The sequence below is a fragment of the Pseudonaja textilis genome, chromosome 2 (genome assembly GCF_049901715.1).
Source record: "Pseudonaja textilis isolate UNSWEBS1 chromosome 2, rPseTex1.2, whole genome shotgun sequence".
Lineage (NCBI taxonomy): Eukaryota > Metazoa > Chordata > Lepidosauria > Squamata > Elapidae > Pseudonaja > Pseudonaja textilis.
In genome coordinates, this window is record NC_141991.1 from 36589841 (window position 1) to 36734019 (window position 144179).

General features: G+C 37.7%; 1 pseudogene; it reads right to left on the bottom strand.

The window, feature by feature from the left end:
- Positions 1-35673: 35673 nt before the first annotated feature.
- Positions 35674-108652, bottom strand: LOC148126825 (uncharacterized; annotated as a pseudogene).
- Between the last annotated feature and the right edge of the window lie 35527 nt (positions 108653-144179).

Here is a 144179-nt window from a genome sequence, read left to right on the forward strand (position 1 = left end):
TGGTTGGAGAGTGTCTCCAATAGTTCGGCCCATGGACATTCTTTATCTCTCGTAGCGCGAACAACGCTGTGGCGGTATCGAAAACTGCTGCCCCACAGTAACTTAGAAAGTATGACTTCTTTCTGTGCTCCGCAGCATTGGCCAGACCGATGGCGTCAATGTAGTAACTGAAGCGGTTTCTGTAAGAGTCCCACTTCTCTTCATCTGGCTTAAATGGCGGGAACGCCGGATTTGAATTCATTTTGGCTTACAGTCTGTTTGGTAGACTGATCAATCTCTCTGGGTATACGAGGCCCTAATGATCAAGGCGGCTGTGGCTGCAGCGCCCTACCTTGCTCAGTGATTACAGCTCTGAGAGGTTCTCTGTGCAACACGCTCCCTGTGAGCGCTTGGCGGCTATGGCTATAGCGCCGTTACTGACAACAATTTGAATTTCACGCTCACGCAGCGCGTTGGCGGCTAATGGCTGTAGCGCCGTAACTGGCAGTTATTCAAATTGCGCGCTCTCTGGAGAGCTTGGGCGACTGTGGATACAGTGCCGACTTTGCTTATCGGTAGAATTCAAACAGCAGCGGTTTGAATTCTGTGCTCTTTTACGAGCTGAGCGGCTGAGGCTCTCAGCGCTCGACTTTCACTATTGTAGCTTTCTAACCGAGCGGCTACAAACGCTCTACTTTCACTTCAGCAATCAGCGACTGACCGAGCTCTCAAAACGGCGCGGCTCCGGCTCAGCGCTTGGTGTGTCTTCAGCTCTGTTTGGATAGTTGCTTCTGGTTAGCCACATCCCATCCTCGTCGCCAATGTTGTAGCTCGAAATAAGGGAGGCTAGACCAGAGCAATAACTAGAACAAGCTTTATTCATCAGAATAAAGGGCTGTCGCATCTGCATACTAACAAGCAGACATGCCCAGCGAACAGCGGCTGGCTCGATCTAGCAGCCGGCTTTTATAGCTGGCTGTCGAAGGGAGCCAACCAATGGGAGCTGCAAACGCCCCCGCAGTATGGTCGGACCTGGTTGGGGACTTTGGTCAGTCCCAAGGACATAACAGTGATGCCCTTTTCATGAAGGCCTATTCCTTAGGCATCTGGTTATTCTTCCTAGCCTGAGCAAATAAACAAGAGTACTCAAAATATTTGCAGTTACAAGCATATATATAGAAGACCTGAATTTAAGCAATTACCTTTTTGGGTAGAATGATCCAATTTAGTGGGATGGAATCCTGGATTTACAAAGTGAAAATAGATTTCTCCAGCATCATGTACACCATGTACAGAAGGAGAAAGTGGGGAGGAGGAGAAAGAAATAACAGGCCTTTTAAAATTATAAATCTCAAAGAAAAGGGAGAAGAATTTTGCCAGTTATACCCAATACAGTCCATCAATCCCACCTGTCCTACTTGAAATTTTTATTTGCAACAAAGGTGGGTCTCTGTCCACTCTCTTATAGCATTCTATGGTAGACAGCTATTTGTGCTTCATTAATCTGAAAGGAAATCCAAATATAAGTGGGTATTTTTGACTACCAAAGATTTTAAAAAGCTTTGCTTTTCTGCTTAGAAATTTATAGCATGTCCACGATGTAGGAGAAGAACAGGCAGAGCTGGGGGGCAAAATAAAATGTGTCATTAGCTTAGAGTCCTTATGTTGCTACAAATGTTCCAAGTCCAACCCCTCTTTAATTCTTAACCCTTATCTGCTGCCAATTTAGTAGTGAACTTTAATTGACTAGATTCTTGCTATAGGCTTGAATAATTCTGTGCTGCAACTTAATGTATGGTCCTGAATCTCTATGCCTGACAAAAATGAACCAAATAATGAGGTGAGAAAGAGTTAAGGGTTTTGTCAATAGCACTAAATCTCCTCTCCCCACTACCAACAATAATCTTATGCAGTTATTACAGCCCTATGTAATAGTCAGAAAAAAGGACTACCATATTTAGTAAAAAAAAGTTCCAACATACTATATATAACTTTAATTCTTTACGGTGGGGGACTTCCCAAATGGTCCTAAATTTTTTTCATTTCCAGTTTTATGGGATGTAAATAAAAAAAATAAACAAACAAATATTTTCCACCAAACAAAATCCATCATTACACAGACAGGTATATAATTCATGGAGTTCACCCAACATATTTTCTAGAAATATTCCTCAAATCAAAACAACAAAAAACCCTACATTTTTGGAGAAATTATTTGGGAAGAAAAAGGTCTTTTAAAAAAATATTTAAAAATATTTTATGTATCTAAAGATTCCAATCCTCCTGCTTAAAAAAAAACTCTCCAAAATTAGTCTAAGAAAAATGATAAAACACAGCTTAAATTTTACATTGTCTAGAAAGAGAGAGTCTTACTAAAAAGATATAGAAGCATAGCCAGCCAGACAAATAGGATGAAAAATAGCTTTTATCCATGGGCCATCAGACTACTAAACGTAATATAGCACCACAATTTGCTTAATGTGATAAACTTCTTTCTTTGCTGAGATTTATTGAGATATATTCCATGTTCCAGAAATACCAGGCCTTTTAAAATTATAAATCTCAAAAAAAAGGGAGAAGAATTTTGCCAGTTATATCCAATTGAGTCCCCTCAATCCCACCTGTCCTACTTGAAAATTTTATTTGCAACAAAGGAAAATCTTGGCCTGTCGACACAACACATAGTGAAGAGGATACAAACTACAGGTATGGCCACAGAAAGTGGCCTTATTCTGTTCAAGAATAAGAACAATGTATTAAAATAAACAGATTTTAAAATAGACTAGCTTCGAAAGACCTGGTATATTTCTCTGAGAAACAGGCATTATCATTCCAGAAAGACCTGTTTTACATGTAGCTTTCATTTTATTCTCTTAAAAAATATAGCCATTTTTGGACTTCCTGTGAGGCATCTGGGAAAAGGAAGGCATGCAGTGGTGGTATTCATTTTTTTTTACTACTGATTCTGTAGGCGTGGCTTGGTGGGCATGGTGTGGCTTAGTGGGCTTTGCAGGGGAAGAATACTGTAAAATCCCCATTCCCTCCCCACCCCACTAATCTGCTTTCCAGCTCTGTTCTTCTGTGCAGGGCAACAAAAGTAGACCCAGCGAATCATCTGGGACTCGGGAGGCAGAAAATAGATGGGGGCATGGCCAACCAGAGGTAGTATTTACCAGTTCTGTGAACTACTCAAAATTTCTGCTACTAGTTTTCCAGAACCTGTCAAAATTGGCTGAATACCACCTCTGGAGGCACGCATTTTGCATCAGTTTCATGTAGTCATTAGACGTTGGCAACAAAATTGATTTTGATCATCAAAATCAAGTTCAAAATTGAATCAGTGAGCTCCTGATTCTGTTTAAATCAGGGGCATCAAATTCACATCGTCACGGCGGCATCATGTGACATAATAGGACTTTTTCCCCCTTTGCTAAACCAGCATGGACATGGCCAGCACATGATGCATCCAGCCCACAAGCTGGGAGTTTGACAGTCCTGGTGTAAATCAACCATTCATTGAATTTAATTGTCTACTATTATCTTAATAGTTATACCACTCTTTGAATAATGGAATATTATTTTTAGAATTCTGTGTCATAATTCTTAGAATTCTGTGTCATAAACCAAAGTTGTTTCTGTTGCCTACATTTACAGTGTAGTTTTGATGATTATCAAAGAAAGAGCCATCAGAAATAAAAAGTATCATCATCATCCACAATCTTACAATAATGTCAATCAACAGATCAATTGGACTGATACCTATTCATGGCAGGCTATTTGGATAAATCTTAATAAGACTCTGATATTTTTAGCTGCCCTTTTGAATTTAATTGAAGCCATTGGGTCGCAGTCCATTTCATTGGTAGCTATCAATAAGCTGCTTTATAAGTTCATGTTTCAGATCTTTCTTCTATTGAAACTAAAACATTTGCAATACTCTTCCCCATTATCTAATTTTCTTATCATCTATTTTCCACAGCATGACTGAATGTGTCATCAAAATATATTGAGTAGACCAAATTAAAGTGTTTATTCATTACATTTACTCCTGTCCTTCAACAAAATTCTTCAATATGTTATAACATTACACTCACTGCTGTGTATTGCATCTAATGGCATGGTCAACATTTCAAAATTTGAACAAAGTACTGCATTCATTGTGAAGAATGGCAGCAAATTAAATATATGCATTCTTCTTGTTGAACAAAAATGAAAGAATAATTGAGAATTAATATGTCTATTTATTAAGGATTGCTTTTCTTCAAAGACATGGAAATGTTGTTTTCACTTCTAATGTAAAACAGAATTCCTTATAAATAATCATTTTAATCCATATCTACTAAAATATAATTATTTAGTATTAAGCAATATGGGCTACACAGTCAAAATCTTTACAATTTAGCAGTCTTATCTATGCAATATCAATATAATAGTGATCATACAAAGGCACTTCATTTCGTTAAGAATTCTAGGAAGGATTCTGACTGTATTTTCTCCCAAAGAAAGTATTATTTTTTTACCAAGGCTGAACATTATCTGGTAGAGATTAAAATTATAATGAAACTCTTCTACAAAGTTCTAGAAAGAAAGCAAATATACTCCTAATATTTACTTCTATCTTCTGAACAATCCTGAGGAGTGCTCAGTAGGATATATTAAAAAGTGAGGACATTATTATTATTATTTTGCTTAAGAATAAGTTCTGCCTTATAAGAGTTCCTAGCTAGTTCCATGATTTTTACATATTTTCCTTTGCCAAAATACAGGTGGCCCTTGATTTACAACCATTCATTTAGTGACCACTTGAAGTCACAACAGCACTGAAAAGAGTGACATAACTCACACTTGTGTCTATTGCAGCATTCCCATAGCCATGTGGTAAAATTCAGACAATTGACAACTGGCATGCATTTATGACGATTGCAGTGTCCTGGAGTCATATGAACAATTTTTCAACCTTCTGACAAGCAAAGTCAATGGGGAAGCCAGATTCAGTTAACAAATGTGTTACTGACTGCAATGATTCACTTAAACAACTATAGCAAGAGTGGTTGTAAAATGGAATAAACTCACTTAACAATTGTCTTGCTTAGAAACAGATTTTGGGGGGGCTCAATTGTGACCATAAGTCAAGAATACCTGTAATGGATGCATTATCACCCTGCTATATTTGGAATTTACATTTGGTCTTTAGTATGCTATATGTAGCACCATCAGGGAAACTGGGAAAATAAGACTCCAGTTTCATTTCATTTTTTTTTTTGATGGAAGCTATGATAGGAAATACCAATTCTAATTTATATTTATGATTTTAGTCTATTTCAGCTATTTAGCTGAAAAAAAAAACTCCAGATATTAAGACCCATGTGGTTACTCAGTGGTTAAGACTGGGCTTGCCAGCTGGAGAACTGACACAGCCTGGTTTGAGACCTGAGTACCACATGCTAGGATGAGCTCCTGCCCTCACTCCAGCTCCTGCCAAACCTAGCAGTTTGAAAGCATGTAAATCTGAGTAGACATATAAATACCATTTCTTTTGGGAAGGTAATAGCACTCTGTGATGTCATATTGGCACATGACCACAGAAATGTCTTTGGGCAGTGCTGACTCAACGGCCTTGACATAGAGATGAGCACTGCCCACTAAAGTTGGCAATGAGTAATATCTGTGGGACTCCTACCTTGTTAATATAGTGGTGTAGATACTACAGATCATACAGTCTCAAATTGGGTTAAATTGGGAGAAAGTTAAAAAAAACAGAATTGAGAAAAGTATATTGATGTATAAAAAAAGGAAAAAGGAAAACTGCACTAGCTTAAATAAGAACTTCTTAGTAAGCACTGCATGTCAAATTCCTTCCTTTCAGCCATGATACAAAAACAATAAAGATCCTTTTAATAGTTTTACCTCAGAGGGAGTGAAGAAATAATTCCCTTGAGAAAAATAAGATTCAATGCAATTTCATAATATAAAAATAATAGCAATATGGATTCCCCATCCCCATTGTTCTATTTACATAAGAAGCAGACAGATCAACACAGTACAACCTTATTTACAGGTAAATAGACTCTATTTCTGATGCCACCTGCAATGAAGCTCTACTTAGCTGATGTATTAATATCCTAACCTTCTTAGCTTTTATCCACTGTATTCTTTATTTTGTTTTATTTGCGACTCACTGCCATCAAGCAAATGATTCATGAAGCTCAGTTGTTTATAATCTCCATGCTAATGCAGAAAATTCATTTCTGGTGTATGAGCTTCTTAAGAAAACAATAATCTTGAAAATATTCAACTCAATTTAATAGTAAGCTCCGGTCTAATTGTAATGTTAATTGTTGACAATATTGTTCAATACTTACTGTCAGAATTCCAGCACTTAACCTCATTTAAAACATGAGTCTCAAGCCAAATTTCCAAAACTTCAAAAGGATTTATTGGGAGTTAGAAAGTACGGCATTGACTGGGTGTAGCCGACTCTGAGACACATCATTCATTGTCACCCTTGACCCTGGTTTTCTTCCACCCCCTGGGTATATCATAATTCATATTCTCCAATGGGACACATCCATAGCCAAGAGTCATCAATCATGCCATCCGTGATTGGTTTGGTTGCAAGTTGTCATACTGCTCCTCCGTCCCTTTCTGTTGGCAACTCTAAAACACCATAGAAGCATTTTATGAGTTGATACTTACAATATAATGTTCCATTGTGTCAGCCTTCAAGATCTTTTCTACTGCTTTGCATCTTTTGGCTGCCATAAGTAATGGGGGGAGGGGATATGTCTGGGAGGAGAGCTGGAGGTGTTACATTCTTGTGTTGTATGAATGAGGAGTGGGGAGGGGAGTATAAATTCCTGCTCTTAAGTTTCTATTCCTTGCTTAGCCTTCTTTTCTCTGCGCAACTGCAAATCTTTATCAAAATATGTCAAGGTCAACGGACAGAGGCCTCATCACCTCCTGAAGATGCCCACATGACCATATCCAGAACTTTTAACTGGAAGAATCTTTTGAACTTTGGGGGGTGGGAACAATTCCATCCCTTTGTATATATGATCTGCGCGCCTAATTTCTGAGATTCAGAATTTTACCTGAAGCTACCACTTCAATTTTCAGTAAAAGATTTCCTTCCTCTAATCTATGGAGTCTAAGTATTTCTTTCTTGGATTTTGAACGGAGCATAGGCTGACACATTGTCTTTTAAATCTACCTTTCTTCCAAGGATTTCTTCACATAATCCTCTACCCATAACTTTCCAAATTCTTTCACTTTGTAGAAAGTCGGCACCTACCCCTCCTAGAAGAATAAAATATTTTGGGAAATATTTAAAAAAGCAGAATATTACATTTCCCCAAAGGGAGAGATGGAAAAAACATGTTGTTTTACATGCAGAAAGGAGCCCCCACTTTCTTTAATAGCCCGTGGCAGATGTTAGCACTTAAGAGATAAAGACCTTATTGAAAGAGGAAGACAAGTATCTAGATAGCTCTATTCATAGGCAAAGCAAATACTGCAGGTAGAAATCCATTCAAGACAAGATATTTTGAAACTGTCTGCAGCAAAGTCTGAACAAAGGCAGAATAGTAAGGTTAGAAGAAGCCCCTTGCTCAAGATCCAAAACAAGATAAAAGCCATTAAACCACAATAGGAATTGCCTAACACCCTTTCAGAACACAAACCTCCTCATTGTACCATCCCAGAACAGTCCAAACTTCACCTGGGAGTTCAGATAAACAATAAACCAGAGGTTGACCAAATTAGCTCAGATTTGCATTTCCTTTTTTGCCTATAGAGCCAGTTATGACCCCTATATAACTACTTCATGACCCCATAAAAATTTGACAACAGCCAATAGAATATTAAAGGATATGTTCTTGCACAGGAACAGGAAGCTCAAATACAAAGCCCAGACAAGGTATAAAAACCACCCCTCTCAATTCCATTTTGGTCAGCTGCCCAGAACCACTAACCCTGGTGGTTCTACTTCATCAATAAATGGACCCTCTTTTCAATCAGCTTCTGGCCTCCATTTTATTTCCAGTGCCTTCCTCCCAGATTAGAAATGAATCAGATGGATATTTCATCCAACAACTTCTTCCCATTCTATCATATATCAGGCTCTACTGGCAGGTAACAATGAGAACCCTATTTATTTGTTTCTATTTTAATATGAGCCATATTTATTAGCATTTCCTTGATGCATACCTGAACAAGAAGGCAATCAATCTCTAGTTTCATTCCATTCCAAATTATTGATGCAGTTTATATGCAATGCATATGAAAAGATGTATATTGGGGAAAAGACACATAAAATGAGTACTTTATATGAAATTTATCTTTTTATTTTTTTATACTAATGGAATCATCCTTCTTATGTATTTATTAAATTTATATGCCACCTATTTCACTTTGAAAAGCAACTCTAGGCAGCCTACAATTAAAATCATAAGTACTTTAAATAGAAAAGAAAGAAGCAAAAGAAGGCAAGATCAGTATGAGGACAGCCTCTTCTCAGTGAATCCACTATCTACCTCCAACTGAGTGGTCCCATCAAAGGCCCCAGGCTACCTGGTAAAGCCAAAAAGGTGGCCCCAGGCTACCTGGAAGGCCAAAAGGGTGGGAGCAGACCTCATATCAGGTAGGAAGATATTCTAAAGAGGAGAAAACATAACAGAAAAGGCTCTTCTTCTATACCCCACCAACTGAAATTCTTTAACCAATGGGGACTGCAGCATGCCTCTTCTGCTAGACTGAGTTGGATGGGCTGATACCATTGGGATAAGACAGTTCCTCAGGTAATCCCATCCCATGCAATGAAGGGCTTTGAAGGTGATGACCAACATCTTGAAATGAACCCAAAAGTAAAATAATAGTCAATACAGTCCAACAGAGGGATTATATGTGTAACTCTAGGAAATGTTGCCTCAGAGAGGCACATTATTTTAAAAGTTTTTGGAATGGTGTCTGGGGAGTGTATTTGTGTGGTCTTTCCTTTATTTCCTCCATAATTTCATAACGGACTACAACAAATAGTGCTCCCTTCAGAGAAGTTGAGTCTTCCTTTCCCTAGGAATCTTTTCCCCCCATTTTCCTCAACAATTTATCTCTTCTTTCTTGACTTGCATGGTTCCCCCCAGTTTATTTAACTTGATTAGAATTCTGGATATTGAAAAAAAAAAGCTATTATAGACAGAGATCTCTATCCTACTTGCAATGAGGAAGAGAAGGAAGGAAGGAAGGAGGAGAGGAAGGAAGGAAGGAAAGAAGGAAGGAAATTCATTCATTTTCTCACACTGGATCCCAATGAATGCTAAGTATTATGTAAGATACAAATACATTTTAGAGATATAGCATTGACACAGAAATGTCATTATTTGGTTTGTCAATTGTTTACAAGATAATAGGTATAAGTAAAAACATAGTTATGAATACATGGATACATATAAGAAAAATAAAAGAAACAATAGGACAGGGACGGTAGGCATGTTGGTGTGCTTATGTATGCCCCCTATAGACCTCTTAGGAAATGGGTAAGGTCAATAGTAAAAAGTCTAAGGTTAAAGTTTTTGGAGCAGATTGCAGCATAGTTTTTTTCTGAAACCAAATTGTTTATTAGAGAGTAGGTTGTTTGTCTCTAAGTGGAGGATAATGGATTGGTTAATAATTGATTCCATGACTTTACAGGTGATGCAGCATAAAGAGATTGGTCTGTAATTTGCAACTAGGCTGGGCTCTCCCTTTTTGAAGATGGGGATGACTGTGGCCTGTGACTATAGGGGAGAGAGAGAGAGAGAGGAGAAAACACTTTTGGCTTCATGCAAGGAAAACAGTATAAGTCTTTCTTTCTTTCCCCCAAACTCTGCCAGAAATGAGTCTTTGGGACCCTGCAAGGCATCCTGCTCCAAGAGGCTGTGCCGACAAAGATTCATTTCTGGCAGAGTTTGGGGGAAAGAGAGAGACTTATACTGCTTTCCTTGCATGAAGCCAAAAGTGTTTTTTCCTCTCTCTCTCTCTCTCTCTCTCTCTCTCTCTCTCTCTCCCCTGAGAATGGAGCTGGAAATGATGTCCTACAATCCCAGATAAAGAATGATTGATCAGTAGGAAAATGGGGTGGGGGATTTTCCTGCAGACTTTTTGGGGATTTTTCTGAGATTTTCTGTCTGCAGAGGCCCTGAGAAAATCCCAAACAATGACTGCAGGAAAATCCCCCACCACATTTTTGTACTGATCAATTGTTCTTTATTTGGGATCACAGGATACCATCTCTCTCTCTCTCTCTCCCCCCCCCCCCTGAAAACAGAGCTCAAAAGCAAATTAAGAATGTGGCTGCCTTGGAGGGGGTGGGGGGGTGAGGGACATGTGTGTGTATGTGTGTGTGAGAGAGTGGGGGGGAAGAGAATATCACCGCCAGCCCTCCGAGGTTAGATCAGATATCTCTCTCTCTCTTTCTCTCTCCCACCAACATCTGCAATCCATCAAAATTCATATTAATGGACTACGGGATTTAAAATTGTGTGTTTGATGGCCCCCGAGGTCCAAAAGGTTGGCAACACCTGCTATAAAGAATTAACCATTAACACATAATATACAGATTTATAGAAGGCTAGGTATACTTAGTTTTAACAGAAATACTTTTATAGAGTACAAAACATCACCTGCAAAGTAATTACTTTGGAAATAAATATATAAGATTTTGTTTCAATTTAATGAGATCTTTTTAGCAATCAAAATTGGTGAACTCAAATTTATGAGATGTTAAATAATATTAACGATGACATCATCCTTTCAAAAGCATATTATAAATATGGTCTGATCTGGAGATGAGGGAACAATCATCTGGAATCTCATAAATCAGTTTAATTGTCAATTAGAGTGTTTATATGGAGGTGCTAAGAAAAAGCTTGGAGTTATGAAAGTCCTTAATAACTCTCAGTTTACAACTCAGTTCTCTGCTCTGTAGAATGCTCTGTCCCACGAGATTCAGCAGGCCTCCACCCTTTTAGCCTTAAGACTTAGAAGAACTTACTTTTTCCCCAAATGCTGGGAGATGATTGGATAATATTGCTTTAGATATTTGGTTTTGTAGCAAGTTTTTGTTGTTTTTAAGTTTGATTGGTTTTAGTTTTATAGTTTTAATATTATTTTCTGTCTTTTAATTTTGATTGGAAACTACCCAGAATTGTTGAAAAATGGGTGGATAGGTAGGTAGGTAGGTAGGTAGGTAGGCAGGCAGGCAGGCAAGCAAACAGGCAGGCAGACAAATAAATACTGTTTCAAGTTGAAATGTCCTGATTATTCTGGGCATATCTGTACTGCAGTTTTTAAGATTCTCTTATTCTGTGCAGTTTAACCCTTGACCTGTTTGGGCTGAATCGATTTGGAAACATTTCTAAAAGGATTCAGACCAGACTACAGGCTAGCATGTTTTCTCCCTGGAAAGGTTTGTGCCTTCACTGCTGTCTAATCCAGGAAAACAGTGGCTAATTACTTTTCTTCCTGTGGGCAAGTTTTAAATACATCAGTATGTACACACATGCATACAGACTGCATGTGCATACATATATACATGCCCATTACACAAATATACCCATTAAAAGTTCAAACATGTAGGTACAATCAGCAGCTCTAAAGTAAAAAAAAAAAATCCTTGCATTTTCAAGGTCTTTATTGACTGATCCAATGTGATTTCAGTGGCATAGAAATTAAAACACTTGCTTCGTATGTAAAATGCCCCTAGTTTGAAATATTTTTTTCATCACTATTTTTCTTTTTCTGGTTACCTTCCTTTCTCTGTTTTTCTTTTTTTTTTGAACAGATAAAACCAAAAGTATAGGGAGTCCTCGACTTATGACCACAATTGATCCCAAAATGTTTGTTGCTGAGACATTAAGAGAATTTTGCCCCATTTTGCGATCTTTCTTACTACAGTTGCCAAGTGAATCACTGCAGTCATTAAATTAGTAATACAGTTGTTCAATGAATCCAGCTTTCCCATTGACTGCTTATCAGAAGGTCACAAAAGGGGATCTCGTATCCAGTGATGGGATTCAAAAATTTTTACCATCAGTTCTGTGGGTGTGGCTTGGTGGGTGTGACAGGGGAAGGATACTGTAAAATCTCCGGTTAGAGGTGGCATTTGCTGGTTCTTTGAACTACTCAAAATTTCCTCTACCGGTTCTCTAGAACTGGTCAGAACCTGCTGAATACCACCTCTGCTCATAACCCTGAGATACTGCAACAGTCCTAAATGTGTATCAGTTGACAAGCATCTGAATTTTGAATCTGTGACCATGGTGCAATTGCTGTAAGTGTGAAAAACTGTCCCAGGTCACATTTTTTTCAGTGCTGTCATAACTTTGAACAGTCACTAAATAAACTACTGCAAGTCCAGGACGATCTTTACTCTACTTCATTGCTTTTCTAAACACTTGAGTCTTCAGTCATTTGAGGTAAGAAGGAAACACTTTTTTCTTTATTTACTTGTAAATATAGAAACTGCAGAAATAATGAAATAATGTACCTCTCAGCTAATTAAAATAAACAAAAGCCCAGGGGAGGGGAAAAGATGTCAAGGAAAGCAAAATGGTAATTAAAGAAGCAAGCAAGCATGCAAACAAACAAAAGCCAAATCGTTTGAACTGGGGGACAAACTGCATCAGAAACAAGTGTTTTTTTAAAAAAAATGTTGGGCCTCAAGATAACATTGTAACATTAACACAATTGAGTGGGTTCAGAGGTATTTCTCAAGAAAAGTACTCCACTCCTCCACTCACAATAGAATTCCCTATGCCTCCAGGCTTGAAATTTTGGCCCTGAACAATCTGGAACTGTGCCAACTGCAATCTGATCTAAGCATATTTCACAAAATTGTCTGCTACAATATCTTGCCTGTCAACAACTTCCTCAGCTTCAACCACAATAATTTATGGGCAAACAATCGATACAAACTCTAGATTAACCACTTCAAACTCAATTGCAGTAAATACAACTTCAGCAACAGAGTGGTCAATTCCTGGAATGTCCTACTGACTTTGTTGTTACAGCCTCAAACCCTCACAGTTTCAACCTCAAACTGTCTACCATGGACCTCATCCCATTCCTAATGGGTCCATAAAGGGGGCGTGCATAAGCGCACCAGTGTATAGACTTTTGTTCTTGATGTCATCATGGTTGCCAATCCATGTTCTTTAGGATTCCAGTTGCCTGAAACCTGGGATCAGAAGCTTCCCCTCCCACAAATTATCCATGATTCAGAGTGCCCCAATGTCCTGGGGTTTTACTATTTTGTTGTGATGTTTCAGTTAAGATGTATCTTTTGAAAGTCTTGTTGAGATTTTACTGTAAGTTCTTTTTAATTCCAGGCAGTCTCCTCCCTTCCAGATCCTGCACTTTTATTCTTTTTCTCTCCTTTCCTGTTTTCAAAAGCTTTTAATTATCCAGAAGTCTATCCAGAATAGACTGAAAAATAAGTATAAAATCAGAAAGCAACAGAAGAGGGAAATGCAGAAGAGAGAATTAAAAGTAGAGAGAGAAGGGGGTAAAAGGGTGAGGGAGAAGAAGAGAAGGAAGAAAGAAAGGAAAAGAAGTTATAAAGGACAGAAACAAAATATAGAGAAACAGGGCCTATTTAGAGATAATGGGTGAAAATCTAATTGAAAAAGGGATTCTGCAAAACATAAGACAGTATTGCTACATTAGAAATAGAAATAATTTCAGAAAATATGAAACAATGTATGATTAAAATGTTTGATAAAATAGTTATTGTAACTTAGTGGAATGCTTGTCAATAAATTAATGCAACAGAATGAATATAAAACATATGTGAAGAGAACTAAGGGAAAAATTAAGTATGGAGATTATATGTGTCTTTAAGGAAGTATGATATTTAATTGGAAAAAAATGTTAAAAATGTTAAGACTTTAATGAATATTAATGACAGAGCTGAATTGGAATGGAATGAGGGTTTTAATTACATATATTTACAATCTTTTTTTAAAGAATATAGTGTGTATTATAACAAAGTACCAAGCAGAATTTGATTGGAAGTTATGTATTATGTATTATATTGAATGTCATAACCTTAAGGTATATATCGAAGTTTAAATAAGAGTTGAATGGATAAAATTAAAAGATATAAAGGTGTCATACTCCAAGTAGTAACTACAGGAGAAAATTTGTTTAATGAGAAAGGATAATATGAAATTGAAACAGAACAGACAAAAATATAAATATAATGATTTGAATTGAGATGAGATAATCAAAATAAAATTGAGGAAATTAAAAGAGGGGAAAAACTATATAGAAAATGCAGAATAGTAATAAGATATGGAATAGAACACAAAAATGAGCATGAAATTGAGTTTGTGTCTGTATAAAGAAGTGTAACCCGGGACCATGCTATTTTCAAAAAAGATGTTTTACTTGTATTTTGTGTGTGTGAAAACCCAAATAAAACTTTATTTAAAAAAATATCATTTTTTTTCCTGAGGCCTTCAATGGAATGTGAATAATTTAACCAAAATATCAAAGTGCTAAAACTGGCAAATGAATTATGATATTTCTGTCAACTGTGATTTTCTACTGTTTCTTTAATTTAGGAGTGCAAGATGGCCCTTTGATTTTATTTTAATTAGCAGGTATCTTTGTCTTCATAAACACCCAGTAGGATTTTTTAAAACTCCTTCCTATCCCCATTTCTCAGGCACTTGTAGTGGTGACTGTTACTCTCACAAACTTTATCATTGTCATTGCATGTTCAGTAAGGTCTGGAACAGACAAGAGATGGTAGTTAATTTATCATTGCTTTTTAAAAGCACACTTCTGAAAAAGTAATACAAGAAAGAGTCTTGTAGCACTGTAGGGACTAACACATTTATTATGCCATAAACTTTCATTGACTAGAATCCACTTCACTAATGTAATAAAGGGCTCTGTAAACATTTATCACTTCTCTACTGTATACTTTATTGGACATTCTTTAACCATAACATGTATGCTATATAGTCTAGGGAAATTAGTGTAGGGTTAATTTTTTTCTCGCTACTTTCTTTCCTACTGGAATGTATCTACATATTTCTTCAATGTACATGAACTGCATACAGATAATTAATGCTTTGTTGGAATTCATAACAAGATGTGGTACGTACCAATTAAATTAGTTTGTTTTGAAGCACTGTGGTGATGGTAAAATATTCTCTAATTTTAACCATAAAATGAAATATCAACACTAAAATTAGAAACTAGGTACATTGGCTTTTGAAAAGTATATGGAAGTTTTGGATAGTTGCCTCCAGAGATTCAGGTTCTAAAAATTGCATATCCCCCAACATTTTTATGTTGCATCTACTTTTTTAAATGAATTGTATTTTGCTAAATTTAGAGAAGAAGATAAGTAGATGTTAATCTTGCTCTATTTGAGCCAGCCAACTGAGTCATGAATGATATGTTCCTGTTGCCATGTAATAGAAGAATAAGAATTATAGGCTGAAATTATTTTGATATATCAATATCAGTAATTCTTTCCATGCTGTGAGAAAGACAATGTTTTCTTTTTCTTTACACAGGAAAGGAAATGTGCTGTAGGACAGCGTAGATTCTTGTGTTTTGCACTTGTGTAATAAAGCTAAATAAGATGGGTTTCACAGTTAACAGGTGGATGGATCAGAGGCCACCATATTATTAATAGTACACTACCAATTGCTTGGCTAAATGAGGTTATTGCAAGTAATGAGCCTGACTGCAAAGCAAGGGGGATATTTGCAAATGCAGTGAAAATGTGCTTCCCAAATTAAGATGTTAGTAAGCAGTGAAAGAACTCATCTGCATCTAATTAAAAGTGCATGCTGAGTTAGAGAGAGAGAATACAAGAATAAAAACATGGCAGGGAACCCAATTTGGAGATGGATGGATTTGGTAGTAACAGCAGCACATCTAACACACATTTATTTCATCACAATTATGACAAATCATGGCTTGAACTATCTTGCTTTGCATGTAATGAGTCTATCTCATATATTAGTTTCACCTTTTAAGTTGCATTACTGAAGTAAATGAATGTTTGCACGATATTCTAACTTTTTGAGTTTCACCTGTATAGTTAAGTGCAACTAACATGCATACAGTTAAGGAGAAAGAATGCTTCCAACTTTTGTGATTGTGCTAAGATATACTCATTTCTCTACAACAAATATATTTATGTGTGAGGAAACAGAATATTATAGTTTGCAAATTGACCATGTTACTTTAATAGAATTTCATGGTTTGCTCTCCTGGACTTTGATAACTGAACTAATGTAACTAAAAAGAAAATAAATGTAATATTCTGTGTCATCCAAATGTAAACTATCACAATATAATAATTATGCATTAAATTAGGACGAGGAGAAATCCTGCTTTGTTTTGCAAGTTACCTTACACCAGCATAATAGTAAAGCCTGGCACAAGATTGGTGCTAAGAAAAATAAAAACATAACACAAAATATAGAAACAATTTTTCAAGCAGTAATGAGAAACAGTATATGCCTTGCTTCTGAACTTTGAAGAATATCTGATTAGCTAGATCAGAGTCACCTCATAAAATGGGTGGTCATATACTATACATTGAATAAAATAGAATACATAATAAAAATGTCATAAATTGGACTTTTACAAGACGCCCGGTCATCCACACTGTTGGAAATAGAAAGCAGTAACGTCAGGTTGGTTTTAGGATGAAAGGAGAAAAGGCACTAACCAAAACAGATGTCCCAAGAAAGAGAGAACGATAGATGTAAAAAGGATGACGTATACTTTAATTGTGCCAATTAATTCAAGGAAAACTTAAAAGTACTGTAAAATAGAATACTGTACAGTTTGCTCCCTGAATACTGATGTGAAAATTTATTCATTTATTGATATTCCAGCTATGGACCATTTAAGGCAGATATACTGTACTTTTAAAAAGAAATAAAGTGTCTTGAAAAACCAGAGATTAAAACCATCATTCACATATATGAAGCTGTGCATGCCCACCTGCCCTCACATCCTCTCCCCCCCTTCCCACTGCATTGGGCTGCCAACTTGGAAATGCTGAATCAGAGGACAGATATAAGAATACCATTTCCCATTCATTTCTAAATCTAACTTGGCATTCCCCACATCCTCCCTAGCCATCCACCCCAAAATAGCTGGAAAGTATAGAGCAGGGGTGTCAACCTCACATCATCATGTCATCGTCATGTGATGTATCAGGACTTTTTTCCCCATTTGCTAAATCAAGCGTGGGCATGGCCAGTGCATGATGCATCTGGTCCGCATGCTGAAAATTTGACAGCCCTGGTATAGAACACACTGTTGTATTATGAGAGAGAGAGAGGGAGGGAGGGAGAGGGACGGGGGGAGAGGGAGAGAGAGAGGGAGGGGGAGAGGGAGAGAGAGAGGGAGAGGGAGATTCTTTCAATAGTAATAGCATTTAGACGTATATACTGCTTCACAGTGCTTTACAGCCTTGTCTAAGTGGTTTGCAGAGACCCCCAATATTGTCCTATTTTACTGACCTTGGAAGGATGGAAGATTGAGTGAACATTGAGCTGGTGAGATTCAAACTGCCAAACTGCTGGCAGTCAGCAGTGAACAGATTTAGCCTGCAATACTGTATTCTAACCACAGCAGCACCACGGCTCATGCATTGCTGCAGCTACTGAATATTTTATACACCTAAGGTTTCCTTTTTTTTTTTTTACTTCAAGGTGGTGGGATCTGTCTGGGAAAATCAATCTCCATCTTTGGTTAACAGGATGTCGCAAGGAAGAGAGAAGGAGCTTACTGACTGGAATAGCTATCAGGGGATGCATTTGTGAAAATAAAGGTAGATCCTGACTTCCTGTCCTTCCTCTAGCTTGCATGATATTAGTCTTGCCTAACACACTCTGACCATTCCAAGTGATATCATTTGAGACCTATAAAGGAATATGTTGCTCAAATGACTCAGCACTTTATTTGCTAATATGGAGACTCCAGCTTTTCTACCATCTGGATCCAAGGCTCTATAATATTACTTTGTAACTCAATAGTGAAGAATTCCTGAAAAATAACCAAGTACCATTTTCAATAATCCTCTTAAGAAAATATAGCTTCACATCTCAAAGCATTATGCCAACACAAACCCATTTTCTGCAATGGATATTATAGCTGTAAATGCACAGAACTCCAGCTGTCCTCTTCACAGTTTGCTGAACAGGGAACTGCTTAGTGTGGCTAACTTCTTATGCTGCTGAAATGATCACCGTTTATCATAGATGACAAGCAATATGGATACTGTATACGTTACCTATCTTTATATGGGCAAATTCAATCACATGACCCACCCTGCTTAATTTGCAGTTAGTTCGATGGGGAAAGTATGTTGTAATTCAGTTATCTATATCAATTCAATCATGGTTTGAAAGTTTGGAAATAGCCATACATGAGGACAAGCTAAAGGCAGTTTGTTTGTGTAGAAAGTAACAATTCCTAAATGTGATATATAAAATAAATAAACAAGTAAATAAATAAAAAATACAATTCAACCACCTTAATCTAAGAACCATACTTTCCAGGAACACTGAGCAATATTGAAATATTATCAATTTTAATTAATATTACACAGAATAGTTTCCAGTGGTTTCCAGATTATTGCTAAATAACAGGGATTGACTAAATTTTATCGAATGAAATTTGGTCCCCAATTTTTTACTGTTACTTTCAAAAATTCTGAAATCCTAAACTTATTGGGGGATCCAGGTTCACTTCTCCCCTCATAAAAAATTATTAGGTTCCACATTGAAAAATAAATCCAAAGCTTCTGTCCCCTGGAACAATAATATGTGACATATCTTAGTCCAGATTTGCTTGCTGCTAATTAGCAAAGTAAATGATCTGTTAGTTAGAAGATTGGCAGATAATCTTAATGTGATAACAACCAACATGCTGTAAAATCATTCAGTCCACCTTGTTTTATTTAGCTCTTCCTGATTAATTTTGCAAGCCTTAGTGATTGTAGATGAGACTGGAATTTCTTGATGTGATAGACGAAAAGGTTTATTAAAGAATGAAGTCTTCCTCTATTGGAAAGATGATAAAACTATCACTCAAGCTGAAGTAATTTGGGGGAAATTAACAAATTATATTATGTTAGTGGAACTAATCTTTGAGCTACACATAAAGATAATTTGGGAGTACATCAGAATCATATTGCATGTTTTATAAATAATGAGCACAATTTAAATATCATATTCGAAAGGCAAAAAGATACAAAAGCATGCAACAGGTTATATTCTGGGAATTACTGTCCCTGAATAAATCTTGTCCTAGCTTCAAGGATAATTTGCCTTTCTGACTTAAAGCCCTCAAAATCATTGGCATTATATCTAACTCTTGCAACACACTCGTGTTGGAGGCATCAAGGCAATTCCAGGTTGAAAGGATTAGCCAATGACATCAATGACAACGATTGGGGGGGGGGGGCTTTTCATGTCTCCAGCAGGAGCTGGAGCAAAGGATAGGAGCTCACCTTGGCCCATGGCAAACTGGGGTCCCAAACTTGGGATTACTGCTTATCAAATCAGCTTCCCAACTGTGCAAGCCAGCATGCTCCTTGATATCTCATCTAACCTGATGTTTTGTACAACAAAAGACTTTTCTTCATGAGATTCCCTTAAAATTAGAGGGTATATATAGAATTGGTACAATGCTAAAAAACAAATCAGCTCCCCACCATTTCATTTCTATTTCTTCCTCTCTCCCTCTCCCTCTCTCCATCTGTTCCCACCTCAAGTTTAATGCAAAGCCAAGTAAACAAAATGATCAATCCAATACAAGACTTCCCAGCAGAGAAAATATACAGTTGGAATCTCTGGGTGGAAATTCTAAACTAATCAACAAAAAGAGACTTATGCTTATTCCCCATTGTAGCTGTTGGATATATGTCTCTTTGCATAGGCTTAGTCCAATCAAAAAATGAGAAACATTATGAGAACAGCTCAGGTAGCTATACTTTTTACAGTTTTAGTAGATAATTCCCTCAGCTGACTGTCAGTCTCATACTACATGATTTGAAGGTACCAAAGGAGTATTTTATTTTCTTGATTTCCAACTTGTGGGCTTAGAATAGCCACAGGGCTTGACCTGCAAACTAATCCTCATTTACTAGACAACATTGGTTTTCTAAAGCAAGTAGTCCATTTTCAACACCCACTTGATGTTGAAGTCTACTTCAGCCATTTTAGCTGCCAACTATCATCTCCATCACTATCTTTCTCCATGCAAGCTTCTCTTCTTTCTGATTGGTTCAGAACTCCTTTACTCCTAACACAAGTGGCATATAATCTCTTAAAGCAATGCCTCCTGTAATGCCTTTCCTATAATGATCTAAACCAGGGGTGTCTAAACCGCATTGTCACTGTGGCATCACATGATGTATTGGGACTTTTTTCCTCTTTGCTAAACTGGCATGGTTTACTGATGCATCCAATCCATGGGACAGGAGTTTGACTGCCCTGATATAAACTAATTCCTGATATTAACTCCTTATGTGCAAAGCTTTGTGTGGCTAAATGCATGGATGCTGGATGTGCCACACACCAACGGAATGCTATAGCAGAGAGCAAGTTCATCATATTATGCATGTTGTTGCTGCATTTTATTTTGTGTTGTATGTGTGTGTTATTTGTGTTAAATGTCGTTATTTGATTCCTCAGCACAGAGTAGCTTATTGCTTCACAACACAGTAGCTGCAAACCCCCTTAGTGCAACACTATTAAGAATTGTAAAGACATCTAAACATTCTTCCATTCACCAAAGTGTTGTATCAGCAAGTCCTTCAAATCTAGAGCTTAGTACTTAATAGGATGGTGGCAAAAGAGAATCTTTTTATATCATTGTCAGCAAATGCCCTAGGAAGCCTGTAAAACCTTTTCTTTCATGCCACAGGCTGCACTGGCTGAATTAAACTCAATGGAATAGGATGGAGTTAGAATTTCTTTCAAAAATGACTTGGTGAGAACAAACATGTATTACAGTAGTATATGAACCATTTGTCCAAGTAGTGTACACTGGTTGACATTCTGAAGTCTGAGATAATAGAATCAGTCCAGATCAGAGATGTCAAACTAATATTGTCACAGCAGCATCACGTGACATATCAGGACTTTTCCCTCCTTCAATAAACTGGGTGTGGGCATGGCTAGTGCATGATGCATCCAGCCCATGGGCTGGGAGTTTGACAGCCATCGTCCAGATATACTAAAATGGAGTATTTGGAATACAAGTAGTACTTGATTTATGACTACAATTGAGCCCAAAATTTCTGTTGCTAGGTCAGAAATTAGTTAAGTGAATGTTGCCCCATTTTACAACCTTTCTTGCCACAGTTGCTAAGTGAATCACTGCAGTTGTTATATTACTGACATGGTTGTTAAGGGAATCTGGCTTTCCATTAACTTTGCTTGTCAGAAGGTCACAAAAGGTGATTGATCACATGACTCCAGGATGCTGCAATGGTCGGAAGTGTGAAAAATGGTCACAACAGTCACTTTTTTCAACGCCATTGTACCTTTGAACAGTCCTAAGTGAACTATGTTCATAGGACTTGTGAATTAGTCCCAATCCAATTTGATTTTTTTATTCATTGGGACCCATTAAGTCAATCTGAATCATTGATTCAGTTTATAAAATCCATTTGATTTATAATGTGATAATCTAGTGTATAATGTGATAATCTACTGTATAATCTAAATCTATAATCTAATCTATAATCTAATATAAACTGAATCGTAGATTGTTTTCAAGGTTAATTTGATTCAAAGATTTGATCATCTCACTTTTATCGAAAGATGAGATCTCTAAAGCTTTATGCATCCATATTATTCAAAAAGGAGAGCATGCAGTGGTGGGATTCAATATTTTTTTACTACCGGTTCTGTGGGCATGGCTTGGTGGGCGTGGCAGGAGAAGAATACTGTAAAATATCCAGTCAGAGGTGGTATTTTCTGGTTCTCCGAACTACTCAAAATTTCCTCTACCGGTTCTCCAGAACTGGTCAGAACCTACTGAATACCACCTCTGAGAGCATGAGATCAGTATTTAAAACTCTCAGTGGATGGGTTTTCAGGGGAGACATGTTGAATTGGAAATGGTTGTGCAACAGCGAAGCTGTTTGTGTGACCAAGGAGCTAGTGAATAAACTGAATCTTTGGAACTTCTGTAGGCAAGGAGAGCATGGGAGATCACCCACATGCGCTCTTGACAGCTGCTTCTTGTAAGGAGAACATAGGACAATGGTTTTCTGATGGTTTGAGTACTGGGAGATGAAGAGATTAGTCATTGTGCTTGCAACTGTGGTGAACTCTTTTAAAAGACAATGTTTGCAAATCTCACTTTCTAATCCCTTTTGGAAATTTCATATTAAACATCCTAAAACTACATTTAAAAGAGACTTTCAAAATGACAAGTTTGAAAAGTTGCCTGGTAGATTTAGCTTCCATTCTGAACCAAAGAAAATATAATTACAACCTTAACAGTTTAAAGAATTTGAAAAAAAAATGCTAAATAAGGCTTTGATCTAAGAAACTTATAAATGGAATAAAGGACAGTTAAATTTAGACTACTGATTTTTACTATAAGATTTTGGAATTAATTATAAAATAAATAGCTTCTCATGGAAACCAGAATTATTTTGGCTATCTTAAATTCATAAACATGGATAAGCAACTTTATAATTTTAGAAACTGGACACTAAAGGGGACTAAAAATTTTAAGTAGAAGGAAAAAGAATACAAGCCTCTACAAAGTGACACAAAACATCATAAGGCTGGAAATATTACAGTTTTTTGAAGAATGGAATCTGAAATCAGTAGCTACAATACCAATAGTGTCAGTAAATGATTAGACAATGTACAAAATGTATTAATGAGGGAATGACAGCAGTGGAACTAATTTTATTGGGTGAGACACACAAAATACCAAAAGTGGAACTACAAGTGACAGGCTAAGAAACTGATTTGGATACATATATTTTGCTGGTCGTACAAAGGAAAATGGCTGAGGTTTTAAACATTTAAGGGGAAATACAAATGAGAAACCAAGACAACCTGGAAAATGTTTCCAATAAAGAGCTTTATTAAGCCCTTCAAGAAGTCTGTGAATGGGATAAGGAATAATTGAAGAGAAATCAAATTATATAACAATACTTCAGTAGTTACTCTTAGTCCAGCTCATAGGGTTGCTATGGATAAAATAGGAAGAGGAAGGCGTGTACTGATATGTTCACTGCCATAAATGACAGGAAAGAATATACAGTTAGCTTATCTGATCAAGGTTAAAAATAAGAAATTTCCTTTCTATTATTCTGGCAACCCTTTATAGATTTATTATTATTATTATTTTTTGCTGACAACAGGATTGAAAAGTTGATGTTTTATGGATTTGCTCATATCATGGGATATAGAATTAAATTATATGTGATGGCAAACTTAGAGAATTAGGGTCAGGGCTAGCTTTAAGGTTTCTAAATGGTTGAGTTATTAAATTTATATTTGCAATGAAGATTGGAAGTCATTTCTTTATATATTTATTTTCTTTATTGTATTTTTTATTTTCCTTCTTTCTTTTTTCTTACACTTTCTGTTCTTTCTATTCTTTTTCTTTCTTTAGTTTGTATTTGTTTTTACTATTGTAATAAAAATCTTTAATAAGACTATATTTTAATAACTCTCAGTTGGTCAGGTTCTACTACAATGCATATATTTTATTATACCTATTGTTTTTATTCAATGTAATAGTATTGATATTATGAAATCATTGTAAAGTAATTAGCATGTAGCTCAATGTTTATTACTGAAAATGTATGCACAGAAGAAAGTAAGACAATTTTACCCCAGTTCTGCATAACTATTAAATACAGGCTCTAATTCCACATTGTAGCTTTAATATACCTTTATCTATGATATTTAGATTCATTAACTACAACTAAACCTGAATAACTGAAACTGCATTTAACTAGCAAATTTTCACAAGTATTTTACATTAGCTGCAATAAATATAATAAAATGTTTAATCACACAGTCCAAAGCATTCCAAACTAGCAATTTAATTATATTTAAAATTATATAACATGAAATAACTTGGGACTCTGACATTGTTCCTAGTATGATAATATATAATATATATGATAAAATCAAGAAAAGGAATGCAGATGGTAAATGATATATTACTTGCTTTCAAATTCAGACAAACTGCCTCTTTACCTTTCTATACCCAGCATTAGCACATATTTAGAAATGAAAATGAAATGAAGTACATGAGTCAGTGGCATGATCAAAGTCAATGAAACTTTGTTCAAATTACCCCATCAAAGTTGACTGCCAATTCAAAATGATGACCATTTTGATCCAGGGCTTCAAATTCTTTTGTCCATGTGTATAAAAGCAGAAGATCTTTTGGTTTGATGACAAATTGAGTTGTTTTCTCTGCTCACTGCCTCAAATTGGATTGCTTCATCAATCAAGGAGTTGAACCAATGTTTAGAAGATATTCTAGTATTTCTTCAAGGATTCTTTGAGAATTCCGGTACAAGAATTCTGTTTATTCTCATTTTCCATTAATGCAGACCTCAAGATGTAACATGCAAGCTCAGGCCAATTCCACTGGGAGTATTCAACAACATTTGAAGACCACAGTTTCTCGAACTTGATGTAGATTAATGCCAGTTTGCCGTGTTTAATTTAATTTAAAGATTGGCATAAGTGAAAAATCTTGATAACTAAAAATGATTATCTCCAGTACATTGGACCTCCTAAAATGATTCACCTTTGGCTTTTACACTTGAACAGATTCTGGGTGATTTATTTGTTCAGGGATTAAACAGTCAGTTAATAATTCACAACAATAAATTTATGAAAATTTAAACTAATCATCCGTTTTCTGATTTTCTTTGTACTCTGGGAAGATGGTTGCCAATACAGATCCCACAAAGGAGTCTAAACAAAATAAAATATTAAACTAAAAAAAAAATACTTGGGAGCATTTGTCTTATGTAAACATAATCTCCTTTTTATTTTATTTTATTTTTAAATTTCTTACAATAATTTTGTAAGGAAATGTCTTTGAAACAATGACCCAATGACCCATGGGTTGTCTATTACACTACATATTTTGAAGATTGAATGTTAAGAGACTTGAAATGGTATTCCAAAAATAACTGTGGGTTCTTTCATTTGCAGTTTACTTTGCAGCCAGCACATTCCTAGTCAAGCTCTATAGGTAGATGAAAACAAGCTCATAGGCTACTCAGTTTAGTTAGCAAAAAGATATCAGTTTGATATTTACTTATAAAACAGTAGCTAACATCAAAAACATTTAACTGTCATAAAGCTAGGCAGATGGTAGACAAGAACACACATGCAAACAATATGCAAGAATTTACATTATCTGTATAGAATTTTGCTATTTTTTTAAAGGGCTTAGAACTTTCTAGAGCCACTTTGCTATTTCAGAGTTCACCCTTTTACCTACATAAGAGTTGCCAAATAGAAATGGAAAGTAATACACCAGGTGATCCTCATTTATTCTGCACCATGAAGTGAACAAATTGGTAGATGAGGGTGGTTTAGTCAACATTTCCCTCTTCATCCTTTCTTTGTGCACTGTAATTATTTGTATCACTGTGTGTTATGCATGCATCAGGTCTCAATGCTTTTCTCAGCCTGAGGAAACAGTCTCTGAGCTCTGGTTTAGTAGGTGCCACCATATCATCAAGTGAATAGTACATCTTTTACTTGTCCTCTTTCTTGCATATTCTTCACATTACACATACAGTTCAGCTTGTAATATTTCTTATTGTGCCAGGACTGCTTTCTACTGCAGTTCTTCAGCACACAACATTGATCTCATATGTCATGACTAGGATTGGGTCTCTTATTTTGAAGTCTGATAGCAGTTTATCAGGCAAAGTTCCCTATGCACTTGTTCTACAGCACAGTTTTCAGTATGCAGGGGATGGGCACACTGCATAAAATAATATCTATCCTATGAACAATTTTCTTTATTTTCAGTCCAATCCAAATCTGTATATCTAATAAAGTTTGAATGATTAGTTGTGGGCAGTGTTAAATTAAAATCTGTAATTATTCACTTTATGACTTTTACAACCATTATGTCATTAAGTGAATCAAATTGGAATCCTTCTTATCCCATGGGCGTTTTTTGATGGATTTTTGCTAGAAAACAGCAAAAATAATATTGGAAATCTGCAAATAATTACCTGGTTCTCAACAATGACCTGGTTCTCAAGTGCCCAAAATGTAATCATATAACTTGTGTGTGTGTGTGCGTGCGTGGATGTGTGTGTGTTGGTGGTGGTGGGATTATGCAACAATCATAACTTCAGGGATTGCTTGTAAATAACTTCTTTTCCATCATAACTTTGACAGTCATTAAACAATTAATCCTAAATCAAGAACTACCTTTGGTGTGTAAATACTGCAACTCATCTGGTGTTATCCTTTCTTCGTTAAAATGAGTAGCAGTACGTGCATTTATTTTTCCACTGCTTAAATTCTGCATCCTTTTGTTTACATCTGACAGCCCAGTATTATTTCTAATTAGGTTCTGCAATGTAATTTATTCCTTCTTTATTTAGGGATGTATACATAAGCTTTGCATACAAATATCTTTATGTGTGACAGATTAAGTTTGCTCCCATCCTAAAACAAGAGTAAACAGTTGGCAGATGAATAGTTGTATTCAATTTCCTCTCCCTAAATCACCTAGTCATCCTAACTCACCCAGAAAATCCCTTACCATACTTAGCAGGCCATGTTTCTCTGCTTCTGTGACTCCATTTTACTCTGGGCTATAACTTAATCCTCCCCAACCCCCATGTTTTATGCTTGATTAGCTGTCTGTCAGTTTGTCAACTTTCATCCGCTCACCCTTCCAAAATTCTGGTTGCAATATTCTACCCTGTTATCCAATATAACTCCCCCTTTACTTTTTATTTTATTTATTTAATTTTATGTTTGTTGTTGCTGTTGTTGAACTTGTTTTCTCCATAAGAGATGTTATCCAGCAGGTTCTGACCAGTTCTGAAAAATCAGTAGCGGAAATTTTGAGTAGTTCAGAGAACTGGCAAATGCCACCTCTGACTGGCCCAGCCCCCATCTATTCTCTGCCTCCTGAGTCCCAGCTGATTAGCTGGGTCTTCTTTTGTTGCCCTGCACAGAAGAATGGATCTGGAAAGCAGGTTAGTGGGATGGGGGAGGGAATGGGATTTTGCAGTATCCTTTCCCTGCCATGCCCACCAAGACACACCCACAGAACCAGTAGTAAAAAAAATTGAATCCCACCACTGCATAAGCACATTACAGTTTGGATTTCTCACATTCTTACTGGTTAAGAAACAAGTCCAACCATTCCGAGTTACAGTCTCTGAATGTTTTGAAGTCCTGTTTCTATCTTTCATTTTGATTGACATGAAACTAGAACATTTGAGAAATAAGTTCCACACCTGAATGGCCCGGGGAAAAAATCCTTCTTTATTCCTTTTGCTTTTAAGCAACAAATACATATTGATTTCTTTTGCCGGCAACAACAAATATTTATTCCAATTATGTGAAAACCCAGCTTCCTGGGAAAGGCTTTAATGTTGGGAAAGATGGAGGAAAAGAGGAGGATGCCAGCAGCAAGATGGATGGCCTCAGATACACTGATGAGGGATGTAGGGTTGAAAGACATTGAATGGCCAGGATGCAGACACTTTATTCTGAAGAAGTTCTACATGTATAGGTGCTAAAAGTCAACACCCCCAACTATATGGTACATAATCAATCATTTTTTATTTTCTTGATAACAAAGAGATAGGTCAACTCTATTATCAAATCTTCTTTACCATCTTGCAGGATTATTATTCATGTGTCCTGTTGCTATGTTTGCAGCGGGTTATGAAAATTCTGATGTAATCATGTAACTATATCTCTAATTTGGCAATTATTTCCTCAAAGGAAATTTTATCATGATATTTGATTAATCCTACTACATATTAAAAGTTTTCTGGTAATGACCTTAATCAGTTTTTTGATGAAATCATCCACAAGGTTCACATTATTTTCTTCTGAAGAGATACTCTGACCTACATTCCATTACGTGTCTATTCCCTTATGAGTTTTCTGAACATTAAAATATGATTACTCATTCTTCAGCATACATTTATATTATTTTGATTTATTTTTATTTTATTTGTTTGTCAAACATGTACAAGATAACAAGTATAGATATGAACATAAACATGAACAAAGGAAGTAAGTACAGATAAAGGGAGACAGTAAGACAGGTATGGTAGGCATGCTGGTGCGCTTATGCACCTTAAAGGGGGCCCTTTAAGGACTTAAGAATGAGGTGAGGTCCATGGTAGACATATGTAGATCTTAATTTAGTTCAGATCTCCTGGAATCACAGTGTTGAATCAATTTAAAACTTATTGATCATAACTTCAGAATTATCAGAACTTTCATTCAAATTCTCTTGGCTTCATCTTGTTTTGGACATGGCATCTCCTGGACTTTGAGAGGAACTAGGTTTTTTTAAACAACAACAACAACAACAACAACAACAACAACAACACCAGATGATGTATTCTTTCCCACACTGAAGCATGGTCTCTAAGGAAATAGCATTTTCTGTTTATAAACACAGAGGAATAGCAATGGAAAGCAGAACACCAGGTGATCCTTCATTTATTATGCACCATAAAGAGAATAATTGAGGAAAGCATCTTGGATCCTATGGATACTACTTCCCATCCCCCCCAAAAAAACTCTATCAAGAACTCCTAATCTGTATTCACATTTTGACCTGAAAATTAAATTTATTTTTCAAATGTTTGAACTGCCCATCTCCCTCAGAAACAATAGCCCTCTAACTCTTGGAAAATGTTGATGTCCTTGTGCAAACTGAATTAATTTGTACTCGCCTACCACTTTGACTTAGGATATTGCTACACTTCAAAATCAGCCCACTTCTAGATTTTCTGATGCAATTCTCAGTTGAAAACTTCATACAATATAATACATATTAAGAAAAGTTGCATTTTCCTAAACTTGCTTTGTGCAAAATTACAATTTGTGTAATATAGCTGGATTGGCACTTTTTTAATTGCAGCTTTGAAGGTTTAGGCATGAGGAAAAATAATCATTAATTTGGTATTTAAATGTGAATTGCTAACTCATATTTTTGAAATAAATGTGAAACTGATATTGGTTAAATATTTATATATACCACAAAGAAGTCCCATTTTGTATCCAATGACATCTGGATAGCTTTTCAGTGCCAATTGCACTAATTTCATCCATAGACCTCTCATTCCCAGTTAGTAGGATATCAGTGTATGAAATGAACTGAGACCTATGTTTTTAATTGAATTTTGGCTCTTGTAGCATTCTAAGAAAGAAGGAAGAAAGGAAGTAAAATATTTTGAACCATTATCTTTCCAACTGAAAATATCATCAAACTTTTGCAAGCAATAAAATATTCCATTTTAAAGTTAAAGAGTTATTTTTCCAGTCACGACTACTATCAAGATCAATTCTTTATACAATGAAAACAATAGATAATTATAAATCTTCTTCAAAAAAAATCAATACTCTCTCTGCAAAGATCTATGCTAATCATATTTTCAAATTCTTTTATTAATGGTGTTTTTGTATTTTTTAAAGTACATTGAAACATTTCTGTATATGGATTTTTTTATTGTGAAAAACACTATATTCTCTTCGATTTTCAACCAGAAAATGACAGATCATGCTAATAGAAGAAAGGGCAGAGTGTGCCCTAATACTTCAAATAATCCAGAAAAGAAATAATGCAGCCAGAGGAAACATTCGTGTGGAGTGGATTTTATTAGTAGAAAACTCAAGCATATACTGTGTACCCTGAAAGGTGGTATCCAGACTGCCCATTAATGTCTCATAACATTAAGTTTCTTCTAAACGATGAGTCAAATGCTAGGTTTTCCAGAATAGCTCCCCCCTTATATATCTCTTAGTTATCTTTGACATCTTATTTTGGATTTTCCTGTTTAGTCGAGGAAAACAGGTGGACCATCCAAGTTGTAAGTTTCTATAAAAGCCCTTCTCAGCAAGGCGAGCCTGACTCTTCCAGTGCCAACCAAAAGTATTTCTCTTCTCCTACCCTTTTTCTATGCTAAAAGCCTGTTTTGCCCTGGGATTTTGTGTGTTGTGTGCGCGCACACATCCTTAAGTCAGTCTTCACTTCTGGCAACTGCAGTTTCCTTAAGTCCCTGCAGTTTCCTTAGCAAGAATTCAGAAATAAATTACCTTGACCCACACAGAGGCACTAAGCTGAAGTGGTGGTGAGCCTTGGATGGTCCAGGGAGGATGAGAACTATGCCAGAAGTTCAACCATACTCGAAAGATCTCATAAGACGAGTCAGCTAAGAGTACCTCTCCATAAACAATAATTTACAGAAAACCATACTGGATTGGCAGTATCCATGATATCCTTAATTTATGCAGTGATGTTGACAAACTTTATTTACCATGGAAAACAGTTGGGTGTTTAATATTGCAAGTAAACCAGGCAGTTGAAGAAGAAAAAAATACATTGGATGAATAGAGGACAGAGAAAAAGTTGCACTCATGATAGTATACTATGAAGGTTTATTGAAGACTGGAGAGACCAAACTCGCCTAGAAGAAAGACAAAAATGAAGAATAGATAATGCTTCTATTTTTGTGTAAGCAAAACACACACACACACACACACACAGAGAGAGAGAGAGAGAGAGAGCAGGCCAAGCAGATAACAGCAAGGCTTGGCAATGGCTAAGAGCAGGAAAGTTGAAAAAAAGTTGAGATGGAGGCACTAATTCATCATCATCATATCATTTCAATCTTATTAAGGAAGTTCCATTGGAATGATATAATCTGAATGTGTTCCAATGAGTGAACAAACAACTCAACAAATTTTGTATGTTCATACTTGCCAATTTCAAAAGCCGATACAAAAATTTATGCCACCAGATAAAGACTGAATGCACCAATTATCACATTAAACAGGAGGAAAACCTTCTATGCACCAATTCCACCTGCACTTTTTACAATTTTCTAAACAACAAACTAAAAGACTCAAGGTCCATCCCACCCCTGATGGTAAAGACTGCAATGATGACACCATTAAAGCAAACATCTTTAACACATTCTTCGGCTCAGTATTTGTAAATAGCAATGGATCATACCCAGTATTTCCTAGTCAAACCACAGATAATTACAATTATCTAATACATATCGATTTTACAGAAGACAATGTTGAAAAAGCAATCTAAAACCATCTCTATCTATTGGACTGGATGGAATATGTGCCTACTTCTTTAAAAAGCTATCCACTGCCATAGCCAAACCTCTAAGCATAATTTTTTGAAAAATCTTTCAGGACCAGCTCCTTGCCTAACCTATGGTCACAGGCCACAGTCATCCCCATCTTCAAAAAGGAGACCCTAGCCTAGTTGAAAATTACAGACCAATCTCCTTATGCTGCGTCACCTGTAAAGTCATGGAATCAATTATTAACCAATCCATCATCCTCCACTTAGAGACAAACAACCTACTCTCTAATAAACAATTTGGTTTCAGGAAAAAACTATCCTGTAATCTGCAACTCTTACACTGCAAAAACATATGGACAACACAACTCGATCAGGGCAAAGCAATAGACGCAATCTACATAGACTTCTGTAAAGCCTTTGATTCAGTGGTACACAACAAACTACTCCTAAAAATAAAATCCTATGGTATCTCTGGACAACTGCATAACTGGATAGAAGCATTCCTGTCAAACAGACAACAAATGGTCAAAATTGGGAGTGTCCTATCAAATTCTGTACCTGTCAATAGTGGTGTCCCCCAAGGCAGTGTTCTAGGACCAACTCTCTTCATACTCTACATAAATGACCTCTGTGATCATATTAAGAGCAACTGCATTCTTTTCGCTGATCATGTAAAGCTGTTCAATACCACAGACAATACTGCTATCCTTCAAAAAGATCTTGACTATGTATCAGAATGGTCAAACAAATGGCAACTTCAAATCTCAACAAATAAATGCTCTGTCTTACATATTGGTAAAAAAAACAACCATAAAATAAAATACAAGCAGAATAGTCAAGATCTTGTTGATGATCCAAGCTCTGTAAAGGATCTTGGAATACTCATCTCAAATGACCTAAGTGCTAGAGTCCACTGTAACTACATAGCCAAAAAGGCGTTAAGAGTTGTTAACCTAATCTTATGTAGCTTTTTCTCTGGTAATATTACACTAATAACTAGAGCATACAAAACATTTGCTAGACCAATACTCGAATACAGCTCATCAGACTGGAACCCACATTACGTATCTGATATTAGCACAGTTGAGAAAGTCCAGAAATATTTCACAAGAAGAGTTCTCCACTCATCTACTCATTGCAGAATACCTTATGCCACCAGACTTGAAATTCTAGAACTAGAAAACCTTGAATTACGCCATCTTCGGTCTGATCTAAGTATGGTATATAAAATCATACATTGCAATGTCCTACCTGTCAATGAATACTTCAGCTTCAACCCTAACAACACAAGAGCACACAATAGATACAAACTCAAGGTTAACTGCACCAAACTTGATTGCAGGAAATACAACTTCAGCAACAGAGTGGTCAATGTCTGGAATACTCTACCCGACTGTAGTTTCTTCCCCAACCCCCAAAAACTAACCTTAGACTATCTACTATTGACCTCACCCCTTTCCTAAGAGGTCTGTAGGGGGTGTGCATAAGCGCACCAATGTGCCTACCGTCCCTGTCCTATTGTTTGTTTTATTTTTCTTATATATACCCATTTCATGTATTCATAACTATGTATATACTTATACTTATTATCTTGTAAACAATTGACAAATCAAATAAAAACATAAAAAAAATATTCTGCATAGACCAGAATTCAGAATGTTTCATGTGTTTTGCCACAGGGGAGCCTGGAGATATGCTCCCTGTTTTTATAAATTAACCCACTAAAGTAGGTTACATGGTACATCTACTGGTAGATTGTTTACTAACTATTGCTCATTACTCATCTTCCAGTGATATTGGTCAAATGAGATAGATAGATTTCCAGGCTGCAGACTCAGGCTGCAGTTCTGACAAAGAACAATACCCAACACAATTCACTTCAACCTAGCCCATATAGAACAGCATTAAAAATCTAGACTTCTCTGACTAGTTACTTGAAACATCTTCTTTCTTTGAAATGCACAATTATAGCACATATAGTATATCTGCACTTGACAACCTGACAGCATTGCTCAGCAACTAAAAATAGCCTTTGTGTTCCCCAGTTTGAAACTACAAACCTCAGATTAGGGAAACTGGTAAAACCCACACTGAGCCCAATGCTCACCTTTGTAAAATGCACACTGAGCACAGTGCTCATTTCCCCATTTGCCTAATGGCTGCCCATAGAAAGGGCAAGACAGAATACATGATGCACAAGACACAGTCTGATTCCACCACAATAAGCTTCTCTTTTTTAGGGGAGGGGAGAAATTATATCAGAGCTGTAGCCAATGTGGGGTGGGGAATGCAGTTCTTATATTGCCTTTTAATTCTTAACACAGATAGTAACAAAGGTGCTTTTTTAGGAGGCATCTGGCGTTTCCTTGTTTTTTCTTTTGAAAACATTCCACTTCTCATCCAAGAATCTTCTTCAGTTCTGACTGGATGGTGGGTAATGGAAAGATTAATATTCTTTCTATTCCCCATCATAGTAGGAATAGTAGGCTGAAAAAATAAGACCTTGTGGCAATAAAGCCTACATGGGCTTTTTCTATTGCAGGATAGGCTTTCACATTTGGGGTAATGCAACATGTTGCCTCATCTGCAGTCTTTCATTTGCTATGTTCTTATGATTTCGTATATGTTACTAATTTTTAATTAGATGAGAAATATTCCTCTATTAATGGAAGTAGGCAATAATATAAAAGTATGAAAAAGCCAAGACTACTTCTCTCTTCATTTTTGGTTGCTGGACTTCTTCTATGCCATTGGAGGACCATTTCCTCATAAAATTTGGTTTCTGCAACTTTCCTTTTCCTTTTTCCTCCAATTCATAACAAAAGCAGGCCTTTGTCAGAAGAAATGGTTCTTGCATTTTGCTGCTCTTTCAAATCTTAGTACATTAGAGGGTATTGTACTAACAGGTGAATTTTAGTGCATTTTACCCTTTATAAATTACATGCTTGGGTAGCCTGGCTGATTAATAAAAGTAAGATGGAAACTCTATCTCTTGTAAGCTGATGACTTTTGAAACCAAACCCCTGACATTTACAAATCAGTAAGCTCTTTTCATTTAAAATTCTAGTGGGATTTCCTGTTTTTGTTTTGTTTTGTTTTTTTTCCTAATCCTTGTGGCTTTGCTGTTTGCTGTGCCTTTTTCTGCAACTTCTATTTTAACCTTCTCTTCCTTTTCATTGCTTTTCAAGAATGAATCCCCTTAGGAAGAGATGCCACTCAGGTGAAGTTCAAAAGCATTGCAACCAGCTTGTCTTGCTCAAAGCCAGCCTTTTATAATGATTGAATGTAACTAGCTGGGGTTGGGGGAAGGTAGAGAAAATATTCAAAAGTAAAGTAAATAGAACAAAAATATATTGTGGTTATTTCTTCATATGATACTAGAACTAATATGTCATTCAACATCTCCTCAACGCTACTCTTTGATATGTACCTTTAATAGTTAATAGTAGTGCTGCATTTACTACTATGTTTCAGGAAAAAGGTAGCTCTAAATCTTTTAAATATACAAGTGAGCAGTTAGGATATCTAAAGCTACAGACCAAATAAAATGAATAAAGACACTAGCATAAAAGTTAGTGGGTCAGGAGGTAGCATCATAATAACAGAATAACAGAGCTGGAGGGGACCTTGTAGGTCATCTAGTCCAACTCCCCTGCCAAGCAAGAGACCCTACACCTTTTGACAGATGGCAGTCCAGTCTCTTCTTGAAAGCTTCTGGTGACGAAAATCCCATAACTTCTGAAAGCAAATTGTTCCATTGGTTGATTGTTCTCACTGTCAGAAAATGTCTTCTTATTTATAGGTTGAATCTCTCCTTAATCAGTTTCTATCCAGTATTCTTTGTCCAGCCTTCAGGTGCTTTGGAAAATAGCTTGTCCCCTCCTCTCTGTGACAACCCCTCAAATATTGGAACATTGCTATCATGTCTGTTAGATCATGGGTGGAATGAAGAAGCAGGATGCCTGGATCAGAAACACTGTTTATTTGCTTCCATACAGGACTGAAAACTAGCTGCAGCAGTCCCTTTTAAAGGGAGCTGTCCGCGGCTTCAGCCATTGACAGATGTTTGCTTTTCCTGCTTCTGTGGTTCAGCCAATCACAGGTTAGTATGCAAATATCTAACAATATCTACCCTGGTCCTTCTCTTCACTAGACTAGCTATGCCCAGTTCCTGTAACCATTCTTCATATGTTTAGCTTCCAATCCCCTAATCTTTGTTGTTCTTCTCTGCATTCTTTCTAGAGTCTGAACATCCTTTTTTATAGTGTGGTGACCAAAACTGGTGACCAAAAGTCATTTAACTGATCTTTGCTGTTCTCAGAAGCTAAATGCAATTAGCCTTAGTTACCACTTGCCTGGCCTAGGGGAAAAAGGAGTAATATCTAAGAGGCAATTATAAATCTTTTCTCTATTGTTCCAAGAAAAGTGCCCAGATGCAGACATCAGGTGTATAAAAACATAGTTTAGCTTTCATCCATTTTTGGTAATTAACCATAACCATAATATTATCATAAGCATCCACCTGAACTTTGCAAGATTCTATTAATATTCAACAAAAAAGTAACTACATCAGTCGTAACAGAATGCTATTTATGATTTGAAGCCATTTGAACTTTTAGCCCAAAAAATAACTATGCCAAGAAAAAATAGGGCTAGAAAAAAAAACTTCATCTAGCTTCTGATATTGTGAAATTATCTTTTTCAGATTGGATCCTCAAATTGTGTCCCTTCAAACTGATGTGAAGTTTTAACAGACTTTGGGTCATGCACTCAAACAGTTCTCATCAAAATCAATATCTAGTTTAGAGAGATTATCTGCAATTATGAGACAATTATATACTTTAACATATGACATAATCGCCTAACCTACTGAAGTCAGAGCCAATTGTTTGTATTGAACTCCAATGCAAATATATTTATGTATTTATTTATTTGATTCATATTGCCACCTATTCACCCATGGTGACTCTAGGCGGCTTACAATGTAAAATCATATTTAAAACAAAAAAATAAAAATAAAAACTGAGAAAAAGAATCAAATAAATTAGTAAAGTACAATAGAACAAAATTTGGGAAATCAAAACAAAACAAAAACAAAAAAACAAAAACCAACTTTCACCCCCCACCCCAATGACAGTGGATCACACTAGCCATTTGATGGGTTCCATCCCTCTCTGGGTTCCCCAGGCCTGTTGGCAAAACCAGGTCTTCAGTGCCCTTTGGAATAGTATTAATGAAGGGGCCATTCTAATCTCCGGGAAAATGATGTACCAGAGAGACGGAGCCACCACAAAGAAGGCCCTTCTTCTAGGTCCACCAGGTGTATCTCCCTCAGGGACCCGCAACATTCCCTGCCTCCTCGCTGTAATGGGTCAGATAGATGTCACTGGCAAGAGATGTTTCTTCAGATAACCTGGACCCAAGCCATGAAGGGCTTTAAAGGTGACAAGCAGCACCTTGAATTGCACCTGGAAGCAAATTGGCAACCAATGCAGCTCCTGCAGGAGAAGTGACATATGTGCACACCAAAGTCTGCATAAAACCGTGTGGACTGCTGCATTTTGCACCAACTGGAGCTTCCGGATGTTCTTCAAGGGCAGTCCCATGTGGAGCGCATTGGAATAATCAAGAAGGGAAGTGACCGGGGCATGTGTGACTGTGAGTGGGGACCATTGATCCAGGAAAGGGCATAACTAGTACACAATCCTCAGTTGAGCAAAAGCCCTCCTGGCCATGACTGCCACCTGCTCTTTGAACAGGAGTCATGACTCCAGGAAAACCCCTATATTATGCACAGGGTCTATTTGGGATAGTGCCACCCCATCCAAGACTAAATGTGGTAATTCTCCCTGAACCAACAAATCCCAAACCCAGAGCCACTCAGTCTTGCAAGGGTTTAGTTTCAACCCGTTGCTCCCCATCCAGCCCCTAACAGCCTCCAGGCACTGTGAGAGGGAGGACACAGCAACACTTAACTCATCAGGGGCCGAGACATACAGCTGAGTATCATCAGCATCTTGGTGATACCTCAGTCCATGGTGATGGAGGATCTCACCCAGCGGTTTCATATAAATGTTGAACAGGAGCGGAGAGAGTATCAAGCCCTGTGGAATCCTGTAAAGCAATGGGCGAGGGTTGGATCTCTCCCCTCCTATCAACACTGACTGAGAGCAGCTGCAGAGGAAGGAAGTGAACCAAGACAGCACAAGGCCTCCTGCTCCCATCCCCCGAAGCTGTCCCAGGAGAATCCCATAATATATTGGTGATAAAACTAAAACAATATATTAATTTCAATAATTAAAAATATAAATGAATTATACATTTATTGTACAACTCATGCAGTGTCTATAGTGATCCTGTCTCCTATTTTCCACACAACAAATGAGTTGGGTTGTGAGAGAAGGGCTGGCTCATAGCTGATCTATATGTTTACATTTTAAATGACTGCCTATGATTAAATTTAGAGATTGGTGGCAATTTCATTTGATCTTCTGGCTAAGAGCCAGGGTCAAAGAGCAATTGTGTTCCAATATTGGAAAGCCAAATCCAATACCTGGTAAACCAAACATTGGATGTAACTGTGGGAATTAATGGGCTAATCTTCTGCAGCTGCTTTTCCTCCATCTCCCTCCCTCCCTCTCATCTCTTGAATTGAGTCTTCAGATTAAATGGATGACTGAAAATCCATTCATCTTGATGCTGGAAGTAACCCATTTTCAGTGATTTGACCCATCTGATAATTAGTTAAATCAATGAGTAACTTATTGAAGAACTACCAATACAGATCTGGGTCACATGAGTTTTCCATCTAGCCTCCTGGCCTTATTTTACGATCCAGTTGCCCCCAAATATTTGGGTGTCAAATTGGACATCCAATTTACTTGTTCTTTTCTTATTCTGTTCCCCTGAGTTTTGTTGTAAAAACGCCCATTCATTTTATGATACTATAATTCATTTCTAAATATCCCTAGGCTGTCAAAACTCAGAAGTCTCTTCGCTCCTCTGTTCGCTCTAGTCTGCTGGCTGTTAGTTCAGTAGGTCATGAAGATGCCTCAGGGAGCTCACTAGGATACCTTCAGCTTTCTGCTTCTACTTTACCTGCCAATAAAAGGAACATAACGGCTTAAGAAGAAGGGGGAGAAAAACTTTGCCTTTTGAGGGTCACCAAAGTTTGTATGTGAGCACTTTTAGTAAGATGCAAATGTTTTTGTTTGAACAGATTTTGTAACTCAGAGTAATAAATAAATAATAAATAAATAAATATTTTTTTAAAAAAAATCCAGGCAGGTTAATATAGAGTTTTATTTGCATTAATGGATTTTTATGTTTTAATTGTTTAAATTTAATTTTGAAGCTTGTTACAAGTTCCATCCGTCATCAAGCAACCCAGTCAAGATTCAAAAGTGAAGATGCCGACCCATTATTTTCTACTTTTATTTTATGAATTATAACAATTGTAACAATAATAAACAGAATAATTCTGGATTTTGTTGTCTCAACTCCTCTGCAAGAAGTTAGGCAAAGGAATTGCTGCCCTCAGATACATCTGTGAGGATTACGGGGCAAAATTTGCAAGATGGCATATACAGTGTTGCAAACAAAGCACTGAAATTACATCCATGGCTTTCCCATTCTTAAACCCTAACTTAGTTTTTCTTGAATATATTTGCTTGTAAAAACATTTTTCTATTCAAGAAGTTGAATTCTAAGAGTTTGGAATGCAGATGAATTATAAGATTTTTGATGCAGTCTAAAAGAATAATTGCAATAAACAATCAATTCCCCTTTCCTTTCATTCTTTTTCATATGGTTGGAGCTGAATTATACTTTTAATGTTTCAAAGACAACACTTCATCAGAGGTTTCCCAGGTTGCAAGACTAGCCGGGAAACTGTCACAGAATGTTGAAAATGAAGATCACATGACCACAGCAGCAGCATAGCAGCATAGCAACAGCCAGTAGTACTTTCTCAAATTTAATTCCCTCAGAGTAAAGGATCCCAGATTTTGGATGCATTCTGTAAGTTAGCCCACTTGAGGTAACTTAGTTCAAAAATTATTGCGCTATAATGCACCATTTTGGCCAGGAATGATAATGAGAGTTTTAATAATATATAGATGCAGCAAGGTTTTTTTTTTTCCTATGCAGCTTAGAATCATAGAGGGGAAAGAGGATATGTAGGATCTTGAATCTAATGCCCTTTCTCGGTGCAGGAATCTCAATCAAAAACCTCCCAACAGACAGCTACATGAACCAAAGTACTGCATTGCTTGAACTACTTGGGTTGTCCTTGAACACTGTCCAATGAAGAGGACTGATATCTGCAGCTAGCCACAATGCCACCAGAATGATAAAATCTATACTACAACATCAGAAGTAATGCTATTTAATATTTGTGTTCCAATGATGCACACAAGAACATTAAAGATTAAGTTTGCATTATGACATATAGTTCCTCACTTGCCCCCCCAGACATCTGTGAATTAAAGGGGAGCCTACTATACCTCCGGGTCATCAGTCACACTGCCAAACCTACAGAAGGGAGGAAAGAAAAGAATTAATGGTCTGTTCTGCCATACTGTTGAGAACATAGTCTTTATAAAAGAGATGGATAATGCAATATTAATTCAAATATATCTCCCTTGCAACAGCATAATTTTAGATAATGCTGTCAGTTGATAATCCAGAATTATTCTTTATCCAGTCAACATGCTGTGCCACTGATACCCTATACTATAAAAATATGTTTGTCTTCCTCCATGTAGTTTCCGTACTTTATCTAGTACTAATATTTATTTGACTGTTTTGATGTTTTCATGGATGTTGATTATTATAATCTATCCTATGAATGTAGACACCTCCTGAAGAGCAATATAGTGAATCTCCTAAATAAATAATGACAGCAAAGTGTCTTACCATTCGTTTTAGGGTAGAATTAAGTTGCTGCTCTTATTATTATTCAGAAAAGTTCATGTATACCATTTCAGAGAGAAAGAACATTTTTCAAGAAACAGAGCTAGAGATATGGGCCCAACATTAAGTCATATACTTTTTATATTTTTCTGATGTGGTGGAATATACATTTAAACATAAATTATTCTTAGCACAGACCATTAAAGTAAATAGGACATAAGCCAATTAGGTTTTGTTAAAATCAGTGAGATTTAAATAGGACTAAATTTAACCCAAAATAGAGACTAATCAAAATTTATTGTCTCTAACTATAAGTGTTCCAGCTTTATTTTTATTTTTAGAAATGTTGCTATTTAAACTTGAAATTGAAGGCAGAATTTTAAAGTGAGAAAGAGTAACAGATAAAAAGTGTGTTTTACTACTTGGATAAAAACTTATGTTCAAATAGAGAATGCCATAAGAGGGATTTTGAATGCTGCAAAGGTTTTCTATTTCAACCGCTGTGAGAAAGGTGTGCATCAATATTTTCAAAGCATCAGAGGAATTTATTTAGCAAGGATTTGTTTAAAAGCTGTAATTAAGCAGGATATAGATTGTCATTAAACTCCATTCAGTGCACAACAATACAGTATATCCTCCTTTTTAAAAGAGGATTTTTTAAAACCTCAATTTCAGATTTTCCTCTGCAGATTGGACATTATGTATTCCTTCCTTTTCAAAGAGGAGACATTTTGCCAATAATTCAGCCTTTCCACCATTTTATGTTTTAAAAATAAAACCACAGGCACTTGTACAATTTAGATTTACCACCTGATCATGTTCATACTGCAGATTCCTACGTTAGCTTAGTATGGGTCAGAGGGGAACATAGTAAATTTCATGCTGGATTTTGACAGAAGAGAATTAAAAAACAACCCTAGGGCTATTTTATCTGTGCTTAATGTACACAATTTGGGGACTTGGATCATAAATAAATAAAATATGCAGAGTCCATTCATTCATTGCTGGGAAACATAAATCTGCCTTAATATGCAGAATGTAAAAGTTCAGGTTTGATGCATAACAGGCTAGTCAGCCTTGACCCCCGTTTCAGAAGATTGAAAGCTGAGCTAAACGTCCAGTTGTGTCAAAAAAAGAAAAGAAAAAGAGATGTTGGCTTTAGATCAATTAAAATGAGGGAACAAAATTAAGCCTTATCATTGGCTCCATTAAAGAAGTTGAGAGCTGAGAAGCAGATGGGGTGCAAAGCATTATTAACCTTACCCCATTTGAGAAGAGTTGCTACAGGCACAGAGCTTAATGAGGTGATAAAACCCATTGCCTGTCTAATGTCAATGTCAGAGAGCTCACCATAACACTCAATCATCCCCTCATTTTTCATATATGTAAGTGAAGATGCAACATTGTACATCAGTCTGTAACCATCCCAGAAGCAATGAAAAAGCCATCAGAATTGGAAGTTCATCCACTTGATTCAATTCACTACCTCAAGTGGTTTTTCCACTTTGATTTATGAATCTGGGTCCCTGGCATAACTTTATCACAGTTTTGGTGAACCAAAGCTTCACCCTTCAAAGTTTCATACAGCCTAAGAGTATATGGTAAGCTATGCCATTCACTACTGTAAAAGTTGTGATGGCCACCAATTTAAATGGCTTTAAAAGGAATTAGAAAAGTAATTAGATTAGTAACTTTATTTCTGACATTGGAGGGAATATATTATCAATGAGGCTTACTAAAAAAAAATATTAACACAAGGTTACTCATTGTAGAACAATCCAAAGCATCACTTTGAAATAGTCATAGAAGCCATTCACTTCAGGACAATAGTAATTGGAATAATATGGACATCTAATAAAAAAAATAACCAAATAAATACATACATGGGAAGAAAAAATATTAAACTATCTAGGCCAGCTACTTCAACTCTGCTTTACTTCCATATATACTGGGGAAAGCATTTTCCGTATGTACATATATCTATGTACCAGATGAATCTGAGCTAAGTCAATCCCCCAATAGATACTGGACATCACTTCACTCTTTGGAAGCTGAAAGAAATACTTTTTATCAAGGGTTTCAAAACAAATACAGTTGCCCTTGATTTATTTGCAGAATTTATATGCAATTTTATTGGCTGTTTTTGAGCAGATATGATCTAACAAGGTTCTTTTTATGTTCATAAATATTCAGATGTGGGCCCAATTTCAATCATTAAAAAAATTACATATGATAAAATCTGTTTGCATTCATTCTAGAATCAGTTTCATTAGGAAGATACATATATAAGAAACAAAATATGGCAATAGAACGTTAAAGGAAGTTAAACTGGGAAGGCCATTGGAATGCAAAAGTCTGAATCATAAATGGGAGTAGAGTTTTTATAAGAGATTATTGGATTAAATTAATTGAATTAGGAGGAAGATAAAAGTGTTCATAGTCAATTCCAAGATTGTTCTCTAAAGTCATGGAATATCTAACACAGGTCCTATTTCTTCATCTATGTTATCTGAGGACAGGTACCTATGATAACACCTAAGTTAAATAGTCCTTATACAAGACAACTTTGTATGCTGAAATGTAGAATCATATGGCCATGACTGTAGATCAGTGGTGGGATTCAAATATTTTTGCCACTGGTTCACTAGGCATGGCTTGGTGGGCGCACTTTGTGCACATGCACACACTTTGCGTGCATGCATGCACCAAACACGCACTTTGGACAGCTGCAGAGACATTTGCGCAGACGCAGAAGCATTCTAACTTGCCTCCTGTAAGCCTGCACAATCCCGGTTGCTTCAGCAGCTGCCACGCAGCACTCTTCTGTGCCGTGCAAAGCAGCTGCACTTCAAATTCAGAGGATAAAGGTGAGTATGAGAACCCGGACGGGCGGGTGGGCCCAACAGCAGAGTGGTGGAGAGAACCAGTTCTGTTTATTGCTGCTACTGGCTTGCCAGAACCAAGCCGAACTGTAGAATACCACCACTGCTGTAGAATACCACCACTGCTGTAGATGCTGTACAATAATCCATATTACTATCTCTGCTATATTTCTGAAATCATGTGTGGTGTGTGTGTGTGTGTGTGTTTGTGTGTGTGTGTGCTATATTGTTGCAATAGATACATCAGTGTTCAACTAGGGGGATACATGGATTTTTGTCTTTTTCTTTTATTTTTTTAATTCATATTTTTAATGTGTCTGTCTATTTTGTTTTTTGTTTGTTTAATTTTTACTTTTGGATTTGAATAAAATAAAAATGATTCTTAAAAAGTGGAAGCTTCATTGATAGAAGCTTCTCATCCATTGAAGTGCATGCAAGTGTGCATATATGTGGACATTTGTATGTGTTATACATTCCTTTTGTTATTTTATATAAATTTATAAAGCCACCCAACTCCCAATAACTGGGTAGGAATGATAACTATAGAAGAAATGTCCCTTTTTTCAACCATGTGTCTCAGAATCATGTCTTTCAGGAAAAGACAAAGAATATTGCTTTGAGATTGTGTATTTCTCATTATTAAGAAATTATTCTTATTTATACAATCTTTTCTTAATTTGATATGGTTTGTCAATAGTAAATATTGGAAGAATAACAATTTGCTTCTTTACCATGGGCTCAGTAAATGGATACATTTATTAAGTTTCATCTTTCCTGTTTAGTATGGCGTTGGCTTCTTTACTTAAGAAACCAGAACTCTGCTTTGATGTGAGCACTTTTAAAATAACTTAATTGCAAGGCAGATGGTGAGAAGCTGAAAATCTGTGCGAAGGTGAAAAATTGCTAAAGGAATGTTTCTGCTACATGGGGAGAATTCCTTCTATTTGTAGGTGGCAGCTGCAGTTTTCATATCTGCGATTAGTCCTTAATATAGAAGGGGTAACATGGTGGAGCTGACAAAAACATGTCATCACAGCATGAGGAACAGAACAAAGTGCCAGCATTTCCATCAAATCAATTCCTTTTCTTCAAAAATGCTCAGTAATAACCACTAGCAAATAACTTCAATCAGCAAACTACATGCATGAGATATTCATATTGTAGAAGTTTTTTGGGGAAAATATGTTTGTTGAAGAAAACATATTATAGATACTTCTTAAATTGGAACTTGATTTTAAAACATTTAATTCAGATGGAATATTTTCCTGAGGTTGACTGTTTGCTTTGGAAAAGCATTCTGTTATTTAAAGCTGCATTCTGTTTAGATCCTACTTCCTGGCAGAGCAATATTTAATTCAATAGCCTATGTATCACCCACAGTGACTCCTCCCTGAATCACTGGACAATTGTTTAACAACTACAATAGTTGGTTTAACAACTACAATACATGACTCTATTGGATTCTATTTCAAAAGATCAATATTCAATTCTAATCAATTTTCAAGATCATATCTGTATTCCTGTTAAGTTGTGGGAAAAACGACTCAAGACCAGTTAATCTTTAGTTGCTTTTAATTTTCTCTCTGGAACTGAACAACAACGGAGCCACGGCAGCCTCTTTTATAGCAGCTGATTGTGGCTCTCGACCAATGATGGCTATTCAAGTTTCCCGCCGTCCGGCCGGACCAATCAGAATGGAACATTCAAATATTCAAATATACAACACCCCTCCCTATGTGGTCCAGTCCAACCAATCAGGCCATCCCTATGTTTCATAGTCACGTAAATAGGTGGGGCTCTTATGGTTTCTACTGGACCTGCACAATTCAGTCGTGATGTTGTCTTCGGACTGTTCAGACGGGTTCGCTGTTCCTCCCGTCCTCTTCCGTGTAACCTCCTGGAAGGTGGAGTCAGCTCCTGCCTGGCCCTTCCAGGCTGGTTGAGTCAGCTCAGCTGCTCCTGCCAGGAGTGGCTTCATGATGGTTTTCTGACGCCTGCTCCAGTCTTCGGAAGTTTTCTTCTTCTCCAGGTATGTGATTTCGATTTCTGCTCGGGGCTAATGGTGGTATTGGTTGTTGTGTTGTTGTTAGGGTTTTTTTTGTTATTTCTCATGCTTGTGGAGGGTCTCACCCTCCCCTCTCATTTGTGTTGGAGGGGTCTCCCCCCTCTCTGGTTTGGTTATTATTTTGGTTTAATGTTTGACTTGGTTCCTGTGTTTGTGTGGGCTCTTCTCCTTCTTCCCTTTGACTGTTAGTGTTTCTCAATAGGACGCTTGATCTGAGTTGGACTATATGTCTCCTCCAGCTCTTTCTATCCTCTGTCTCTACCCTTTATGACCGGGGTCCTGTTACTTGGATTATTTTAGCTGGTATCCATAATGGCTCCCCCGTTAGGTTTTTTGCATAGACCAGGTCCCCTGTTTTAAATGTACGGCACTTACTGGAGGAGTCTGTTGGCTTTTCTGTGCTATATGTGGGGTGTAGTCTATCTAGACTAGATCTTAGTTTTCTTCCCATTAATAGTTCTGCTGGGCTTTTATTAGTTGTGGTGTTTGGTGTAATGTGCTGTATCGTTAGTAATTTATATATTTTTTCCTGGATATCTCCAGTTTCTAGCTTGTGTAGTGTTTTCTTAGTATAATGGACCATGCGTTCTGCCCGTCTGTTTGTAACCGGCTGACCCGGTGCTGTTAAAGCGTGCCTTATGCCTTGTTCGGCCAGGAACCTCTCAAATGTTAGTGCAGTGAATTGCGGTCTGTTGTCAGATACAACTAAATCCGGCAATCCATGTGTTGCAAAAAGCTTTCTTAGTTGTCTGATAACAGCTTCTGTTGTGGTTGAGTGCATAATGCTTACCTCTAGCAATTTGAGTAAGCATCTACCACTATTAAGAATGTGTGTCCTTTAGTTAGTCCAGCAAAATCAATGTATATTCTAGACAAATGGCTGTCCAATATCTTCTTAAAAACTTCCAGTGATGGAGCATCCATAAGCTGCGGAGGCAATCCAGTCCAACGTAGGGCAAATTACAAAAAACGCTTATAATATCAGGCTCAATAACTTGCTTAGCAACAAAAAAATCTGGTCCCAATTGTGGTCATAAATCAAGGACCACCTGTGTATAACAAGAGAAGAGGAGATGAAAATCTAACAACTACTGCAGTTCTCTTCAGTTTTTACTGAAGAGGAAGACTTATGAACTTCATTGAAAGTTCATTTGAGTAGACATGCTTGGAAGCTTAGCAAAAGAATATGAGACAGGGACAGCAATATTAAGAATGGAAATTTGTAATAAAATAATTGAACTGAGAATAATCTTACGTATCCCTGTGTGCAAGTGACAACATGGAAAACCCTTTTCTGACTGTCATTTTTTTTTCTCAACAACAACAATAAGCATTTTGATCTATGCATACATTATTTAACATTATGGAAAAGGAAGGATGTCAAGCTTCTACAGAAACATGATTGCATCTTAAGAACTCCTCCATAATTATAGGAATGTATTTGCTTGTAATCATTCATAGGTTTGGCTCCACATTTAATTAAATATTCATCAGATATTTAAATTGATCATATCTTATTGTAGGACAAAGTAATAATAATCTACAGTGGCCGTATCAGTGATCCACCATTATGACTATCTTTTTTTCAAACAACTAAAGAGAGGGAAGTTAAGTGAAGATTAGTGCCTTGGTGTCACTACTGATCATAATGTTTCCCCAAATAATCATTTTGAGGCTGTGCTCTAGCTAGTACTCCCTTGATATTTCTCATAAGGCACCTAGACTAAGAGTCACAATTATTGCCATTCTGTGCAGAAGAATAACTATGAGTTATGTAGTATCATGATTTATCCTGTGGCAAGGATAAATGGGCAATTCTAATGGAGGGACTACTTAAAGATTTCCATGTGAAGAATCTGTGACCTACAGATATCACTGGATTATAAATTCTATCATGTTGGTAGCATGGGCAAGGATTGTGGGAGTTGTGATTTTGCACCAAGTTATTAGAATAGGTACCCTATTTCTGTATACTTGAGATTAGCCCTGTGTATCTAAGCACAGAGTGGATTCTCATAGAATTAAGAATACACATGGATGGATGTGCATATGTGTGTATGGTTTGTGAATCTACATTTATTCATATTTTTAAATTTTCACAAATTAGGATATAATGCATATGTGCTTTAAAATATGAAAATGTTATAACAAGTGAAAAAGTCAGGCTTATATGCATTTAAAGTTTAGTGCAATCATATGTAAAATATGCAATCTTTTTACTACAACCAACTTTCAGGAATGGAATTCTTGGAATGGCAGTAGCAACCCCAACATAGTCAGATAGCATAAGATTTACTACATTTATATTCAGTCTTTTCTATAGGATTAGGATGTATAATAGGATTCCTTTTTCCACGTTTACTCCCATAGCAACTTATCAAGATAAGTCATACGCTGAGATAGAGATTCATCCAAAATCATCAATGAACATCTACAGTTAAGTGTAGACTTGAACCCAACATATAACTGACCTGACTACTATATTATACTGTAGTTCAGGAAAAGCCTGTGAATAAAAGGACAATACTCACTGTGGATCCCTATAGCTTTTAAATTGTACGTTGCATATGGATAATAAAAAGAATCCTATTTAATTAATCGTTGTTTCGCAATGTTTGATTTTCTTTCAGGTTATGCAATTCACCTTTGACATAAACTTAGAATAACATAGATCCATTATTACAGACTGCTGCAGGAAAAACAACTGCCCCGCGTACATGGGATAGAGTTAGGCATTTTTTCAATACTCTGACCTTGAAAACCTCTTAACTCAAAAAGCATGTCAGGAGCATAAATGAGGTCAAGTCTTGAGTATCAGACAATTTTTGATAATCCTTTTTCTTAGTGTGCTCGAAGAAAGGGTGTCAAACTCAGTCCCAATTATCATTGCTTGAGGGATATGTAAGATCAAAAGGTCACTTTAAAAGCTGACAGAGTGATGTTAAGCCCTTGATAGTCATTCACAGGTAGAATTCCTCCAAACACAGAGACTTTTAGGAATGTAGAGCCATTTGTAAATCCTTCACACTCCAGTTTTCTAGGATATCATTCTATAAATTTGGACTCAGATATGTCACTTATAGGGAATTAATATACATAGGACTGCACTATTATACCCTTCTCCTGGACAGGCAAGGACATTGTGTTTTAGCTCAATGGACAGGCAAGGACATTGAGTTTTATTTTATTTTTTTAAAGAAGCAACGCTCATTTTATTTATAGACAGCAGCTTGTCTAAGTGGAATCATCAAATGGATTTATAATAAACTGACACATGTTCAGATGTTTCTAATGTGATGATCACTTCAAAATTTCCATTAGCACAGCTACCAGCATGAGAAATGATCTGGGGAAAGTGTAGTTTAAAACATTTGCAGGGCACCAAGTTGAGAAATAACGAACTAGTAAAGAAAGAACTATTTTAAATCACTAATCTTCAATGTATAAAAATAATGAGCCATCCAGGGATACAAATCTTCCTGTTATAATCACCTTGCTCTGTGATATAGATCAGATTTTTTTGGTACAATTGTCTACCTTACCTAATTGGTCAGTTTCGGTTGAGAGACCTTTCCTTCATAGTTTCAAACCTGTGAACAAAATAGGAAATTGATAAAATATCATACTTGGAATTCATGATACATCTTATTTTCACAAGAAAAATAATAGTATCTAAGGGAACAAAACTGACTGTGGGATCTCTGAGTCATACCATATAATGAAAGGGTAGGCTATCTGCTGCCCTTTTGGCTTACAACCATCAACACTTTACCCTCATGGGAACGCAGATTTTTATATGTTCTTTCTAGCCTTTGTTCTGCTTGGTTGCAGATGTGCTTGTTTTGCACTGTGCCGGATTCAGTTCAGATTGTGAAGCCATCACTGCATGATACTATTTAAAAGATTTATTGCACACTGACTTGGGGGGGGGGTGGGGAGAGAAACAGAGAGAGAGAGAGAGACAGAGAGAGACAGAGAGAACCAATGCATTGTTTAAAGTTCTAGTCTTCTCTTAAGAATGAAAGCCAGCTTGGTGAGTTTTGAGCTAGTCACCCTCTCTTAATTGTAGATTGTAAAGCTGAAAAAGCATTAACCTATTAATTTACCCAAAGCCAGCATATTATGCTATGGTCAATACACATCAGGGAAGATGACTTAATTCTCCAGTGGATTAATTTGGGCTAATTACTACAACATTAAAGAGCCATGGTGGCACAATGGTTAGAATGCAGTACTGCAGGCTACTTCTGCTGACTACTAGCTGTCTGCAATTTGGCAGATCGAATCTCACCAGCTCAAGGTTGACTCAGCCTGCCATCCTGGGTAAAATGGGTAAAATGAGGACCCAGATTGTTGGGAGCAATATGCTGACTCTTTAAACTGCTTAGAGATGGCTACAAAGCACAGTGAAGTGGTATATAAATCTAAGTGCTATTGCTATATTTAATTCAATGAAAATTATTGCAAAACCTGTATTAAAGTTGACTTTTGGTTACAAACAATGGCTTTATAAAGTTAGTAAAAGTGCAGAGATATGTAATAATTTAAAGTATGCAAATTTTTAAAAAATCATGAGGGTAAGCAAAAATCATCATTTCCCAACCTCTTTTTACTTATACTATCCTAATATGCTAATTATTCCAAAACAGATTTTCCAAACCAGTTAATTAATCCTAACAATCCTAGCCATGGAGTTAAAATATAATTCTTCCATTTTACCTCATATGTTTAAAGAAAAAGTAAGATTGCTAAACTCATAATCCCCCTAGATTGGTGGAGATCGATATTCAAGACCCATTTGGTTTTAACTGGCGTATATGGGGGATTGTGCTTGTAATATAAAGAGGAATAAGTGGTAGAAAAGCTGCATTAACAAATACAGAAGAAATAGACTATATGTGAAACAAGAAAAAACAAAGGATGTAATAAATCTGAATTAAGGTGCTTTGATTTTTGTGAAGTGATGATTGAAGTAAATGTACAGTGGGTTTTTCTTGTTATTGCTGTTTTTAATAAAAGGAATAAATTGTAGAGCAGAAAGCATGAAGAGGTATCATCTAGCTGTCATGATGTTTAAGACAGTAGGAAACGATAATGGAAAAAGTGGACATTTACTTTGGGGAGAATTGCATCACATTCTGAAAGATTTGACCCAGGAGAAAACTTATTTTGTTAGAACACAGGTAGAAATGAGATGAAAGAATGCAAAAAATAAAAAATAAAAAAAGGATTGAACCACTTGCAGACCTCAGAATAAATTAAAATGTTAACTGCCTAGAAAAAAAAATGAATGTCTTGAGTCAAGGGTCTTCAAACTTGACAAGTCTGAAGGATTTCAACTCCCAGAATTCCTGAGCTAACATGACTGGAGGAGGAATTTTGGGAATTGAAGTCCACAAGTCTTAAAGCTGTCAAGTTTGAAGACCCTTGTCTTGAATGCATGGCTTAAGTCTATTAATGCAAATACTGTATATAGCAAAGCAATGAATATAAAAGTTCTAACCGGATAATTTATTTGATAATCTATGATGAATGACCAAGAAAATTAGTTAAGGCTATATGAATGATAAGAGATTCTTATGGTGGGATAGACTATTTCTTGGCAACGTCAAGAGTGGATATTAGAAAAAAAATGGACATGGAAGAAAAGCAAGAAATGAGAGCAGTTTGAGTGAAAATAGGAAGAGAAACTACAAGTCCTGTGCAAACCAAATATTGGAAGATAGGCTGATGGGATAGATTGTAATCCAATACAATTTGATTGTGAGACTTTAAATAAGGTGGCTATATTTGGTATAGATCTTTTCTCCAGCACAGCTCTGCTGAGAATTTCACTTTTTTTTTCTTCCTGACCTACATAATGGTGAGCATGATAAAAGCTATTCACCAAGAGTTCTTCAAGAATAATGTAATTCCCTATGTAAACTTGTTCTTTGTCTCAGCTACAGCTGCAGAATATGTCCATATATTGTACTCACAGAGACTCCATTATTCATCGTTAATGGAATTCTATACAGGTTTTTCAATGCAGCATGAGATTCATCATTAACCTGGATAGCTTGGATATCTATAGCTTGTATCTGATTAGCTGGTTTGAATATAATAGAGCTACCTTGTTGTACACAAGAAAGGCAATGAGACATTTCAGTTCACTTTCAGCTTAAAACAAATGTACCTGCTTTCCTGGAGTTTCAAGATTTCTCCCAACTAATGTATTCATGTACTTGTCCTTTTTTTTAAAAGTCAGTTTTGTAAGGAATCATACTTACAACTGCACCCCAGTTATATAAATACTATTGATACTGATTGCATGGCAGCATTACAAGAGTAGGAGAAAAGTGGGTTATGAGCAATTCCATATACACAGAGGCATTTTTCAACCATTCAGTGCTCTCTGTGACCTGATCAGAGATCCCTCCATATGCCTAATGTAATTTCAACCAGGGCTTTCAACCCCCAACACAAGTCCTTAGCATGATTACACTACTTTTTTATTTTTACAAAGTAAAAAGTTGTCAGTTTAACCAGTGGTGCCCGCAAGCCGCATACATCACATGCTGGCCACGCCCTCCCCTGTTTTAGTGAAGGGGAAAAAGTTGTGATACATCATATGATGACGTGAGTTTGACATCCCTGGATTAAACAAAACAAAAATACAGTGAAATGATTGGCTGAAATAGACACCTCTTGGCTTTAGCAAGGTGAGTTGAAAAAGAAGGAAACAAATGAAGAAAATCAGGAAACTGCTATTTTCAAAAGCCCAACATTTACAATGAGAATTATGATCACAATATTTTCCAGAGGCTCTAGAAATGTTTCCATTTCCTCTGGCAATGTTTGCCAGAGCTGAATCTGGAACTAGTTGGCTACAAAATCACCAACATAGTGGTATGTTGCTAATGCTAAATTGGGGGCTATATATTGGTATATACTATTGACTTACAACAGTTCATTTAGTGACTGTTTAAAGTTACAACAGCACTGAAAAAAGTGACCAATAACTGCTTTTCATAGTGATGACCATTGTAGCATCCCCGTGATCATGTGATCAAAATTCAAATGCTTGGCAACTGGTTTGTATTTATGACCGTTGATATGTTCCAAGGTCATGTGATCTCCTTTTGTGACATCCTGATGAACAAAGTCAATGAGGAAGCCAGATTCACTTAACAATCAGGTTACTAACTTATCAATTGCAGCAATGCACTTAACCACAGAGGCAAGGAAGATTGTAAAGTGGGGCAAAACTTCAAAACTTACTTAACAAAGATTTCACTGAACATTATAAATTTTGGGCTCAGTTGTGGTTGTAAGCCAAGAACTACCTATATTATAATCCCCAAAGAATGACTTCTCACTTACAACCATTCAAAATTAAAATGGGATCCTCAAAAGGGACTTAAAACCCAAATTTAACATTCTGATGGTAGTTCCCCATGATGGTCATGTGACTGTATTTTGTCTCTCAGCAATCAGCCTATATTTATAGCTGTTTGCAGCATGTCAAGGTCTATACAATTCACAATGTTTTTATTTTCTTTTCCCTTTTTCTTTTGCTGGAAACTGGCATTTACTTCCAGTTTTCAGAAAAAAATGCCCATTATGGACAATTGGTTCACTTAATGACTACCACAGCATTTGTTTAACTACAATGGTGCTTGCTTTACAACCACTGTGTTTCCTTAATGATCACCACAGAAAAGATTGTAAAATGAGTCACTATCATGTGGTGACCAACATAATGACCCACATGACTACAACTGTAATTCCAGGCTCAGTTACCATCATAAGTCGAGGACTTTAAAATTTATTTATGAGGGGGGCACATTTTTAAACCAGACTTTTCTAATGTCCATCACCATGTAATCATAAATATTTCTAAATATGTAACAAGGCTCCCTTTTGTTTAATAAGCAGGTATGTCTAGGATTGCAAATGGGTGGGCTTCAAAAATTTTAGCAAATGGTTCTCTGCCTGGTTGCTGGGTGGGTGTGGCCCTGTTGGGCATGACCTAGTCGGCCTCCACCATGGGGGGGGGGCATTTTTGCCCTCCCTGGGCTGCAGAGGCTTTCCTTGAGCATCTGGGAAGGTGAAAACGACCTCCCCAGGTTCTGGAGGCTCTCTGGAAGCCAGAAACAGGCCCATTTCCAGCCTTCCCAAACTTCTGGGAGGCCCATTTTTCACCCTCTCTGAGCCTCCACATGTGCCCTGCACTTACCTGCATCCAAAACAGGGGACTCTTTGTGGGGACTCCTGGGAGGGCAGGGTGGGGTGGGTGGAGCCATCCTGTGAATCCCCAGCAGCCCACCCCTGTCTGCAGATGGAATGGGTATCCTTCGAGGTCTATTAGTACTCTAGGAACTGATTCTTGTTGAAATAAAAGATAAAAATAAAAGCAAACATCCGCAACAGTTTGCAGAGCTTCAAAAACTGAACATCAGCAATTGTTTGCAAAGTTGAAAAAAAAGGGCAGAAAACATGGAGAAAATAAATATAACTCCTAGTGTGCACTATATGAATAATAAATCATTTAATGTGCCTGAACTAGGAAGACAATGTGACCCACTGGTTATTGGATTTTATATTTGCATTAATTGAGCAGAAAAATGAAGATAAAGAGAGTTTCAGATGGATTCCTCTATTACAACGGAGTAACTAACTTCATGCTTGCTACAGTTTCTTCTTTCCAGGACATAATTTATATTTTCAGTATTTCTGGCAATTCAGATTAGTTATCTATATTATATGCCATTCAGCAAAGTACATAGCGGATTCAAAATATTATGATGGGACAATTTCACACACATAATTTGAGCTATGATTTTCCCCTGAGTACAATTATAGAAGTTTGATGTGCTCTTAATGAAGGGTCTTTGGTATACACAATTAAATTATACTGACTCTGATTTCCTCTTTTTCTGGAATCATTTGATTGCTTCTGCTGATATGAAAGAAATAATGTTAATAAATTAATTATTAGAATACATATCACCTCAAGAATTATGCACACTATTAATGGCAATATGTACTGGGTTATATATGTCAATAGATAGTAAAAAGAGAAGTTACAGTGATTTAGGTCATCGGCATTTAGCCAGTACAGAGGAGAAACCAGTGTACATTAATTTTCTTTTGTCTTCTTCTCACATTATCTGCAAAAGATCCCTTGATGAACAAAAATATGCATGGAAATCATAGAAGTAGTCCAAACAAAATGACACATCTTTCAGAGGCCAATTATAGTAAGATAGATAGATAGATGATAGACAGACAGACAGCATGAGTGTGTTGGATAGATAGTAGATAAAGATGTTATCTATCTCTATCTCTATAAGAATATATCTATATCTATCTTTCTATCCATCTGTCTTTCTATCTAACATCTATTTATCTTTATATCTATCTATCTCTACATTTATCTATCTTTATATCTATCTCTACATTTATCTATCTATCTTTATATCTATCTATCTATCTATCTATCTATCTATCTATCTATCTATCTATCTATCTATCTATCTATCATCTCTATATCTATATTCTGTCCTCACTGCCAACAGTATTGGGCCTAGAGGTACTAAATTTTCAAATGTATGTTAGCTTCCTTGTATATATTACATTTAAAAAGAGAGGGAAATCTTATTTGTTTTAAATATCCACATTTCCAGAAAGGCCTCTAGAATATGAAAGGCCTCACAAGTTATTTAGAAAATTAAAAAAAAGTTAAAAAAGAAAAGTGGATTGTCCCTAAAAATATAAGTTGAAATAAACTGTATCATTTTGAACTAAGTGCAACAACATGTTTCATTAAGTGTCACAAACAGTGTTCAGAGTATATGATTGTCCAGTCCCAAAGTGCTCTTTTTCAAAGGGCAACTGGACTTTTTTTTTATTGCTATAGCTTGCTAAAACAAAGAAAGTCCAGTTGCATTTTGAAATAAAGCACCTTTGGGATAACCACAATCTGGATGATTTAGAATCTCCATAGAATGCCCTACATTGCTTCTCCTTATTCTGCTAAAGAGAAAAAAGAAAACAATTGGTTCAACCCTTGTTGATTTGCATCATTATCATCCCACTCTCGTTGGTCCTTGACTTGCCAATAAGCAAACAAGCAAACAAACAAATAAATATGGCTCCTGGCTATCTGAAGTTTGGTCACAATTCGAGTTAGTTTGACAGAATACAGCTGGAGGTATCTAAAGTCAATACCCCACCACACAAGGCTTAGTGGGTCACCTTCAGCCAATCATCTTTGAAGGTTGTGAATGGAGAAAATGAACAAGAACCACACAGGACAAGGGAAGCTGAACATAAGACATCAGGTGTCCAATGAAGCTCTACAATTATTGCACTAATTTATTTGGATGTGGAGGGTTAACAAGATTTTCTGTTCACATATACAGCAGAAACTGGAGACTAGCCAAAAGAAGTCTGATGGGAGGCTAGAAAGGATTTGCTTTTGTGGATTAATATCTCCTCTACTTCTAAAAGATTAAGCAAACAACAAGTCTAACTCTTAATTAAAATGCCTTTCTCTAATGCTATATTCAACAATTAAGGGGGGGGCATTGTGTTATGTAAAACATTAGTTATATATCTTCATTAAAATTATCTAATTACAATCACTTTCAAGTGCTATTAGGTTTAATTAATTTTAATTAAATCTCCCTCCAAATAAGAGGTCAATATAACTTTACAAAAGTTACCATTTTTATAATGAACTTTGGTATGATTTTTGAGAACAATTTTAGACAGCTACTAGTGAAATATATGGCATTGATTAAAATAATTGTGCTCTAAAATCAGAATATTTATGTGGAAAAAAATCTTCCAGGTGTACTCTTTCAACCTACTGTATGAATGCAATTTCAATAATTTAAAATGGAAAATGGATTTGTTGTAGGCTTGTTGAAAATAAAGCTACAGAAATGAATCAACTTCCATTCCCAAAAAGGACAGAAAATACTTTGCTTTAATATTATATTACTCAACAGTCTAAAAAAACAATATTTTGATTTATTGCTGTTGAAATCTCAATATTTATAGTTTCTACAATAAAATTAAGCCCATAAAAATTCAGCAGGATCAATTATAGTATATACGTATAATAAGTGGGTCCTTGTGATGTTTATTTGTGGAAGACCAAATATATAAATAAGCAAGATTTAATTATTTCTTTGTAGACCTTAAGAAGTACATAATAAAGATGGTCTAAGCTCAGAGAACATATTTACTTATCAAGCAAGTTGGATTGCTATGTTTTGTTTTCATGATTTTTAAACTATTTTTATGTAAACTACTCAGAATAGCAATAGCACTTAGATTTATATGCCATTTTACAGTACTTTTACAGCCCTCTTTAAGCACTTTCAACATATTTCAACATATTTTCCCCTACAATCTGGGTCCTCATTTGACCGACCTCGGAAGATGGAAGGCTGAGTCAACCTTGAGTCAGTGAGACTCAAACTGCCAAATTGCAGGCAGCCTGCAGTCAGCACAAATAGCCAGCAGTACTGCATTCTAATCACTGCACCACCATGGCTCCTAATATATATACATCATCCAGAACATGTTTCCCAAAGTGGTCAATATCAAACACCAAGGATGGATGGGACTATCCAAGGTCATATTTGGGTATCTGAGAACAAAAGTGGTCAATGAGCTGAAAAGTTTGAGGAGTTCTGATCTAAAAGAGCATTTCATTTCAGATTAGCTTTAGTAATCACTTCCATAACAAATTATGAGTTATAAAAAAGATAAGTATATTTCAGCAAAGCTGAACAGTGATTCTGATTTCTTTCTTCCTGAGATTCTTCCTGGACCTGTGGAGTGAGCATACATATCCATTCCAATCATATCCATAGTCATTAATTGTATCAGAGTTTTCTGATGGATGCACATTTTTAGGGACATCTCAAAGGTGTTTTTTTTTTCCAAGGGGCAACTGGACTTTCTTGTTTTTCTTTGAAGATATTTCAGTGCTCATCCAAGAAGCTTCTTCAGCTTTGACTGAATAGTGGGGAATGGATTCGAATCAACAACACAGTCCCATTTGCACCACTAAGGTGACCCTGATGACACAGATAAACCTCCAGTGACCTTAACAACCTGCTTAAAGAATGCAAAAGACCAGCTGTCTGCAAGGAGTATAAATCCTTCTATTCCCCACCATCCAGTCAGAGCTGAAGAAGTTTCTTAGATGAGAAGCAAAACATCTTCAAAGAAAAACCAGAAAGTCCAGTTGCCTTTTGGGGAAAAAAAGCACCTTTGAGACAACCATGACCTGGATGACAGAGAATATCCATAGATATTTTCAGGGATAGTTTTTCCTGTCTTTCTCTCAAACACACACACACACACACACACACACACACACACACACACACACACACACACAATACTTATTGACCATATTGCTTCTTCTTTCTTTTTTCAATTCTCCAATCTATGTTCCCCCTAATTACAGTTATCTGCTTCTTTATCCTTGTCATCTGGATGGGGTAGAAAGTAACCAACTGCCCAGAGGTGGTATTCAGCAGGTTCTGACCAGTTCTGGAGCACCGGTAGCAGAAATTTTGAGTAGTTTGGAGAATCGGCAAATACCACCTCTGACTGGAAATTTTCCCCTACCACGCCCACCAACCCACACCTACAGAACTGGTAGGGAAAAAAATTGAATCCCACCACTGTAACTGCCCCTCTAATTGTATTACTGGTGATGACTTCTGCCTTGCTACAGTTGGTACATAACATTAAACATGTATATTAACTTTCTATTTCCCCAAGCAACCAAAGTTGCATCCTCTTGATGGCTCTTTTAAAGAAAAGCATATAGCTTCCATATGCATAAGATGAGCTTCTAACAATGTCTGTCTCCATTTTATTTATTTATTTAATCATTAATATCTGCTCTTCAAGCAAAGAGCCTCCCTGGGCATAAAATCAATAGAAGCAGGACAATCTGTGCCTGCAGGCTTACAATCTCAACCTGTTAAAAATATATCAAGTGTGCTTTAAAAAACTCAGTTTTGCAAAGGAAAATGAAAAGGAAGACCAAAATCCTTACAAATTAGCATATTTTGCAAACATCAGCTCCATCTGCTTATTTTATTCTAATGCCAACATTTGAAATATATGCATTAATCCTGGCTGGTTTTCCAGCGAGGAAGACCAAGCGTAGGGATAGTTAGTCTCCCATTTTTCCTTCATTTTTTTCCACCCATCTTTTTCCTCAATTTGAAGAGTGATGTGCAGCAATGGAATTTATGAAAGTTGGTGTCAAGTCTATTGCGTACTGAGAAACAGGCAACTCCATTTACACACAGGAAATCCTGTCCTGCAGATTACAGAAGGGTCCTTTTTTTCTGCATGCATGTCTATTGATGGGACATTCAAATCCACATGGTTTGATAAAGCACAACTGTCCCTGCTTGGAAAAAAGTGAAATTGAGTCCTCATGGTAAAAGGAAAAAAATAAGTTTTTTCCAGCAACACCATGGGTGTGCTGTACATCTTAGAACTCAGTCCTTATTCAAAAAGTCAGTTATGGTTCCAGTGTCTGCATTTGTCTGTTATAATCACTGGAGGAGAAAGAAGTTTAAAAAAATGCAAATACATTTATTTATTCAAAGAAATCCCTTGATCATCTTTAAATGAAGAGAACTCCTCTTTCCCCTTCAGTTTCTCCCAGTTCAGGCCTTTCCTTTCCTGCAGAATATCCAGATAATTGTAGGTAATCAGAAGCAGAGTTCTTCACAATCCCTTCTTAATTTGGCTACCAAAATTAGCCCAACTGTCTAAATCCAAATTGGATTCTTCATTTGTCCAATATTTAACTTAAGGATCTTTCTTTCTCTCTTTCTTTTTCTTTCTTCTTTCTCTGTCCTCCTTTTTTCTTTCCTCCCTTCTTTCCTCCTTCCTTCCTTCCTTCCTTCCTTCCTTCCTTCCTTCCTTCCTTCCTTCCTTCCTTCCTTCCTTCCTTCCTTTCTTCTCATGAGTTCATCCATGTGAAAATTCACGCAATTTTACCCTAATACATGCATTTGTTATGTCTTGTGTTTGGAAACTGCCCATTTGAAAAGTTGAATTTTCATTTATGCAATGGCTTAAAAGGGGTTGACTGATATCGCTTCTCATTCAGATATATGCCAAAATTCTCCTCCATCCTTAATTGCAACTCCAAATTTAAGCATCCTTATCTGTTTTGATTCACAAGGGTGATAAAGGTAAAAGAAGATGCCGCTATGTCTGTCAAATATAAACTCCAAGTCTCAAAGAAGATCATTAACTGCTCTAGTTGTTAATGGAAAGATAAGAGATGTGCAGAGATGTATAACTCTGATAAATTTATTGAAGTCCAGTTGGAAGTGAACAGACAGAACAATTTTATCTTTTAAAATAAGCTAAGATTTTGTAAATGCTTATTTTATTGTAATGCTAAGCTTTTTTAACATAGAATTATGATCATAATAAATAGGCAGGCTCAGACAACTTTGTACAGGTTCTGTATGTCACTCTCTTTTTCTACCCACAGAATCAAGGGGAAAGAATACACACAAAATATAAAAACATTATTTATTATTTAGCATATGATTATGATACAACTAGCCAGGGGACTATAGTATTAGTATAAAGTAATTATTAGACTGCCAGAGAATGCTTAATTCACACTCATGCACTATCTAGGGTGCACCACAGACAGTGAACTAGCTTTTCACCGAAAAGAAAAACAACATTCATCATTATCATGCAGGGCCTTCTCTCACTGCTGGATAACTGACATTTATTTTCCAAGCTTTGAAATTCAGCTGCTGGTCGCCTTACAATTGGGTATCAAATCAGGGCAAGTCCAGCAGTGGCAGGGGCCTAACCATCCACATGAAACGCCAACATGTTCCCCATCAAAGTGGTACTTATTTGTCTACTCACATGTAACATGCTTTCAAAGTGCTAGATGGGCAGAAGTTGAAGCAAGTGACCGGAGCTCAGTCCTCCACATGGTGCTAGGACTCGAACCACCAGAGAAAAGACCATCTCCAATGTCTTTAAGCCACTGAGCAACTGCACCACACAATATGAAAACAAATATAATTAGAATTACAGAGGAATTAAATAAGATTCATTTGTTTTAATCTCACTCCCATTAATTCCTTCAAACTGATATGCAATAACTGTCATTCAACTTCCATCCTCCACTTCACATATAGCCACTTTGAAGTCTCTATAGCCTTCTTCTCTCCATAGCATGGATGAAGGACATGGATATGATCAGCAAGTTCACCAAGGGCATCATTCCAGGCTCATTGTAATTACCATATGCCACTTTTTGTTTTCTCTGCCATGAGGAAAATCAATCCAAAGAAGAGCCACTTGTCTGATATTGTCATTTTCAGGAAACTTGAAGATAGCAAGAATAATCACTGAGAAAACTGAAAAAGACAATTGCTTGGTCACCTTGTTAATTTTTAATGAAAGCATGGGTTGCTAAGGTGCCTGAAAGGAATGAAAATCAAGCGACAGATCTCCATGATATTCCCCTGAGGATATGGAATAATAAATAAATAAATGCCAGGATTGCAAAAATATCCAATTGTCTTCATGCCTAAAGCCCACTTGGTCCTAAAGCTACGTTTGAGGTTACAAAAATGGCCATTTTAAAAAAATTAATAAAAAGCTTGTCTTGATTATTTCTACAAAGACTTTTGGAACTTATTTGCCCAATTATCTCCAATCAGGCCTGATAGTTTAGTTTGAGGGTTAAAGAGCTTGCAGTTTCATTATAGATAAGCTCAGGGATATTGATTTGAGTGGGCCTCAGTTCCTCCCCCACCTCCTTTCTGCTGGAAATAACTATCTGTAGAAGGCAGAAAGTTTTCAAATACTGTGGCAGGGTGACAGGATTGTAATGGCGAAAGAAGCCAATGCAGATCAAATGAAATGGCTGCAGTTAGTTTTATTAGGAATTTTGGTGATAATTTGTTCCCTTATCTAAATCTCCCTGCCCCCATTCCCCATGGCAACAACAATACAATTAGATTATCCACTTGACTTGATAGACTCTACTTTCATTTGTGATCCATAAGCCCACTGACAAAGCCACATTTTTAGTGGCCTTTCAGAAAAGCAGCATGTATGGGACAGTTGTACCTCAGGATAATAGTGTTCTATTAAGAAAGAGCCAGCATGAGAAGACATTTTTTTCAACTCCTAAATGATGGGACCAATACCATGCCCTTCCTTCCTGCTCTGGTGGGCCAGGTACAGGTAATAGGGGAAAGGTGATCCTTCAAATAACCTCCAGGATGGATATAACAGTCATAGGAAGTTCTGCAATATTCAAACTTGGCTCTGTGCACCTGGAAAGCATGTGGAAGGATACCTATTGAGTAACATGGGCCATGAGTAAGAGGGAGGAATGGGAAAATCTTTGCATTGCAGTCTTCTATGTTAGCTACCATATCACCCTCTTTTAGTGAGGTTGCACAATCCTCAAATTACATTAGTTCCTGATTCACTGAGAAATATCTCCTTAATGACCCAAAACTTGGGGAAAGATTAGACAAAAATAATAAGAGAAGAATTTATAACAATTTTAATTAAGTTTCTTTATAAGATAAAAATGTAGAAGAAACAAAAGTTAGAAAAATAAGAAAAGAAGACAAGAAAAATGACTTTTGACTCTCTTTGATGCAGTAGATTAAAAAAATAATACATTAACCCTTTGCTTTGCTTTTCACTACATTTCAAGCCATTTCTGTTAGGAATATAAGTCATCTAACAGTTATTTGGGTTGAAAATATATAAACTAGGATAGACATTTTAATACTATGTCTTTAAGGAAATGCTAAACTGTAATTGGGTGTGGTTTCTCAAACGGCCATAAGATGGAGGCAGAAACCTGGGTTGTTTAGTCTCAGTGAAGTGGGTGAGTCTCTGTTTCCTTCTGTTGGAGAGAGTTGCCGTTTCTCCTAAAGACTATTACTGATCGTTGATGTAAGTCTATTACTGAACTGTTTTTTGATACTGGACTTTGATATTTGGGTTATCCCTGAACTGAAAACTGACTGCTTTACCTATGAATGACTTGGACTGCTTATCTTGGACTGTACTTAAATGTTTATTGGCAGTAAAAACCTACATTTACTGTACAGTGTATCTGTGTGCTGTTTGTGTATTATTCTTCACTACTCTCACTACGTCTCCCTGTATGCACTCATTTTCCTAACGGGGAATTACCTCAACAATTTCTATAATTACAAAATCATTCCAGCCATCAAACATGAAAATCAAAGTTTCAATGTTTTTTTCTGTTTTAAGCAAAAAGCCCAGAAGTGTATTCCAAAAATAGGTAAAACTAGATGAATTATGTTCATTAAAAAAAAACCTAGTCAATTTCACCATGCCCACCAAATCAATCTTTACTTTACCTTTCTTTCCACTGTGGAAACTAATGTGTCCTTCTATCTTTGTGCATAAAGCTTCTTGCTGTTGGCAACATATATAATAACAAGGTTCCAAATTTTCTTTCAAGGCATTTCTCCATCAAATCTAAAAAGGGGAAAATATCTTCTGAATCAAAGTAGAAATCTGATCCCAGTACTTTTTTGCTTTATCCATGTCCACCAGATATGATTGTGCAGTTGTATTTCTGTCTAGTGGCATTTCTGAGATAGAAAATAAGAGAGTTGGAATGTACCTTTGAGGACTTCTAGTTCAACCCCTGTTCAACCAGGAAACCCTATACCAGTGATGGCAAACTTATGGCATGTGTGCCACAGGTGGCATACAGAGCCCTCTCTGTGGTCATGCGAGCCGTCGCCCAAGCTCAGCTCCGCCACACATGCATGTGCGCCCCCTGCCAGCCAGTTGATTTTTGGGTCTCTGCCATGCATGCATAGGGGGCAGGGGGCATATGGGGGTGGGGAGCAAGCATAGGAGTGGGGCGCATGTGTGGGGATATGCACACATGCATGGGAGACCCGTACGCAGGAGCAAGGGGCGGGGCACATGAGTGGGGCTGGGGTGCATGCATGGGAGTGGGGGTGCATGCACAGGGGATGTACATACATTGCATTTTTGGGATGTGTGCACAGGTATGCACTTTGGACACTCAGTGCTGAAAAGGTTAGCCATCACTACCCTACACCATTTCAGACAAATGCCTGTCCAATTTCTTCTTAAAAATTTCAATGCCTACAACTTTGAGAGGCAAGTTTGTTCTATCAAAAAAATTCTTCTTAGTTCTATGTTAGTTCTCTCCTTGATTAGTCCATTGCTTCTTGTCTTGCCTTCAGGTGCCTTGGAGAATAGGTTAACCTCCTCTTCTTCGTGGCAGCATCTTAGATATTGGAACACTGCCATCATATCACACCTAGTCCTTATTTTCATTAAACATACCCAATTCCTTTAACATTGCTTCATATGTTTTAGCCTCCAGTCCCCTAATCATCTTTGTTGCTTTTCTCTGCACTCTTTCTAATGTCTCAATCCCTTTTGTATATCATGGCAACTGAAACTGGATGCAATAGTCCAAGTATGGTCTTACCAAGGCATTATTAATAGTATTAATACTGTATGATCTTGATTTTATCCCTCTGTTAATTCTGCCTAGGACTGTGTTGGCTTTTTTGGCAGCTGCAGCCCACTGCTGGCTCATATTTAAGTGATTGTCCACTAGGACTCCAAGCTCCCTCTCCCCCCACCACTCTCTCTCTCCCTTCCTTCCTCCCTCCTTCCCCTCTCTCCCTGCCCCCTCCCCCTCTCTCTGCCAGGTTCCACCTATTCTATAATTATGCATTTGGTTTTTCTTGCCAAATATAAAACCCCACTTTTCTCTGCATTGAATTTACTTTCTGAGATATATTTAAAATTCCCTTATACATTTTTTGACAATTTCTCAGGTGAAGAGAAGGAAAATGTATGTAACTTTCAGGACTGTCTGTATTGTTGATCATCATATCTCTGAGTCCCTTATACAAGCTGTAGAACTTCAATTCTCATTACTCCACAGTAGTTTCATCGACTTAAATAAGAATGCCCTGGACTTAATGAGTGGTAGACTTAATGTAGATGAAGCATAATAAAGATTGTCATAAAATGTATGAGTCAGTACAGGCATTTCAAGCGAGTTATTCTGATTGTACAAAAATCACTTTATTTTGATTCTGAAGTCATTTGACTGGTAGCATAACACAGACATTTCCACCACCTTACCCTGAGAAAAATCATAGCATTGGGCAGACTTTCAGATCTCTAATTGACAAAATATACTTGACAGGACATATTGTGAAATATTGCAATATTTTACAATATTCATGAAATGTTGAAGTTAATTAAAGTAAATTATTTATCATTTTTACAGCTTGGGAATATAAAGTATGAAAACTGTTAGTGAAGGGGATCTAAAACCATCTTTAATTTGATACAAAGTGGCAGATGCCATCAGTATGGTATTGAACTTGGGTGAAGATAGGAGAATAGGTGAAGAGAGGTTCAAGGGACTTCCTATGCCTAACGTTGAAAAATGCCAGGACCTGAAGGAGGAATAGGAAGGATGTGAAAAGTAAAGTCCAAAGTGGTCTCAGTGATGGTAGGAGCAGTTGAGGCTCTAACTCCTAAGCTGCGAAAGTGGCTCCAATAGACCTCAGGAACAACATTAGAGCTCTCTGAGTGCAATGCTAGGAATACTTAAACTCCCAAGCCTCTGGGAGACCAGAGAAAATGCAAACAAGAAGTTATCCTCAATTTTAAAGCTTTAGCTTAAAAAAATTACCTAACATGTACTCCTGATTTAAGCAAACAAAATTGCTGAAGTTATATAATATATGGTGTTAAACCACTTTATGTCTTAATATGATGGCTCGCTTGATACAACAAGGAAATAGCTAGATATTCACATTTACTAAGCCACAGGATATTCAATCTCTTTATATTCTTGCCTAAGCATTTTGGGCAAACTCAGCCAGTATGATCCAATAGTGATTCCCAGTTGTGTTCCTAGTTCAGTTTAAATGAACAAGAGTAAGATTAAAGAAAGAGGAATTGTGTGCAGAAGGATATAGTGATGTTGAAAGTATGTATGCCATGCAGTGTCCTTTACATATTTGCACCCAACACCCCATACCTCATGTATACAGTAACATCTATTTGCATGCTTACTCTCTGTTAATAATGAACAAAACCTGTATCGGACCTCATAAAGTAGTCTTTTGTGATGCCTTACTCTTTATTGATCTTGTTTTTAGATACAAGGATGTTTATTCAGAAACAAGATCCTTGCTGCAGGGCAAAAATCTGCTCCCAGCTATAAATGCAGCCTGTACACATTGATATGAATGTTACTGGGAACAAATCTTATGGGTAAGGAAGGAAATCTGAATATATTGGTATTTCATGAAGGAAAAACATAGCTTTCAGCTTTCAGCTTTTGTCTATTGTCTATTGGAAGAATCTCAAATCATAGTTAGGGTTAGGGTGAGCGTGAGCATGAGCATGAGGGTAAGCATGAGGGTGAGGGTTAGGGTAAAGGTTAAGGTTAAGGTTAGGGTTGCATGCATGAAACGATTCCCTCCCTCTGCCATCACCACCATTGCCAACATTGCTGCCCATCCCTGGAGCTACCAGGTAAGTAAGGTTGGGTAACACTACTTTATGATACTGTATATGACAAAGTTCCCCAGAGTTTTCAGCTTTTCAGAATGGTGGGAGAGGGGAGATGGGATGGTTCCATGCATGCAGCTCCATTTGCTGGAGCAATGGGCATGCATACCCATGTGCATGAAGATGAAGTGAGGATATGTGCATGAGGGCACCTGTTCATTAGCCACTTCCACAGCCCAGTTCCGAAAGGCTTGAGGCCTGATAGTGGGCCATGGTCCAGGAGTTGGGGACCCTTGGTATATGATACACCTGGATGATGAAGCCCCCATCAATTTGTATCAATACTTCTGTTGCAACTGATTTTTTAAAAAACAAATCTGCTTAAAAGTAAATAAAGAATGATGTGCAAAATCATCAACCACAGTTGCTCAAGTTTACTTGTTTCTCCTTTTCCTTTCTCTGCATTTCCCCATTTACTTCTTTTGCTTGCTTTACTGCCCCTTCTGTTTCTGGTTATGTTCACTATTATTTGTATTATATGTGGCTCAAAGGATCCGTATGAAATGTGCTGCAACAAGGGATGTGAGAAAGATGAGCTCTTGTGTTTTGTTTATCAGCTCTCCCAACTTAAATACATTGCTGAATGCCTTCATATCAAGTGTCACATTGATTAGTCATTTCGCTTGAAGAAGACATAGGTGTTTCATAACTTTACCTATGCAACGCCATTATAAATATTCATCAATGGCTATGAATACTGACAGTTATCTTGCTCACAAGTTTTACTTCTTCCTTTGAAAGTACTTCACAATCTGAAGAGAAGTTGAAATGGAGGTTAAAAATACTTTCTCAGAAAACAGGTAAGGTAGTAAATATAGAATGAGACATGAGAAGGTGATTTTATTGTTTTAACACAAGAAAAAAGTGATATGTAGTGAATTTTGGGTGGGAAATGCAGATTATAGACAGAGAATGGGGGGCTGTTCATGGCTCAAAGCCACCTAATATTATTTAATTTGCTGCTAAGAAAGAATCTCAAAGGCACACTGCAATCAAATGGGCACTTTATTATTATTATCATCAATCATTTATATAGCACTTAGTATACTCGGTACTTTATTTTTTCCCCCCTCACAGTCCCATAAAGTAGGTCATTATCATGCATTCTTAATAGCTGAGAACTGAAGATGAAAAAAGGATTTGAACAAGACCACCTGGCAACTGTACAATGGAAATAGAATTTCTGTAGAGCCCAGCTTTCCAATACGTGACTATGAAATTTATGCAGAAGGAAATAGGCTGTGGGTGACCAACTACACAAACTTGAGACCCAAAGGTGGCGGGGGGGGGGGGGGGGAGAAAGAAAAGAAAAAGAAATGGCACACATTCTCACCAGATTTCAATGTAGGAGTATTAATTAGACTTGGTGAGATGTTGAGGGGAATTTGAGAGAAAGCATGCTGAAATTGAAATTGAGAAGATTCAGCTGAAAATACACTGTATGCTCCAAGTCTCCTCTGACTACAACACCACAGATAAACAATCACTGTCCCCTGATCTGAAGTCACCCCTTGGTTTTCTCCCTTTGGGCAGTTAAAATATCTTTCTGCATCTCTTGCATCCATAAAACACAGAGCAAGTATTTTTGGAGTTGACAGAATTGGATAAAATATTAACAGGAACAGAAGATAAGTTGATCAAAAAACTGTATTGTTATTTACTAGGTGTTAAATTAGAAGAACAAGTAAAGAAAACAATGATAGCATGGGTAAAAAACTTTGGGTATACCTTAGAATTAGATAAATGGAAAAAGTTATGGGGAAAGAATTATAAATTAACAAGTGACAGCATATAAAGAAAACTTGTACAAGATGTTTTATAGATGGCACTTGGCACCAGCAAAACTGGCAAAAATGTTCAACGATAAATCAGCCAAATGCTGGAAGTGCCACCAGACACCTGCAACATATTACCATATGTGGGGGTCTTGTACAGAAGCTAAAAGATATTTGACAGAAATACACACATGGTTGGAAAAAATGATAAAGCAGCACATAGATTTGAAATCTGAAATATTTCTATTAGGGATGGTACTTGAAGTTTACAGTAAAGAAAAATTAGTTAATTATTCCTATATAATAGCAGCTAGAATTGTATTTGTTCAGAATTGGAAAAGTGATAAGATACTGGCAGAAGGAAAAGTAATTGAGAAAATATTTGAATGTGCAGAGATGAATAAATTAACACTGGCTATTAAAGAAAAAGAAGAAATGGAATATTGCATGGCATGGGATTTATTTTATCAATAGTTGGAAAATAAAACAATTTAAGGAAGGTAATATTCCAACCTATTCTTATTTACCTGGTAGTTCCAGATTAACATCTTTTTTTTAATTACTAGTAGTATATAAATACTTGGTCCTATCCCATTGTTTTACATGTATTTTTGTTGTTTTGATTGTTGTAATCAAATGTGTACTTACAGAGTTAACTTTATAGGATTCATTTGCAATTATTCTGTTACGGTTTGCTTTGCTTTGTTTATTTTTTATCTGTCCTGCCCCTTGGTCAAGGCACATAATGAATAATTATAATGATTTTTTTTTGTATAACGATAGCAATAGCACTTAGACTTACATATCAGTTCATAATGTTTTACAGCCCTTTCTAAACAGAGTCAGAATATTGCCCCTAACAATCTGGGTCCTCATTTTACCAACCTCAGTAGGATGGAAGGCTGAGTCAATCTTGAGCCAGTGAGTATTGAACTACTGGCAGTTGGCAGAATTTGCCTGCAATACTATGTTGTAATCACTGTGTCACCACAGCCCTTATTATAAATGTATTATATAAGGACAATTGCATCTTTCAATGAATCCCTGGGGGAATAGAAGTTGACATTCCTTTTCATGGCACACAGTTAAATGTGATATCTTTCTGCAATTTGAATGTATGCCTACTATTTATGTGCAACAATTTTGCAGACTAAAAATAGCAACAGTAAATATGCCAAATGTAGGGGTCTGCACAGAAATTTCATCGGTACTTTATAACACCTAATTTGGTACAAATAATAGCTTCCAAATATTTCTGATCAAACTTTTCCTCTACTCTTGCCTGCAGAACTCTTCTAGCTCAGAAACATGTTTAGGTCTCTTGCATGCCCTGAGCACTTCAGATCTCTCAACAGATTGTTCAGAGATATTTATCTCTGGGGACCATGAAAGCTGTTCCAAAACCTTTACCATTTTGTTCCTGTAAATACTTCACAGTTGATTTGGGAAAAAAAATATGTTGTTCCAAATATATATATATATTTGCTGTAGTATTCAACCTCTTTTCATTTTCAATTTCTTCATTGACTGTGGAACATTAGCCCCAGGATATGTTAATATTTAGTTGAATCTCTTCTTTCTTCCACCTGTACACTATTTCCTGGGCCACTGGAGCCTACACAGCCCCAAAGTATAATAGAACCACTCCTGTGCTTAATGACTGCCAATGTTATTTTCTTCAAATGCATCATCTCCCCTCCCCCTTCTTCAAATGGGTCTTGTGTGATTTTGTAGCTAAACATTTCAATGTTTGTTCCATCACTCCAAAGCACTTAGTTCCAAAACATTTTAAACTTCTCAAGGATTTCATTTCCCTACTTCAGACAATGAAGGATTGTGAAGATGCTGAGGAAAGTGTTTTCTTTTTACAAGTTTTCCATACCAACTACTGTTGAATAACAATGATGTGAAAACTACTTCTGTCTCTGCTACATTTTTTCAGCAGATATTTGTAGTGCTCTATAGTGATACATAGTGATTTTTTTTTCTTGGTCTTCCAATGCTTAACAATACAAGTAACTCCCTATTCTTAATGATGTTTCTCACACTTGAAATATGTAGCGGAAAACATTTACAGATTTTTTTAAAAAAATAGATTTCTAATGAAGAGTGACATATCTTTATTTTCTAATTCTCAGCTCCTTAAGAGAGCCCATAGCTTCTGAAATTAGATGAACAATCAAAACCTGAGAGATTAAAAGAGTCAGAGTATCTGTTGACCCATTCAACTGTTTTCCCTTAACTAATTGTAGGGCTGTTTAATCAAATGTCTTCAGGGACTTTAACAATAATTTTATAGTTTTTGAAAAAAAAATTACATACAATGGAAAAATATCCAAATATTTGTACCTGTCAAATTCATGGTTCTCTTATTTTTAAACTGTTCAGAATTGTACATATGCATGCATACTTACAAAGAATAAGCAGCCATATAAAATTTCTGAAAGTTTATGTTCTCTTAAAGATGTACTAAAATTTAACTATTTGAAGTATCTGAAATTTTTCATGGTACTATTGAAAGTTTCCTGATATTGTGTTTGAAATCCAGTGGGCAATCTGTTTCATTGTTTGCCCTTCTTTTTCCCCCCATAGCTTAGCGTAGAAGCAGGCATATAATTAATATTATTAAACATTAATGGATTTACAATAGAAATATATTAAATTCTTTAGTGAGCTCAAGGATTCAAAACAGAGCCTTTCTTTTGGCACAAGTGTTTATTCTAAAGTGCTGTTTTCCACTTTTACTTTATGTGCATACAAATGAGAATTGGAAAGCAGCCAAAAAACTTGCATTTTTAGACAGGGATCAAAGAGGGTAGCACAAAATTATAGGCCAGTTAATTTAACATCTGTTCTGGGTAAATTGATGGAAAACATTATTAAACAAAAAATAACACTGATAAAGAGTAGAGAAGGAAGAAACTTGTTGAAGAAAAACCAACATTGCTTCAGCAGAGGTCTTGTCTCACTAATTTCTAGACTTTTTCACATCAGCAGGTTTGTCAATAAATGTGAACTCTCTCATCTATAGGCCCATGATCCACTTTTGAGACAAAATGAATAATTAAAATGAAGCAGGATTTCAAGAGAATGCAGAATAAAAAGATTTTCTGTTTAAAATTATTCAACAAACACCAAATTGATTTGACATAAGTGATTTCAATAACATCACTATGAAGCAATTAGTGATTTGATCTTTTCAATGCATTTGTATTTCCACTTTTATTAGTGAGAATATTAGATAACATTGGCATTCTGAAGTCATATTTTTGGCCTTGCATTTCTTCCATATGTAGGTCTAGTCTGATCTCAGGAGATATGGATGTGAAATCTTACTTATTAAACAGCATTAAAATCATAGCATGCCAAGGTTTTCTTAATGTCAAGTCTATGATTTATTATGTTATAGAGAAGATAGACAGGAGATAATTAGATTGGTGGCATAGTAGAATGGAAATGAAGACCTTCTCTATCCAACAAGTGCTTGTGGCTTCAGATGAGGAAACAATCACAGGTGGTTAAATACTAAGAAACGATAAGGAAAAAGAAATTATAATTTAGCTTATGCAGTTAGCTGCTTAAGCCTAGAGATCACGTTTTAATAAATGGAAGATATAAAGTTGGGTCATAGATCCCTGGAGAAAGTTAAAACCTGGCATGGCTAAGTGTCATAATATTTACTTTGTGAAGTGAATGGTTACAGCAATTAACATGTATTTGACAATTGTGGGCTAAACTCTACTCATCCCAAAATTAAAGAAACAAAGGAGATTATTAAACTTATAAATAATGGGAGATATATGGTAGATGGTAGTATTCCCAACTGCAATTTCCCTTATATTCACTTCCTCATTTTTGCCCATATAGTAAGATTTACCCACAGAAAACTTCTAGTGAGTTGAAAAAGAGAATCACAGAACATAAATCCAAAATGCCAACATGTGGGAACATGGTTAGTCAGTCATATCACATAGCAAATCATTCTGAAGAAAAAGGTCAGAAAGAATGTTAGAAGTAATTAAGCCACATTTTTATCAAATGGAGATAAATATATTTAGTAATAACAGATAATTATATTTTAGTTTATAAGATAAACATCTATCTATCTATCTATCTATCTATCTATCTATATATCTATCTAATATGTCTGTGTGTCTGTGTGTTTCTGTGTGTGTACTCTTATTTTCTTTTTCACTTATTGCTTATATGCATACACAGAGAAAAACATGTACAGACATCCTTATTCAGTTCAGGATCTCCTTTTGCCCAACCATTATGGACAGGCAACAAGTTTGCTTCCTAATCACCAGTAGACAAGAGTCCACCATCAAAGAAGTCAACAGGAGGGAGATAGAAAATACAGTTTACTAGGAAAATGTGAAAGAGGATGGTTAATCTAAAGACATAAGTTTTATGCAATATTGTCCCATTCTGTTTAGAATAAGAGAATGGTATAATTGTAGGGAGTCATTTAAACCATCCTGTGTAGTTCCTGATATGTGAAAAAAAATCCAGATTAAACTATCCGTATGCTGTCTGTCCAGCATCACTAGTGGCACAGTGGTTAGAATGCAGTACTGCAGTGCTACTTCTGCTGACTGCTGGCTGCCAGCAGTTTGGCAATTCGAATCTCACTAAGCTCAAGGCTGACTCAGCCTTCCATCCTTCTGAGGTGGGTAAAATGAGGATCCAGATTGTTGGGGGAAATAGGCTGACTCTGTAAACCACTTAGAGAGGGCTGTAAAGCATGGTGAAGCAGTATATAAGTCTAAGTGCTATTGCTATCATCTTAAAGTTTCCAGTGAAGAGGAGCCCTCAATTTGCATTGATTATTATCTCCTCTCCTATATCTTCTTACTGTTCAGATTCCTGCTCTAATGTTCAACTACAATTTGCTGTTCAATAACTAAATCTATTATTCTAGGTCCAATTCTCTGGGATGATAGCTTTCTTTTGTTTGGCATCCTTTTGGTATTTCAAGAATGTGTTCATTCCCCCTTGATCTTCTCTTCTGAAGATTCAGAATAGATTCCCCAATCTTTCAATTTCTATGAGATTTAATTGTTAGTCCTATAATCTTCCTCACTGTCCCCACTCTAAACCTGTTTTATTTCTTTGAATCTGTCCTAAAGTGTGCTATCAAGAATTGGTCAAAAACTTCAGATGCAGAACAATTATTTTCTACCCAGTAAAAGTTAAAAACAGCATGCCTGTTTCTGCAACCAAAAGCTTCATTTGGCTTTTTTTGTAGCCAGATCACATTGCTGACTCACATTCACTTCATAATCAAAACTATTTCAAGATCTTTTTCACAAGTAATGTCACAAATCCAGGTAACTATTTGTATTTCTCTGGATTTGATTCTGGCTTTCCACATAAAGAATTGTACATTTTGTAAATTTTATCAGCCCGTTTGTCTAAAATATCAGGAACATTTTTAATTTTATGTCTCTCTTCTAGGGTATTATATGGTTCTGTTTCACGATGTGTTCTGCAAATTTGATAAGCACTCTTCAACTTCATTTCATCTAATCTAAGTCATTAATTAAAAATGCTGAAGTGTTCAGAGTGTACTTACTCTGAAGTAAAACTTGGGCTCAAAGCATCTTCTAAGTTTGATTAAGAACTATTGGAGCACTCTGCATGCAGTTTTTATGACTGCTCTACGTCTACTAATTGGATATGCCATTCATCCCAATTGTGATAACAGATGTAAAATATTTTATCAAATATTTTACTGAAGACAAGGTGTATCTACTTTTCCACAATTTAAAGTTCTTTGATTCCATCTTACCATAATCCTGCACTTATATATCCTTAGCATAGGACTAATATCAAAAGTTGGGGCATGTATACTTTTCAGATTACTTTTCAGATTGCAACTAGTTCTATACTGAGTTAGGGAATCCCCATGAAGTGTTTCAAGACATCAGTACACAGGATATCAGAATGTAGCTCCAGGATATAAGGTGACCTTTGAGATTTTTCTGTCCACTTCATTCTTCAAGTAGGCAGTACCTATTTGATGAGTCCACGCCCAGTGACAAATGCACCCAATAGGGTTTCAAAGAGGTCTGGGGTTTATTCCTGAGGTTCTCCTTCATGGTTCCAGCTGATAGTAGAGACATTAGAGAGGGTTACACTTTTGTGACTCTTCTTGTGCCATCATGCCTGACAATCCTTGTGGTTTATGGAGAAACTGAAGGAATTGAAAATGTTCAAGCAATATCCAAAGCACCCTGGAGGAAGACAAGGGATTATCTGATTGATCAAGAGTTAGAAACAATATTAAGGCCTACCTCATGGTGGTAAGAGAGAAAAACATCAGTATTTCTCCATTCATATTGCATTTACTGAGTGCCACCTGGTGGTTCTGTTTACAGTCACCCCTTCTCTTTTGATGAAGAGCACTGAGGTTCATCTTCAGGGCTGCACTGAAGAATTTTCAATGCACTTGGTAGATAAAATATTTGGTTCTATTGCCAGTTGGATTCCAAGCATGGTGCAGGTCTGTTGGAGATTCCTGTCATATGAGAACAGGTTGATCCTGTTGGACCTGAGAATTAGACAGTGTCCTCTGAAATGTCAGCATGGTTAATTGTGACTTAGATATTTTTGGGGTGGTTATGGCCACTAGAGAGGTGACATGTAGGTGAGACTTAACAAAGAATAATGCACCCTTGAGTAAGAGGGTGTTCCCAGGACCATTTAAAGAAATGCTGATATGTCCTCTTGTCAAGAAGCCATCATTGGACCCTACCATGGTACTTTCTTTTTAGGGAAAGTGATTGAGAAGGGAGTCATGCATCAGCTCTAGAGGCACCTGCATGAAACTGATTATCTGGACCTCTTCCAGTCTGGTTTTAAGCCCAAATATTGGATGGAAACAACATTGCTCATTCCTTTGGATGACATCTGGTGAGAGTGGAATTTGGGCACTGCATCAGTTCTGGCTCTTTTTGATCTATTGGTGGTTTTCAATACCATTGACCAAGTATCCTTTAGGGTCAGCTCTGGGAGTTGAGGTCTTGAGCAGAGTTATTGTTTGGTTCATTACTTTCCTTGATAGGGATATTGTTGATAGTTTATGGACATTGCTCCATGGCATGCTGTAGGACTCAGTTCTCTCTCCATTCATTTTTAATATCTGCATGAAGGTTTGGGGTAAAATATCCATATCAGTATGCAGAAATAATCTAAATGTATGTTTCCTTCATGGGCAAAGTAAGTGATATCATGGATGGCCTTTCTTAGTGCTTGAAGGTTGTGGGGGATTGGATGAAGAACGAAGATGAATCCTGGTAAGATGGTGACTCCTCTGTTTTCAAGGGTTTGCCATCTTTGGTCCTGGATGTAGTTACACTGCCCCAGATGGAGTTAGTATGTAATTTGGGGGCCTCCTATACTCACAACTCTTTTTCAAGTTGTGAGTATAGGAGTTGTGGTTAGGAAAGTCTTCGTTCAACTTCATTTTGTGCGGGACCAGTTATGTCCTTTGCTTGATCAATAAGTCCTTCTTTCCATCACTCATACCCTGGCAAATTCCTACATGGGCTATTGCAATGGGCTCACCTTTGAAGAGTATCAGGAAGCTGCAGCTGTGCAGAGTGTGGTAGTACAAGCAGTGCTTGTACTCCTAAGGTTCAGGTGTGGCACCTTTGCTACAAAAGTAGAATACCAGTTTGTTTCTGTGTCCAACTTAAGGTGTTGGCTATCACCTTTAAGCTGTTCATTGAATGGAGCCAGGTTATTAAGGAACTGTCTCATCCAAATTATATGGTTCCATTCCATATAATGGTCAGGCACAGAGGATATGTTGTAGATCCTGTTAGTTAAAAATAAATTGACTGATAGGAATCAGGAAGAGAGCTGCCCCCTGGAATACCTTACTCAGAGGTGAGATGACTCCTCACTCTTCTGGCCTTCAAAGAGAGTATTAAGACCTGGCTCTGCAAGTTTGCATAGAGACTTAAGAGTAATATGAACCCTGGGGATGGTTGCCAAGTTTGAGATACACTGCTATGTATCATTAAATTGATATAATTTTAAAGCATTGCAGTGAAAGAATCCTGGATCCAATAAATTCACATTGTGTTTCACGTATTTTCATTCTTGTATGAATCTACTGTTGTATAATCAACATAGATGGGGATATGATTTTTTGTAATATATGTAATAAAAATAGTAAAAATAGAAGGCCTGGTGATGCACTGATCAGAATGCAAACTCTTATTGCAAGCTAATTCTGCCCACAACCTGAAATTCAATTCTGACAGGCTCAAGGTTGACTCAGCCTTCCATCCTTCCAGGTTCAATAAAATGAGGATCTAGATTATTGGGAGCAATATGCACACATTGTAAATAGACCAGAGAGTGCAGTAAAGAATTATTAAGCACTATATAAATCAAAGTGCTATTGCTATTGCTATCAATCCTCAGAGTTTGACATGGTATGATTTGTGCTGGGTATTATTTCCTATATTTAAATATGTAACTATGGATAGAAATATGTTGCTGTTATATGTAGACATATACAGTAGCCCTGGACTTATGGCCACAATTAAGTCCAAAATTTATGTTGCTAATTGAGATTTTTTTTGTCTCATTTTATGACTTTTCTTGCCAAGTTTGTTAAGTGAATCACTGCAGTTGTTAAATTAGTAACATGGTTGCTAAGTGAATCTTGCTTCCCCATTGACTTTGCATGTCAAAAGGTGATTACATGACCCCTGGACACTGCAGCCATCATAAATATGAACCACTTGTCAAGTATTCAAATGTAGATCATATGATCAGGGAGATGCTGCAATGGTCATAAGTGTGAAAAATGGTCATAACTCACTTTTTTCAATGCTGTTGTAACTAAACAAACTGCTGTAACTCAAGGACTACCTGCAATGAATTTTACATTATATGTTGTTTTTATATTTCAAAATATATCTAGATTACAGCATCTTTTATTGTTTTGAATCATGGCCTTTTTACACAATTGTTTTCTCTAATACTTTGACTTTCCATTTTTTTGGCAAACCTACTTTTATCAGTAGGATAGAGGGATCACGAATGGTTTGCAAAGGACTCTAAAGAGTATTTTTCAAAATAGGGAAGAGGCTTTAAATTGATACATGCAATTATTTTGGCAATAATTTTATACTGGAGTAATTGTTAACCCACTATCAATAGGTATGTTGAGACTCTAGAAAAAGTACAGAGAAGAGCAACCAGGATGATTAGAGGACTGGAGACTAAAGCAGTGGTCAACCAGCCAGTGGGCCACAGCCCACTGGTGGGGCATGAGAAAATTTTGGTGGGCCGCAGAGAAATCTCACCCCCAGAGCACCGCACAAAAGCAATTAATCCAAGCTGCGCAGAAACACAAGGCTGTGCTGCCCACACGGCCCATGGGAACCCTCCCTGCCCACTCATTCCTTACCTGGAAAACTTGCCTGCTAAATTGCTATTTTCCCTTTTTCTGACCATCAGCTGTTCTGCTGTGCTGAGAGATTTAGATTAGCTAGAAAGCAGGAAATGGTTGGATTTCTTGCTTTCTAGCTAGTCTTTAGATCTTTGGCTCTACTTTTAAGCACAGCCGAACCTCCCTTAGGGCTGAAGGTCCTATTATTCAGTGCAGACTCACAGCAAGCAAATTTTATGTGACAGACTCAGGTATCTGATGGCAGATAGATAGATCACTGAATGATTCTGTGAGCAACTCAATCTGCCTGCCTGCTCTGCCTGATTTGGGGCAAAAGTTGCTCTTTTTTAAATAAAAAATTCAATATTTATATAAATATAATATTTACATACAAGCCAGACCCAGCCAGTCACATGACCACCAAGCCACACCCACAAATCTGGCCACACCCACAGAACTGGTTAGTGGTCCCTGGGATTTAAAATTATGAGTTTGGTGGTCCCTGAGGTCCAAAAGGTTGGCGACCCCTGGACTAAAGCATATGAAGAATGGTTACAGGAAATGGGCATGGCTAGTCTAGTGAAGGAGGAGACATGATAGCAGTCTTCCAATATTTGAGGGGTCAAGCTATTTTCTAAAGCACCTGAAAGCCAGACAAGGCACAATGGATAGAAATTGAAGATTTAACCTGGAAATAAGGGAAACTTTCTGACACTGAGAACAATCAATCAGTGGAACAGCTTGCCCTCGGAAGATGTGGGAGCACCATCACTTGAGACTTTCAAGAAGAGATTGGACTCCCATCTGTCAGAAATGGTGCAAGGTCTCTTGCTTGGGCAGGGGGTTGGACTAGGTGACCTACACGGTCCCTTCCAACTCTGATTATCTGAATCTGAGTATCAAGTTAAGAATAATCAGGAAAAGGGTTATATTGTAATGCTTTTTTTATGGTACAGTCCTATTGGAATACTGTGTGAAGTTATATTCACATGATACTATAGAATTGAAAATATCTTTTGCATCAACTTCCAGTAATTGCCATTAGTATCACCCTATTAACCCTTATTGTAGAACTTCATACCGAAGACAGCAAAATATTAGTTATGCACTGTCAGGAAGTTACAGGTCTTATGGGCTTTAGGAGTAAATAAATCAAGATTTTTTCTGACAATTTTTTTTCCAATAATGCATGAAGATTAAAGCAGAGGCAGTAAATTTTGGCAGGTACCCAAAGGTGTTTTGAAGGAAACTGATGTAAATGTTCAAAGACTTTTTCAACTAGAGCTCTATGTAAGTCTTGGGAAATGAATAAATGAATGAATGGGTGAAGTTTATTAGATTAGGCCTGTAACATTTGACAAAGTTTTATTAGTTTGGCACTTCTCCAAACTTAAAATGTGCAAACAGGTATCAAATGGCAGGATTTCTCCATTGTTGGGTTTTTTTTTTAATGCTTATAGGATGTATGTGGAACGTCATTCCCAATAATGTGTAGAAAACAGATGGCATTTTTTTCCAGATCAGAATTGTCATTCCACAATGTGGAAAACTTAACTCATAGGCTGACTTTAATATTTAATGAGACTGCAGGGTCTTTTTGATGAGCCTAATCTTACAGAGCAAACCATGTCATTTGTAGGAACAAAACCCTTATTATCCCTGATATTAATTTAGTATGCCGATTAATGATCTGAATTTCAAGAAGACAAGTAGCCTTGAAAACCTTGATAGGAGCTGACAGCTGTATAAGGAGAAAAATAAAACCAGAGTATTTAATCTATCTTGCTCAAGGTACGGCAGGGAGCTTTATGTGTTCTTTTTCTTTGATTGCTGGCATGTCTGTGCGCGTGTCTCTTCTTTCCTGCATAAAGAAATACAATGCAAAAGGCACACAATGTCTGGAGATCTCTATGCAGGATTTAACTGCTGGTCTCTGGGTTGGCGGCTTCTTTTGGGTCTAGCTATTTGAAGCATGCCGGGGATGTGGTGGAAAAGCCATACATTTTGTGGCTAATCCCACTGAAGAGACTCAATGCTCCACAGATAAAAGGCTTCTATTCCCAGCTGGGGAAAGAGTTCCATTATCTCCCAGCTGTCTGCCTGGGTCTGGTTTTTGCCTAGCTGAGCTGGGTAGTTTTCAGAGTGTGAGTAACATTTTGTCAGAAAACTGGGACGATTCTGAGACAATTAAGATATGTAAGTACAAGATTGGGCTGTTTCTTGCAAGATGAATAAGCTGGAGGGAGGACTTCTTTCTTTCTTTCTTTCTTTCTTTCTTTCTTTCTTTCTTTCTTTCTTTCTTTCTTTCTTTCTTTCTTTCTTTTTTCCTTCCTTCCTTCCTTCCTCCCTCCCTCCCTCCCTCCCTCCCTCCCTCCCTCCCTCCTTCCTTCCTTCCTTCCTTCCTTCCTCTCTCTTTCTCTCCCTTTCTCTCCCTCTCTTTCTTTTTCTCTCTCCCCCTCCCCTTGCAGTAATTTGCATTAGCGCAAGAGATTTAAATAAATAAAGCCACTGACTTCCCTGCTACAGGCTTCAACTGTAGATTTGCTGAAGGTGTCTTTTATATTCTGAAATACCTATGCATGCATGTGTCTTGTGTGTTTGCATTTAATCTCTGCTCACGTAAGAAAATCTTGCTAGAAACAAAGCTTTAAAGCAGGCACAGGTACAAGTGTATTTCTTAATGCCTTGCAACAGTCTTTATTATGTGCATATAGTTGTGTGCACATTGGTATATGTGTATATTTATTCAGCTGATGGGCAACACAGAGAACGAGAGTTCCTTTATTTGTTGCATGTAATAAGAAAGATAAAGATTAAATCATTTCTTTAAATATTCCAACATCAGCATAGAAACAATGTTGTTTTCAATTGACTGCAGTGAATTGTGTGAAGAAAGTTGCCTTTGGAGAATGTGTGTAGATGCATATGCATTTTCTTTCTTTCTTTTCCAATTCAGAAGAAAATAACGTACACATAGTTTTAGATTTTGTATTAGATTTTTCCTAGGAATACATCTATTTGCATCAGTGTCCTTTCCTTTGCATTGTGTACCACTTGCAATTACTATGGGTTATGTTGTGATGAAAAGTTTGGAAAACTTGTAATTTTAGAGAGCAGCACCAAATAGTTGTATCATGAAATAGGAATATGTGCACCTATATATCTTGATGTGTTCCATACTTTATGTTCAAATAGCATAAAATGTATCAGAGGGGGGTATTTGGGGATTTTATGTGAATAAAATAGTCCTGCACATTAATATTTTTAATAACAGAATAAAAAAATTACAGAATTGGAAGGGACCTTGAAGGTCTTCTAGCCCAACCCGCTACCTCAACTATTATGTGTGTGTGTGTGGGAGAGGTCTGTGTGGTTTAAGTATTTTTAATGTAACTTTTGGATGGCATTCAGATGGCATCCACCTATTCAGAGGGAGGAGGGATGTTTTCAAAAAGTTCTTAGTTTGCTGAAGCCGATTTTTATATGTAATAACTTTCTATAAAAAGGTACAGTTGGGAAAAAAAATCTGTTCATTGATTCTTGATTTATGCATTCAAAAGTTCAGTAGACAGTGGAACTGTCAACTTGTTATGTTTGCAAAAATTCTTCACCTCTGGGTACCATCGTGAAACATGATAAAAGGGAGAAAATAAAACAGTCTAGTAAAAAAAAGAGAGAGAATTAGAACTGTCCATTGGTAATACTCATTTTATGACCATAATTGGAACTGGTATTTCCATTGGTGTTGTTAAGTGAGTTATACCCAATTTTATAACTTTTTTTGCTATGGTTATTAAGCAAATCATTGTGGTTGTTAAGTGAATCACACGATTGTTAAAAAAATCCAACTTCTCTCATTGACCTTGCTTGTGAAAAGCTGGCTAGGAAAGTCACAAACAGCTGTGACATGACCCCAGGATGCTGTTGGAAATACATGCTGGTTGCCAAGTCCCCGAATTTTGATTGTGTGGCTGTGAGGATGCTGTGATGGTCTAATTGTAAGTCACTTTTTTGATATTGTCATAAGTTCAAACTGTTATTAAAGGAATAGTTGTAAATCGAGGACTGGACTGCACTGGAATACAGTGCTGGAAGTCAGGACTGTCTTTGGATATCTTCACACACAAGAAACAATTGTCTTTCCTTTGGAATCCAGTTTGAGAACTCCGTTGCACAATTAGAGAATTCTAAATGGATAGAATAGCATATGACCAGGCCTTTAAAAATGTAGATTTTTTTGAAAATAATATAAATATACATTGATCAAAACTCTTAAATTCAAATACTTTCCAAATTCAATTAGAAAGCCAAAGTATTGAATCAAAGTGGATGCTATCAAACTCCTAACCATAGCAAAATTGCATAATAACAATATACTATTGTACGACTCAACCACCTAGCGTTATGTCAAACCACAAGATCATTGACGTATGAATATAATGAATAAATAGATAAATAAAACCAAAGAAGCAAGAGTCTCAAAGTCTCTTAATGCTTAATGCTAAGAAAAGGGGAGTTGGTTAAAGAATCATGAAACTTGATTTTAGAAATTATATTCAGAACTTATTTATTGGTTATACAAGGTGTTCTGTGAGTTGTTTGAACTCCTTTCCTATAGAATATCTAGTTGATGGACTGACATGCCACTTATACGAGAAAGGGTCTACAATTACCAGGATTCCTGCTAGTTATGCTAGTTGCGAGTATAATAAACCCAACAAGTCTAGAGTATGCCTGGATAGAAAGGGTGATATAGAATGTCCTTATTTGGAGAAGAGAACATCAAGTGAAGGCTTTGTCATGAAGGAATGGACATGGAATCTATTACATATCTAAAAAAATGTTGATTATGAGATTTTATTCAATAATTATTTTCATAATCTCTTTAAAACATTTTGCCATCACAGGTGAGCAGGGGTGGGATGCAAATATTTTTACTACTGGTTCTGTGGGCATGGCTAGGTGAGAGTGGCTAGGTGGATGTGGCCATTTGACTGGGTGGGTCTGGCTTCTTTTTTTGCAAGACCCTCCTATGCTCTTTTTGTTTTTTTGCATCGTGGGCCTCAGGAAGCCTCCTGAGAGGCTGTTTTTACTTCCAGGAGGCTTCCCTGAGGCCCAGGAGGCAAAAAAAAAAAAAATGGAGCATGGGGAGACCAACAGAGCACCCTTAGGGAAGCCTCTTGGGCAAAGCAGTAAGAAAGTGAGGGGATCCTGGCACAGCTGATCATTGGAACAGCTGATTGTCAGAAGGGGAAAAAAAGAAATACCATAAGGAATGACTGGGTGGGAGGGGGGTGGGCAGAGGAATATGCAGTCAGTGATGTTGCACATGCGTGTGATGTTGTGCATGTGTGATAAGGACTTACTGGGCAGGGAGGGGAGGAGCAGGTGGAGAGGGGCGGGGCCAGCCAGGGGCATGATTTGCTGGTTCTCTCTGAACTGCGCAGACTCATAACAACCGGTTCTACCAAACTGGTCCAAACCAGTAGAATCCCACTCCTGGAGGTGAGGTCTCCTTTTGGCCTTCTAGAAGGATTTTTTTTTTCTGCTGGTTGGCTTGGAGTCCTGATAGGGACACTCTATACTGTAGGTGGTTGGTTGGCTCTACCCTTCTTGTACTGGATTTTCTAATTTTGTACTTAATCTTGTTAATATTTAAATATTTTAACTTTTATGATGTGAATTTTAACTTTTATGATGTTAATTGTAAGCTGTCCAGAATTATTTTGTAGCATGAAACAGATGGCATATGAATATTAAATAGCCTGCTGTAATTTAATTGTCAACTTTTGCAGATTTATAATATTTGGATTATTTTTTTTAGCTCATTGAAAAAGAATTCTTGTTTGTGTGTGTATGTATATAAATAGACATATGTATATGTGTAGTGTGTGTACTGTATGTATATGTATATGTATAAGTGTATGTATAAGTGTATGTATAAGTGTAAGTATGTGTGTGTGTGTGTGTGTGTGTGTGTGTGTTATTCAGCTTTGTTCGGGTATTTTCCCAAGTCATTATAGTTGTGCTTTTAAAGTTGTAGCAACGTTTTGGCAGAATCTCATGGTTTTTTATTCATCCTTATTGGTTGGGAGTTTTTGTCTGTGTTTGTTGGTCTTGGAGTTTGCTGTGTTCTGCTTGATTGGTGTTTCTAATATCTTCTGTCTGTTTTGTAGCTTTTTTGTCTTGATTGGCTGGCAACATTGTGTTTCCTGTATTGGAGGCATTTAGTGTGGCTTGGCTCCGAATAAATGAGCGGCTATCATTTATTAGGAAGCTAGGTTTCATCTGGGTGCCTATTGGGGTGTGTTTGAGCTGGAGGTATCATGGGGAGTCTGTTTGTGCCCAGGTGTTTGGCTGGCTTGTGGTATGGAGATTTTTTTGTTTGTGAGTGCAGGCTTCCAAATAATTGACTGTCTGGTGGAATCATCTCTTCTATTCATGCTTTCAGGTCTTTTTTTCAATCTCTATGGCTTCTCTGATAATTCTGTAGCTGGGGTTTTCTATAGTGGCTAGGGTTTTGGTGCCATTGAAGTTGATGCTATGACCTGTTACTTTCCTGTGTTGGACTAGTGAGGAAGTGTGTTCCAGCTTTTTGACTGCATTTTTGTGTTCATCCAGGCAGGTACTTATTCTTCTATTGGTCTGTACAATGTATGTGGCAGGACATGATGCACAGGGGACTTCATGTATGCCTTGGTTTTCCAGGTCAATTTTATCTTTGGGGTTTCTTAGGATGGCTGCTATTTTTCTGTCTGTTTTGAAAGCAGTCTTGATGTGATGCCTGTGTAGTATCTTACTTGATTTTGTCTGTAGTACCTCTTATGTAGGGCAGGACAGCTGTTCCATAGGTCTGTTCATCTTCTAGGTCTCCATTATGTCTCAGTGTGTTTTTGTGGATCAAGCCAGTGATTTTGCTTTTGTGAAAGCTATATGTCTCCCTAGGACATACCACCTACCGAAAAAAACACACACCAACCACTACCTAAATGCACAATCCCATCACCACCCTGCATAGATCAACTCCATAGCCAAGACCCTCATCTCCAGAACCAAACGCCTAGCTGACAAAGACCACCTGAGAACAGAACTACACACCCTCACTAACATATTAATTTTCAACGGATTCCAAAGAAATACTATCACCAATCTAATCCTAAAAGACATACCCCACCAAAACCAAGACACAGAACAAGACAACAGTATCACACTCCTCCCCTACATCAAAGGCACCACAGACAAAATCAGCAAAATTCTCCACAAACACAATATCAGGACAGCCTTCGGCACTGACCAAAAAATAGCCAACATCCTAAGAAACCCCAAAGACAAGATCCAGCTAGAAAACCAAGGAGTTTATGAAATACCATGTAACAATTGCCCAGCCACATACATTGGACAAAGCAACAGGAGAATAAATGTACACATCGCAGAACACAAAAACGCAATCAGAAGAGAAAAAAATACTTTCTCCCTCTTCCAGCACCTTAAAGCCACAGGACATAAAATTAATTTTGAAGGAACCAAATTAATATCCAACACTGAACCTCCAGCAAGAGAATAATCAGGGAAGCCATCGAGAAAGAGAAACACTCCCATAACATGAATAGATGGGATGATACTTCCCGCCTACCAGACATCTGGAAGCTAGCCCTCACCAACAAATGAGTCCCAGCCACAAAAACCAACACCAGACCCAAAACAACATGGGACACCACTGCCAATCCCCCTCATCAGACCGAGGCCCAAGTCCATCCTATAAATGAAGGACAACCATCATCCAGAAAACAGACCATGGCTGCTTCACCAGCTGTCACACCCCCCAACCCCAAGACCAAACAAGCTGACACATGCCAAGAACACACACTCAGACCCCAAACTCAAAGCCAGACTAAAACCCAGAATGCTACATCACAGCCACCCACTCAGGATATCAAATCAGAAAACTCAGGAAATCACACCACAAAAACTCAAGAAGTTGCAACAGAGCAAATGACCCAGGATATCACAGCACAAGACCAAGGATACCACAGCAATAAGTCTCACAAGTTCATCACACAACCCATTACTCAAGCCTTTAAAACAGGAGAGGCTAATGGAAAAAAGATCACTACAAAACAAACAACCCAGGAGATTACAGCACAAGATCCAGGATATCTCCACAACAAAACTCACAAGGCCATCACACAGCCCATTATACTCCATCAACCAATCAAGAGGCAGCAGCGCAGCCAACCAGCCCAGCACACAAGCCCCCCCCCACCAGTATTTATAGAGAGACAGCAGCTCCGATCACACACTGCTTGCACTGGCACAAAGCCAAAAGCACCAGCCTAAGGATGGCAAGTGGGACCTCATCGAAACGTCACCAAGATACTCTTAATCTTACATGGGAAAATACCCGAACACACCTAGACCTACATACCTGTACCCATGAAAATCTACAAAAGCAAATGTATACACACACACACACACACACACACACACACACACACACACACATATATATATATATATATATATATATATATATATATATATATATATATATATACAGAGAGAGAGAGAGAGAGAGAGAGAGTTGGTTATTGGGTTTTCTCCCACGTAAGATTGGAAGTATCTAGGCAACATTTCGATGAAGTCTCATTCATCATCTTCAGGATTGTGTCTTCGGCTCTGTGCTTCTCAGAGTGAAGAATGAATGAGACTTCATTGAAACATTGCCTAGATACTTCCAATGTTACGTGGGAGAAAACCCGAATAACCAAAGATCCACATACAAATACCCGCGAGAACCTCAGAAAACAAATATATATATATACACACACACACACACACACACACACACACACACACACACACACATATACATGTTTTCTTAAGTTTTCTTTAAGGTTTATATATATGGATCTTTGGTTATTTTGGTTTTCTCCTGAATAAAATTGGAAGTATTTTGGCAACATTTCGACAAAATCTTATTAGTCATCTTCAGGCTTGTGTCTTTGGCTTTGTGCTTCTTGGAGTATTGTGAGCTTGCAGCTGTTTTTGTTTTTTTTTAACTGCCAGTGGGAGTGCAACTTGACTGGGTGGGGGCTTGGCTGTGTTCTGATTGGGTGGGTGGGGTGTTCTGTTCAGGTGGGGGCTTGGCTGTGTTCAGGTTAGTCTTAGTTGTCGGGGGATTTGAGCTGGTGAGCTGTAATCCTGTTGTTTGGCTTTGCGTTCGTGGTCGTGCCACATCTTCATGTTGGGCGTCAGTTCGCTTCATGTATGGGTCAGAGGGGTTTGAAGCGGGTAGTGATGCAGCTGTGGTATGGCTTCTGGTCCGTGGTCGTGTCTCATCATCTGTGTGAGTGTGAATCTGCTTTCTACGTGGAATCTACTACCCTACACATATATGTGCCTTTATGGGAGGAGTTGTAAGTATTTACTCTCCACAGTAAAAAGTCTCATTTTACACATAATTTTAGAATAATTAATAACTAATCTTGTGCAGGTCATTTTTAAAATAACTTGAATACCAATCATGATTAGTAATTATATATCTATAAAAGTAAATTGTCTGAACATTTGTTGAGTTAAATTATTTTCTATTTTCAAGCTGGTTAGGCTTAGAGTGAAATGTAGGTCATCCCATATGAAACATCTTTCCTGCTGCCACCTTATAATGATTTGAAAAATTGTGCTTTTTATGACTAAGCATATTCAGTTTAATGAAATAAGAAAATGGAGAGAGATAGGCAGCCATATAAATTGACCAAATAAATACACCTTAGCCAAGATGTTTCTCTACAAACTAAACATAAAGAAATGGTTTTTAGAAATATTGTCTCTTCCAGAATTTCCTGAATATTTATTCATTTATTTACTTAGAAAAATAAGATAAATATTAAAGAAATAAAGAAACAAATAGATAAAAACTTATCTCACTATAAATATTGTCTATGTATCTGATGTAGCAGAAGCCTAAAGATATTTGTTTTATGTGCAATACAATTAACTAGGATGATGTAATAAGCTGGTCTAAGAACTTGAATACTAAGAATCAAATCTAACCAAGAATTATTGAAGATCCATGGTGATTTTGGACTATAGCTGAGCCCATCTTAACTCACACAATTGTTATTAAGACAATAGCAGTGGGAAGACTAAATATGGCACCCTGAATTTCTGATGGGAAAGCTGAATATTTATTTAACAAATAAGACATATACAAGTGGATTCTTAGCACTCCATTCTGATTTTATTTATTTATTTGTATCCCACCTTTATTATTTTATAGATAACTCAAGACAGCAAACATATCCAACACACTTTCCTTCTCCTATTTTCTTCAAAACAACTTTGTCAGGTGGGCAGTAGAGAGGGATTAGTCCAAAGTCAGCCAGTTGGCAGCCATGACTAAGACAGAATTTGAACTGATGTCTCCCACTTTCTAGCCTGGTGCCTTCACCACTAGACCAAACTTGCTCTCTGGATTGCAGCATCTGGTCAACTTTAAGAAAAACTCAGGAACAAAGGAGAATTAGAAAAATTAATTAAAGAGAATCAAGTAAAGTCAACTGCAATATGCAAAGTTCGTGTCCTGGCAAACTTATCTTGTCGTGTCCTGGCAAACTTATCTTGCCTGATTTTCTCCAGACTTGCTATGATACAGATCCTGGGATTGCAACTGAATGCATGCATTTATATACTTATGTTCCTTTTACTTCATTTTTAATATGATTTACTTGGTTCTGTTGTGTCTTTGGTTGGATCTTCCGTGGATTACTATTTTATTAACTTTTTAATCATACCATCGGCATTTTAATATTGTTCTATATTATTTATTATATAAACAGCTGGGGTTTTTTCTTGAGCTGTATTGGGATAGATTTGAAATATCAGTAAATATTTTGGTTACATTAAAAAAGAAAGAAATGGAGAGACTGAACCTGAAAAGGTTTCTAGCCCGTTGAAAGCTGTGATCCTACTCCACAACTTCCCATTTTTAATTAGAAGATAGCGAGTGGGACCTTGTTGAAACATCACCAACTTCCTTCATTAAAGCCAGAGAAGTTGGCAAGAAGATGAAAGTTAGTTTGTGTTGCATATATTGCTCTTTCTCACTGCCCGTTTGGTTAAATTCCCAGTCGCACTGATGTGATGCATTAAAAGAGAAAATTCAGTGAAAAACAAGAACTTAAGCTAGCAACATGGAACAAGGATGGAACCAACAAGAGAACAGGGGAAGAAGCCTGAAAAACAAGGGAAACTTAGAAAGAATTACACCATATGCAGATAGAATTAAAAAAAAAATAGTTAGAGGAGACTACTGTATTTCTTTTGCCCAATGCAGATTCGGTCCTTTGTCATTGCTCAATTTAAAAGCAAATTTTGTTTTGCTCCAAGAGACAAATTCTGGAGAAAATTTGAGTGTATCACAACAGAATGGCAATTTTCATTTCTTATCCACCAGCTTTATACAAACACATCTTTCAGGTAAGATTATCCAGTCAGTTATCCAGCCAATGATATACTATGCTAACAAATAAAGAGTTTACACAGAGATATTACAGTTTCTCTGCTTTTCAATCTTTGTGTCAGTGAAAATGCAAATTTAATCTCTTCTATTTAACACTGACCTAAATTAGCAGAAAATACTGGTGGTGGGGTTTGTTGCTTTTACTTCTGACCACAAAGACTTCTTAGGACCCAATTTCTTATTGTACAGCTCATTGATGAGCCATTAATTATAAGAAGATAACAATAATGATTTTCACCAAGTGATTTGAATTACATTGATGGGAGTTATGAAAGAATTTCATAGAGTAAGACATATTTTATATTGGGATCATTTTCCCCCCAACTTTTGTTCTATTGTACCTTATTAATTTATTTGATTCTTTTTGTTAGGTTTTATTGTTTTATTTATTTTTATTTTTGTGTTTTAAATATGGTTTTATATTGTGTAAGCTGCCTCGAGTCACCATAAGCAAATAGACGGCAATATAAATTAAATAAATAAATAAATAAATTTTCCAAGCATCCAGATCATGGAAGACATCTTAAATATGTAGCTGAGAGTGCTGAGAACAACACTACTGCAATCTTGGGATTCTGTTTGATCTTTAGCAGATGATATATACTGTTAGGAAGTTTCATGAGGAAGTCACCTCTGAGGAACAGAATATGTACAAACTACAAATGTACTCTACAACTGATTTCTGCAGATGATAATGGTTGGAAAAGATCTTTGCCTATTAACAGAGCTGGAAGGGACCTTGGAGGTCTTTTAGTCCATCTCCCTGGTTAGGAAACCCCCAGCTGAGGAAACCTGCTGTCCCACTGTTCAATAAACCCTATACCATTTCAGACAAATGGTAGTCCATTTGGTAGTCTTCTTAAAACCTTCCAGTGTTGGAGCATTCACAACTTCTGGAAGCAAGCTGTTTTATTACTAGCAATGTGTCTCAAAGTTCTATGTGTGGAAGTGGGCAGGATAAAACTGAGGCAACAGAAACAGACACAATTTACTGATTATTTCTCCAATCTCACTTGTTCTAACCACAGGATATTATTATTATTTAGTTGAATAACCTTTCACAAGTCTTATGTGGGACAGATTTCATCTGGTCAAATAATTGGAGTGATTACAGCCATGCAACATGGATAGTAATAGTTGCCAAAATATTCATGGAATATTCATGAATATTTCAAATTCATGTAAGAATTTGCTAGAAAGTTAGAGGTCATCTAGTCCAATCCTCCCCATTGTGGGAATCCTCTACTCTAGCATTTCCAACAGCATTTCAGCCTCTGTTTAAACATGTCCAGGGAGAGAATCATTCACTCTTTTAGAGACAGATTGTTTCTTCATCAAAGAGCTCTTACCATTACATTTGCAATGTCCAAATTCTATTTCCTTTTAATTTAATTCTAGTTTATTCATGTCTGGTCTTCCGTAACAGGTCTGGAAAATTCTGTTCCATGTTCTACATGATAGCTTTTTAGAAGATGGCTATAGAAGCTAAAAATGCTCAGAATTTCCAACTGGTCCTCATAGGCCTATCCTTCTCTTAATCATTTTGTTGGTTGTCCTCTGCTGCTAGCTATTTATTTATTTATTTATTTATTTATTAAATTTATATGCCACCTATCTCATTGTTGAATTTGTCAATGTCTTTCATAAATGTCATAATCATGTAATTATCATCAAGATTCCTTGGCAATAATATATTATCCCACTCCTACCTCATGCTAGGACTGAAACAGTGGTGGGATTCAAAAAAATTTACTACTGGTTCTGTGGCTGTGGTTTGGTGGGCGTGGCAGAGGAAGGATACTGTAAAATCTCCAGTCAGAGATGGTATTTGCCAGTTCCCTGAACTTCTCAAAATTTCCACTACAGGTTCTCCAGAACTGGTCAGAATCTGCTGAATACCACCTCTGGACTGAAGAATTATACATCCAGATTTGTTCTGTCAGAATATTATTTAGAATGGAAATTTAGTGTTATACTAAGGACTGCTATAGTGATCAAAAGATGGTAATCAGAATCTAAATTAGATTGCTTATAGATTAAATAAAAATCAATGTATTCTATATCTCTGACTAACAATTATCATAATAAATAGATGAATGAGTCAAATACCAGAAAGGACAAGTGTGAATAGCCATAGTTGTCTATTAAATAGAAAAATTGCACAGTTTAATAAAGAGTTTTAGAATGAACTTGTACTTGAAAAGGAAACTCTTCCAAAAGTAAAATAGCAATATAAATTTGTTTAAAGATGATCAACGCAAAAACAATATAATAATGCACTTATTGCTTGTTTTCAAAAATGATTATTTTTTTCTTTTCTGTAAAGTGTTCAAGGTGGCTTACAAAATTAGAAAAATAGAACAATATAGGGATACTTGTGTGACAATATATTTTTGGAGTATTGGATTAAACATATGTTTAGTAAGCTAGTCATTGAATTCTTAGTATGCCTATTGCTTCTGGAGATGAGCCAATGTGAGGGCTGTATTCCGGGCAGTAATAGAAATGAACTAGGAACTGAGAAACAAGAAGTTTCTACATAAGATCAGAGCTGACGGATGAAGTCAGGCCTCAAGAGAATAAATCAAGTTCAAAGAACAAAAAAGAAGGAATTAGGCCTTGAAAAGCAAAGCACAAGTCAGATCTGGAGAGCAACCAAATGATACCGATTATTCTCTAGGAAGAATAGGAAGAGAATAAACATGCTGAGAAAAGGTATGGCTCAGAAAAGTTCCAGCTGAACCTGATTTCTGGTATTTGGTTCATTCACTCATTTATTATGATAATTGTTAATCAAAAACATAGTGTAGATGGTTCCAGGTCAAGGACTAAGCTCGACTGGAATTCTTTTACATTTAAACATGTTTATTTTCTGGAAATATATTCTATGCTTTCCCTGTTCCGTCACATTAAAAGTTACGTGATGATAAATTCCACACCCCCAAATCTTCATAGGGCACATTAAAGTCTAACTAACACTTCAGCGTTTGCACCTCTGTTTCTATGTATGTATTTTTGTATAATATTTTGGTAAAATGTGTATTTTGTATGCTGTTTTATATGCTGGAAACAGGATGTAAAACAACTAGCCATGGAGACAGTTTCTTCCTTCATGCCATCACTCTGCTGCACATCTAATTCTCATAATGCTATCTAATGTCTATGCATATTTACCTATGTTGTAAGGCTGTAACATTATTATTATCCTTCTCGCCTTCTTTATTATCCCCTCTTATATGGATGATGATGATGATGATAAAGATGATGATGATGATGACTGTTATGTCCTGAGGACTCTAGGAGTTCTCACTCAGGTCCAGTCCCTTTGCGTGGGCGACCTTTCCCTTTCACCCATTGGTTGGTTCTTCCCAGCAGCCAGCTATAAAAGCAGGCTGCGGGGTCCAACCAGTTGCTGATTGCTGCGAGCCAGTTCCAGGCGTGGCAAGCACGGTCAGCCCTTTATTGTTATAATAAAGTACTTGTTGCACTCATGCTCTGGTTCAGCCTCTCATTACCCAAACATAACACTGGCGACGAGGATGGGATGGCTACCAGTAGCACCATGCAACCGCTGAGTCACTAGCCGCCGATCCGCAGCCAGAGAGAGCGATCGGCCGGCATTAAGAGCAACGCTGATCCGCAGCCAGAGAGAGCGGTCAGCACGCAAAAAGAGCAAACGCTGATCCGCCGACAGAGAAAGCGGTCAGCAAGCGAAGAGAAGCGAACGCTGATCCGCAGCCAGAGAAAGCGGTCAGGTTCGAAAGTTAGAAGCGTCTGTAGCCGCTTGTTAGCCCAGCTACAGGGAAAGTGAAGCGCTGCGAGCCGCAGCCGCTCGGTATCAGGCGCGAAATTCAAACGGTTGTCATTTGAATTTCAAACCTAAGTGACACAGCACAGCGCTGTAGCGAAGTCACTGACGCCCACACTGGCGCGAATCTAGACACCACCAACGGCTAACAGCCAACGTGGTTAACCCAGAGAGAGAGAGGATAGCGAAAAGCCTCTCCAGAGCTGAAATCACTTGCATACCACGAGCACTAAAACCTTGCCCGTTGTCCCAGAGAGATTTTTTCCACAGGTAGCTCAGCCGGTCCCAGCACCATGAGTTCCAATCCAGTATTCCCGGCGTTCAAACCAGACGAAGAGAAGTGGGAATCGTATAAGAACCGCTTCAATCATTACATCGATGCGGTCGGCCTGGCGGATGCGGGAGAGCATCGGAAAAAATCCTATTTCCTAATCTACTGCGGAGCCACCGTTTACGATACTGCCGCAGCGCTCGTAGCTCCAAGGGAGTTGAAAAAACGTTCCGTGGTCCGAGTTGCTTGAGATCCTCACTAACCACTATGCTCCCAGGCCCTCACAGATCGCCAGGAGGTTCACTTTCCGTATGAGGAAGCAATCGAGTAAAGAGACCATCAATCAATATATGGCCGCTCTCAGAACAGCAGCACTGCATTGCGGGTTTGGAACCTACCTGGAGGACATGCTCCTCGATCAATTAGTCTGCGGGGTCAAGGACCTCCACCTACAGAGGCGCCTTCTCGCAAAAAAAGACCTCAACCTCGCACAAGCAGTCGAGGAGGCCTTGGCAGCCGAGCTGGCAACGAACTCAGCCACCGAAATACAGGGCCCAAGTGCCAAGCTGACATCACTCCCAGTCCACTCCGAGGAGGTGGTAGCAGAGGAAACCCTCAGCGATGAAAACGACGTCCACCGCCTCTCCAACGACAGACGGCCGCAGGTAGGGGCCAAACAAGAAAACACCGGTCCACCCAAGCACATCACCCTGTGCCTAGCCTGTGGGGGATCGCATCAAAGGGCCACCTGCAAGTTTAAAGGAGCCACCTGCAACAACTGCCATAAAAGGGGGCACATCGCGAGAGTCTGCCAAGCCCCCCAAAGCGCAGCACAAAGACACCCTCCCTCGCACTCGGGACCGCAGAGGCAAGTATTAAACTGTCGCACGCACCGCCTTGCCAAGCGCACTTGCCACACTGTTAGTAAAATTCTCTCTCCGTTTCCCTAGAAGGTAAACCGTGCCACATGGAGGTTGACACAGGGTCAGCGCTCTCAATAATTTCGTGGAACACCCTCAAGAGACTCCACCCCAGCCTATCTACTAGCCGGCTTCAAAGATGCCAGTTTGGCCTGAAGGACTACCAGGGAAGACCATTCCTGTGATCAGCAGAGGCAAGTTCCTTGTCAGTTTTAGAACTTTTAAAGGTCACCTACCTCTAGTGGTAGTTAACGGCAATCTACCCACCTTATTGGGGCTCGATTGGTTTCCCACCTCGTCCTAGGGCTAACAGGAGTCCATGCTGTCTCAACCTTAGACACTGACTCCTTATTCGCTGATTACGCAGATGTGTTCAGCGAGGAGCTGGGGTGTTATAATGGAACCCCCATCTCATTCTCAGTTGACCCCAGGCAGTCCCAATCAGACTAAAACCGCGTAGAGTCCCATTCGCTATTCGGCCAAAACTAGACGCTGAATTGGATAAACTATTAAAACAAGGGGTCATTGAGCCAACAGATTTCGCCAAGTGGGAGACGCCCATTGTCACACCCTCAAAAAGATGGTAGCCTGAGAATTTGCTCGGACTACAAGACAACAATCAATAAATATTTACAAGTTAGCGCTTACCCTGTGCCCGTCATTCAGCATTTATTGCACACATTCGAGCCAGGCAGCATTTTTGCTAAATTGGACATGTCTCAAGCATATCAGCAGTTCCCTGTTGATAACCAAACAGCGGAACTCCAGACCATCGTCACTCACAGGGGTGCCTTCCGATGCAAGCGTCTCCAATTTGGCGTTAGTGTTGCCCCAGGTATTTTTCAATCCCTCATGGAGCGGATTTTACAGGGCCTCCCTGGTGTAGTACCCTACTTCGACGACATCTTAGTCTCGGCCAGGGACAGACCCCAACTCTTCCAGAGAGTGCGAGCAGTGTTAGAGCGGTTCAGACAGCATGGCCTCAAGTTGAAAAAAGAAAAATGTGCCATTGCCACTAGACCAGTGGTCGGGGAACAGGGGTAAATTATCCCAAATGGGGTAAAAGTGAAAATCTGGGGGTAATGAGGAGGTTGCGCTGGCCAATGGCGGAACTATCGGCATAGCAGCAGTTATTACGGTCCATTATAGCACGGACGGCCAGTGTCAGTGTGTGTCAGTGTCACCGCATCCTCCTTCTCTGCTCTGCTCCCCCGCTCTCTCAGTGGACTGCTCCAGCGTTTACGTGTATGGCGCAAGCGCTGTAGAGAGAGCGGGTACCACCTGATCCAGAGCCGCCATCTTCAGTCTGCCTGCGAGGAGTGTCAGACGAAGAAGCGATAGGTAAGGTTGCCTTACCTAAATGTGTGCGGGGCGCCGGGCGGGAGGTAGCGGAGGGAGTCAGCGCACCCGCTCTCCACCCGCTCCAGGGGGCCGGCAGCGGGCTGGTGCGCTGTGTGCACACCGCCGCTGCCCTGCTCCCTTCCACTCACCTTCAGATGCGGTGAGCGGGAGGAAGAAGAAAAGCCGCACCGACCGATGTGGGATCGAGGTAAGGTGAGTATTTCTGTGTCTTGCACCCCCCATCAGGGTCCATCTCCTGTACTGCCGCTGCACTGCTACTGAGAGTCCATCTCCTGTACTGCCGCTGCACTGCTATTGTGGGTCCATCTTCTGTCTGCCAAGTCTCCACCGTTCTGTCCTGTCAAGGTATGAGCAATGGCTACCCACTCTAGCTCTAACTACATGACCTTAAGCCTGGTTTGCGCACCACCTACAAAAAAGCCCCCTTTTTGTCTCTAGCAAGCACATCATTGCCAACACCACTCTGCCAGCCATTGATAATAATGATGATAAAATCCTCTGTGAGATAGCAAAAATATAATGCAACTTGCTAGGCACGTTGGACACCTAACTACTCACTATATACCACCCCATGGCTGGTGTGCAATGTGTTCCAGTAAAAATAATGCACATCTTTATTAAATTTGGTGCATCCTGCTAATTCGGGTACACAGCCTGTCAGTCAGGGTTACAACTTTTCCAATCATTGTCTTTTTCACCCTTCAGATGACATCAATTAGAAAAAGAATATACCAGGAAGAATTCCTTGATTATGGGTTTACCCAAATTGACGACAAAGGAATAATGAAACCACAGTGTGTTGTTTGTTTGAAAGTACTGACTGCAGAATCTTTGAAAAAGAGTCAATTGAAGAAACACTTGGATAATTTGCACCCACATCTGGCTTCAAAACCACGGGAATATTTTGTCAATTTGGAAATGTCTGTCAAAAGACAAAGATTGGACAGCAGCTTTAGAGGTACATTCAGTCAATGTTCAGCATCCAAGGCTAGCTTTGAAGTGGCCTGGTTGATTGCCCGAAACAAAAACCTTATACTATTGGTGAGGATTTGGTTAAACCAGCAGCTTTGAAAATGGCAGAGATTATGTGTGGTCAGAATGAAGCCAAGAAACTAAATTGTGTGCCCTTGTCTGCAAGAGTTGTTAAAGAAAGAGTTTCTATTTTAGCAAAAAATGTGAGGCAACAAGTTATTTCCTCAGTAAAAGAGAGTAAATACTTTGCTATTCAGCTAGATGAGACTACGGATGTTAGTAGTAATTTTCAGCTGATGGTATATGTCCGCTACAAAGGTTTACATTTAATTGAAGAGGAATTGTTGTTTTGTTCTCCTCTTGACTTGCGATCTCGTGGAATTGATATCTTCAATAAAGTTAATGAATACTTTAATGACGTCAATTTAAAGTGGGAAGACTGCCTTGCTGTGTCTGTTGATGGAGCTCCAGCTATGTTGGGTCATGTTAATGGTTTTGTGGCTTTTGTGAGAGAGAGAAACCCAAAAGTTGAAGTAAACCACTGTATTATCCATCGCTTCAGGCTCTGCTTGTGAAACATTTGGAACCTACATTAGAGGCCGTCATGCATGATGTTATGAAGATTGTCAATGTTGTCAAAGGACATGCACTAAACACGCGATTATTTCGTGAATTATGTAAAGCTGGTGATGCTGAATATACAGACCTACTTTATCATACTGAAGTGAGGTGGCTCTCACGTGGAAATGTTCTGAACCGAGTGTGGGCTCTCAAAACTGAACTTGAAAGTTTTATGGTTGAGCAAAAGCATGTTCTTGCAGAGAAGTTTACAAACCCCTTGTGGGTTGCACATCTTGCATATTTAGCGGATATGTTTGAGCATGTTAATGTATTGAACAAAGAATTGCAAGGAAAAAACATAAATATAATTTCAGTCAGAGAAAAGATTTCTGCATTTGATCAAAGCTTTCATATTGGAGGCAAAAAGTTGAACAGAAAAAGATAGCTACCTTTTCAACGTTAGCTTTGTTCTTGGAAGATTGTGAAAATATTACTTTTGAAGACATCAAGGATACAGTTATAAGGCATCTTACTAAACTCAAAGAGCGGTTCTCTGATTACTTTCAGATCTTGATTCACATGCTGTCAGTTGGATTGTAGACCCTTTAAATGTGAAATTTGTGCTGTACCAGAAGAGCCTCAAGGGTTGGCAGAGTCACTTCTTGAGCTTCATGCAGTAACGAAGCACAGATTGCATTTGAAAACAAAGCAGATCTTTCACATTTTTGGATGTCAACACCTGCAAAGGCCTTCAAAATTGCACATGAGGAAGCATTCAAAAAGTTGCTGCCTTTTGCAACAACCTACCTCATGCGAACAAGGATTTTCCACTCTTACGAACATAAAAACAAAGACAAGAAATCGATTGGACCCGGAAGACTGTATCCATATTGCTCTGACATCAAAATGTCCCAATATTGATGATCTCGTATCCAAGATGAAGCAACATCATTTCTCCAAAACCTGAAGTTTTCAAGTAAGTTGAAGCTTTCAAAGTAATTTTAAATACAGTATTTGAATTCAAAATGTTATTGGATGTATGATTTCCTTACTTTCAAATCAAGGGGGTAACGTCTGCGTTTATAAATTTTTTGGGGGGTAAGAGGTAAAAAAGTTCCCTGACCCCTGCACTAGACAGGTGGACTTTCTGGGTTATAAAATTGACGCCTCTGGCATTCACCCCCTGGAGTCCAAGGTTAGGGCAATCCACGAGGCACCCACTCCAACCTCCAAAACTGAGCTACAAGCTTTCTTGGGGCTGCTGAACTTTTACGCATCCTTCTTGCCCCATAAAGCCTCAGTAGCCGAACCCCTACACAGATTACTGGATAAAAAGTCACCTTGGCACTGGGGGCACAAAGAAGACCAGGCGTTTAACGCCGTCAAATCACTACTCACGTCGGAGGCGGTGCTTATCCAATTCGACCCTAACCTTCCTTTAGTACTGGCAGCAGACGCATCCCCTTTTGGAATTGGGGCGGTCCTTAGTCACAGACTTCCCAATGGCGCCGAGGCTCCCATCGCCTTTTTCTCAAGGACGCTCTCTGCCACGGAGCGCAATTACAGCCAGATTGACAAGGAAGCCCTAGCAGCTGTTGCGGCCGTGAAAAAATTTCACGAATTTCTTTTTGGCCATTTTTTTGAACTGGTTACAGACCACAAGCCCCTCCTGGGCCTACGGGCCGGGGACAAACAGACCCCTCAGGTCCTTTCCCCTAGGATGACAAGGTGGACACTCTTCCTAGCAGCCTACTCCTACAAACTTATACACCGCCCGGGCAAACACTGTCCCACGCCGACGCTCTCAGTCGCTGCCCCTTACCGCTCCGGCTGAAGACCCCGCTCCTGTCAACGCTATTTTCGAGATCACCCAGTTGGACCTGCCCATCACTGCCCTTGACATTGCTGCTAAAACCAAGGCAGACCAAATGCTCGCCCAGGTGCTCGACTGGGTGAGGAGGGGGTGGCCGGGTGGCAACGTTGAAAACAAATTCACACCCTTTAAGACTCGCATGCAGGAGCTGTCCAGTTTGCAGGGTTGTCTACTATGGGGCACTCGAGTGGTCATCCCGACCTCGCTGCGTACCCGAGTCCTGGAGGCGTTGCACGAGGGACACCCTGGCATCATGAGAATGAAGGCATTAGCACGCAGCTACGTGTGGTGGCCGGGTCTCGACGAGGACATTGTCAATTGGGTAAGTTCCTGCAACATCTGTCAGGAATCCCGTCCTGCTCCCCCCATTGCCACCCCTACCAGATGGGAGAGCGCCAGCGCCCCTTGGTCTAGAATTCATATCGATCTGGCTGGCCCCTTGCATGGGAAGATGTTCCTAGTGGTCGTGGACGCCTATTCCAAATGGATTGACGTAGCGCAGCTATCCACGACCACCACACTAGCAATCACCAACGTGTTAACACGCCTGTTCGTAACGCACGGACTACCCGACTCCATTGTCTCCGACAATGGCCCACAGTTCGCATCGACCGAGTTCAGCCGTTTCGCTGCCAACCTGGGTATCCGCCACATTTTCACAGCCCCATTTCATCCTGCCAGTAATGGGTTGGCTGAAAGAGCCGTCAGGACCACTAAAGAAGCCCTCGCCAGGTTCAGCAGGGATGACTGGCACCACAAACTCTCGCGGTTCCTGATGAGCCAGCACTCAACCCCTTGTTCAGTCACCAATAAGTCCCCAGCTGAGCTCCTGATGGGCCGGCGCCTGAGGACTGTATTGGACAGACTTCACCCACAATACTGCCCTGACTCTCCCCTTGCTTCCTCATCGGGGGTTAGACATTTTATTTTACAGGAGCCAGTATTCGCGGGGAACTTCGCTGGGGACCCACTATGGATTCCAGGCGAGGTCATAGCCATCACCGGGCCGAGGTCGTATAGGGTCAGGCTGGAGGATGGCCATGTCTGGAGGAGGCACATAGACCAACTGCGGAGGCGCCTCAGCACCCTTGCCAGCAGGGATCCAGAGTCACCAGACGAAGGGGAACCTCCTCATCCGCCTCACAGCCACATCGTGCCCAACGACCAGTTCGCACCTACAGTCGTTCCCGACAGCCCGAACTCGGACAACAGTGCCCAGAGGGTTGACCAGCCCAATCCAGTCCACGGGAGCTCGTTCCCAGTAACCAACCCTGCGAGTCCCGGGGATGCCCGAGCCGGAGAGCGCGTTGGTGACACTCTGCCGGCTCTACCGTCACAGACTGGCCCTGAACAGACAGACAATGTTCCCGAGCTGCGCCGTTCCGGGCGCCAACACAAGCCCCCTGTCTACCTCAAGGACTATGCATGTTCGCATCTGGGGGGAAGGGGTGTTATGTCCTGAGGACTCTAGGAGTTCTCACTCAGGTCCAGTCTCTTTGCGTGGGTGACCTTTCCCTTTCACCCATTGGTTGGTTCTTCCCAGCAGCCAGCTATAAAAGCAGGCTGCGGGGTCCAACCAGTTGCTGATTGCTGCGAGCCAGTTCCAGGCGTGGCAAGCACGGTCAGCCCTTTATTGTTATAATAAAGTACTTGTTGCACTCATGCTCTGGTTCAGCCTCTCATTACCCAAACTTAACAATGACTCTGCTGCTTTGCATGTACTCTGAGAGTTTCTGCACCAGAGACAAATTCCTTGTGTGTCTAAAAACATTTAGCCAAATAACGTATTCTATTCTATTCTATTCTATTCTATTCTATTCTATTCTATTCTATTCTATTCTAGTCCAGTCTTTTAAAATGTAACTTGGCAATATTTCAAGAAATGTGAATTAAGTCAAAACTTGTCATAGTGCAAATCAAACCAATTGCACCAATCTTGGTTCAACTCCGCTGAGGTATTGTACTGGCCACCATCCCCCGCACCCAACCTTCTAAAAACACTGTTGGATAGATTATTACTATGTTGTATCACATGATTGGCCTAATATTTACTGGGCAACAATGTAAAAAATAGGGGGTGTGATGGCTCTGCAGTTAAAGATGCTGAGCTTGTCAGCTGGAAAGCTGACAGACAGCCTGGATTCGATATCCAAGTGCCTCACAATGAGATGAGCTCCCATTACTGCCCATCTAGCAGTTTGAAAGCATATAAATGCAACATTTTGGTGCACCTCAGTATACTGCTGCACCATAGAGAGTATCTTAATTTACTGTACCTCTGTATGGTTTGACAATTGCACAGTGACAGATAGGACAGCACTCCAGAGGGTTAATGTAATTGCCCAGAAGATCATTGGTTGCCCTCTCCCCTCTTTGGAAGAGCTTTATAGCTCCTGCTGCCTTAAGAAAGTTCAAAACATTCTCAAAGATCCATCTCATCCTGGGAACCCTTTTTTTGAACTATTATCATCTGGTACAGAATAATAAAAACAAGGACAAATAGGCTGAAAAACAGCTTCTATCCCAGGGCATTAGCTCTTTTGAATTCTGCTGCATAGTGCAGTACTGGTGCTGTGTCAGGGGTTTTCGGCTCAATGTGTAGAGAGTGAAGGATGTGTTTTTGTGTTTATTTTCATGGTCATGATGTACACTGAAGATGGTGTTTGATTTCCTTGTATGAGGTGCAATGACAATAACGTAAAGGAAATAAGTAAGTGTATAGGTCACATGACCATGGAAATGTTTTCTATGCTGGCCACATGACCATGATAATGTTTTCAGACAATGTTGGCTCCCTCAGCCAAGAAATGGAGATGAGCACTGCTCCCTGGAGTCATATACTACTGGACAGGAGAAATCTTTATTTTTACCTTTATGTAAGAATACAATTTTCTCACTATCCTTAATTTAATATTTCACCCACTTCATGGATGGATACTCAAAGATATATGATATATTGATTTTAAAATTTTAATACATCTAGTTACCATTTACAGGAAAACCCATTTGGATACTGCAGAAAACATAATTATTCTTGAAGAGTATAGGGATGCCATTAGGAAATTATAAGCTTAGTTCCTTAGGAAAGCAAAACTCTTGACTCCATTAAGTTGAATCAAAAGAATTTTTACTGAGAGAAAGTGGTTGCAGTAAAGTCAGGTGCAATCTGAAGGTCCTGCATGAAGCAGAAAGCAATTCTTCCACTTCCCCAAACCCAACTCCACTGGCAGCCAATGTGATGCTGCAAGATTGTTTTCAGAACACTGAGGTGCTAGGCAGGTAACAGTTCACTTTCAGGACATGACGGTCTTGGAACCAGGCTGGAACTGGCTAGGAGGGAATCTGCTCTGTCTCCAAAGACAATCCCCTTCCCTAATTTTGAAGCAGTTACAGCAAAAGCATGTGAAAAATGCCAGCAAACTTTCCTTCTCCTCCATTCCAACAGTGGACTTAGCCCAGGAATACAGATAGATGTAAGAGAGAAACTCAAGATGGTCCCGCCCTTTTTTGGGTTGGCATAAGAGGAAGGGAAGGAGAATCATTGTTTCTATTATTATTAATAAAATACAGTTCTAATATTTCTTCTCACATCTTTTTCTTGATCTAGTATGCCTCAAAAGGCTGAGACCTTTTGCCTCAAGACTCTAACTCTGAGGCTTCTACATATCACATATCTGCTGTAAATATACTTCCCTCAGTTCACTTGGTATTAAAGTTTTATTCCCCAGAGGGTATAGATTATAACAAAAGGTCCCTTGTTTCTGAAGTTAGTATTCATGTTGCTGAAGCAAAACAAGAAATAACCTTTCCTACACACTATACTAGAAATTAAATTACCCCTTAAGTAAGCCATTAATCATGTTGTAGCAAATTAATGAGTCCAAAATAAAGAGAAAAGAATAGCTAGACCAACATGAATCAATATAATTTTATATATTTGTGTTGCGACTAGATTACTTTTTGTGCCTTAGTATGATGAAAGCTGCCTCTGAGAATATGCATACGGAGAGGACACTCTGCATTCATTTTTTGATTGCATTTGGGTAAAGTATTTCATCAGTGGGTGGGAGGTTGTTTTGTTTTTGTTTTGCATTAAAAGACCTTCAAGTGCATCCCAATGTCATCTGATGATGGCACCAAAACAATGTTGCACATGAGATCATGTCATCACACAAATGCCACCAGTCCTCTGGCAAGTAGACAGCTATAATAATTTAACAAGCAAAGAAAAAAAATACTTGCATCCCACAGTTTGACAGGTGTGTGTCAGTCAGATTTGGGAACAATATTAGCATGCACATTATTATTTACCCAATCCCAATCCCTGCACATGTCCATGATTTGTGCGGGTTTTTTTTTTACAATATTCTGGGCTGTACAGTTTATATTCATATATTTTCCTTCTTCAGCATCTCTTTTAACCAAGACTTAGTGACAGTCACCTCCATCTTTATCATCACCCATATGTACTGTACAATTTAATAAATCAATAAAATTTCTATGCAATCCGTCATGCTTCTGTGCCTCTGGGAAGTTTAGCATTCCATACCTGAAGGTTACCAAGAACTAAAATTGGTCCAAAGAGAGGTGTCCTCTATGTCAGTACAGTGTACAGTACAGTGCAACCATATAATTCTAAGGTTTCAAGCACTGCACTGGTTGGTAGTAGACTGCATTCAAAGAACTGGCCTTAACTTTTAAAGTCCTACATGACTTGGTATCATAGAATCTGCAAGACTGACTTCTTCAAGGAATTCCCCCAAACACCCTGTAGACTCATTCCAGGAGGTGAAACTTAGGGCTGACGGATGTGGAGTTCCCAAAGTCAAACCAATGTTTTTCTGTAGGGCTTCTAGAGAAGAGTTTTCTCTCAAGTTCAGGTTACACTTCAGCTGACATCTTTTAAAAGGCTCTTGTAATTCTCCTGCAGGTTAATGGTAGCCTTATGATGTGAATGGTTGTGGACCTCCATAATCTAAAAGAAAAAGATAAATTTTCTGACAGTGAAAATAATCAACCAATGGAACAGCTTGCCTTTAAAAGTTGTGGGAGCTTCATCACTGGAAGCTTTCAATGAGAGATTGGACTGCCATTTGTCAGAAATTGTGTAGGGCAGGGGTTTCAAACTCGTGGCCTGCGGGCTGGATGCATCACATGCTGGCTCCGCACCTGCCAGTTTAGCAAAGGGAAAAAAGTCCTGCTAGACGTGATGATGCCACCATGACACCACAAGTTTGACAACCCTGGTGTAGGGTCCTCTGCCTGGGCAGAGGGTTGGACTAGATGACCTCCAAGGTCCCTTCCAACTCTGTTAATCTGTATAATCTGTTTTATCTATTGGTTTGCGTTTTGTTTGCATTGATATTGTGTCTATTTTGTCATTTTGTTAATTCAGTTTTGTTTCACAGTATTGATTCCAATTACAATAAACTGTAGCGAGTAGTTGAAGTTGGCAGCATATCAAATAAATATATGTAATTTAGGTTAGGAATTTCTTTATAAAAGCTATTTGGTATTATTGGAATATCAGAAATAACAATGATAAACTCAGAGATCTAGTTATTGGATTCTTTTGTTTGATCGCAGATGATGGAAGTTCCTTGATAAAATTGGCTGAGTCCATAAAACAGATTTTGTGTTCATTCTGGAATGCTGTTTTTATTCTTTCTTCATGTGTTTTGATAAAGATTTATTTGTGGTACATATGCTTCATATCCCCCAAGGGACTCCATCAATTTTTAAATTTGAAAATAGTCTAAACTGTTCTTTTTTATGGCCAACTAATCACATAGTGAGTAGGCAAGTTATTTCAGGGTCCATATAGAAAAAAGGGAAAGTAAACTTGATAAACTTACATATTGGATAATCCAATTCTCTTGAAAAGGCTAATTAAAATGGCACATGAATTTCACATGAGCCCCAGTGTCATGAGAACAATCTTCCATTTATGCAGTTGACTGCACAAAGGAACAATAAAAAATAAGCAGTTAGAAGGGAGAGTTTGTGTTTTCTGCATTACTTTATATATACATTATCCTATTTATTTATTAATTATTTATTATCATTTATTATTGTTTGTTTCCTATCGTGCCATAAGGCAATTCTTTCATATATTATTATATGTGTTATTCTATATATTGCTTCTTGAGTTAGGAACTTCAGACTTTTATAAAATTTCACATAGCTATTTGATGCTTGAATGAATTAATAAAGTTATTATTTCAGTTATGAAATATTGAAGCATCTTCCTGTTGCTGTTACTGCTGCTGCTGTGTGAAAAGATGACTTTTTGCTCCAAAAATCTAGTTTGATTGATCAATATATTGCAGTTATATTGAACTAGTATAATAGGAGATGCTATTGTCTGCCCTGTCCACAGTTTTATTGTCCTAGGAAAACTGCAGCTAACAAAACAGATATTTAAATAGTTAATGAAAATATACTTCCATATGATTGTTTTAGGTTAACAACCACATAGTGGAAAGTGTCACATAAAAATAAAGTGTTAACCTCCCAATCCTACACATAGAAGTAATACTGATTTGATGGCAGTTACTTTTACCTGCATACTGAAAATGGCAAATAATTGGATAAATAATTGGATAAATAATTACATGTTTTTGGTAAATTAATTTGCTCTTAATATAACTGAAATCATGCAAAATAAAGTGCTTAACAGTAAAGATATGATCTTCAGATCTAACTGCAAATATTCAGATGCCCACTAAATGACAGAAAAAAAAATCAGGAAGTTACCATCTGCTAACACAGTTATCTAACACAGGTAATTCTTGAGTTTCAAATGTAATGGAGCCTGCCAATTACATTCATAATTCAAGGATTTGTAGGAGTAACTTGAGTGTGATCACTCCCTGTTTTCACCCACACATTCACTAATCAAATGCATGGCAGTGGTGGGATTCAATTTTTTTAAAAAATAAAGTTTTATTCAGTTTTAGCAAAACAAATAAAACAACTTATTTGAGTACAGCGTGGTTCCGGGTTATCACATTTCCATACAGACACAATTTCATATGCATATTCATCTTATGTATACAACTTCGTATCTTATTACTCTTTTTCAAACTTCTCACTATTTCTCCCTTTACTTCTCTTAATTTTCTTTTATGGTTATCTCATTTTCTTCTTATTTAATTGTATTTCTTTTACTTAAATTTCTATATCTTTCTATTCATGGTAGTTATACTTTTGTCTGTCTTGTTTACAATTTCATATGTTTTCTTCCAACATTCTTAAGAATGCAACATTTGTAATTTCAGAACTTTATCATTAAACGCTTAATTATATAGTTATATGTAACTTATTTATAGTTATTGTGTAACATCAAATGGGCACTAAGTGGCCTGTGGTAACTCAAGGAGATGTTGAACTTGTAAGCTGGAAAGCTGATAGCCTGCTGAACAAGACCTTGAACACTGTGCAACAGGTTGAGCTCCTATTACTTGCCCCAGCTCCTGCCCACCTAGCAGTTAGAAAGCATGAAAATGAGAGATGATAAATAGGTATCACTTTGAATGGGAGGTATGCATTCCATACACCTCAGCATATGGGTCTATGAGAATTCACCATGGCCAACTTACTGTGGACAACTCACTGCAGGACAACTTGCCACAGCCAATTCAGGGCAGGACAACTTGCTTCAGGACAAAAGTTACACTAATATCAAAGAAATAGTAGAATAGAATCATTGAAGAAAGGATGCAAAAGGAGGGATGCAATGAAATATGAATGGCAAACATTAAAATATTTTTAATTTATTTTAAATAATTAAATAGAATTATTAAATTGTCCAGCAGTGAGTTGTCCCACAATGAGTTGGCCATGGCGAGTTGACCATGGTGAGTTGACTGCAATGAATTTTCTGTGGCAAGTTGTCCGATTCCATCAGCATATAGTCATGCTGGTGACATGATCAGCACATAGTCTTTGGACAACACTGGTGCCCTCAGCTAAGAAACAGAGATGAGCACTGTTCCCAAGAGATGATATGATTAGACAGGCAAAACCTTTATCTTTAATGATCATTTGAAGGATTACAGCTATGTCAGACATATATCCTCAATTTATGATATATCATTATCTCACTGAAACATGGTTTCTGACAAAATGACAGTTTAGTCTTATTCTACAGTATCAAATGCAATTTACTTATTAGATATAGTCATAATGAGCTTCAATTAATACTTAAAAGAAGCATAATTTTAAACTCTATTAGCACAAAGAAACTGACACATATAATGTTATATCCATAGAAGAAAGTTTTACCTTACTTGGTATACTACTGCTGGAGTGTAAATATCCAAGAAATTAGCCAAAACAGCGTATTTTTCAAGTAACTATGAATTATGTTGAATCTTTGAATAATGCAAGATTTAGCTCACATACAACTTAATGAGAATGGGAAGTGATTTGAAGCCCCAGTACTATTTTTAATTAAAACATGTTGTTATTATGATTGGTCATACAGTCATTCAAATGTTTAGACTCAATTTATCATTTTTATCCACTTATCTAAACCTTCCCAAGGAAGCAGTTGTTGTTGTTTATTGTGTTAAAAAGGTATCACTGAAGCATATAAGCTTGCCCAAGTAAAACTGCCTTCTGCTGACTGATGGTATTTATGGTGATGGTACTCCAGATGTTTTGGGATCATTTGCAAGGGGCTTTTACTACTACTGGTACTATTTTTGCTTTCTTTTGCCACTGTTATTTTACTTCTATTTGGAGGTCTTTGTATTTTATAAATTTCTACAAGTCTTTCTCTTCTCTTCTGCTGTCTCAGATTACTGCAATGTTCACTATCCAGACTTTTTTGTCTTTCTTATCAACAATTGTTAGGTCTGAGCTCTTGCGTGACAGATGCTTGTCTGTTTGAATTCAAAAATCCCAGAACACTTTAGCTTTTTCATTTTCTTTTGCCTTATCTATTTTGTGTCCCACCATGTTCAATCATTGTTGTTATTTGATTCCATATTTTGAGATTTTATTGTTGTGGATATAGACTTTCTGTTTCCCTACTCTTGAAAAACAATTTGAAAATATTCTATTCTTGTAAAGAAACAGAGAATACTATATAAACTGGTGTGTTTAATCTCACCAATATATTTGTACATAACTTCTCATTAACTTCTAAAGAATACCACCTATTATAACTTATACAATTATTGTTTCTTTTTATTCAATGGAGAAAAGCTTCATAACATATCTCTAAAACTAACCAGTGTTATATGTTACATTTCCCTTATGTTTTGTGTCAGTAATATTAGCTATAAAAAGCTTTATTCTTGAATAGATAGCTTGTGACAAGTACTTAAAGGAATTTATCCATTCTATTAGTAATTAGAGGATTTTAAACAGTTTTGTACCAAGTATGAAATTTAACTGGAAAGAAGTAATTTGCAATATTATAAGATAATGTTAAAGAGCATTTAGTAATTATATGTGTTTTAAGACATGCTGATTGATACTGCCAATTTTCACTTGAGAGAAGAGTGGTGTTATTGGGACACATGGCAGAGGTGAACACTTAGAATCTCAGATTTCTGACCCACAGATTATAATTTGAAATAATTTGAAAATGCACATATTCATAACACTTTGTAAAATGTGTATGTAATTTTCCCTTTAAAAACTCATGTTTTTCAGTGTTAGACAATGTGATGACATTGCATTATTGGGCAAATACTTTCTATGAGCCTCTCTTATGGAGTTATAACCCATGTACTGTTGGCTAGTGTTGTAGTTGAGTAATGAGAGGCTGAACCAGGGCATGGATGCAACAATACTTTATTTAGGAAATAAAGGACTGAACGTGCTTGCCAAGCCTGGAACTGGCTCGCAGCGATCAGCAACTGGTCGAACCCCGCAGCCTGCTTTTATAGCCTGCTGCTGGGGGGAAACCAGCCAATGAGGGACAACAAACGCCCCCGCAGCGTGAGCGGACCTGAGTGGGAACTTTTGCAAGTTCCAGGGACATAACACCCCTTCCCCCCAGATGCGAACACGCATAGTCATTTAAATAGGCGGGTGGTCTGTGCTGGTGCCCTGAACGGCGCAATTCAGGTGGGTTGTCGAGTAACTCGGAGTCTGTGGTGGCTGGTTGGACCGGTGGGACATCGCGAACTTGCTCATCGGTCTGTGTTGGCTCGGGAGTCGTAGAGCTGGTCGATGGAGATGCGTCTTCGTCTGCTGATTTGGGTTGGTCGGTCAAAAGACGGTCACGGTCCAAGTCTGGACTCCCCGGCTCGGCTGGAGGTGGTGTCGGGTCACCGGTGCTGGCGTTGATGTGTGGTTGATGCATCGGGCTTGGACTGATCTGCGCCCAAGCGTCAAAGTTGGTGTAGGTACCGTGGCGCCTCCGTAGCTGGTCCAGGTGCCTTTTCCAGATGCGGCCATCCTCCAGTCTGACTCGGTACGACCTGGGGCCGGTGATGGTCACGACCTCTCCTGGGATCCATAAGGGGTCTCCAGCGTAGTTCCTCGCGAACACAGGTTCCTGTAAGACAAAATGTCTAACCCCCGACGTTGAGGCGAGGGGGGAGTCAGGGCAGTAATTAGGGTGAAGCCTGTCCAGCACTGTTCGCAGGCGTCTACCCATCAGGAGTTCAGCCGGTGATTTATTGGTGACTGTGCATGGGGTTGAGTGCTGGCTCAGCAAGAAACGGGATAGTCTGTGGTGCCAGTCCTCCTTGCTGAACCTTGCTAATGCTTCTTTAGTGGTCCTAACGGCTCTCTCTGCCAACCCATTGCTGGCAGGATGAAAGGGAGCCGTGAAGATGTGGCGGATGCCCAGGTTAGCAGCGAAACGACTGAACTCGGCTGAGGCAAACTGGGGGCCATTGTCGGAAACAATAGAGTCCGGTAACCCGTGTGTTACGAACAGGCGGGTCAACACCTTGGTAACTGCTTGTGTGGTGGTCATAGATAGTTGGGCCACATCAATCCACTTTGAGTAAGAATCCACGACCACCAAAAACATTTTGCCGTGAATCGGGCCCGCCAAGTCAATGTGGATCCTGGACCAAGGTGCGCTGGCGCTTTCCCACTTTGTGGGGGAGGTGATTGGAGGGGATGGTCATGATTCTTGGCAGGGATGGCAAGAGCTTACCCATCTGATGATGTCATCGTCGAGGCCTGGCCACCAGACGTAGCTGCGTGCCAACGCCTTCATCCTGACGATGCCAGGGTGGCCCTCGTGTAATGCCTCCAAGACTCGGGTGCGTAGTGAGGTCGGGATGACCACCCGGGTGCCCCACAGTAAACAGCCCTGCAAGCTCGACAACTCCTGTTGACGGGTCTTAAAAGGCGTGAATTTGGTTTCAATATTATTTCCCGGCCACCCCCTCCCCACCCAGTCCAGTACCTGGGCGATCGTTTTGTCTGCCTTGGATTTGGAGGCGATGTCAAGGGCAGTGATGGGCAGGTCGAGCTGGGTGACCTCGAAGATGGCGTGGACCGGGGCTGGGTCTTCAGCTGGAGCAGGCAGGGGGCAGCGGCTGAGGGCGTCTGCGTGGGATAATGTTTTCCCTGGACGATGTATGAGTTTATACGAGTACGCTGCTAGGAAAAGGGTCCACCTCGTCATCCTGGGAGACAGCACTTGGGGAGTCTGTTTGTCTCCTGCTAGGAGACCCAGGAGAGGCTTGTGATCCATGACTAGCTCGAAAAAGTGGCCAAAAAGAAATTCATGAAATTTCTTCACTGCTGCGACAGCTGCTAAAGCTTCCTTGTCAATTTGACTGTAATTGCGCTCTGTGGTAGAGAGCGTCCTGGAAAAGAAAGCAATGGGAACCTCGGAGCCATTGGGGAGCCTGTGGCTTAACACTGCCCCAATTCCAAAAGGGGATGCGTCAGCTGCCAGTACTAATGGAAGGTTGGGGTCAAATTGAATAAGGACTGCCTCTGAAGTGAGTAGTGACTTGACTGCGTGAAAAGCGGTGTCTTACTTGTGTCCCCAGTGCCAAGATGATTTTTTATCCAAAAGTCTGTGCAGGGGTTCTGCCACTGATGCCTTGTGGGGCAGGAATGATGCGTAAAAATTCAATAATCCCAAAAAGGCCTGCAGTTCTGCTTTGGAGGTTGGTGTGGGTGCCTCGTGAATTGCCTTAACCTTGGACTCCAGGGGGTGAATGCCTGAGGCGTCAATTTTATAACCCAGAAAGTCCACCTGTCTAGTGGCAATGGCGCATTTTTCCCTTTTTAACTTGAGGCCATGCTGTCTGAACCTCTCTAGCACTGCTCGAACTCTCTGAAAGAGTTGGGGTCTGTCCCTGGCCAAGACCAAAATGTCATCGAAGTAGGGTACTACCCCAGGGAGGCCCTGCAATATCCGCTCCATAAGGGATTGGAAAATGCCTGGAGCAACACTTACGCCAAATTGGAGACGCTTGCATCGGAAGGCACCCCTGTGGGTGACAATTGTTTGAAGTTCGGCTGTTTGATTGTCAACAGGGAACTGTTGATACGCTTGAGACATGTCCAATTTGGCAAAAATGTTGCCAGGTTCAAAAGTGTGTAAAAGATGTTGGATGACGGGTACTGGGTAAGCGCTAACTTGTAAAAAGCGGTTAATTGTGGTTTTGTAGTCCGAGCAAATTCTCAGGCTACCGTCTTTTTTGAGGGGTGTGACAATGGGCGTCTCCCATTTGGCGAAATCTGTTGGCTCAATGACCCCTTGTTTTAATAATTTATCCAGTTCTGCATCTAATTTAGGCCGAATAGCGAATGGAACTCTACGAGGTTTCAACCGGATTGGGACTGCTTGGGGGTCGACTGAGAATGAGATAGGGGTACCGTTATAACACCCCAGCTCATTGCTGAATACGTCTGAGTAGTCAGCGAATAAGGAGTCAGTGTCAGAGATTGAGACCGCATGGACTCCTGTTAACCCTAGGCCGAGGTGGGGGAACCAATCAAGTCCCAAAAGTGTAGGGAGGTTGCCGCTAACTACCACTAGAGGTAGGTGGCCTTTGAAAGTTTTAAAATTAACAAGAAACTTGCCTCTGCCGATTACAGGAATGATCTTCCCCTGGTAGTCCTTCAGGCTAAGCTGGCACTTCTGGAGCCGGTTTCTGGATAGGCTGGGCTGTAGTTTCTTGAGGGTGCTCCAAGAGATAATTGAGAGTGCTGACCCCGTGTCAACCTCCATGCGGCAAGGTTTACCTTCTAATAAAACGGAGAGAGAGATTTTACTAATGGTATGGCAAGCGTGCTTAGCATGCTGGCGGGTGCGACAGTTCAATACTTGCCTTTGGGGTCCAGAATGTGAAAAGGAAGGGACCTTTTGTGCCGAGTTGTGAGCGGCTTGAGAGACTCTGGCGATGTGCCCCTTTTTGTGACAATTGTTGCAGGTGGCTCCCTTGAATTTGCAGGTGGTCCTCAGGTGAGATCCACCACAGGATAGGCACAGGGTGATGTGCTTTGATGGACTGGTGCTTTCTTGCTTGGCTCCTACCTGCGGGTGTCTGGTGTGGGCGAGGCGGTGGATGTCGGCCGCATCATTGGGGTCCTCCTCGATGACCACCTCTTCAGAGTGGACGGAAACTGCAATTTGTTTGGAGACAGGACCTTGGATCTCGGTGGCTAAGTGTGCTGCCAGCTCCGCTGCCAGAGCTTCCTCGACGGCTTGAGCGAGGTTGAGATCCTTCCTAGCGAGTAGGCGCCTTTGGAGGTGAAGATCCTTGACCACACAGACTAGCTGATCTAGGAGCATGTCATCCAGGTAGCTCCCAAACCCACAATGGAGTGCTGCAGTCCTGAGGGCAGCCATGTACTGGTTGATAGTTTCTTTGTCTGATTGCTTCCTCATATGGAAGGTGAACCGTCTGGCAATCTGTGAGGGTCTAGGAGAATAGTGGTTAGTAAGGATTTCTAACAGTTCTGTCCAGGGGACGTTTTTTAACTCACATGGAGCCACGAGTGCTGTGGCAGTATCAAAGACGATGGCTCCGCAGTAGATCAGGAAATATGATTTTTCTCGGTGCTCCCCTGCATCAGCCAGCCCAATGGCGTCGATGTAATGGTTAAAGCGATTCTTGTATGACTCCCATTTCTCCTCATCCGGCTTGAACGATGGGAAGACTGGGTTGGAATTCATGTTGAGAATCTAGTGGCTAGCTGCTTTGGAATCTCTCTGGGACAACGATGGAGGCAAGAAAAAAAAACTCTTGTGCCTAGGCAGGCAAGTGATTACAGCTCTGGGGGGGGCTCCGCGCCTCCCGCTCTCTCTCTGGGTTTACACGCGGTAAGTGGCAATGGCTGTTTGGCAGCGCTTTGAATTTGGCGCCTGCGTTAGGCGTTAGTGATTTCAAAAGAACACAGCACTGCGCTGTGTTCTGTATAGAAATTCAAACGACAGCCGTTTGAATCTCGCGCCCTTTTGTTTTGAGCGGCTGCGGCTCGCAGCGCTACACTTTCCCTGTAGCTGGCTAACTAGTGGCTACAGACGCTTTCTCACTCTCACTTGTTCGCTGACCGCTCTCTCTGGCTGCGGATCAGCGTTCGCTCTCGCTGCCTGCTGATCGTTCTCTCTGGCTGTGGATCAGCGGCTAGTGATTCAGCGGTTGCATTTTGCCTCTGGTAGCCATCCCACCTTCGTCGCCAGTGTTGTAGTTGAGTAATGAGAGGCTGAACCAGGGCATGGATGCAACAATACTTTATTTAGGAAATAAAGGACTGAACGTGCTTGCCAAGCCTGGAACTGGCTCGCAGCGATCAGCAACTGGTCGAACCCCGCAGCCTGCTTTTATAGCCGGCTGCTGGGGGGAAACCAGCCAATGAGGGACAACAAACGCCCCCACAGCGTGAGCGGACCTGAGTGGGAACTTTTGCAAGTTCCAGGGACATAACAGCTAGGAGCCAGCTTAATGTTGTGTAAAAATAATAGGTATAATCTTATCTTTTTAGAACATCAAAAGCGTAGAGATTGTTGCTGGCTTGCTTATGTATAGAGGGTGGGAGACTCTCTAATTCACCATAACTGTTTTTCAAAATTGGGCTTTCAGAATACTAAATGGTGACCCAAGAACACAGGGCAAAATAAATTATCATTTCAATTCCTCATGGTAGTAGAACAAGTAGCAATTTAGTGCTTTTTGTCCTTCCCAGCTGAGCAACTTTAAGCCAACTATTCTCAGGACTTAATTAAAAGTGACAGCAGAGATTTGTAATCAATATTTTCTGAAGTTTTTATTTTCTTTCAAGTCAGTTGGGTTGGATTATTAATTTGATCAGGAATTGGGTACAGGAGGAGGAGGAGGAGGAGGAGGAGGAGGAGGAGGAGGAGGAGGAGGAGGAGGAGGAGGAGGAGGATATATTTAACTTTTTCCAGTGATGGGTGTTCCTGATCTCAACTTATGCTTTGGAGCTGCAGTCATCTGTGAAGTTGACAAACAGAGAAAAATGTGGATGTTGCTGTATTTAGAACGTTATCTGAAATACCAAATGCTATTAGAAAGCAATAATCAGCATCATGAATCATGCCTTGCTTTCACTTCAATGCTCAAGTTGACGAGCAATGTGTGAATGTGTCTGAATGGTCAAACAATTGGTAACTCCAAATCTTGACCAACAAATGCTCTGTCCTACACATTGGTAAAAAAAAATCAGTACACCAAATACAAATTAGGCAGATATGACCTCATTGATGACCCTCACTCTGTCAAAAACCTGGGAGTACTCATATCTAATGGCCTAAGCATCAGAGCTCACTGTAACAGCACTGCCAAAAAGGCATTAAGAGTTGTAAATCTAATCTTACAAAGCTTCTCCTCTGGAAATATTGAACTGCTAACTAGGGCATACAAAACTTTTGCTAGACCAATACTTGAATACAGCTCATCTGTCTGGAAACCACACTGTATATCGGACATTAATACAATTGAGCGAGTCCAGAAATATTTCACAAGAAGAGTTCTACACTCCTCTGCTCGCAACAGAATACCCTATATCACCAGACTTGAAATTTTGGGCTTGGACAATCTTGAACTACGTCGCTTACGGTTGGACTTAAGTGTAGTACACAAAATTATCTGCTACAATGTCCTACCAGTCAATGACTACTTCAGCTTTAACCGCAACAATACAAGAGCACACAACAGATACAAACTCAATGTTAATTGCTCTAAACTTGATTGCAGAAAGTACAGCTTCAGCAACAGAGTGGTCAGTGCCTGGAATGCACTACCTGACTCTATAATTACATCCTCAAACCCCTACTCCTTTAACTTCAAACTGTCCACTATTGACCTCAACCCATTCCTAAGAGGTCTGTAAGGGGCGTGCATAAGTGCACCATCATGCCTCCCATCCCTGTTCTATTGTCCCCATTTAATTGTATCTATTTTCTGTATTCTTACTCATGTTTATACTTATACCTATTATTTTGTAAGCAATTGACAAATCAAATGACTAAATAAATAAAATTAAATTTCATGTGTTTATGTTCACGAACATCAATGTTTTGGAAATTATTTAGGTGATGTTTAGCTAGCAAACCTTTTTAAAGCAGAAGATCCAAAGCCATCACTTAACAGCAACAATAATAATGATGATTTCAGATGATTATAATAACCATTGGATACTACATAAGTCTGTGTGTTCCTTATTCCACTGATTTATTTACATCACCATTTCCTGTATTTAAAGAAAGATTATATATATATTTCCAAATAGTTTATCCTCTTCATGATAGTAAAATAATGCTCTGAAGCAGGTTGTTTTTTGTCTAATTTTTGTTTTTTAAGTGGTGGTGGTGGTATGTTAATTTTGAGATAATTGTCTTTTCAAAGGCATAATATATGTGCCATTTTCTCTCACAAGAAAACTGAAGTAATAAACCATTTCAAACTGTTTGCCTGTTTGTTATTGTTTATTTAACAGTGCTTTTATTCATCTCGATGTGACCAATTCCAGGCAGAGTACATAAATTGTACATATATTATATAATGTAAGAATCCAAAGCATTCAAGCATTTACAGAACTACCTTATAACATAGAAAAGCAAAAATGTCTGGCTAGAAAATTTTGGAAGTTGAAGGTCTCAAAAACTGTGAAGGTTGAGAACCATTGATCTAAGTCTTAATAATCTAGTGCCAAACTTTCTATAGCATTTTAGGACAAAATTAACACTTGACTTGGACCTTGAAGCTAGTAAAACACACACAGAAAGACACAGACAATTTGGTATCACATATTTCATCAGGACCTGGATAGCAGATGTTCCGCATAAGTGTGATACAACAATCTAGCCTAGGTAAGATTTTTTTTTCTTTTTATGAATCTGAATCCCTTAGTTTGGGATGGAGTCAAATTAACTGAATGGAGCTGAGCAGTTACTGTCTGAATGCCCTTCCTGATGCCTACTGCATGTGGAGTTCATAGCAGATATTTTCTCTTTGCACTCTGCCTGGGGTTGAAATCTCAACCTTCTGAGTAGGAGGCAAACCTAGGTATATGATTAAAGTACAGATAAGCTTAGCAAGTTCTAGCTTTGCTAAACAACTTGCCAACAGTTATGCTAAACTGCTAAATGATATTCCTAGACATAAGCTTTGTGCCACTTCATTATTTTCTCAAAACCATGTTGATTGTGACTTGGGACAAGTTTACATTAGGGTGTCAAGATTGTAGTTTGCTCTTTTTCAAAAAGTTTGATGGGTTATATCTGTTTCAATTCATCATGTGTGTTCTGACCCAACCAGGTTCCCAAAGAGCAAACATAGACAAAGGCAGCAGCCCCCACCTTTTAAGGTTTAATAACGAATTCTGTTCTGAAGGCTGCTTTCCACTAATTAGCTCTGACAAGAAAGAGCCTTGCCAAGTTGTTTGTCAAGGCTGCCAAAAAAACCAGAGATAAAAACTAATTTACAAAATTTTCCAAACACGAACTAAGATGTCCACCAGTTGAGTTTAAGAGCTTCTTTGCTGTCTGCAAATAACACTTTTCCAAACCTGGCTTTTATTCTCTTGAGGGAGGGGCCATTACCTTGCAGCCTTATTCCCAGGTCGCCTGTGCTGCTGTAATTGTTCTTTCCTCCAAGTAATCCTTTATGCACATGCACTTGGCACAGGCTCCTCAAGAACCTCCTTGTCACTGCTGCCAGCCCCCACAATCTCTGAAGGCAACAGTCCACTCCCTGATGGTCTTGGCCCCTCATCAGAGTCATCGCTCTCCTCAGCCATCTGCACCTGCTGCTGGCTAATCATAACAATGCGTAACCAAGAAATTCTGATTTTATCTGGAATACAGTTGCACACTTACCACTTCTTAAGTGTTTTGTTGCCATTTAATTTGAAATGTGTTGTGTCTGTATGTCTTCCTGCATTACAACTCAGGAGCTCTTTTAGTAAAAAGTTGAGATATTATTTTAAAAAAGCATACATAAACAACAAGATTCTTTCCACTTTTTTAGTGATCTTGAATAACTGGAGCTTGGCCAAATATAGCTGTCTTTCCAGACTTCATGTAATGAATAAAGATAAAACAGTATTATTTGTTGGTTGGTTGGTTGGTTGGTTTAATAAGCCACCCATCTCACTATCTAAAGTGACTCTGGAGATTTATTATAATAGCCAACTTCTACTCTTGTGGCATCCACAAGACCCTATGGCACCAAAATAATATCCCAGGCTACATCATCATGGCAATGCCACCATTACTTATTTCTATCCCTACACTTAATGTCACTCACAACAGTTATTTGAGATAGCAGTACACAAACACCCTTCTTTGGTTTTCACTTATTCCCCTCACATGTCCATAGCCTATTAAGCCAGTTTGTTTTTTATTATTGTTAGTACTTATTTTGGGCTTGGAGGAGTCTCTTAGAAGAGTAAGCCTATGATATTGTCAAACTTAGAGATCATTAATAAAATATAGTGTTTAAATAGTTAAATCTTCAACTCCAAAATTGCAATTTTCTTTGAATTAACTCCAACCTGTGATGTGTGTACAGATAAGGTAACCTACTACCTTGTTTTTCTTATTTAGCTTGGAAATCCCCAAATGATTATTTTCAGGCAATTAACATTTCCTAAAATTATAAGAGTGTGAATCTCCATTGTGAAAATAGGCGTTTGAAACTATATTTTTGTTCATAATATGTTGTGGCAGTTCAAGAAAAATCCAAGGCTTACGATTTATAGTCATGCTGGAACTAAGACTTCTAAACAAAGTTCCAGTTTTTAATAATCTGGCAGCTTTTCAATATTTTGCCTGAGAAATCAAATTTAACTTTTAGTTAATTGTTTACAATTAACAGATTTACAAAGATCCATGACTGTGTGTGATATGGGAAAAGGTGGACTTTCTGTTACAATTCTTTCAATTTATAATTCAGTTAACATATGGTGCATTACTGACAACAGTGAAGAAGAAATAGCTCAATTTAACTCTTTCTTTAATTAACCTGAAAAAAAATTAATGGCATTAGAGACCTTCAAAGGCCATTGCTATAATTGGTGAGCCTTTAAGCATCATCAAAGCAGAGAATATATAACACTAAAAATAGGCAATGGGGGATAAGATGAATGTATCCTACTTCATAAAGATTGATGCAGACTTAGAATTAATTGTGATAATTTAAAGCGAAATAATATACATTGTACCAGAGGGATGGAGCTTGCAACCAATGGAACATATGCCAGCTCAATTTGCTCTCCAGAAATAAGATTTCAAAGGATTTGTGTTTAATGCATTCACAGGTACATAATATATTAGGAAGATTTATCTGTTCTGCCCGAAGAAGATAAAACCTTGAAAAATACAGGAAGATCTCACTGTAGGTTTATTATCATTGATGCCCCTTCATGATGTCAGGACTCAGGTATATCAGATTTAAATTGTAATAGGAAGTTCAATGTTTATAGGATGGTGGAAAATATGCTTTCTTTACACTATAAGATGGAGATTTTTGTCTTTTTCACTATCCATTGAGATTCATTGTACTCCCTCATGGAAATCTTGTTAGTAGATCTACAGTATGTGTAATATGGGGTGGGGGAATAAAGAAATAAGATGACAGTATACATCTGGATACCAATATTTATCATCATGTACAGGTTATACATCACTATCAAATTGCAGGATGTTGATTTGATGAAACGAACACATTCCAAAAGTTATTCAGTGCAATTCCATCAAATATCACACTCAAGGATTTCAGTACATAAAAACATTTGGAGAGGGAGTTATCAAGTTGTCAATTGAATTTTATAACTATTGGGATCCGCCATTCGATTTGCATTTTAATGATTTATAGGGATGAGTTTAAGTTGAATACATATAAATCGGAATGTGTATGTGTGTCTATGTGTGTGTAATGTAAAGGTTCCCCTCACATATATGTGCAACTTGTTTCCAGCTCATCTCCATTACAAAGCCAAAGAGCCAGCGCTGTTCGAAGACATCTCCGTGGTCATGAATTATGGCTTTATGTATCTATCTATCTATCTATCTATCTGTAATGAGGTATTGTTGGCAAGAAGGAGTTAAATATCTGTGACTGCTATTGTAAAATAATCATTATGATTTGCTTTAATTTTTGGTCTTTAAGAGAGCTGTAAATCAATTAACCTAGTGTCTGGTCCAAGCATATTTAATTTTTTAAATTTAACCAGAAGCAAGAAAAGGTGAGAGGGTAAAAAGATATTTGGTAAATTATATCATAAATAACAAGTGAGACCAATTAATATAGAAAAACCTGCTTGAGTGTTAATATTATAACCGCTGCTATGACTAGGAGGTAGAATTCAATGTCTGTTTTTTTTTCTTCTCTGTATTAATCATTAGTTATCGCAGAAGCATAAGGAACTCCTGTTTTGGTAAATAGATATTAAAAATATTTGTTGCATTAGCTTTGGATATATCAAATTTAAATATTTATATACCAATATGAGAAAAGGGAGGAAAATTAAGCAAGGCAGCACCACAAATTCTTTTGATTTCATTGTCCGATTGAAATATAACCAAAATATTAGGGATAGTTTTTTGGCTTCCTGTATACATTTAATATGTGCCATTGTTTCCATCAAACTAAATATCTACATCTGTTATTACAAATATCACATGCAGCATTTTGCATGCACCATGTGTATTTTATAAAAATAATCCAACTTTTAAAACAATCAGCTTCATTCAAGTGATGACCCCAAAGGATTTTTGCTTCTACAAAGTTTTTTTCCATTCTCCAAATCCTGGATAAACAGAGGAGGAAGGAAGAAAGAGGAAGGCTCTAATGATTTAATACTGTCTATTCTGTTATCAGAGAAATACGAATTTCACAACCCTGTGTTTTGAAAGAGATCAAGAAGATAAATGTGTACGCTGGAGTGGCTTATTTGATCTGGAAATTTGTTTAGCACTAGGCAGTAAGCAAAACTATCTCTCACATCTGATTATCATGACCAATGCCTGCTTCATATCCTCTGATTATTTTAAACTTGGACAATGAAGAAGATGTGAGAGCTTCCCTTTGTCCTCCCTGTTGTATTGATGTCTTAATTCCTGAAAAAGCATGGATGGTAGCAGAGAAAAAGTCTGGAAACTAAAACTAGACATGAATTTCAAACACCTGAAGGAAATTATTGTGGCCAAGAGGTTTCATGCTCAGAATTATTACTATCATATATACACTGTAAGAAATAAAAAAAGTGAGTGGGAAATGTCAAGCATAAAATCAGCTGAACTAAACTCGAGCATTACAGATAATTATCTGTCTTTAAAGTATCTATACCAGTAATTGCTTATGCCAAAAGAAAAATGCAGTTGTTGCTGTTACTGCTGCTAAATTCCTCTTTCCTTTTTCCCCCCTTTATAACTAAATATGATTTTACTGCTTATTTACAAATGATTTTTCTCAAAGAGTAAATAGCTGTTTATATATTAGCCTGTAAAAAGCATCTTATTTTACATGAACAATTATCCTGAATTTTATGCCAACAGTACCAGAAGCTTTAACAAACTGCGATCCTAGAGAATTATGAAGTCCTTGGTGTTCTCAGAGTTTGGTAGTTTTCTTGCAAATGTTTCATTAGCAAACTCGATAACATCCCTAGTGCACCAAGGACTCCACAGTTCAACCCTGATCTACAAATATTCTCTTCTATTAGACCTAGAGAATATTGAGGAAATAGATGAGGTTATTGTTCTTGAATTCCAGATAACAAATTCTTTTACCTGACTTGCCATTTCTCCAAATAATTAAAGAATGTCTTGAGGTCATCTTATGAGGTCAACTGAGCTGAAAGAGGGACTGACCCAAAGTCACTCTTGAGCTTTCTGAGTTGACCTTCCCAGTTGCAATCCAAGATTTTCGTGCTTATGCCTATATTTTAGCATGTAGCTACTGATATTATATGTCATTTTGGGTTTTCTGGGCTCAGGAAGACCTGTACTCAAATGTACATCACAAATGCTGCAGACATTTTCTTATGCATTTTCTTATGCAAAACTTCATCAGTGCAAGGGTGCCCAAGTGGGAGTTGCCTTACTGTATTTAGAATCTATATGGTTTTGAATTATGTAGGATTGGATGGTATTTAGAATCTATATGGTTTTGAATTATGTAGGATTGGATGCTTTTTGGAAAATCTCGATTGATTGATACTTGGATGCACTGTTCGTTATGTTCTGATTGATCCAACTCAATAGTTTCTTTTGAATAATTTGGTTCTTGCACCTGATTGGGTGGTAAATCATATCTGCTATTGTTCTGTTGATGGGTCTATTATGTGGGCATCCAGCTTCCAGGGAATTTTTTGTCTCTTCTGCTGTTTGATTGATTATTTCTTTACTATCCCAGACAACTTTTAGGTCATGGGTAGCTAATAAGTAGTTCTGCTCTGAGATCTTTGTGGCAGTTATGCAAGGTTTTATTGTTTGGTGTCATTGTCATTCTGTTTATCCTACATATTTTAATCTTGGCAGTTGATTCTATTTGATTCCAGTATCTCCTTGATAGGGTAAACAATCTTTGGTTCACACTACATTTTTCTTTTGATGGAAGTTTTATTCAGGCCTGTGTGAATATAGATGGAGATGTCTTTCAAAAGTCTTCATTTATGTCTGTCCATGCAGCTCAGAACTCAGTCTTTCTTTATGGAGAAGCATAGTCTGACATGAAAACTATTTAGTATAATTCAGGATTAGGGGTATATAACTTTAATAATACAGAAAAGAAAATAGAAAATTATAATCCAAAATTTCTCTCCCCTGCCCTTGCCCATTGAGATTTCATGTATTCAATAGTCACAAAAATATTGAGGGTATGTTGTGAGGAGAAAATAACAAAATATTTTAGCAGTAGTAATAACATGGCTGAATAATCTGAAACATTCCTTCTTGTGTTGATTGGAAGAGGAATAATACCCTCCAGCACTCACCTGTCTTAATTAAAATCTTTGAGTGAAACGTTATGCTTATGCCACATTTACTTTACATTTACATTCTCAACTTCACATGACAAGTATTTTTTATGAATGTATCCCATATGATGACAGCTGGTGCGTATCACACCTGCTAGTTCAAAGATGATTTTCCCTGACCTGAGAAACACAAGCTGTCACAACGTAAAGATATGTGCATATGATTTGTAAAAGGTACTAGAAGAAATGTAGTAAGAAATTCTCATTTGATATAAATGAATGCTATACCATGCCATAAAGTGAATGAGCACAAGATTTGTCTGATGTTCCTACAGCTTGGACAGTAGAATGTGTGCATACCCTCTCTCTATATGTTTTATATAGGTATATATATATACCCAGGAACCTTCTGTATGATGAGCAAACTTCAGCACTTATCAGAACGCATTGCAAATACCAGCCCAATTGAAAAGGCACACATTACACTGTAAAGAAGCCAGTGAGTTGCTGAGATTAGTCTGTAACAATTCACCTCACACGTTGTGGGGAAAAATAGGAAAATAAAAGTGTGTTGTTGGATATATTTGCAGCTTTGAGTTATTTGTAAAAATAATAAAGATAGGGTATGAATGAATAAATGAACGAATGAACAAATGAACAAATGAACAGATGAACAAACGAATGAACTAACAAATGAACTGAAGAACTCTGTCCCAAATAGGCAGGAGGACCTGAGGTAAAATGACCGGGAAAAGTGCACTTTATAAATGGAATAGAGATACATACCCTTAAGTCACTTTGAAGATCACTGGCCAAGTATGTATGTGTTTGTGCACGTGTGTGCATGTGTGTGTGTGTGTGAGAGAGAGAGAGAGAGAGAGAGAGACAGACAGACAGACAGACTTAGAGAGACGTGAAGCCAACCATTTCTACCCTCCAGAAACAGCTGCCTGCCCTTTCCAATCATAGGATACAGAGGATAAATCTTTATAATACATTCCTTTTCCTTTCTTTAGTAGCTTAAAAGCCCTTGGCCTTGATCTCTGATCAATTGGGTATCTTTTCTGGGTACTGTAACATTGTTATCATCACTCAAATCTGTAATGAAGAATGAGAAAAGTGATCATGTCTAATTTAATATTTTCACCAACAAATATCTAATCAGGCAATACCTAAGCTCCTGCCATCTCTTGCCTTCATAGCTAATAAAGGAAGAAGACAAGGAGAGGCAATGCATCCAGCAATTAAACTATAAATCAATTAAACACACAAATGTAAAGTCTCAGTTGTGTTTTTGTGTGAATGTGTGGCCCTATACAATTTAGGGTTAATTGCTCAACCTGCTTTCTTACTGGATGTGTATCCTTGCACTCTTTTTCCTGAGGAATCTGTAAGCGAACTGACTACAGAAATGCACAGGGAACTTAGCATAATGGAAGCATGTGCTTGTTTCATTAAGGCTGAAATAGGTGAAAAATATAGGTATGCATGAAAGACTAGCTTCCAATACTTTTAAGTAATCTGTGTTTAATGCACAAAGATCCTATAACCTATAACCAGGTCTAGCAGCTTATATTTGCAAAAACTATATGACTGTGTTAACTAACAAGTGTGTCTGTTTACTCCAAGTGGATTGTAATGTTAATTTAAAAAGTAGAAGGGGAAAAAAAGGAAGGACAAATAGGTTGGGAAATCTCTCTAGGGGATGCTACCTTGCCCTGTGACTTTATTTTATAGTTCAAGTATTGAAACTGCCTTAGGGAGAAGGATTTTTTTTTTAAAAAAAGAGTAACTGAATACAATTGGCATTCATAAGGAAACTCACATTAACAGCTTGCAAATTGAATATTCAGAGAGTGAGAGGGGAGGGGAGAAGGAGAGAAGGAGAGAGGGAGGGAATAGATATAGCGAGGTTGAATTCAACTGCTAATAAAAGCAGGCTGGTGGCAAAGGAAAGAGTTGCTGGTAGTTGAAAAAATTATCTCATCTTCACCCCCTTCTTCAATCCCTTTTGTCCCACTTTTAATTTTTCTTTCTTTCTTTGTGCTCAAGTGCATTTATTTACATTCTCTTTTTCCTACAGATTTGGTATTCAGCTTTAAATTTCAATCCGCCTCACATACAGGTGTTCCTTAAGTTATGACAGCTGATTTAATGGCCGTTCAAAGTTACAACAGCATTGAAAAAAGTGACATGATCGTTTTTCACACATGACCATTGCATCACCCCTACAGCCAGGGGATTAACACTCAAGACGCTTGACAACTGATTCATATATTTGACGGTTGCAGTCCCAGAGTCACATGATCACATGTCCACCTTCTGAGACCTTCTGATAAGCAAAGTCAATGGGGAAGCCAGATTCAGTTAACAACTGTGTAACTAACTTAACCACTGCAGTGATTCACTTAACAACTGAGCCAAGAAAAGTGTCCCAAAGGTGCTCTTTCTGGAGGCAACTGGACTTTTTTGTTTTCACTTCTCATCCAAGGAGATTGAATAGTGTTGACTCAGAAGGGACCCTGAGGACACAGATAAACCTCCAAATACTTCAACGACGCTCTAAAAGGATGCAAATGACCAGCTGCCTGCAAGAAATATAAATCTTTCCATTCCTCACTGTCCTGTCAGAGCTGAAGCTTCTTGGATGAGAAGCGAAATGTCTTCAAAAGAAACAAAAAACAAGAAAGTACAGTTGCCTGCTGAAAAAGCTCCTTTGGGACAACCATGACCAGGATGACTGAGAATCTCTACAGAATCATATAAAAGTATTCCTGTTGCATTGTTTTCTGTAATATTTTTTCTACGAGATTTGGAATGAGGATATCTTATATAACCATTCAATATTTAAATGAAAATATTTCTTAACCAAGTTTTCTTTTTAGAATAAATATTTCAATTCTTTGGAAACAGGAAGACAGTAATAAAAACATTGGGGGACCTTTTCCATTTATATAACTGGCAATCAAAAGAAAGGCTAATTGGTTTTTTGTTATTCATTTTTATTTTATTTTCAGCAAAGAGATTTAGATGTATACAGCAATACAATGTTTATTTTCAAGAGATACACATGCTGAATTGACTGGGTTTCCACATAGCATTAGAGTAGAGTAGAGTAGAGTAGAGTAGAGTAGAGTAGAGTAGAGTAGAGTGTATAGTATGGTATGGTATGGTATAGTCTTTATTGTCACTGTACATTATATATACAGCGAAATTGGTTTAGCCTCTCTGGTGCAATCCATAACAGAAAATACAAAACTACATAAATAGTATAGAGAATAATCCCTATACAAGTAATTGGGGAAAAAAAGACTAGTCATAGGTTTCTGTATGTGCATGGAGGGATATTGTGATTGTGTTTAAGAGTCTGAAGCTGTTTTTAAATCTGTTTTTATGGCTGGCTATGTTTTGATGTCTTCTAACTGATGGTAGAAGCAAAAAGAGACACTGGCCAGGTTGTGAATCATCCCTAAGTATCTTCCTCATTCTGCTGAAACAATGAGACCTGATGATTTAGTGGTACTAGAGAGCAACCAATGGTTTCTTGTGCCAGATTGAACACTCTCTGTAGTGCCTTCCTGCCTGCAGTTATTAGACCAGCATACTATACTGTTATACAGTATGTGAGGACACTTTATATCATAGACCAATAGAAAGAAAGAAATAGCCATAGTTCCACCTGATTTTGTCTGCAGGACTCGAAGGAAATGAAGTTTCTGTTGAGCCTTACTAACCACCAGGGATGTGTTGTTTTATCAGGTGAGAACTTGACTAATGAGTACTTCCAAGAATTTAAAAGAGGAAACCCTCTCCACACACACACCCTCGATATACAGTGGGGCAGGTTCCTTTCTGTGCTTCCAGAAATCCAGCACCATCTCCTTTGTCTTGGTAATATAGAATAGAATAGAATAACAGAGTTGGAAGGGACCTTGAAGTCTTCTAGTCCAACTTTTGGGATATTTCAATGTGTTTTCTAAAGGTATCATAATTTTAAGAGGAGTTAAAAATAAAGGACTGTATTTCAATTCACATATTGAACTGGAAGCCTTGTGTCCTTTGAGATAATCTTGTCCTATTGAATATATAGTTCTATAGAGAAGAATATATGTATATATGGAAGAAAATGTTATTTTCTTTCAAAGTTTCTACAACTAGCTTTTCCCAATTTTGATTTTTTTTCCTGCTAAAATATATTTTTCTAATAGTATCATTTGTTATTTCTGCTACTGGACCAATTGGTTTTAACTAGACCTACATTTTTATTTAACTTTATGCTTTTTATACTGAAACTATGATCTGTATCTGAATGACATAGCCCAGAATTCTATTAATATTTTTAAATACATTTTGTAAACTTGAATAATTTACGTAGTATGTTTATGGGGATTTATGCATTGTGTGTTTCTAGAAACACAACTATGAACTTCCAATGATTTCCTATGATATTTATTTTGGTTCTCTTGCAAATGATTTGACTTTAAGCCAAAGTGCCAATAAGGTGTCTGGACATGGAAATGCAAGTGAAATTCAGTTTGAGCAAGTAGCAAATGATTTCAATTGGTATCCATTGATTGTTAACATATGTTGTATGACTAGCCATGAGGGGGAAAAAAAGCATTAAAATATAAGTTCATTGAGAGGTCAACTGAATAGTATAAAAATGACCAAATTAAAAATTAAAGCAAACAATGCCACATAAATATTTGCATATACTCTGAATCAATAACTTTATTTTACAGCTTATAAAATAATATCAGGAAGATTGATGTAATCCTACAACTTTCTCAGATGATTGGATGTGAGGAATTTTTGACCTTGGAAATTGGAGATGATGTTGCCATGGAAACTCGTACTTCTGCTTTCATTCTTAAGCTGTTTTGCTGGTAAAGTATTATTAAGCTTTTGGATTTGATTGGTAAATATATAGTAGCTTATCTTATTTTTAAAGTAAATAAATTATGCATTCTAACAGGATAATATACATAAGCAATTCTTTAAATAAATAAGATGAAAAAAATCTCATGTTCTTTTTTTTTAATTATGGAAGGTGAAAGTAAATTGGACATATTTGTCTCTTTAGGTAAACATTGCTTACCACTTAAAAAACTGAGTTCAAATTCATGTATATTCAAACATGGTTATGATTAGGGACAGCATCTTTTCTCTTACGAAAGATACCTCATATCTATCAACTTTAACATAGTCCTCCCACATTCCTCCTCTCATAAAAAATAAAAAAATTCTGGAAAAGGTATCCTTTACAGCAGTGTAACCCCAGTGGTTTGATTCAACCAATGTAACAACTGGGTTGGTGAGCACACACTCATGTAGATCAGATGTGGTCTAAAAAAAATACAAAACAAAACACAGGAAAGAGCAGGGATGTGGGGGGCCAGGGCCAAATGCTCACCGGAACCACCGGTTTACCCGAACTGGTCCGAACCAGTAAAATCCCACCCCTGGGTAACCCCCAGGATGTAGACCATTGTCAGCCCTTGGTCCAGCAGGAATTGGGCTGTGCAAGCAAGCAAAACCCCATCCATGTACATGTGGAATCCAGGCAGCACAGAAAGCTACACACACCTCGATCCACAGAAAAAGTGCCTTCTATGGAACTGGTCACTGGCAACCAAAAGATTGGAGGCTACTGCTTTACAGACAAGAAACCTTGGGGAGGGGGACAAATTTATCTGCTTTTAAAAACTAACATATCAAGGATTGGGGAAGAATTTCAGTAATACAGCATCAGACTAGAAAATAGGAATATAAATTATAAACTGTCTGGATTATGGGTGGAAATGTTATTAAATCTAATAGCAGCTCACTTCATTTATTTTGTTAATTAGGAATTCTCATTTATTGATTTATTGATATCATGCTTTTCCTGTTTGAGTTCCAAGATAAAGCCTTGTTTTTGTTCACTTTTTTGAAGAAGAGATTGGTGTGATAGTTTGCATTTAGAGAAAGAAAGATTGTCTGAAACATGCAGAGAACCTACAACTCTGATGGTGGACTTAAAACTGCACCCATCTACTTCCAGTTCAATACTACATCATGCTGGATTCATCAGTAGAAACTAGTATAATGAACTTAGTGAATATCAGGAATTGGTGAAAATTTCCATTCTTCTTATGCACAGAAATTGGTTCATTCAAATCAGTGTTTAAACTCTTACCCCTTTCAAGCCTCTTGTAATTTTCCTGCCTAATTTTCAGAAGTAACTTGTCATGGCTGTCTTCCAAGGGCTGAAAGATGCAACTGACCTAAAATCACTCAGTCCACTTTGTGCCTTAGTACTCCCAGCCTCTTGGCTTGTAACTTGACACTTTAATTTCTGTGCCAAGGTGGATTTTTCCACAAACAATGGAAAAGAGCAAAGTTACAGTCTTTTACAATGTGTTTTAGTATTCACAATTGGGACATTTGGAAATCAGGACAGATTCTTTTTCTGGTTAGATAGTATAGTAATCTTCTTCTTGTAGGCATTTTGTGGCAAAATAACTCCTTATATTATAAATTGACTAATGCCTAGTACTGTGAATCTGATTCATTGTCCATCTTGCTTTGACCTGATATAGTATTCACAAAAACTTGCTGCTTTAATTAGAATGTGAAAAGTAGAATCCAAATATCAATGTCACAATGATTTTTTGGAGCATGCATATGTGTGACAATTAACCAGTAGAAAAGGTTACAGGATTCTATCATGATGCAACAAGTCTATGAAGATATTTTTTTAAAGTTCACCTTGAAGCCACTTGAAAATCCAACATGGTTCTTGTTTTGATGTCAGTCCTATTGTTACATCTTTTCCAACCACCGTATTTAAATAGAAAAGGAGGACTTCCTGAATCAGTTCCTAATTGGACCCACCATTAACATGCTGGTCCTTAAGACTATGTTTTAATTCTACTTCCAAAACTTTGAGTAGCAATATGTGAATAGACCTTTGTGTTTCTACTTGGACCACCAAAAATGGCTGATTGATTGATTGACTGGTTGATCATTTGTTTGATTGTGTGCCATCAAATTGGCATTAAGGTTGAGTTGCTACTTAGATCTTCCCTGGTATGATTTGGCCTTTTGGGTCTTCCAACATTGCACCAATCTTTCAGTGCAAATTAGATCCTTATGTGGAAAGGGAAATGCCAGGTGTTCAGGCTAGGTTTAGAACAAGAAACATTATAGCTGAGAAATACTGGATAACTGAGAAAGTCAATAACTACCAGGAAGAAGTTATATGTAATTTATTAATGATATAAAGTGTTTTGATTATATTGACCATTTAAAATTACAGAAACTCCTTAGAAAAACAATATGACAAAAGGGAATTACCATGAACTGTAGTCACAGTTCGGCAAGAAATGAGCTTCAATATCTCTTTATGTCCAAAATGGCACAGTATTTTGATGTCTGCATGAATTATATAATAAAATAGTTAATTTTGTTTTATTAAACTCAATTTTGGTTTTATTAAACTCAATTTTAAGTTTTATAAAACCATTTTCTAATCCCTTGGTATAAATGGTTTATTTGACCTTTTCCTCTATCTAGCTACTGATCTCATCTTAGTCATAATGCTAATACAACAACTAGGGAGCTTTAAATTAATCATATGATTCATGAATCAGCATTAAGATAAAATAATGCAGGCATTTTCTGGAGCACATTAAAATAAGATGATATATTTTTCCTGAATATGGGCAAAACTGCAATCTTTTCTATCTTTTAAAATATTGGGCTGATAGGATTCAAATATCTACTTTCCTAAATTAGTTATTCTAATTTAGAAATGGAGATAATTGAATTCGATCAGCCCAATATTTTAAAACAGCCATTCCATCTCATTGTCTCTAAATGAAAAATAAAAGATAAATTCATTTGCACTAATTCAGTTGAACCAGCTTATCATTACATTTTAATATTACCATTGTTACTAGATTATGTCAAAGGAGTCTGTGAAATAAGGTTGATATGGCTCTTCTTTTTCTTGAACTGCATGTCTGAATATAATCACTGTGTGTTTTCATGTGAATTTCTTTTCCCTTTTCTGTTCTGAATTGCTTTGAGAGAAGGTAGTGTTGCTGCAATGTAACACATCAAGAAATACAGTTAACAGATATTTGAAACACAGATTTTTACTGCAGTATAATCACCTCAGAAATACATTTTTTTAGGAATGCAGTTATGCTAAAACCTGTTGCAGATTCTAAAATGTATGTGTAAAAATTGTGAGGATGGTTGGAAGGCATAATCAGATTTCTCTTCCAGATAGTATTCAAGAATATCTAAGTTATGTATCTAAGTTATGAAGCTATGTGCAACAAACTGAGATTTCCAAATTCACACTTCCCACTTTGCAGCTATTGTCTGACTTATAGTTATTGTCTGAACAGTAATATCATATGTCCTTTGTTTGTTTAATTTGTTTAAGTCATTTAAATTTCTATTTATTTTTTAATAAATTATTTACTTTTAAAATAATTTATAATTGATTTGTGTATATGTCTATGGAGATTCTCATTCATCCAAGTCATGGTTGTGCCAAAGGTACTTTTTCAAAAGGCAACTGGACTTTCTTGTTTTTTTCCTTGAAAGCATTTCACTTCTTATCCAAGAAGCTTCTTCAGTTTTGGCTGAATGATGGGGAATTGAAAGATTTATATTCTTTAGTGGTCATCTAGTCATAGCACTCTGAAGGTCAGTCATTAGCTTTCTTGAGACTACTTGGGTATTTACCTATGCCCTCAGGGTCACCAACCAAGGAATATAAATCATTCCATTCCCCACATTCAGCCAGAACGGAAGAAGCTTATTGGATAAGAAGTGAAACATTTTCAAGGAAAAAGACAAGAATGTTCAGTTGCCTTTTGAAATTCACCTTTGGTTTGTGTATATATTTATAACAAGTAGCATAAAAATATATACACTTGCAAAATATGTACATCTTATTTTTATATTAAAAATACTTTCAAAATGTACATGTTAAAAAAATACATTAAAAATATGTGCATTTATAGACAGTATGTGGATTCTCTTAAAAAAAATAAAGTTAAAGCAAGGAGAATCTGAGTAAAAATAAAGTTATAATTTTTGATTTAAAAGTAAATGTCATAATGCTCAATAGAATTCATTCCCAAGTAACTATATCTATATCATCTATATCTGTATCTATATCTATATCTGTCTCTATCAGTCTGTCTGTCTATCTATCTATCTATCTATCTATCTATCTATCTATCTATCTATCTATCATCTATCATTTCTGTCTCTGTCTGTCTGTCAGTCTGTCTCAAAATCTCTATAATCTATATCTATCATTATAACCCTAAATTGGAAGTACATGGTAATGTAAGTCTTTCATTTTCCAAGAGACAGAATGGATTGCTCCTTTCTGATCTGAAATCTCCTAGAATTTAATAATCAATAGAGAAGAGAAGAGCAATGTTGGATTCCCTGAGAACAACAGCATTATCCCGGTAATGGAATAATGAAAAAAAAAAAGATGCAGTATGTCTTCAAGGAATATTTTGATTTAATTAACACAACTAGATTTTCTTTTTCTTTGATAAATGCATTTCATTACACTAATGCTTCACTGTTCTCCTTTTCTCCACAATTATATTTTATGTCATAACAAGTCATTTTGTTATGCCAAAAAGAATAAATAATGGATAGATGGATAATGACATTACATGGCAGCAGAATGGACTCCATTTTTTCTCTCTCCACTTTTTCACAGAAAAAAAGCAGCACTATTGAAATGAGATAATCTCATGTAAACATGTAACCAGAGGCAATAAGTATGATGGGAATAAATCTGAGATCATTATTTCCACACTGAATATTTTATTGTTAATATTCATTCTAGCAGTTTCTTTCTGTTATTGTTAAAATGAAAATGTGCCTTATATATTAATTCTGCACAAAGAGGGGAAACAAATCATTCAGAGATTAAAAATGACTGCAAACTCATATGCTTCTCTTATCAATTGGAAAAAATCATGCTGAATTTCAGAAGAAAAACTCTTTTGCCTTTTATATTCCTCTTCCAAACAATATTAGAAATCAAAATGAAGAAATATGGCATGTCTCCTGTTTCATAAGCCCAAGAAAGTCAGAAATAGACCTTTGAGGATTCTCTATTAAGATAGGTCATTGATTTGCAGCACATGGTTTTGGGCAAAGTGGCTAAGAAACTACAGCAAGAACTCCATAATACAATTTATACAAGCATAAATCCATCAGGAGAACAATATATGCTACTGGCAGCATGGTCAAATGTTATGTGGTCATTTTACTATTCAGAGATATACTGGGAAAGAAATAGACATGATGCAACAACCACACTGTAGATATGCTGAACTGTTTTAAAATTAAAGAAATTATTTGTCTACCCCTAAAATTTTAGAAAGATAAGTGCCATTTTATCTGCTTCCATCATGGATTATTTGCCCATGGAAGGATCATTAGATGTCAGATATTGTTTCTGACAGTATTGATATAGACCAAGTTCTTTTCAAAGCCTCTTAGGGACTTGTTTTAAAATTATGCTCTTGGAAAGCTGCAGAGTAGCATGAGAGGCTTGATCACAAGAAGTCATTCCTTGCCTTCTTCAGCAGAGATACTGCTGGATCCCAGTGCTTCCCATTAATACAATATTTCCATTCCATCTAATTGTAGATTTAATGGTATAGATCTCCCTTCATTAATATGTATTCACTATTTTTCTTATAGATTAACTTTTTGCCATTAAAATAAAGAATCCATTTTTTAAAAAAAAAATCATAGTGGGAATTTATCAGACTGTCTCCCTCTGGCTCTTACATTCTGTTTTCTTTCCTTCTCCAATGAGCTTACAACTCTTAGATCTTTGTTCTCAAATTTCTCACCAGCTCAAATCCCCCGGCAACTAAGACTTACCTGAGCACAACCAAGCCCCCACCTGAACAGAACACACCCCCAGCCAATCAGAACACAGCCAAACCCCCAACCAATGAGAACACACCCCCACCCAATCAGAACACAGCCAAGCCCCCACCCAATCAAGTCACACCCCCACTAGCAGTTAAAAGGAAGAAGCAGCTGCAAGCTCACATTACTCCGAGAAGCACAAAGCCGAAGACACAAGCCTGAAGATGATGAATGAGACTTCATCGAAACATCACCTAGATACTTCCAATTTTACGTGGGAGAAAACCCGAATAACCAAAGATCGATCTATCTATCTATCTATCTATCTATCTATCTACCTACCTATCTATCTACCATTGCCAACCTTTTCAAACTTATGGATGCCCAACCCAATTAAATTTGTATTGATGAGGCATGTTTGTATCATGCAAAAAAAAAGTTAACCATTCAGTTCAAAAGAGTTTGGGCAATATTTCCTTTAATTTTGACTGAAATTGATTTTTCTATCAGAAAAAAATATTATAGGTACTTCTAAAACAATACCTCTATCAAAAAACTGCCAAAAAGCCATCAGTAAACAGCCAAACTAAAGAATCTCTAAGACCTCCCCCATCCACAAAGACTGGTGTAGAAAGTTAGCATCCACCCCCTCCTAAAAGAATGAATTATTTTGAGGAATATTAAAAAGGCAGAATATTACATTTCCCTGGATGAGATGAGAAATGGAGAAACATGCTCTTGGAAAGCAGCCTCCACCTTTCTTAATAGCCCCCAGCAGGTATTTTATGCCCATTAAGAAAGACTGAGCCAGCCTATCTACAAAACAAAAGACAACTCCCCCCAAAAAAAAAGGGGTGACGGGATTAAGACATGACTTTTCAGGGCACAATAGGATTAATCCACTAAAACACAGAGCTCACTATATTGCACAATATCCTAAGGACATTGCATCACCCCCAGCAAAGTTCAGCTAAACTTAGCTCAGACAAACTCCTAGGATTTGTACATGGCCCCATGGCAGTCTGACAACAGTATGAATACATGTTCTTGCACAGGAACAGGAAGTTCAAGTACAAAGTCCAAGATAAAGTATAAATACTCCTCACTCTCAAGCCATATGATCATTTGCCCAGAACCCATGTGGTTCTGCTTCATCATTAAACCATCTCCATGCCTCAATGCTTCCCCTCTCCCAGCTTGGAACTGAACCAGATGGATATTTCTTCCAATACAGGCAAGGCACCAGAATATAAACTGAAAGCAAACAACACTCCTTACTAGCACCAATGATGTTACCTAGTTAGAGTAATGAAACATCTGCAAGAAAACAAGCAAGTTCAGATAGCACCAAGGACCCCTCATTTCAGCCCTGAGCTACAAATGTTATACTTTTTGGTGCTTCTAAAAGTTAAGTGAGCACTGAAGAGATTTTTTTTTTATCCATTCTTGTGTAGCTATTTTATTCCAACACAGAAAGATTTGCCTCATGAACATAGTCTTCATTTTCATAGCCTCTAATTTTAAAGTATTGCAAAACCTTTAAATAATTGTGGTATCACAACCCTGTGATGTGTTGTGTTGTCTAAGAAGAAATATTCTTTTTTCTTCTGATGATTTTTTTATAATTTTCTCCTCTTTTTAAATGTCAAATTATTTCACCTCTGTCTATAAAAAGCTTATTATCTTGAGAAAAAAAGCCTTCTCCTCACAGTTCGGAAATAATTCCACATTTTTATTCAGTTTCATAACAGATTCAAAGAATCAGTTCTGCTTATATTATCTTCTTTATTAAAATGGAAAGCAAAATGATCAAGAACTATTTTTTAAAAAAGCATGTCTTCATTACTTTTAATAGGAAGTAATACAATGTATAATTAAATACCTAATCCACTTACAATCTTTGTTAAAGCAATGTGCAGTTTGAAAAAAGCTAGAACATTCCCAGAAAATGCAATTCTCCCCATCCCAGGAACTATAAAATATTATCTATCTATGAAGTTTTCCATGTGTCATAACCAAGATCAATTGTAGACTTATAAAGGTAAAGATTTCCCTTGTCCAATGATATCTGAATCTAGGAGATGGTGCTCACCTCTGTTTCTTAGCTAAGGGAGCCAACATTGTCTGAAGACACTTCCATGATCATGTGGCCAGCAGGACTATACACCAAGCTGCACAGCAGTGGTGGGCTTCAAAAAGGTTTACCACCAGTTCGTGAGCGTGGCTTGGTGGGCACATTTTGCACGCATGCACACACTTTGTATGTATGTGCATCCCAAATGTGCACTTTGTCCAGGCGCAGAGGCATTTACGCAGGTGCAGAGGTGTTTGTGCAGACGCAGAGCTGTTCCAACTCAACTCCTGCAAGCCTGCATTCTCCTGGTCACTTCAGCAGCTGTCATGCAGCACTCTGCTGTGCCACGCAAAGCAGTTGTGCTTCAAAAGCAGAGGATAAATGTTGGTATGGGAGCCCGGCAGGTGGGTGGGCCCAACAGCAGAGGGGTGGAGAGAACTGGTTTAGTCTTTGCTGCTCATCACTGCTACCGGCTCAGCAGAACCGGGCCAAACTGATGGAATACCACCACTGGTGCACAGAATGTTACCTTCCCACCAAAGTGTTACCTATTTATTTACTTGTATTTGCATGCTTTCCAACTGCTAAGTTGGCAGGAGCTGTGGCAAGTAATGGGAGCTCTTCCCATTGTGCAGTGCTTGGGTCTTGAATCTGGACTGTCAGCTTACAAGTTCAGTGCCTTTAACCACTGAGCCATCACACCCCTATATATAGATTAACAAAAAAGTCACGATGTAGGAATTTTTGTTTTGGGAGTGCAGTTATGTGACCTATTCAATAAAGCCACTAACCTAACTCACTCCCTTTGAGCATCAATGATGTTATCTAATTTGATAATAAAAAAGTCTGCAAGAAAACCATCAAGCTCAGAGACCACGAATGACCCCACACTTTTTAATTTGTTTTAGACTAGGTCTGGGCTTTGCCTCCTCCCTTCCCTATAAATAAATTGGTGCTATTTCTTTTTTCCATTTTTGTTTTGGTGGATTGAATTAAATTTGCATTGCATACAAGGGCTTTGATGTCAGTATGACCTTTTATGATGCTGGAAATTTGTTTTCTTTTTTTCTGATGGTTGCTTTTATGGTTTTTTTTTTTGTGTGTGTGTGTGTTTGTGTATAAGTCACTGTGCTTTTTTTAAAGAAAAGTTAGACTATACATTAAAAAAAGAAAGTGCTACTATTTGGGGAGCATATTTATTTCTTTGGCAGATCATCTTATCATAGAAAGCAAGTAGCTTTTTTCTGGAGGAGCAAAGCTGTTAGCTTGTAAACCACTGTGAGTACCGAAAGATCACTATAGACCAACTTTGAAGAACTCCAGCAGTAGCAGAAACAGTAGAGAAGCTGTTCATTTCTTTGAAAGAGAAATAGCAGAATTTGTCAAGATGGAATATGGTGCAGCATGAATGTAAAATAATTTCTGGAGATTCTCTAGTGTCTGTCTCGTTTATTTTCTAGCCTTTAAAATGTATCTAATCTGAAAAGATCCACGGGAAAAATGTGTCAGCTGGGGAAGCGGCCTCCTAAAACAAATAAGAATGTAAAGAGAAGCATAAAATGAAATGTAACATAAGGAGATAGAAACATATGTAAAATTGATAAAAATATGATCTGGACTGACTAATAGATGGAAGTTCTAGAAATGTGGTAAGATGTTCGGGTGAGGAATCAAAATAAAGGAAAAGGGAAAGGTGAATTCAACATATGAATTCTCTCTCTCCTCCCAGCCTGCCCTCCAGTCTTAACAATATTGGCAATTAGTCTTCAGAATCTTTTGCTCTGACTGTGTTATTAATAAATGTCAAGATGCTTCGGGAGAAAGCATTAATGGTAGTGACCTCATCCAGGAAGAATATGTTAATTTTCTTAATCAGATCTTTATAGGGGTAGATGTGCCTCTCCCAAGTGGCTATCAAGTGCAGTACTACAGATGGTTAAACACTTTATTTAGTCTATTTTTACAGTCTATTTTAACATTAATTAACCTAATTATAATTCTCAAACTCATCTATGGAGTAGAATGCAGCAATATTTTGCAATGCATTTCTAACTTAAATAAAGTAAAAAAAAAACCTATAAAGGTAAAGGTTCCCCTCACACATACATGCTAGTCATTTCCAGCTCTAGGGGGCATGCTCATCTATCTGTGTTACAAAGCCGAAGAGCCAGCACTGTCTGAAGACATCTCCATGGTCATGTGGCTGGCATGATTAAATACTGAAGGTACACAGAATGCTGTTCCCTTCCCATCAAAGTCATCTTTTTCTACTTGCATTTTTACATGCTTTCTACTTGCATTTTTACCTACTTTCAAACTGCTAGATTGGCAGAAGCTGGGGCAAGTAATGGGACAAGTAATGGAGCTCACTCCATTGCGCGGTGCTAGGGATTTGGACTGCCAAAGTGCTGACCTTTCTGATCGACAAGCTCAGTGTATTAGACACCTAACTACTGTGTCCTATAAAACCTATACAGCACACCAAAACATTTTTTCTAGACCAAAATTATAGTATATGTGCAAATTAATGCATGCTAGATTTTTGAAGACTTGCGTGGCAAACTGTCCACCTCAGAACACTATAGTTTTCTTTCTTGAGTTGACAGTGTTTTTAAAACTGGTGCTGAGAATTCCAAGGTTGCTTTGGTGGGGAGGATTTCAGCATTTATACTGAAATGTTCTTATCTAAAGTCTTTATAGTTGCTATGACAACCATGAACAATATATAAACTACCAAGCACATGCTAAGCCACCTGCCAGTACTACTCTGTAAGGTACAGAATAATCCTTCAGGAAGTCTGCTTGCTATGGGAGATCCAGCAACGCTTTTTTAAAGTCAAGGCTAGATCACCATTGAACCAATTAGTTCTTCAGATAATTTGCAGGACTAAAGGGTCCAACTCTCCAATATTGGGAGCTTCCCAATGTTTCCTTTATAATGTACAAGATTTTCTTATAGTTTTGCTGATTCTATTGAAGATGTACCTCCTTTCTGGGACAGACAAATAATGTGGAAGCATCTTCAGACAAATTGAAGAATTATATTTCCTTCTTCATATACTGAAGACTTAATATTAATTAAATAGTAGGGTCAATAACTAGAGTGCAAATGACAGAAGCGTAACTGGTTTTGTTTGTTATTATTATTATATTGATCATGGCAGCCTTCTGTTCTTTATGTCTGGTCAAAGTCAGAAAGTACATTAGGTTGAACAGATTATACATATATATATTTTAAAATAGTGATAGGTGATTTATCCTCTATCTCAAACTGAAATAATTACATTCTACTCTTTAGTTCTTTATTAATGACAAAATTCTATTATGTAACCCATATTCTTTAATAACTACTTGAACCCATTCATCTGAAATGTCATAATATACATAACTGTGTCCATACATGTATAGCTGGAAAACTATGCACTTTTGTGCAGGTATATGGCTTGACATTTTTTAAAAGAACCTTTAATGTATGTATCAACAATGAGAAAAGCTATCTTTATTTAGTAACTCTTTAATAACCACCAAACTGGATTTTAAAAGTACGATTTATATGAAACTGAATTAAAACTTTCAGTCAATACAATGAAGCTATTTTGCTACTAGTTGGCAAATAGGGACTTTCGGTATATTCCCAAGCCCAATTCAAAATCAAGAGTAAGTCACTAACTTTGCTTTGGGAAAAATGCATATATAGCCATCAATTATGCACATTGGTTAATAACTATTCCTAAAATTTTATAAACAAGGTTCCTAAATCATGAACACTTCTCTTTTTTTTCTGGCCTTGGTTTAATATTCCCTAGTAGGTATATCATGAAATACGGAGAAATGCTATTTGTGAAAGTTCAGCCATGCTAAAAGACATTCTGGCAGCATGATAACATTGTTGCCTTATTGATCAACATTAACAGAATTTTCCTGTCCTTATTCTTATTGTAGTGAATAGCTTTACTAAGATGTCAACATTCAACAGCAAAGAACCTTTAATGTTTATTTATTTTCAAGCTCTGTAGTCAAATTCTAAGACTTCTATCAGTATGTAATAAAAGGTACAGAGAAACTACAGTATAATAAAGTAATCAACCACCTCCCCAAATGTGTACTCATAAATGCTTACCTAGAGCTAAAAGTAAAACAAACCATAGCTGTTTTGAACGTTTTACAAAATGCCGAGAGGAATGCTCTCATATGGATTCCAAGGATGTGTGTTCCAAAGCATATAGATCCCCAGCAGAAAAGACCTTGCACCTAGGCCTCTTAAAAATTTTCATGATGATATGGAGAGGAAGAAATAGGCTTTAGGGCCTTTTTTGGCTCATTTTAGTCTAGGCCTCTAACAATGACTATCTCTCTTCTATATCACTTCATAGTGCTTTACAACATATTCTAAGGGGTTTACAGAGTCAGCATATTGCCTCCAACAATCTGGATCCTCATTTTACCAATCTTGGAAGATGGAAGATTGAGTCAACTTTGAGCTGGTCAGTATTGAACTCCTGGCAGTGGATTGTAGAGTTAGCTTGCAATACTGCATTTAACCACTGCATCACCACAACTCATAAGACCTTTAATAGAATATTTCTAATAGCAATAGTAATATCACTTAGACTTATATACCACTTCACAGGGCTAAGTGGTTTACAGAGTCAGCATATTGCCCACAACAATCGGGGTCCTCATTTTACTGACCTCAGAAGGATGGAAAGCTGAATCAACCTTGAGCCAGTGAGACCTGAACTGCCAAACTGCTGGCAGTGGGTGATCAGCAGAAGCAGCCTGCAGTACTGCATTCTAACCACTGTGTCACAGTGGTTCTTAATGGATAGGATGATTTAATTCTGAAGTTTTTAAATTCTTGTTCCTATAGAAACTCCTGGAAACCAGACACCACATGTCATCTGTGGGGAACTCTTTTTCTTCAGGACTAGAACACCTCATAGTATAGGCTAAGTGGATTCTTGAAGAAACAGCAGGAAAAAAAGGCAAACCTAATTCACAGTTGAAAGTTTTTAATGTTCAATGGTGATAAAAGGCAACCAAACAAACAAAAACAGAAAATAGATTGAAAGAAAATTTGCCTGCATCTCATAAATGTAGATTATTTGGAAATCTTCCTTTAAAGTAATTTGTAATTTCTGATTTTTCATCAACATAAGGATTCTATTTAGGAATAGCTTTTTCCTCACAACACTGCCCATAAACTATGATTTACTGCCAATATAACTTCTTTTAAAGAAGCAGAAAAACCCTCAAAAGGACTGGTTTGTAGAGATGGCAGAATTTAAGAAGTATCTATTTGAACTACAATACTGTCACATTCATTCTTCTACTGATTTTGGTGGGAAGCTCAACCTTCTGCTACTGGCATACTTAAATTTCAGCATTTCCAGATAAATGATGTAATCTTTAAAAAAAAAAAAACCAAAACTTTCTATAATTCTGCCAGGACAGCAGTTCTGCTCAATTTCAAACATACTGAATAAAGTATTTCAATTCCATGGGCTATTTAAAAGGTCTCCATCCAATAAACTTTCTTTGTTTTTATCTTGTTTTGCTTTATTTTGTTTTTAATGAGAGAATGAGCCATTGTTTTTCGATTTGTAACTTTGGGGTCATCCATCCAAATGTCACGCCATTTGCAAGCAGTCTATTATTCACTTTTTAAGACATATGATTAGCCACATTTGAGTTTCCCTGTTTCTATCTACTTCCATTCTTCTGACCTGTGTAGGGTGTTTCTATTTGTCATTCCAACGCAAATGACTAAAAAACAAAGGCTGAACAGAAAAGGAAACAAATTTCCATTCATGATTTATTAGTTTGAATAATCATTTGTCTTTATAATTAGCATGTACAGAACAAATGGGTTCATTTTTTAAATTTTCCAGCCAATTAAAAAATAAACTCATCTCACCATTAGCCTTCTAAAAGAACTTGACTGTCATCTTGTAATTGTAAAAAGGAACTGGCTTGTTGCTTGTGTTGGCACTTGTAAGTACAACTACAACAATACAAGAACTGTTTCAGCTATTGCTACTGTAATGTTCATGCTATTGCTGGAATGAAGAGATGGGCATCTGACATCTAGTACTGGAGTAACTTTGTAAAAACGTAACAAACAGAAAATCTGTCTTAATGTATCCTTGAGTATTTTGAATATTTCTCTTGAACAGTCATACATCATGTTATAAAAAATAATTGCTTCCAAATAATGTCATATTGAACTTTCCAAACATTAAGATTACTGATAATTCCAAGTCAGTTCTGGCATTATCTATTGGACTGGCACAGGGGCAGGCATCTTGTCATAATAATTCAATCCTTTTAGATACAATCATAATTAACTCAGAACAATTTTATATTTCATTTTAAGTAGTATGTATAATTGAAAAGGAGAAGAATTCATAGTGGACAGAAAGAAACCATGGAAACATGTGGCCAGATTAGGAGAAGGGCCACATGTCTACATGGTTTCTTAAACAGGCAAAATTAGTGCACTTTAGATACCTCCCATCAGCCAGCTGATCTTTGGTTCTCTGCCATGCATGTGCGGGGGCAGGGTGGGGTGCATGTGCAGGAGGTACATACATGGGGGACGCACACATATTGCATTTTGGGGATGTGCACGCACATGCTTTGGGCATTCAGTGCCGAAAAGGTTAGCCATCACTGATCTAGACATTTAAAGTTTTCTTTTTGTTGTTGTCTATTTTTAGTGCTTGCCAACCAAACACATTCTGGAGTTGAATGATAGTGAACTGAAGTAAATTCACTTTAATATGAGAAATTCTGCTAGGAAAAAAAGTGGATTATAATTAAATCAAAGTACTTGAACTTAGTTCACAATTGTGTGCACAATGTTCAGCAAGTCTTTAAAAATTTGGCTGTTCTCTCAAACCTATAGAAGCATATTAGTGGAATAATCTTCATCTTTTTCTTCATCTGCAATATGTAGAAAACTTGCATGTGTTTCCTGTTCCAAATAATTGGCTGTTACTAATCTGTCTAGAAAAAACATAATATGATGGCATCAGAACAAAGCATCCAAATTATATGTAATGGGAAACAATAGATTCAAAGGCTTAAAATTTTTGAACCTTAGATGCTGTCCAAATGACTCTCCTCTGTGTTCATCTCAGTGAAAAGAAAATAAGAAGCTTCTGAATCCTTATTTAAACAGGTAGTATTTCTGTACAAGAAATGGATTGTTTAACCTACAGTTACTGAATCAAAACATGGTTGTTGACTATGGCTTTTTCTAAAATAAAGCCATTAAGTTTACGTATCCTGTATGTAGCTCATTCACATAATAAAAACAACCATCATCATCCTCTTTATTTAACAACCCCATAAAAGTAAAAAAAATTAAATAAATAAAAAACAATTTTCAGTTATTTGATAAAGGTAATTTCATTCCTTTGAGTCTACCCCCAAAAATTCATAATCCTTACGCCTCTCTCCCCCGGACCCCAGGCTCTACCAGTTATATTACAGAGTGCCTTACAGAAAAGGGGGATAATTAAATACCGGCTGAGGCAAAAAGGAAAGGAGTTTAGTGGGCAAGCAAAATTTTCAAACTGAGTGATAAGAGGGGAGGGAAAGATTGGCGGGCACAGGGCCTAGGGGCGAGAGAAAGTACAGATATGGTGAGCACTTAGGACTGGTGTTAGACACAACCAGCTAAATCACTAAAGTAGTTAGGGTTAGGGTTGAAGTAAGAAAATTATCCACCACCTAAAATGCATAATGCGAAATTTATTGGAATGTGTTTCCTTTATGGAAAACTAGCAGCATAATTGAGACATAGAGAAGGACTTTTATATAGTATATAGCATTTTGAAAACAAGATTATTTGTGTCAAGCATGATTTGAAAAAGATACAAGAAGCATGCTTGAAAAAAGATCAGAAAGCTAAATGAGGTGAGAAAGCAGATGTGCTCAGGAAGAATGTGCTTGAAATAAGGAAGGTGAGAGACAATATGCAAAGTTGATGGGCAAAACAAATAACTCGGGTAACTTGAAACGGTAAAGAAAGAGAAAATGAATGTAAGAAAATAATCAAATACAGTATATAAAATAAAAGGAGGTTGCAAGAGTGAAACAAACAAATTGAAAAATAATCCTACAGTTCCACCAAGATAAGGAAAGATGGAACGCTGGAAACCTAATGCTAAAATTGTTTGATAGAAGAGAAGGGTTATATTTTTTATGGCTTTTCATAATTTAAAAACAGTTTTTCAGTAATAGCTATGGTCTTTTCTTCCTTGAGGCAGTGGAAAAAATGTTGGTTCCTACACATCCGGTAGAGTTCTTCCCTAGAAGGTCCTGAGAAAAAGAAAGAGATAGAGTTACAGCCAAAATTTTCAATGCATTTTCTCTTCCTTATTGACATTTCTCAATATAGTCTTCACAACTCCTGTTAAACAAATACACAGCTATTCCATAAGCAAATCTCATTCATATTTTAATGTTTCTTGAGTTATTCTATCTGCAGTCTAACAATTTTCCAATGTTCCCACAGATGTTCACTTAGACATCCTAGTATTCTGACTTCACTTTCATTCATTTTTGGCAATAACACCATTAATTTATTTTTATTCATTTTTGCATTGATTGCATGTTTCAATCTTCATCCACTTACAAAAGTTATTGTTTTCACAAAAACACTCTATGTCTTTTAATACAGTTCCTTGTTTGTTTGTTTTTTTGAAACCTTTATAATTTTCTTTAATCCCCGTATCAGTTGCAATTATCTTTATACATATTACGTATAATCAGTGATGGGATTCAGCTGGTTCACACTGGTTCGGGAGAACTGGTTCTTAAATTACCCAATCCCTGTTGTCAAAGTGGATCCTGGGCTCTGCGCTGAATGGAGAAACAGGCAATAGAGAAGCTGGTGCAAGCAATGAGAAGGCCACTTTCTCTCCTCCTTCCCTCATGCTGGCCTCTTCACTGCCAGTTTCTCCATTGCTGTGTAGCACCCAATTTAACAACCAGTTTGCCCAGAGTCAAGTTGGCCATTGTGGGAGCCTCGCACTGTATGTGCAGCAGAGCTGGAGGATAGGGATGGACCATGCCTCCCATGACAGCCAACCTGACCCTGGGCGAACCAGTTGTTAAATTATTTGAATTCTCACCACCACATACAATTGTACTCTCAGGTTATGCTGCACTCTTATCTGCATCTTTGCTGCCTTTTTCACTTTATCATTTCATCAACTATTCTTTTTCATATTTCTTACTAGTATAATTCTACAAATGTCTTTAGCACTCCGGAACATAATTCTTTTCACTGTTCTAAGGAGCTTCCATATCTTGTTATGTTTCCATTCCCCTCATTGCACTGGGTGATTTATCTATGTTATAATACATTTTCATTCTAGATTTATAGTTTTCTTCCTGCAGTCATTCTATTTTTATTATAGCTTCTCCTTCTTTCATACCTACTTTTCCTAAAATCCACTCTACA